Source organism: Choloepus didactylus, chromosome 3, assembly GCF_015220235.1.
Source record: "Choloepus didactylus isolate mChoDid1 chromosome 3, mChoDid1.pri, whole genome shotgun sequence".
In the NCBI taxonomy this organism is placed as follows: domain Eukaryota; kingdom Metazoa; phylum Chordata; class Mammalia; order Pilosa; family Megalonychidae; genus Choloepus; species Choloepus didactylus.
The window spans coordinates 143850509-143994687 of record NC_051309.1 but is presented as its reverse complement, the minus strand read 5'-3'; the positions used below and the strand labels follow the sequence as shown (position 1 = coordinate 143994687).

At 33.1% G+C, this 144179-nt stretch overlaps 1 pseudogene; it reads left to right on the top strand.

Moving 5' to 3' along the window:
- Positions 1-88582: 88582 nt before the first annotated feature.
- Positions 88583-89903, top strand: LOC119530466 (annotated as a pseudogene).
- Positions 89904-144179: the final 54276 nt, after the last annotated feature.

Sequence of the window (144179 nt, the reverse complement as noted above, 5' to 3'; positions counted from 1 at the left end):
ACTGGAAATTGGAATTGAAGTTTTTGCATCATCACTAAAAAGGGGTATGATGTATAGTAATTTATCTCATAACTTTTTTTGCTCATCTGTAAAAGCAGAAGGATATTTGTTCTTTTATTTTAAAAAATTGATTCCTAGAGTTTAAATTAATGAGTCAATAAAATGATTTCTGATGCTTGATGTGAAATTTGTAGAACATTTGCAAGTTGTTGCCAAAAATGAATGTATGTGTCAAATGAATCTTGGTTCAAAATTCAATTTTCTCTTAAATTAAACTTCTGTCTTTCCTATTCTTGCTGACATATGCAACAATGGTTAAAAAAGCTATCATGTCTAATAAGGTGTACTATATTTTTAAAGTAGTTTACTTCATAAAATATCAAATATTAAAGACCCAAGCACCATTTAATTAACAGTTTTAATTGACAATTTTAGGAATTGATATATCTGGCCACCTGATTTTAATTATGAAAAATTTTTATGGAAAGCATTGAACTTTGTGAGGACATTAAATTTCAATACTCTGATACTTTTAGTAATTCTATTTAGTATTTTATACATGTGCAAGAAAGAAATTAACATATATTTATGTTTACTTTTTCTGAAAGCTACATTTCATAGTTATTTCTTAGAATAATTAGTGAATTGGGACATGCCCTTAAGAAGGAAATAACATTGGAAAATAAAAATCTGACTGCTTATCATTTTATGACATTTTTGTTGTTGAGTTAAATGTATCCGTAGCTATGGTTATGCTGATGAGAAAATGTTTTGCATAGTTATGGTGTAAATCTTGCAGTTCTTCAATGGATCTATATTTCTCAAAATTGAGTTGTATATACATTATTTTGATTGGATAAGGGGAACTATCATTCAGAATATAATAAATTCATTTGTGTTACTAATTTATATAATGGTTTCTCCAAATTATAGCAGTGTGGATTTTTTTTTTTTTTTTACTTTGTGGCTTTAGAAGATTGGGATCAAGGAACTGCAGAGTACGTATAGCGGAGGGAGACATTTCCATACACCTGGCGCATTTCAGGTAGATGTGCTCCTAAAGAAGCTTAATGATCTAGTAGTTATCTTTTTTAATGACAATAACTAAGCCCTAGATAAAGGCTATTTTTATTTAACTATGGCATCAGAAATTTCCATGCAGATCGTCCTATTCCTCTTAAAATTAAAAAAAAAATGTTGAAAAAAATGGTGATATTTTACGTCTCTTTGATTGCTAAGTTGTAAATTCAACAAAAAATTTGCACTGATGTGCATAGTATCATGACTTCTCTGTATAGTGTGGTGGCATATTTTGCTCACTGCAAAAATTATATGGGCATAAAAAATGTTTCATCATGTCTGTAGTTACGTGATTGTTAGCCCACGACTCCCTTCTTCTATTTGTTTTATAGCTATTAAAATCTATTTAATGTCAACTAGCTATAGCTTTTATTTTTCTAATCTAATAAATACCTTGAGGGGAAATTTTATAATGAGTCACTTAATGTTTATTCATAGTAACAAATGGCATAAATTGCAAAATAAGCAAAATATTTAAAAGATTAATAAATGTTTAATGGGAAGCAAATTTATTTCCAAATTGTTTTTACTTAGGATTAGGTATTGTAAAATTATGGTAATTGATCATGTAAACTTTAAGTAGCATAGAAATTTAAACTAGATACTCAAATAATAAATATATAATATGTACAATATTTTCAATTTTAAAGGCCATTTCATTTTTATCATTTTAAAAATCTGATACAACAATTTAAATATTTAACAGCTCATTTTTACCAATGATGAGCAGGAAGACAGGCTTTTCACTGATCTACAACATGGTCTGAATGACAACTTAATTTTGCCTTGTAATCTTTAATTCATTATTCAGTTTTAGTGAGTTTCAGTTTCCATGATTATAGGCTGTGTTTAATAAAATTTGCATCAGGACTTTCATTCCCTAGTATTTTGTAGCATGCCAATGCTTTCTATAAAAGAGCAACAAAAGTGAGGTAAGTTACAAAATCATATATTAAAATGAATCAGTAAGGACCATATGGAATAAAATTTCACTGAGGGAAAAATGTTCACAACTGTAGCTAACTAAAAGGACATTTGCCAATTTTGAACAAAAGCTATATGTAAAAATCTAAGCTAGGTCCAGACAGAAAGCTGCTGCAGAGACAAAGAAATCAACAGAGATTTGGGCAATGACATGGGGTTAGAAAAATAAAACTGAGATATTAGGGCTCTCAGATACATGGATGATTTCTTTCGAAAGTCATTTTCTGTATTTCAAACCAAAAAATCTGGGAGTCAAAGTCATGAAGCAGAATGGGAATTCCCAGAATCTTCTGATGTCTAGGAAAAAAGAGTCTCAAGAGGGAGGACGCTGAGAACTCCAGGTGAGAGTTAAGATCCTTGGAGGGAATGAAGCAATCTTCAGCTGCTTTTTCCTTGGGGAAAATTGCACTGCAAGGAGCTGAGAATCCAAAGAGCCACTACTGGTATTCAGAGGAGATAGAAGAGGTTTTGGTAGTTGTGTGGCTCTGGTGTGAAAAAATTAAAGCCTTTAGATTTCAAATACAATCTATTCTTTCTCCCAAGAAATTCCCAAATTCTAAAGGTGCTTGGATGGAAGGCTGAAAAATTAAGTAAATTTACCCCTTGAAAATTAGAGTTGAAATTTCTATGGTGTCTGGGTACAGAGAAAAAAATGACCTGCCATAATATTCACTGAAAGTTCTTGGAAGCCATGCCCTAAAAACAGGACAAACCAGAAGTAGACCAAGTCTTCCGAAGACCACAATGCAGGTTCACTGCAGCTCAGTCTGTTGTTGGATTGAGGTGGTCAGTCACCCCCATAACTCTGGGTAGTAGTGGAAAGAGTAAATCCTGTCTTTTAGAAGATATCACCTGGAACCTTCATTTTTTACATAAAGTCTGAATTAACAGGCGTATGATAATTGAAGACCTGTGAGTCTGTGATTAACAACTAAGAGGGAAAAAAAGAATAAAATAGACCTACAAGTTATCCAGATGTTGGAATAATCAATGCCCTTAATGTATCAAGAAATTGATGAAAAGATGGAAAAACAGGTTAAAAGGTATACAATTTCAAGAAGAATTGTACTCGATAAAAAAAGAAATGATTACCCTGAATAGAAGAATATAATACCTATAATTAACAATCAGTTGATGAGATTGGCAGCAGAATGGATGCAACAAAATAAAATATTACAAAATTATAATGCAAGTCACTAGAAAATATCCAAATTAAGGCACACATGTAATTTTTCCCATTCCATCTTACCCAGCTCCCAGGAAATTCTTCAGAGAAAAAAGGTGCTGAGGGAACAGTTGCAGCAGTATAGACATCCCAAACTCTCACCCAAGCACATGGGAGAAAACACGTACTCTCTCTTATGTTTTCCCCAAGAAGAAGAATTAATTGCAAAAATTACATGACAGAGAAAATAAAGCCCTGATATTATAGCTGGAACGACGTGAAAGGAGGAAGCTGATATCCATCAATTAATAGGGAGATCACAGAGAGGAGGAAGCTTAGAGAAGCGTTCTGACAAAGTGTATGAATTGCATACTGCAGGCTAGGAGAACCGACTGATATTATAGACCGCTGCCTAGTTTCCAGTGTGACCATTTAGTAGTGAACATGAGAAGAATATCAGAATGATACTGCATGAGCTGTGAAAATGGAACTGATACTGGAAACAGCTTATGGAAGATGAGTTGGAACTTGCAGTGTGAACCCAACTTGGTTGATTACTTGTTGAAAACAACCAACGAACAAAATCTTCCATAGAATTTAAATGAGTCCAAAAACTACCATCACCCTATTGATTCTAACTGACATTTGTGGGATAGTCTACACAGTAAAAGAAGGAACGTATTTTTTTCAGTGTGTAACTTTCATCTAAGTCATAAGCAAAACTGAACAAATTTAAAAGAGCTGAAATCATATAAAGAATGGATTCCAATTTTAATAGTCAAGATTTTCCAGGAAAACAGAACCAACTGGAGATATATATATATATATATTTCAGTATTTGTAATCCTTTGTTTAATATATATAATCCATTGTTAAATCCTATACTGAAAATTTATATATACATATAATGTTATATTTATGTGTATATGTATATATGTATGTGTATATGCATGTATGTATAGACACACACACACACATATGATGAGATTTATTACAGGAGCTGGTTCACATAATGTGGGGATTAGCAAGTTGGATTCTGAAGGGCAGGTTACAAGCTGGGAAATCCAATGAAGTTTTGATAAATTCCCTAGGAGAGACTGGAGGACTGACATAGAGATAGAAATTTTTCTTTCTGACTGCTGAAATCATTAGTTCTCCTTACGGATTTCAATCAATTGGATTAGACTTCTCCCATTGCTGAGGGCAATCTCCTTTGTTGATAGTAGATGTAATCAGACATAGAGGCAATCAACTGTCTCATGATTTAAATCCATGAAATCCATGAAATAACTTCACAGTATCAATCACACCACTGCTTGCTTGACCAAGTGACTGAACACTTTAATCTAGCCTAATTGACACATGAAAACATTATACCAACCATAATGGAATTACAATAGAAAATGGTAAGAAAAGGACAACTGGAAAATTCCCAAATAATTTTAAATTAAACACATTTCTAGAGGATCACTAGTTCAAAACAGAAGTCTCAAGGGACATCTGAGAATATTTTAACTGAATGAAAATGAAATTAAAACACTAAACGTTGTGGGATACTGCTAAAGAAGTGCTTCAGGAGAATTTTATAGAATTAAGTAAATGACTATATTAGAAAATAGAAAAGGAGGATATTCTAACTTTCACCTTAAGGAACTAAAAAGAGAAGGGGAAACAAATCCAAAGAAAGAAAAAGAAAACTACTAATGGGACCAAACGAAAATCAAAGAAATTAGAGAGAATAAAGCAATAATGGAAATCAAACTAATAGTCTGTTTCTGAGAAGATAATTTAAATAAATAACTCAATGGTCACACTGACAACAGAAAATAAAAAAGGAAAAGACAAAATTACCAATATTAGGAGTTAAAAGCACATTATCATTATAGATCACAGAGAAACACTGCAAACAAATAATTTTGTTACAGCTGCCACAGAAAATTAACATATGATCTAAACTGACTAAAGAAGAAATATATAACTTATACATCCCCATGGCTATTAGGAACTTTAAGTTTACAGTTAAAATATCAGATTAGAAAACCCTAGACCCACATGATTGTACTGGTATGTTCTACCAAATATTATATAATAAATTGCACCAAGTCTCTCAGGGCTTTACACTTCTCAAAGACATTCTCTAAACTAAATAGTTTATAATACATAGAACAGGAGGAGCAATTTCCCAACTTATTTGATGAAACCAGTGTTAGTATTTGATATCAAAATCAAACAAAGACAGTACTAGAAAAGGAAACTAAAAAGCAATATCCTTAATGAAAATTTAAAATACATCCTTAGCAAAATATTAGAAAATGGAATCCAGCAATATGTAAATACATCATGACCAACTGGGGTATATCATAGGGACTGAAGGATAGCTCAATATCAAAAAATCAATCAATGTAAACCATATATTAATGAAGTAAAGGAAAAAAGCAAACAACAATATGATAGTATCAATTGATGCAGAAAAATCATTTGGCAAAATTCAAAATCATTTCAGAATAAAAACTCCTAGTGACAGGAATAAAATTTTACATACTTAATTTGATAAAAGGAATCAACCAAAAACCTACATAGATGAACAATTGAAGTTGTTTCCCCTAGATTAGTCACAAGGCAAAGATGTGTACTGTCAGACAGATAATGTCAACCTTTTAGGAGAAGTCCTAGACAGTGCAATAATGCAAGAGAAATAACTAAAAAGCTTGCACAATGGAAAGGAAATAAAACTGTCCATGTTCTCAGATGATCTGATTGTCTATATAGAAACAGCTTCAAGAACTAATAAGTGATTTTAGCAGGACGCATGGTATATAACAATATCAATCATGTTTTTACATGTTAGAAAGGAACAATTAGAAATCTATTTTTTTAAAATACCATTAAAATAGCTCCAGAAAAATGAAACAGTTAGGGATCATTCTAAGAAAAGAATTGCAAGGTTTATATGAGCAAACTGAAATTCTGATAAAGTAAATTAAAAATGATCCAAGTGATTGTTGAGATATATTATATTCACAAATTGGAAGACTCAATATGTTTAAGATGTCAATTCTTGCTAAATTGATCTATTAGATTCAATACAATTCCAAGCAAAATTTCAGCAGATTACTTTAAAATTATAGATATTTTTGTTCTAAAATTTAAATAAAAACACAATTTTACTAGCTAATTCTTTTCCAATAATAGAATAAATTTAGAGGACTAATGTTAGCATTGTTAAGATTTACTGTAAATATGCAATAATCAAGGAAGTGTGATAATGAAGATGGGATAAGCACAGCAATCAATGGAACTGAAGAGAATGTTCAAACCAGAAGAAACACAAGCAACTGAATTTAACAAAGGTGCAAAGGCAATTCAATGGAGAAAGGATGATCTTTTCATGAAATGATGGCGGGAAAACTGGACATCCATATAAAAATTTGAACCACATCTTGAACCTTACACCTTATACAAACATAAATTCAAAATAGATTTTAAATCTACATATAAAACTTACAGCTTTAAAACTTTTAGAAGAAAACAGAAGTCTTTTTACCTTGTGAGTTAGGTAAGGTCTTCCAAGATGTGACACAAAAAGAAAATGAATAGAAGTAAAAGTGACACTTTGGATTTCAACAAAATTAAAACTTTTGTTCTGCAAAAGACAGTGCAATGAGAATGAACAGATAAATGGTAGACTAGGAGAAAATATTTGCAAATTGCATATTTAACAAAGGACTTGAATCCAGAAGACATACATAACTCTCAAAACTCAACAGAAAACACAAAGAACCTATAAAAATTGTGCAAAATATTTGAAAAGACACTTCATCAATTAAGGTATACAGAGACGAAATAAGTGCATTAAAAACAAAACAAAACAAAACAGCATCATAGTCATTAGAGAACTGCAAATTAAAGTTACAATGTGATACAACTATATAACAATGACAATGATGTTAGTAATATTAATAGTAAAATAATGATAAAGTTATTGCAAGTAATAGTAAGAATGTGAAGCAACTAAAACTCTCATACACTGATGGTGGGAATGAAAAATGGTACAGCAATTCTGGAAAAAATTTTGTCATTTTCTCACAATGTTAAGCATACCTGCAATTATGAGCCGGCAATTCCACTTACAGGTGTTTATCCGAGAGAAATGAAGTTTTGTTCAGACAACTAATACACAAATATTTAGAGCAGCTTCATTCATAATCACCCAAAACTGGAAACAATGTCAAATGTTTTTCAGTGGAGGAGTAGATAAAAAAATTGCAGTGTATTCAAATAAGGAATTCTACTTATCAATATAAAAGAATAGTTACTTATACACATAAGAACCTTGATTAATCTGAAAGGTCTTGTGCCAATTGAAAGAAACCAGCATCAACATATGACATACTCTATCGTTCTATTTATTTGATAAATTTGAAGGGGCAAAAGTATAGTGTCAGAAAACAGATGGTTAGGAGTGGGTGGGTGGATTGAGTAAAAGAAGTAGCATGAATAGATATTGGAGAGTTTGGGTACTATCCTGTATCCTTGTTGCTGCACAAGGGCTTGCTGCTCAATGCTAACAGGAATCAATTCTACGGCACCAGGATATTGAGAAACAACGGAGATTTACTGAGAGGTCAGTGACCAAGGAAACAGAAGGGAAGGCTTCAATCTGTCTCCTGGACTTCAGGGTGAAGGGGGATTTTATTGGGATAAGAGGTGGGTGTACCAATGGGGAAGGTTAGCTTGGTGTGGTTTGATTGGTTAGGCACAAATTTGTCCATAATGTGGTAAGGCAGACTCCAGATTGCATTTCTCTTGTTGAAGGTCCTCTTACATTGGATTTGCTCCCTACACCTCTTGATTCACACAACTTTCATTCCAAAGAAGATGATTTTTGTTCCTGGTGTCTTGGACATCATCTAAGGATGCCAGTCTGAATTTCTGTGCATGCTCAGGTTATATAAGTTTCAGTTGGCCACCTGAAAAACAAGTTCACAAAGAAAATTACAGATAGGAAAAGTTACAAAAGTTACAGATAACCAAGGATGTTACAGACTGGTTCTGGGAAGTTTCATTCTGATTGCAGAGAAGGTTAAACATGTCTATGCAGGTCTTAAAAACTCTTTAAAAACTACAAATATAATTATATATAACTAATCTTAAATAAATATATATTACTGTATACCATAATATATACTATATAAATATCATTTTGTATTTTGGTAGTCACATGACTATGTACATTTGTCAATACTAAATGAACATTTAAAATGCATGAATTTTATTGTATGCCAATCATACTTTAATAAAGTTGATTAAAAAAACACGCCTGTAAAAAATCAATAAAGTGACATACACACTTATACATACACACATGAAATAGAGAGAATGCAACGCTGTCTATTCTGCATCAAAATTATGAGAACTGGATAAAAATGCAGGGATAAATCTTAGAGATATGGATAACCAATTATACAGATAAAATATGCATCAGTTATTTAGTGGTTTAAAGGATTATATATGTTGAAATAATATATATTAAACAAGATTAAGATTATGATAAAATGTTTTTTGAACAATGCAATATCAAAATCAGTTATTCCATAGACAGTTTGAGAAGCAAATATATATATATTTTTTTCCTTTCAAAGTTGGAAATAAACAAACCTTATTTTACAACTGCACCCTTGGTCTACAATGGAAATTTAAAAGTGGAACTTTGGTAAGGATAATTCCATAAAATAAATTAAATGTTCACAATTCAAATTCTTCCATTTTTTGCACTGTAGGATTTTGTTATTCATGTGTTCATTATCTACACAAGCAGAGCTAGTTAGTTGTTATCAGTGCTAAATTCTAATTGTTTTACCATGAAGTTTTCTAAGTATTTCACTCTTTTCTTCTTCATTGCAGGACAATTCTCTTCGCTATGGCAAAGGCTTTGTGATGGTTAGGTTCATGTGTCAACTTGGCCAGGTGACCCAGCTGTCTGGTCAAGCAAACACTGGCCTAACAATTGCTGTGAAGACGTTCGAGGCTGGTTGATAAACCAACAGGCTGGTTTATTGGATCATCAGTCAATTGACTGCAGCTGTGACTGATGACTCACCAAAGGGTGTACCTTCCACAATGAGAGAATGCAATTGGCTGAATTTGATCCAATTAATCAGTTGAAGACTTATAAGCAAGACAGATAGAGGACCTTCACTTCTTCTTCGGCTGCCCAGTGAAGCATTTCCTGAGTTCATCGAAGTTGCCAGTTCGTTTCCTGAGGAGTTCATCGAACACATTCGTCAAAGATCCCAGTTCATTTCCTGAGCAGTTCGTCGAAGTTGCCAGTTCATTTCCTGAGGAGTTCATCGGACATCTTCCTTGGAGTTGACAGTTCATTGACAGCTCTAGAGAATTTGGACTCGTGCATACCCACAGTTGCGTGAATCACTTTTACAATTTGATAATCAGAGACACCTCTCATTGATCCTGTTTCCCTAGAGAACCCTAACTAATACAGGCTTCGAAGTCTGTTCTTATCAAGACCATACTCTAACCAGTTAGAAATGAGAAATGTTATTTTTGGTGGCAATAATGACCAGAATTTTTTTTTTTTTTTTTTACAAAAAGATTAACACTGTTGTTAATGTAATTAAAAGCTTATTTAGATCATACATCCATGGTCAATTATAATAGATATGAACTACTTAATGGTCACAATATGAAGATTTCTTGACATAAACTGTAGCTGATTAGTCTTTCTGAGGATGTTTTTTCAATATGCAATTTTATTGAGATATATTCATATAACAGATAATCATCCAAAGTATGCAATCAATGGTTAATGGTATCATATAATTGTGCATGCATCACCACAATTAATTTTTTAACATTTTCACTATTTCAAAAAATAAGAATAACAATAAAAATAAAAATGAACACACAATACATCCAATACTCCTTATTCTCACCTATTATTTATTTATTTATGTCCTTATTTTCTTACTTACATGTCCATACACTGAATAAAGGGAGTGTCAGTCACAAGGTTTTCACAATTACACAGTCACACTATAAAAGCTATCTTGTTATACAATCATCTTCAAGAATCAAGGTTGCTGGATTATAGTTCAACAGTTTCAGGTATTTTCTGAGGATGTTTTTAAGTATTAAAATGTTTAAAATTCTACTCACATGTTCTTTAAACATCGATTTTAAAAAATCCCTGATTGCACACCTTGTCCAAATTATCAAGTATTGAAATATTTCTTCATACATCATCAGCAATAGTGTCTAGGAGATTTAATACTTATGTATCACAAGATTTTTGAAAAACTGGAAATATGCTAATTTGTAAATGATAAAATAAACTGTATTCAAGAGACATAAACTGAATGATTTATTAACACATTAAAAACTATACTGTTTTTTTCTCCTGCACTTGTAAGTATAAATATAAGAAATTATAGTCAAATATGGGTTGCTTATTAGACACACATTAGTGATGCTGATTCAGCTGTTGCCAATGATTATTTTAAACCTTTGTTGATTAGGTCATTTGATTAAGTCTTATTAATGTTATTATGACTCATTTACCCTATGCAGAGTAATAGAAAATGGGAACTTTGTCTTTTCATTCCTGAAGATTAGAGTTTGTACTTGAGAATGGAGTTATATCAATTTTACATACTATTACTCAATTTTCCCCTTTCACAGTATTCAAGGGCAAATTATTTGCCCAATTTATAGAAAATAAATTCTGCAAAAACATCTATTAAGATCTAATGCAATTCAATAATAAAAGTATATAGGGCCAGGATTATATGAATCCAAGTTTAGAAGACTAACTTCAAAGAATGAGACAAAAAATAAATAAATAAATAAAAATAAGAATAAAAATAAAAGTCAAAAAGAACACCTAAAGCATTCCATTCCCCCATCCCATCCTATTTTACATTTAATTTTTGTCCCCATTTTCCTACTCATCTGTCCATACATTGGATAAAGGGAGTGTGAGCCACAAATTTTTACAATCACATGGTCGCACCGTGTAAGCTACATAGTTATAAAATTGTCTTCAAGAATCAAGGCTACTGGGTTGCAGTATGACAGTTTCAAATATTTCCTTCTAGCTATTGCAGTACACTAAAACATAAAAAGGGATATCTATATAGAACATAAGAATGCCCTCCACAGTGACCTCTTGACTCCATTTGAAATCTCACAGCCACTGAAACTTATTTTGTTTCATTTTGCTTCCCCCTTTTGGTCAAGAAAATTTTCTGAATCACACAATGATGAGTCCAGCCTCATCCCTGGGAGTCATGTCTCATGTTGCCAAGGAGATTTACACCCCTGGGAGTCTCCTCCCATATAGGGGGGAGAACAGTGAGTTTACCTGCTCAGTGGCTTAGAGAGAGAGAGAGGTGACATCTGACCAACAAATAGGTTCTCTGGGGGAAACTTATAGGCAAAATTATAGGTAGGTTTAGCCTCTCCTTTGCAGTAACAAGCTTTATAAGGGCAAGCCCCAAGATTGAGGGTTGGCCTACTAAATTGGTAGTCCCCAATGTTTGTGAGAGTATCAGTAATAACCCAGGTGGGGAGGGCCAACATTTCCATATTTTCCCCAGTTCCTCAGGGGGGCACTATAAATACATTTTTATTCTCTACGCAAACTACTTTAGGATGTATTGGGGTTTCACACAAACCTGTACAAACATACTAGATCATTTCCTATTCAAAATTCCAAGTAATTATGGTGTTTGAATAAACTGACCATACAAGTTAAATTATGTAGTGTGCTACAGAAAATATAGATTCTGCACCAAATAAACATCTCTTCCCTTGGTCAATTTTAAATAAATTCCTTGGCTGAAGTTTTAAAATACAGTCAATATCATCCTTTACCCTTTGGCCTGGTTTGCCTTAGTCCTAAACAGATCTGCTTCATTTGTACCTCTAACTGAAGTCTGAACTCTTTTTCAGCTTTTTAAAGAGTTGCTGTATGAGGTAATATTGACATTCTTATCTGCCAAGCTCTATCTCTGAGTTTCAGTTGTCACACAGATACCCAAACTTCCAGAGACTGACCAGGTTATAAACAAAAAGCTCAGTATCTCAGAATTTTGAGATAACCATTACAACTCAGGAATAGATGCGACTGCTGTAAGAGCTAACAGTCTAGGGACCAATAAAATAAGAGCTTGCAATCTAGGGACCATTACTGATAATCTGTTCTCTAAGATTCAATTCTCAGCATTTACACATTATAGTTAGTCCATATTAGTGAGACATTATAATGCTTGTCTTTTCATTTCTGGTGTACATTACTCAAAATGCTGTCCTCAAGATCCATTCACCTAGTTGCATGTCTCACAGCTTCATTCCTTCTTGCAGCTGCTCAATATTCCATTGTATGCATACACCACAGTTCACCATTCTGTTCATCAGTTGATGTATGCTTAGGCCACCTCCATCCATTGCAAATCTTGAATTCTGTTGCCATAAACACCAGTGTGCAAATGTCCATATGCGTCCCTGTTCTCAAATCTTCCAAGTATATGCTTCATAATGAGGTTACAGAACAATATGGCACACACATACTTAGCTTCTTGTGGAACCACCACACTGACCTCCAGATGAGCTACATCAATCTAGTTCCCCACCAACAGTGAATAGGTACATCCCTCTTTCCACCTTTTCTTCAGCACTGTATCCCTCCATTTATTCTTTCCCCTGCAATTTTATAGAGATATATTCACATGCCATACAATTGTCCACAGTGTACAATCATTTGTTCACAGTATCATCATATAGTTGTGCATTCATCACCACAAGCAGCACTTGAACATATTTGTTACTCAAAAAACAAATTTAAAAGAGAATAATAAAAAAGACAAAAGAAAAAATTACAATACGATACAATTCAATAAGGTCAGACACCACCACCAAAACCAAGAATCTCATATCTCTCCCTTATATCCCCCTCTCATAGATATTTAGCTTCTGGATATTGCCTTTGTTAAATTTAATGGAAGCATATTACAATGTTACTGTTAACCATAGACTCCAATTTGCATTGATTATATTTATTCCCAAATACCATCCTTTTTCAACACCTTGGAAGTTTGACATTCATTTGTTTTCTCACATGTGAAAACATTTTTATATTTGTACATTTAGTCACCCTCATTGACAACTCTAGGTTTCACTCAGTTGTACAGTCCCAGTCTTTATCATCTATCCTTACTTCTGGTGTCATACATGCTCCCAGCCCTCCTCTTTAGACTTTTCTCACAGACATCTTTGCTTAGTGTACTTACAATATAATGCTGCCATCACACAGTATTATGCTATCCGTTTCTGGATCTATACAGTCAATTCTCCTGAATGTTCTATACTCCTTCAGCATCAAATGCCTAATCTCTACCCTCTTTCTATCTCCTGATAACCTGTTCTTAGCTTTAACTCTCAAAGTTTGCTCATTAATGTTAGTTCATATTACGAGACCATACAGTATTTGTTATTTCATTTCTGGCTAACTTTACTCAACATAACATCCTCAAGTTTCATCCATGTTTTTGTATGTTCTGTGACTTTGTTTGAATTACAGTTGTGTAATATTCCATCAGATGTATATATCACAGTTTGTTTTTCCACTCGTCCATTGATAGACATTTGGGCTCTTTCCTTCTCTTGGCAATCATGAATAATGCCACTATAAACATCAGTTTACAAATGCCCATTTGTGTCTTAGCTTTCAGTTCCTCTGAGAATTGCTAGATCATGCGGCAATTCTAAATTTAACTTCCTGAGGAACCATCATACTGCCTTCCAGAGTGGCTGGCTCAACTGTTATACATTCCAACCAAGAGTGATTAATTGTGCCTCTTTTTCCACATCCTCTCCAGCATTTGTAATTTTCTTTTTTTTTTTTTTTTTTTAATGGCCGTTGTAGTAGGTGTGAAATGGTATCTCTTTGTGGTTTTGATTTTCATTTCCTTAATTGCCAGTGAAATTGAGCATCTTTTCATATTTTTTTGTGTCATTTGTATTTCATCTTCAGAAAAATGTCTGTTCATGTCTTTTGCCTATTTTTTAGTTGGGTTGTTCGCCTTTCAGTTGTTGAGTTATAGTATCTCAATATATTCTGGTTATTAAAACCTTATCTAGTATGTTGTTTCCAAATATTGTCTCCCATTGCATAGGCTGCCTTTTTACTTTTCTACAAAGTCCCTTAATGTACAAAAGTGTTTAATTTTGAGGAGATCCCATTTAGCTACTTTTTTCATTGCTTGTGCTTTGGGTGTAAGGTCTAGGAAACCACCTCCTTTCACAAGATCTTTAAGATATTTCCTAACATTTTCTTCTAAAAGTCTTATGGTCTTAGTGCTAAGGTTTAGGTCTTTGGTACATTTTGAGTTAATTTTTGTATAAGGTGTGAGATAGGAATCCTCTTTCATTCTTTTGGATATGGGTATCCTGTTCTCCAAACAGTTATTGAAGAGGCTGCTCTGTCCCAATTTTTTGGCTTGACTACTTTATCAAAGATCAATTGTCCATAGATGAGAGGGTCTATTTCTGAACACTCAATTTGATTCCATCAGTTGATATATCTACCTTTATTCCAGTACTATGCTGTTTTGACCACTGTAGCTTCATAATATTTTTCAAAGTCAGGTAGTGTAAGACCTCCCATTTCATTCTTTTTCTCAACATATTTTTGGCTATTCAGGGCACCTGGCTCTTCCAAATAAATTTGGTTATTGGTTTTTCTATTTCTGCAAAGTAAGTTGTTGGGATTTTAATTGGTATTGCATTGAATCTATAGACCAGTTTAGGTAGAATTGACATTGTAACTATATTTATTTTTCCAATTCATGAACATGGTATGTTCTTCCTTCTTTTTAATGTCATGCTTGATTTCTTTTAGTAGTTTCTTGTAGTTTTCTTTGTATAGGTCTACTGTGACCTTGGTTATTCTTATTCCTAAACACTAGATTCTTTTGATTGCTATTGTAAATGGAATTTTTTTCTTGATTTCCTCCTCCCGTTGCTCATTTCTTGTGTATAGGGACACAACTGATTTTTGCATCTTGTACCTTGCCACTTTACTATATTCATTTGATTAGCTCTAGTAGTTTGCTGTAGTTTTTTTTATTATTATTATTTTCTACATATAGGATCATGTCATTTGCAAACAGTGAAATTTTTACTTCTTGCTTTCCAATTCGGGTGCCTTTTATTTCTTTATCCTGCCTAATTGCTCTGGTTTGAACTTCCAGCACCATGCTGAATAACAATGCTGACATGGGCATCCTTGTTTTTTTTTTTTTTTTTTTTTCCTTATCTTAGAGGGAAAGCTTTTAGGCTTTCCCCACTGAGTATGATGCTAGCTGTGGATTTTTCATATATTGTCTCTATTTTATTGAGAAAGTTCCCTTCTATTTCTATCCTGTTGAGTGCTTTCATCAAGAAATGATGTTGAATTTTGTTAAATGCTTTTTCTGCACCGATTGAGATGATCATGTGGTTTTTCTGCTTTTATTTACTGATGTGATATATTACATTAATTGATTATTTTGTGTTGAAACAGTTTTGCATATCCGGAATAAATACAGCTTGGTCATGTATAATTCTTTCAGTGTACTGCTAGATTCAATTTGTATTTTGTTGAGGCTTTTGCATCTATATTAAGTAAAGATATTGGTTTGTAATTTTCCTTTTTTGTAGTATCTTCATCTGACTTTGGTATTAGGGTGATGTTGGCTTCATAGAATGAATTAGGCACTTCAAATTTTTAGAAGAGTTTGTGTAGGATTGGTACTAATTTTTTCTTGAAAGCTTGGTAGAATTCACATGTCAAGTCATCTATTCCTGGGCCCTTCTTTTTTGGGAGCTTGTTGATGACTGACTCGATCTCCTTACTTGTAATTGGTTTGTTGTGGTAATCTATTTCTTCTTGAGTCAACTTTTCTAGAAAGTTGCCCATTTCATCAAAGTTGTCTCATTTATTAGTGTGTATTTCTCATAGTATCCTCTCATTGTCTCATTTATTTCTGTGGGGCCAGTAGTTATGTCCCCTTTCCCATTTCTGATTGTATTTATTTGCATCCACTCTCTCTCTCTCATTCTCACTTTGTTTCTGTTAACCTAGTTAAGGGTCCATTGATTTTATTGATTTTCTCAAGAAACCAACCTCTGGTTTTGTTGATTCTCTCTATTGTTTTCTTGTTCTTAATTTCATTTATTTGTGCTCTAGTCTTTGTTATTTCTTTCCTTCTGTTTGCTTCCGGGTTAGTTTGCTATTCTTTCTCTAGCGCCTCCAGGTAAACAATTAATTCCTCAATTTTTGCTCCTTCTTCTCTTTTTATACAGTTGTTTAGGGCAATAAATTTCCCTCTCAGCACCACCTTTGTTGCATCCCATACATTTTGATATGTTCTGTTTTCATTTTCATTTGCCTCAAGGTATTTATCAACTTCCCTTGTAATTTCTTCCTTTGCCTACTGGTTGTTTAAGAGTATGTTGTTTAACCTCCATATATTTGTGAATTTTCCAGCCTTCTGCCTGCTATTGTTTTCCAACTGCATTCCATTGTGAGCCAAGAAAGTGTTTTGCATAATATTATTATTTTTAAATTTGTAGAGACTTGGTTTGTGTCCCAACATATGGTCTACCCTAGAGAATGATCCACAAACACTTGATAAAAATGTGTATCCAGCTGTTGTGAGGTGTAGTGTTCTATAAATGTCTGTCAAGTCTTGTTCATTTATCATACAATTCAACATCTCTGTTTCCTTATTGATCCCCTGTCTAAATGTTCTATCCATTGACAACAGCAGTGTATTGAAGCCTCCAACTATTATTGTAGAGGTACCTCTTTCTCCCTTCAGTGTTGTCAGTGTTTGCCTCACGCAGTTTTGGGCACTCTACTTGGTGCATAAATATTCATGATTGTTAGGTCTTCTTGATGAATTTTCCATTTTATTAATATATATAGTGTCCTTTGTTTCTTTTATTGTTTTACTTTTGAAGTCTAATTTGTCTGATATTAATATAGCTGCTACCACTTTTTTCTGGTTGTTTTCATGAAATATCTCTTTCCAACCTGTTACTTTCAACCTATTTTTGTACTTGTGATTTTCTGACAATTCTTATGTTTTCCTAGGTTATTATTTTGTCCTGTGATCCAAAGGTTGTGCAATAAACCACTTGTGAAACCTATAAGAAATTTTTCTTCTTCCTCTCTCTTCAATTAAGCAATCACTTTCTAATTGCAAGTCTTCAAATCAATAAATTGTATGTAGTTGTTAATAGCATATCTTATTTCAAATATATAATTTCTCACACCCTCATTAGAGCACAATAAAATCACCAATGGATAAAATCAACAATGGAAGATAAATAAAATCAACTGTGGATGAAAAAGAATAAATTTTCAACAAGCATAAACTTTTAAAGATAGTTTTAAAAATAAATTTATGAATATTTGGTTCCTAAAAACATTTAATCACAACACAATACTGAGCACTGTTGGCTTCAGTTAAAGCAATGACAATATTAGTGTATACTTTTCTAGGGAGTCACTTGTTTTTCTTTTTTAATTAAAATCCATAATTTAGAAACAGAAATATTTTCAAATTTCTTAAACCTAGATATCTATTGGTGATTGATTTTGAAAATATCATAAAATGGTTACTTTACAAAGCAAATTTCAAAGCAAACTTCTTCAATAAAATTATTCCTGGATTTTCAAAGGGTAACATCATAACCACACTTGGTTGTAATCTATTTCTCATTAAGCAGCAGCAGACTTAAAAATTTTTATAATTATTATTTGCTTAGTATTTCTCAAGAGCTAATAGCCCATTAACTTTGGGCTCAAAATACTACTTCTTTTTGACAGATGCAAACATGAGACTGGAAGAGAATTTAAGCTCTACGTATCAGTTTGAAGGCAGAAGAAAACCCCCAGGATTCCCTTTACTATTTTCTGTTGTTATTTCTTAGATAATATATTCAGTGGCTAAAATTATTTTGGACAAAGCATAAAGTAACCAATCCTAATGAAAGGTTAAGATTTTTTATTTACAGACCATGGAAACAAATACCAAAGATTGGATTAACAATCTAGACTTCTTTTGGTTTGTTTTTTTCTTGTTGTTGTTGTTGTTGTTTTGCTTTTGCTTTCAGACCATTGCCTGATGGTTTAATATTTGTCAGTTTTGTAAGTTATTCTTGATGCTGCATTAAACACAGAAAAATTGTGACCCTTTTTCATACATGTTTAAATTTAAAGATAAAAGACTAATATATTGTGTTACTTCTTATGCCTTGTTCCCTCTCTTCATGAGTAAAATGTCTATATAAGCATGAATAATGATATATACACACACACACACACAAACACACACATACCCAATCATTCATATATATATATATGGAGAGAGAGAGAGAGAGAGAGAATGTATTTTTAAATATACATATGATGCATAATGCTGGTAAAGTGATATCTGAGAAAGAAGTATTTACTCACTTTAGACACCACTTACATGTGCAAAGAAAATTGAGGAGTGAGACATTTATGTAGAAAAATCTCTGAAAACAGGACAAAGCAGAAAATGTATTATTGGGAGAGCTAGATGATCTGGCAGGAAACTGAAAACTCCTTTCCTTTCCTAACCTCTTCATTTCTACCCTTATTCTGTCTTTTTAGAAATATTTTATTTTTGTGGAGAAGTTCTACGTTTACAAGAAACTCAGGCAGAAAATACAGAATTACCATATACCCGGACTCACACAAATAGTTTACAATAATTTTAACACTTTGCATTATTGTGGCATCTTGATTACAATTGATGAAAGAATACTGTCTTGTTTCAGATCTTAGAGGAAAACTTTCAATTTTTTATCATTACATATGATGTTGGCTGTGGGTTTTTCATATATGTGGTTTACCATGTTGAGGATGAAGAGTGTCAAATGTCTTTTCTGCATCGAGATGATTATATGGCTATTTTCCTTCATTCACTTAATGAGGTGTATTATGTTAATTGATTTTCTTATGTTGATCTACCCTTGCATACCTGGGATAAACCCCACCTTATCATGGTGTATAATTCTTTCAAATGTGCTGTTGGATTTGGTTTGCTAGCATTTTTTGAAGATTTTCACATCTATGTTCATAAGGGATACTGGTTTGTAACTTTCAATTCTTGTGGCATCATTATCTCACTTTGGTATTAGGGAGAAGTTTACTCTCTTGGAATGACTTAGAGAATGTTCCTTTCACTTCAGTTTTTTGGAAGCACTTAAGCAGGATTGTGTTAATTCTTGGAATGTTTGGTAAAATTCACTATTGTAGTCATCTTGTCCTGGGCATTTCTTTGTTTGGAGGTTTTTGATTACTGATTCTATCTCTTTTTTTGTTATTGATCTGCTGAGATCTTCTAATCTCTCTTGAGTCATTATATGTAGTTTGTGTGTTTCTAGGAATTTGTCTATTTCATCTATTTTATCTAATTTGCTGGCATACAGTTCTTGATAATATCCTCTTTTAATCTTTACATTTCTGTGGACTCAGAGATAATTTCCTCCTTTCCATTACTGATTTTAGATATTTGCATCCTCACTCTTTTTTTTAATAAAGTGTTTTTTAATTTAATTTTATTGAGATATACTCACATACCATAAAATCATCCTATTAACAATACTATCATATAGTTGTGCATTCATTACCCCAATCTATTTTTTGAACATTTTCCTTATACCAGAAAGAATAAAAATAAGAATAAAAAATGAAAGTAAAAAGAACACCCAAATCATCCCCCCGTATCACCCTATTTTTCATTTAGTTTTGTCCCCATTTTTCTACTCATCCATCGATACACTGAATAAAGGGAGTGTGGTCCACAAGGTTTTCACATTCACACTGTTACCCTTTGTAAGCTACATTGTTATACAATCATCTTCAAGAGGCAAGGCTATTGGATTGGAGTTTGATAGTTTCAGGTATTTACTTCTAGCTATTTCAATACATTAAAATCTTAAAAGTTATCTATATAGTGCATAAGAATGCCCACCAGAGTGACCTCTCAACTCCATTTGAAATCTCTCAGCCACTGAAACTTTACTTTGTTTCATTTCACATCCCCCTTTTATTCAAGAAGATGTTCTCAATCCCACAATGCCAGTTCCAGATTTATCCTCGGGAGTCAGTTCCCATGTAGGGTGGATGGCAGTTAGTTTACCTGCCAAGTTGGCTTATCTAGAGAGAGAGGGCCACATCTGAGCAACAAAGAGATACTCAGGGTGAGACTCTTAGGCACAATTATAAGCAGGTTTAGCCTCTCCTTTGCAGTAACAAGATTCATAAGGGCAAACTGCAAGATAAGAGTGATAACCATCAGTCCTCAATATTTGTGAGAACTCAGCAACAATCCAGCACCTTCACTCTTTTTTTTTTCTGTCAGTCTAACTAAAGCTTTGTCAACTTTATTGATATTTTCAAAGAGCCCACTTTTGGTTTTTCTGATTCTGCTACTTTTTTTTTTTCAATTCTTATTCTTTCATTCTCTATTTCATTTATCACTGCTCTAATTTTTGTTATTTCCTTTCTTCTGCTCATTTTGGGTTTATTATTCTTTTCTATTTCTAGATCCTCCAGTTATAAGGTTAGTTCTCTTATTTGAGATCTTTCTTCTTTTCTATATACAAATATTAAAGTCATAAATTTCCTTCTCAGCACTATTACATTTGCTGTTCACATACAATTTTTTATGTTGTTGTTTCATTTTTACTGGCTTCAAGTTATTTCCTGATCCATCTTGTGATTTCTTCTTTGATCCATTGGTTGTCTGAGTGTGCTGTTTAATTTCCACATATTTGTGTATTTTGCAGTTTTCCCCCATTAATGATTTCTACTTTCATTCCATAATGGTTGAAAAAGATACATTTTGGGAGACACACACACGCACACACATACACATACACACACACACACTTTATTGATACTTTTTTTCTTTTTTTGACCTAATATAGGTTCTATCCAGGAGAATGATCTATGTGCACTGAGAAAAATGTATATTCTGCTGTGGGGTGAAGTATTCTATACGTCTGTTAGGTCTGGTTGGTTTCTAGCATTGTTCAAATCTTCTATTTCTTTATTTATCTCTGTCTAGATATTCTGTCCATTATTGAAAGTGGTGTATTGAAATCACCCACTATTAACATAAAACTGTTTATTTCTGCCTTCAATCTGTGACTATCTCTTTCTTATATTTGGGAACTCTAATATTAGGTGCATATAAATTTTTATGATTATGTCTTCTTGTTACTTGAAGTCTATTTTGTCTGATATTAAAATTGCTACTACAGCCCTCTTTTGGTTACTATGTGCAGATATGTTTTTCCATGCTTTCACTTTCAACCTACTTGTGTCTTTGAATTTACAGTGAGTCTCTTACAGACAGCAAATACTTGGATCATGTCCCCCTCCCCCCCATTCTGCCAATCTCTTCCTTTTGACTGGAGAGCTTAATCCATTTACATTTAAAGTAACTACTGGTAATGCAGGACTTTTTTCTGGCTGTTCACCACTTTGTCTTTGTTAGTCTTATAGCTTTTTTCCTCCCTCAATTCTTCTGTTAATGTCAATTTTCATGTTTCTTTGATTTTTTAATGTACCATTTTGAATACCTTCTCATCTTTCTGAATATATTTTTTTTCACATATTTTCTTTGTGATTACCGTGGAGTTAAAATATAATATCCTAAATCTATAACAATCATATTTTATTTGATACCAGCTTAACTTCAATTGCATACACACACACTTCTTCTATATCCCTCTGTCCCCCCAACATTTTTAGTACCTGTTACAAATTATATCTTTTTATATTATATGTTCAAAACAAAATATTTATCATGACTTCATGCATTTGCATTTTAGAAACTGTAAGAAGTAAGAAGTGGAGTTTATAGCAAAAAAAAAAAAAGAAATCACTACATTAGTACTGACATTTATATTTACCCATATGGTTACTTATACCTCAGGATTTTATTTCTTTATGCCACTTAAATCCACTGTCTAGCGTCCTTTCCCTTCAGTCTGAAGAACTTCCTTTAACACTGCTCACAGGGCAGATCTAGTGGTGATGAAATCCTTCACCTTTTTTTTTTTTTTTTAAATCTGGGAATGCCTTGTCTCTCCATTTTTGAAAGACAGTCTCACTGGATGTAAAATTAATGGTTGGCTATTGTTTTCTTCAGCACTTTAGATATGTCATCCTCCTGCCTTCTTTCCTCCATGGTTTCTGGTGAGAAATCAGCACTGAATTATCAGGACTCCCTTGTACATAACATGTTGCTTTTCTCGTGCATCTTTCTGAGCACTTGTCTTATCCTTGGTATTAGACAGTTTGACCACTATGTGTCTGAGCATTGTTATTTTTGAGTTTATCATGTTTGGGTCTGTTGGGCTCCTTGAATTTGTATGTGCATATCTTTCTTTAAATTTGTGGAGCTTTCTGCCAATATTTCTTTGAATATTCCTTCTGCCTTTTTCTCTCCTTCTTCTGCTGAGACTCCATAATGCATGCACTGGAATACTTGATGGTGTCCCACAGGTCTGTTAGGTTCTGTTCACTTTTTAAATTATTTATTTCTATTTCTCCTCCTCAGCCTGAATCATTTCAATTTTCTTGATTCAAGTTCACTGCTCCTTTCTTTTACCAGATCCAATCTTCTGTTGAAACCCTCTAGGGAGTTTGTCAATTTGATTATCTTGGTCTTCAACTTCAATATTTCTATTTTGTTTCTTTTTCAAATTTCTATCTCTTTATTGAATTTCTCATATTTTCCTTCATTGTTTCCTGATACCTTTCATTTCCTTTTTTCTGTGGTTTCCTTTATCTCCTTGAGCACATTGAGAATTATTTGTTTAAAGTCCTTTTCCAGTACATTCAAAGTCTTTCCTTCCTCACAGATGGGTTCTGGATTTTTATATTTTCCTTTGGATAAGCTATCATTTGTGGTTTCCTTGTTTTCTTATAATCTTTTGCTGTGCACTATACATTTTAATATTTAAGAATGCTAACTCTGGGGTTTAGTCCCTGAGCTATCTGTTCCTTAATTTTGTATCTAACTAGTAAAATGACAGAGAATTACATGAGTGCCAAGATATAATAAAATCAAACATCCCAAGGCAAAAAGTACCTTTTAAAGTAATGAAAAATTGGCTGTGCATTAGTTAGTATGTTTTTGCAGAGTTTAGCCCTTCTATGAAGAATATCACCCTGAGGTGAATGTGAAGTGCTGAGTGCTCTTGCCATTTCTGAGTATGCAACTGGAGTAGTGCTTGCTTAAAGCCTTAGGAATTTCCCTGTTTACAGAAATTCTATTGCCCCCTCTTCTCCCTATGAAAGTGTTTTCCTCCACCTGGGTTCTCAAATGTCTGACTTAAAGCAGGTAATCTTTTGCTTTAACTCAATTGTTTCTTACAATGCTTTAGCTTCTTCTAATCTTTTTCTGTCTACAGGGAAAGTTCTGAGAGAGCCACGATGGTGGTTTGGACCAGTATGTACCCCAGAAAAACATGGTCTTTAACATAATCCATTTCTGGGTTTGTGAATACATTGTAAGAAATTTTGATGAGGTTACTTCAGTTAAGGTGTGTCCCATCTCCTGATGGAGGGATTTTAATCCTATTATTGTAGCCCTTTATAAGTGGAATGAAATTCAGACATAAGAAAAAAAGCCACTGAGGGAGAGCCCAGAGGCTGAACATTAAAGGACCCAGAAGAAAAGAGAGAGACCAGGAGATGCCACCATATGCTTGCCATGTGACGAGCTAAGGACCAAGGATCATTACCGGCCAAACCCAAAATGACACAGTCTTTAGGGAGAAAGCATTGTCTTGATGATGCCTTGATTTGGACTTTCTCTTAGCCTCAAAACCATGAGAAAATAAATTCCCATTGTTTAAGCTTGGCCATTGCATGGTATTTACTTACATGGCTAAGGAAACTAAAACAACAAGCCTAAGAGGAGTTTCCTGGTTCAGTATTCAGGCTGCCACCCAATAAATTGGAAAAGCATAAAATGCTAGTATCTACATAGGGGTTATTTGCTACTTTCAGAACAGAGTCAGGTACCAATAAAAAGAGTTCAAGCTGTCTCCACACCCTCCCAGAGAAGGAGTGTTGATAGGATCAGCAAGGGTACAACAAAACTTCTACTGTTTTAAAGCTGTGTTTTCTTGATTCTGTACTTACTCAGTAATTGCAAACCTTTAACTTTTTTCTAGAGTTTTGAGGAAGATGGTTCCACCAGTTTTTGCTAGTTGTGGAAAGATACTGTTGGGGATTGGCACCTTGTAGCATCTTACATCACTATCTTGATTGACTGGATCATTCTGTCTTTTATAAGGTATATTTTTGCCCCCTGCAATCAGCCTTACTGAATTCAGAACACTTCAAAATATCAATTTGAAGCTACAACTTGAAATAAAAGTGGCCACTTATCTATGGACATTTTTAGAAAATAAATTTTACAGTTGCTAACTATAGATTCTCCCTATGGATAGTCCATCATAGTGACATGGAGTTAAGATGATAAAGAAGAGCTTCTTTTCTTTTCTCAAACCAGTTGTCAGAAATTAATGACACGGTGAAGATATTTTCTGCATTCAAAAATTATATATCTAGCTTGCAAAAGGTAAAAGCTTTGGATATAAGGTTACTTTTGTGCATGTTTGATGATATTAATTTCATTTAAAAAAAGAAACATACAAGAAATGGAAAGAGAGGCAGTAGTAATTGGAGACGAATGGTGTTGAATTAATATGAAACATACAAATGAAGGAAAAGAACATGGTAGAATAGATTCTGGAATGATACAGTACAGATAACACTATTTTACCTTAATCAAAAGTAAATATTCTCTACATATGACCCCTAATCCAAAAGATTCTTTGCAATAAAAAATTATTTTAGAGAATCATTGTAATAACTACTTCTTTTCATTCTTTTTATAACATTGTTTCATTTATAACTCTTTTTTTGTTGTATTATAACAATCTGAGATACAACAAAAAAATACAACAAAAAATACAACAGAAAAATAGCAATCTGTTATTCATTTTCAGTAAAAACTTCAGGCCAGATGTTAAAATACCAGATCCCTTTTAGTCTTCCTTATTAATGTTTCCAGTTTCCATATTATCATTCTATGTTGCCTTGAAAATATTTCTTAAATGGATTTTGATCCTGGCTAAACATTTAAAAAAGAAGAAAAAAAAAACACACACAAAAAACACACACAAAAAAAAAACAGAAAAGAAGAGCTAGAAAGACGAGATTCATGCAGAAAATTAGGAAGAAAGAACAATGAGAACATAATTAGAATCCATGTTGCCCTTGAGATCCAAGAATTCTGAAACATATAAGCCCAGGTACTTTGATACCATAGCTATATAGCTCTAATTATAGTTTTCCCTCCAGTTGGAGATTACCAGAAATCTCAGGTTTTAGTTTTCTATAAAAATAATGTACTACATTTCTGGCAAAGAAATGAAATATATGACATTCTCAATAAATAATTTCTTAAGAAACATTTCATAGCATGCATGCAATGAGGCAATTTGTATGCAATTATTAAATGTGCCCAGATCTTCTGATCTTTCCAATTATAGTTGCTAATTACATTTTTTTTCAATAATAATGCCCTAAGAGATGAATTTTTAACATTCAATCAAAAAGTTAAGTAAATTAATTCTATTTTGTAGGGAAAATCTGTTCTATATTCACTTACTGTTCCCACATCATGAATTTCATGAGCATTAATATTAAAATATATAATAAAATAATAAAATAACCCTAATTTTCTTGGAAGTGTCTCTGTCTCTCACTAAGAATAAAAGTCACAAAAGCTAACTAATCAAAAGACATCACTCACTTCTTTATTTAGCATACATTAATGTGGTACCTATTTTGGACTTGCCTTATAATCTATTTTATTAATAAAATGTGAAATAGAACATTCTGTCAGTGAAGAAATGACACCATAGTAGAAGGAGATAGCCATACCAACATTTAAGTTTAACCAAGTATTTTATTAACTAGGAAATAAACCTATGTAGGTGGTGATTAGGGCAGAAAGAAGAAAATAGTCCATTTTATTTAAGAAAGGTAGTGAAGATTTTATTGAAGTGGTTAAAATGACATTGATGAATACATATTGATGCAAAAGAGTGTTAGGATGCTGTGAAAGATTGTACATGTAATTCAGATGAAGGGAAGGTACAAAAGTAAAATTGGGAAGAATGAAATAGCTTGCTCTGTTCAAGAAATGCATGTAATTTATATATAGAGAGAATGAGCTCTGTAAACAAAGATTAGGGAAAGGGACGCTAGGGAGAAGCTGGGAAAGACAAGCAGAGACCAGATCAAGTTTAAGGAATTTTTACTTTATAATACAGGCAGAAAGATACCATTGGTATTATGTAAAGAGATTACATGATCATTATTATTTTCCTCAGGATACTATTTGGAAAATTAGGGATATGTTTATCATTGAAAATGAGTTACTTTTAATTACATGTTTTTGTTTGTTTGTTTCTATGGTTCTAGACTTTGAACTAAGTTTCGAGTCTAAGTCTTATTGTCCGAGGGAAGACAGGATGAAACATTAATCAGAGAAAATGAAGCCAATTAAATATGCAAGTTAAAACATTTTAAATGCAAAAGATTTTATTGAAAGATACTGGCTCCTCAAAAGAGAAAAGATTTTTTTTTTTAATCTAAAATATTAAGTGTCTGAGGTACTTTGCGGAGTATTTACGTCGTATGAAACCAGGTAAAGAAAATGCAGAGGATTTTAATATTTTGTCTTTCTAGAGATTAAGTTCTGTTTTTGTATTTTCCTGTCTACTTGGAAGGGAGATAATTCAGAAGGATACAATAGGAAAATCCTTAGAGAGAGGGAGATGAGTACTAGAATGAATCCTTAGAATAGGTATTTAGAGTCAAATATTAAATGATGGTAGACTGTAGAATTCCATATATGTTTAAGGTGATCTCAAGACCCAAGGACATTTGTGAATGACTTCTTGTAAGTGTTGTCTGGGACCACTTTGAACTTTTTTGAGAAGTTGTGTATCTATCATGGTATCAAACAAGGGAAGCAGAAATAGCTTAGTAAGGTTAATTAGACCAAAAGATTTGAGAAGATCCCCAGATGTGTCACACACATTCTAATGTGAAAGAATGCAGGAAATGCAAGCAAGTTCCTGAATCCCTTAAAACCTTTAAATAGCATGCAATTTTTTCTGACAAAAAAAATTGATGTGTACTAAATACTTTTATCATTCTTTTTGTTTCCCTGATTCATTTATAACTCTGCTTGATTCATTTATAACTCTGGGTTTTATATAGAGAATATTTACTTTTGATTAATGTAAAATAACTTTCTCTGTACTGCTTTACCATTTCAAAAACTATTCTATGAAGTTCTTTTCTTTCATTGGTATGTTTCATATTAATTCAACACCATTTGCCTTCAATTACTATGACTTTCTTTCCTTTTCTTTTCCTTTTCTTACTGTGAGCTGTGCTTTTAAATATCAGATCATTTTTAGTCTTCTAAATATTGATATTATTTGTGTGTGTATATCGATAGATAGATAGATAGATAGATAGATAGATAGATAGATAGATCTATCTATCTCATACTTAGATAGGTGAATAGATATCCTAACAGAATGAAAAAAAAATAATTCTCTCCAGAGCAAATTACTTTTACATTTTATTAGATTGTTGATTTTCTGGACTTTTATCATGAGATATTTATCCTTAATCTATTCCAAAGTTGCTTAGGGTGAGCAGATGCCATTATCAGAATTATAATCCAAACACTTAAAAGGTGGCATACAAAAATATGGGCAAGTTAATTATGACACTTCTAGAGTATATTGGGACCCTTGAAATAATAAATTTTATTTATTATCCATAAAATTGATGAAAAGAGACAAGGACTTTTATTTTAATTGTAATACTGCAATTGGAAAAGGAACATAACTGTAGATCAGCAGAGTTCTAAAAGATGAGTTCTATGATTACATTTTCAACTATTTGAAAACAAAATAAACAAACAGTTACTGAAGGAAACATAATTTCCCTAAATTAACTCAAGGAGAAAAAGGTTTGAATAGTTCTATAATTGGATAGGTAGAACTTTCCCACAATCATCAGGACTAGAAAGTATTACATCATTCCTACCAAGAATTTATGGAAAGATATACACAATAGTACACAAAAGCTTTCAGAATATTTTTATAAATCAACATTATGTGTTTTGAGACTACTTAACTTTGATATCAACCTCATGTGATGGAAACAAGAAAAATAAAATATCAGGCCAATCTTACTCATTAATTCAGATTTTAAAAAATGTAAATGGATAATACACACCTACAATTACAGAGAGCAACTGAGGGAGAACCCTTATGATTTCTTTAGACTTGCAGATACATAATATTGATAAAATTCGGCAACAAACTTTGAATAATAACACTAAGAAAACAATAACTAATGGTCTTCTTGAATGAAGTTGAGTATTTAAATTAATAAGTTGAAGACATCAAAATAAAGCAGCAAATACTAGAGATGAGTTAATTATAAACGTAAGAAAATATTAAGAGAAAACAGAATAATGGCAAGCAAACCAAAATCTTTTCTTTGAAAAAGTTAACAGTGATCTAAACAATTTGAGCATGATCAAGAACTCATCAAGAATGAATCAGGAAAGCTGATGCTTAATTTGTGTGGAATTTGTGATAAGGTGCATTGTAAATGTTTGGGAATGGAGAGAAATGAGAGTAGCACATTATAGTGAGTGTAATTAACAGTGATGATATGTGGGTGCAATTTTGTTGAAAGGGCAAATTTAGGGTATTGTATGTCACTGAGATCAAGGCAGAGACTGAAACATGGGGCTCTATAAAATGTTCTAGAATTGATTGTAGGGATGAAAACACAACTCTATGAATTTACTAGAAGACATTGATTTTACACTTTAGGTAGATTGTATGATATGTGAATTTATCTCAATAAAACTGCTTTTTATTAAGTTTAAGGAAAGAATCCAAAAAGAATTAAAAAGAGAAGGAAAGAACAATAAATAGTAGTAAAGTTATAAAGGGAGACTTTTTTCCCCACTAAGAATGAAATATAAGCAAACCCAGAACACTTTACCACAATAATTATAACAATGTTTTGATATAGAAAATTAGAGTAAAACCATTTCATGAAGTCACTAAGTATTGCTTTTGGGGCTAAAGCAATATAGGAAATAATTATTAAATTTTATATGGGTTTTATTAAATTTAGGATGTTGCATAATATAAGAGCTTTGTGGAGTATTTGGATCAGATATAACCACATTTCTTTTCTGTCTGAGGAAATAATCATTTAAATAGTTAAACAATTTGCCTAAAATTAGTTTTACTAACTGAGTGCTTGCATTAACACTGACTTCTTAGCTCAGTTCCAAGACCTTCCTACTATACCCTATTAACAACATCAAGGTATGAATAAGAAAAATATAAAGAGACTACTGTTAATAAAGGCAAGTGGAACATTTCACTGTATTTATTTGACATTGACTTTCTAGACTTTGAGTTATTAAACTAATATTCGACACTTTGTCATAATGAGGTTTACATATCATTTTGCATCATATCCACTCTCCAGTAGATATGTGGTGAAAGTATTGTTTCAAAATTGTTCCAGGTATGAGTTTTATTTTAATTTAATATCCATGAAGGCATCATTGAGTTAATGAAAAAAATAAGTAATTTTAAATAATACTAGGCCTTCAACTTTTGAGATTCTATGATGCATTGAGTGCAAAATTAGTTGAAATAATTTGAAGAAAGGTGTATCAGCCATTTTCTTTCATAATGGGTTGGGAAAGGAAAATAGAAACTTATAAGCACACTATTTTGAGGTGAGGGGGAAAAATCCCAAAGCAAATTGATTGTAAGGGAGCACTGATATACAACCAAGAGTGTATTTTCTACTTATTATTTTTAAACTTCACATTTGTGTTCTTTTTTAAACCACTGTATTTGTGTCCTTATTACTTAAATAATTATCTTCTCTCTCCCTTCTCTCCACTTTTTTTAATAAATGAAAGTAGGGATAGTGTTGGATTAAAAAAATAGTAGGACTCATGTAACCTATTTTTAAGTACAATTTTTGATTTGTCTAGAATATTATTGATTATTTAATATTATGACATTAGGATAAAAATGCAATGGACAGTGAAAAGGGAAAATGCACACATTAGTCATAGTGGAAAAAATAAAAAGATGAATTAATTATTGTTGCTTTGTGATGGGCCATGTTATTCTATCCATAATGGAACACAGAGATAATAGGACAGTGCACTTAAAAGAAGCTGTTTGTTAAAAATTCAAGGTGACATAATTATAGTTTTAGGAATAATGGACTGACCTTGATTCCTGGATTTGTTTATCTGAAATATTATGGGAAATAATTCAGTAACAGAAAGATTATTTAGATCTTAAGGGTGAAATAAAATTAATCATAAACCAGAAAAATAATTGATAATAAATAAATCTCTAAACTACATAAATTTAACTCATAATATTTTATTGTATTCTTGGTTAATTATTATTGAAAAATTTAGGTTTTGCTTAGTTAGGATTTTCAGAGTTTTTGTTGTTTCCTATAATCCACATTTTAGACTAAAGTCTAGCAAATCACTTTTAACAGTTTACTGCAAGATAGTCAATCTCAGATGAATTGATCCTTTAGAATCAAACAGTCATTTGTTCATCATAAATCCCAGTGTTTAAAAATAGTTAGGGATACATATTTATACTAAACACTTGACTGACCTCAAAATCCCTTTTTTGAATGTATATAGATAAAATATGCCATCAAAGTACGATTAATCTAAAATTTCTTAAAAGCCAGACTTTACTAATGAGAGAAGTCATTCAAATAAACAATAATGCATTAAGTTTTGAGTATTGTCTACTCTAGAGATTAAAGTGTATCTTTACATGCTTTTGAAAAATATCCAACTTTAAAATTTATTCTATAAAAACAATTAGAAAATTGGAAATTTCTACCTTGCTATAAAAGTATATTAAACACGAATCAAAGCAGTGTCATAAAAAGTTTTTAAAGAATATTTTCTGAATAAAAAATGTATTATTTTCTGAAAAATAAGTGTAACAATATAAAATGTCAATATTTTTCCATGTATTCTAATTCTAAAGAAATTAATATATTTAACTCAGTTAGCTGATATTTAGGGAATCTACTCTATCTCCTAAGTGCTTTCCTAATAGCAAGGGACAGAAAGATAGATAAAATTCAGTCCTTAATGGGAAATTCATAGAAGAAAATCAGGGATTACAAAGCAGTGTGTTAGTGCTATAGTCATATGTATCTTTAAGAATCCCTTTATAGGGTGCCACATTCAGACTGAGCAGGTCAGGAAAGACTAGGATTCAAACCAATAGGGAAAGTATAAGCCAAGTAGGAAGAAAGTGATTTGCAGACCTGTGAATAGGAAGAAAACATGTAAAATTATGATAAGTAATTAGGTAACTTATATTAAGTCAATAATATTTTCTGTTATACAAACTGAATGTGTGTGAGGAAAAGATGGGTCAAGCATAGCATTAGTGTACCTTTTGGAAGCTATTTCAGTTACCTATTGAGTGAGTGAACTAAGGCAACAAAGTTGAGAACAGAAATTAGTGAAATAGAATGAAATAAAGAGTCTAGATGAGGAAATTTAGTTTTTTGAAAGCAATAACTAAAAGCAACTGATAATTTTGTTAGGAAAAAAAAAAGAGATGGAATGTATACCCAATATCATGAACAGAAAGGGGGCATCACTACAGATGATCTATGCATTAAACATATTAAAATAATCTGAACAAATTTTATTGGTAAAAGTGCCACTTTTTATGAATGGTACACATTTATCAAATCCCAGAAGAAAATGCTTTATTTCATAATGATGTCCAGACGATGAAACTGGAGTTGATGTATTTCTCTAAATCATTGTGGAATAAATAACAGCAACCATACACCATTCTCCAGAAAAAAATACAAAAAGGAATGTATCTTAACATATTTTAGGAGACCAGTATAACATAGGTACCAAAATGTGACAGACATAGCACAAAATAAAATTTCAGCTTGTGTATATTAATTGGAGCAAGCCAATTTAGTAATAGAGGAAAGAATACTGCCTCCTCACTGTAATGGTCAGGTTCACATGTCAACTTGGTCAGGCAAGCAAGCACTGGCCTAACCTTTATTGCAAGTACATTTGTGGCTGGTTAATTATCCAGAAGGCTGGTTAATTAAGTCATCAGCCAACTGATTGAAACCATGGCTGATTACATCAATTCATGGAGTGTCTTCTGCAATGAGAGAATTTTATCAGCTGGATTTAATCCAGTGAGTTGAAGACTCTAAGGGAGAAGAGAGAGAACTTTCACTTCTTCAGCCAACCAGCCTCTCCTGAGGAATTCACTGAAGACCCTCATTGGAGTGCCAGTTCTCAGCTTACCCTGTGGAATTTCTCTTCCTCAGCTAGCCAGCCTCTCCTCGGTTGTTCATCAAAGAACTTCATCAGAGTTGTGGTCTGCCCTATGGAATTTGTACTTGTACATCCCCACACTATTGTGAGACACTTTTATAAAATCTCATATTTATAGATAATTCTTGTTGGTTCTGTTTCTCTAGAAAGCCCTGATTAATACAGCTTGGTACCAGGCGTAGTTCTTGAGAAACAATGTTAAATTTGGGTCTTTGCAATTGATTTATTACTCTGATTAGACTCAAAGACATTAATGACTATTTCCAATAATAAAGATATCCAATAATCAACAGATCATGGCAATAGATATATGCAAAATATCACCATTTGATTCTCCTAATCATATACTTACATGAGGCAAGGCTCTGGGTGACCGTATTTTTGACACCTTAACAGAGTTTTGTGGAGTTAAAATGTTTAATGATATTGGCTGGTTGCTCCGAGATATGCTGGATACTGTTATAAAAGAAAGGAATGTGTTAAAGGTCTCAAATTTGCTACTTAAACAACATATGAAAGATGTAAAGGTTTCTATGTGTTCCCTGACAGAAAATTTTATTTCTTGAGGCCACAGAATTGAAATCTCTGAAAACCAGACCCAGAGTCTTATTGATCAAGTAGCATATTTACAACATAAACTAAAAATCTGAATCTCGCAGGGTGTTGTGTGCTGTTAAAGTAAAGGCATTGATTGGAAAAAAATGGGATCCTGAAAATTGGGTGGGGACAAATGGATTGAAAAAGATGGCAGTGGGAACATTTTAATACTAGACTCTGCTGAATCTTTGCTAGATATACCTGTAATGGTCTGTGCTGAGGAAAGAGACTCAAATCTCCAGCCCGCCCTGAGTTTCAGCTACCTGAGCTCCAGTCTGCCTTGAGTAGCCTGCCATCCAATCTCCACCTAAAGAGATTATCCCTTCAGTGCCTGCTAAACCTGTAATCACTCTTCTGGAGAAACAGCTCTTACTCCTCTGTCTGGAGAAATTAATCCTTCTTCACCAGATGAAACTGCAAAAGAATACCCCAAGATAACTGGCTTGCAAGATACTTCTAATTATGTTCATGACCCACCCCAACCACTGCTCTTTTCTTCAGGACCAATAACTAGACTAAAGTCCCAACAGGCCCTGAAAGGTGAGATACAAAGTGTGACCCATGAGGAAGTATGCTATATTCCAAAAGAACTGTATGAATTTTCCAATTTATACAGACAGAAATCAGGGGAATGTGTGGGAATGGACATTAAGGGAATGGGATAATGGTGGAAGGAACATAAAGTTGGATCAGGCTAAATCATTTTGATATTGGCCCACTAAGCAGAGAGTCTGCATTCTATGTTGTAGCTCAAGGGGTTAGAAAGGATGTTAAATTTTGTTTGGGTGGTTGGCTGAAACATGGATCAAAAGGTGTCTGACATTACTTGATGTCAAAATGCCAGAACTGCTGTGATGTAATATAGTGGAGGGAATCTAAAAGGTTAAAGAGACTGGAATGTTAGAGTGGATTTATCATGGAAGATCTGCTCATACACTCCAGGAATGTCCAGAAGATGCACCTTTTACTAGGACTATGAGAAATGAATTTGAGGTACTAGCTCCATCATCCCAGAAGAGTTCTGTAGTCACCCTTCTCTGTCAGTCAGATATTATTGTGGGGACTGAGCTAGAATCTTAAACACAATGGGAATAATCAGAACCCAAGTTGGCAGAAATAGCAGCACTTAATCACTAAAGACAAGGTGGGCGTGGCTACCATAATGGACAAAAGACTCAAAGCAGCAGTCAAAATAATCTGACTCCCAGAGACTTACAGCATTGCCTAGTAGATCATGGGGTATCTAGAAGTAAAAAAGAGGGGCAGTCTACCTATAGAATGCATTATCCACCATTGTGGTATTCCACACAGCATTTCTTCTGATCAAGGAACTCACTTCACAGCAAATGAAGAGCAGGAAGGGCATATGCTTATGGAATTCTCTGGTCTTACCATGTCCCCCATCAATCAGAGGCAGCTGGGCTGACAGAGTAGTGGAATGGCCTATTGAAAACTCAGTTATGGTGCTAATTAAGTGGAATGCCTTTCAGGGCTGAGGCAGTGTTCTCCAGGAGGCTATGTATGCCCTGAATCAGTATCCACTCCATGGTGCTGTTTCTCCCAGGCCAGGATTCATGGGTGCAGGAATCAATGGGTGGAAATAGGAGTGTCACCACTCACTATCACCCCTAGTGATCCACTAAGAACATTTTTGCTTCCTGTCCCTGTAACCGTATGCACTGCCAGACTACAAGTTTTGGTTCCAAAAGGAGGAGTGCTCCCACAAGGAGACCAACTACAATTACATTGAACTGGAAGCTGAGACTCCAACCTGGCCACTTTAGGCTTCTCATGCTTCTGAATCAACAGGCAAGGAAGGTGATTTCTGTACTGGCTGGGGTGATTGATCCTATCAAGGGGAAATAGGATGGCAATGACATAATGGAGGCAAATAAGAGTTTTCCTGGAATACTGGCAATCCCCTAGGGCATCTCTTAGTACTACCATGCCATGTGATTAAAGTCAACGGAAAACTGCAACAACCCAATCCAGGCAGGACTACCAGTAGCCAGAAACTTCTGGAATGAAGGTTTGGGTCACACTACCAGGCAAAGAACAATGGTCAGCTGAAGTGCTTGCTGAGGTAAAGGGAACATGAAATGGGTAGTGAATGAAGGTAGTCATAAATATGAAATATAACCATGCGACCAGTTACAGAAATGAGGATTGTGATGTTTTTATGTTATAGGGTATTGGGTTTAAGAGTGAATATTCCCCAAGTACTTGCACCCTATTCTGGAAAGATTGTTCTCCAGTTGTACACAGGACAGATGAGTATTGTTAGGTGAAAAATATGTCTGTTATTGTGTTCTATTTAGAGGTTAAGTACAGTTTAAGGTGATGTGTATAGCTGCCAAGTTGACAAGGGGAGGACTGTGATGGTTAGGTTCATGTGTCAAGTTGGCCAGGAAATGGTGCCCAGTTGTCTAGTCAAACAAGCACTGTCCTAAATGTTACTGCAAGGACATTTGTGGCTTGTTAATAAACCAGAAGGCTGATTAATTAAATCATCAGACAATTGATTTAATCTGTGGCTGATTACATAAAAGTGCGTAGTGTCTTCCACAATGAGAGAATTCAATCAGCTGGATTTAACCCAATCAGTTGGAGGCTGTTAAGGGATAAGAGAGAGAACATTCACTTCTTCTTTAGTCAGCCAGCCTTTCCTTGGGATTTCATCAAACACATTCATCAGTGTTGTGGCCTGCCCTATGGAATTTTGACTCATATATCCCCACACTGTGTGAGACACTTTTATAAAATATCATATTTACAGATATCTTCTTTTGGTTCTGTTTCCTCAAGAATTCTGACTAATACACTCAATGAGTTTTGTTAATTCCAGAAATAAATGTATTTAATATTAAAAGTAATTAATATAGTTCATAGATAAATAGAATAAAGGTGAAAGATCAAAATGATAATTTCAGTATGTAAAGACAAGTATTTTTTAACATTAACATCCATTTGATAAAGGGTACCAATAGAAAAACATGCTAAACACAATATTAATATCCTAAAATTTTTGTCACTGACCTAGGATGGCCATTGTCAACATTTCTATTGAACTTTGACTTGGAAGCCTAACTAGTACAATAGGCAAGGAAAAAATAGTATACTGATTAGTAAAAGAAACTAATGCTGTCATTATTTGAAGATAAAATTGCCATATATGTAGAAAATCCCTCAGTCTAAACATGCTTTAATACATTTGATAATTACAGCAATATGCTGGAAACAAGATCAACATAGAAAATCAATTCTATTTCTACATGCTAGGAACAAATTGAGACCAAAAAAAAAAAAAAGATGTGACAGGATCATAAAACATCAAATATCTAAAATATAGCAACATTGCAACATGCCTACACAGAGACCCATAGGTCATAGTTTGAGAATTTAAGGGCCCAAATAAATGGAAATATTAGTTTAAAACATATAGAGATATTATTTTGATATGTCATAAAAGTTGAATACCTGCAATTTGACTTTAATAGTCAAAATTATAAAAAATGGCAAATCTTCCAAAATGTATCTGTTTGGTTGATACTTTACTAATAAATATCAAAAGTGTTTTTGTAGCAATTGACAAGTCAATTTAAATATTTATGGGTAAGTAGAAATAGCCAAAAACAATAAGAAATATAAAGCAGTTTGTGCTTATACTACTGGCTATCAAGACATTATAAACATCTGTAATTAAAGCATTGATATCCACACAAACATGAAAAACTAGCTCATGTAATAAATATCCAAGCAATAAAAATTACTCACATAAGCACACCTGTCTTATGACAAAATGGCAATACATAAAAGCAGAGGAAGTAAAGTACTTCCAATAACCGGAGTTTGAACATTTGAGTTTCTCCATGGGGAAAAGAAAAGGAAAGAAGTTGCACTCCTGCCTTATGTATGGTATCATAACAAAATAAATTTCAGATAGTCCACAAATCTGAATGTGGAAATTAAAATAATAAAGCTTCTAGAAGATAACATGTGAAGATATCTTCATGACCTTGAGATAGGGAAATATTTCTTTAAAATGACACCAAAAGCAAGCTACAAACAAAAATAATAAAATAATCTATACTATAATGAATAATTTCTATTTGTTAATAAATTTTAATGTGAGAATGAAAAGGAAAGCCATGGACAGGGAGAGAATAGTTTTAAAACATATACTTAACAAAATACTCTATCTTTAATATATAAAGAACTACCAAATAATAAGGAAAACATAAATATCCCAATGGAAAAATGGTTGACAGCCTTGAAATGGTACTTCATAAAGTATATCCAATTTAATATAGGTATGGAAAGGAACATAATCTCATTAATTATCATGGGCATGCCAACTAAAACCAATAAGCAATCTAACACCTACTCTGTAGAATGGCTAATATTAACGCTATTGCCAAAACAATGAGGAACATCATCCTTTGCTTATATGAGTGACAACTCATTATAAAACCACTTTGGAAACTGGCATTTGCTACTAAAATTGATATGTATTCCCTATGACTTAGCAAATTTACCACTAGCTGTATGCATAGAAATTTATGCATATATGTACCAAAATATTATGTACAAAATGGGCTTAACAAAAATATTTGTAATTTTCCAAAATAAAAATAACCAATATATGCATCAATATCATAATAAAAGTAAATTTTAACACATTCTTAAAATGAAATTCTGCAGAAGAATGGCTAAACTACATATATATGTAATATGAATTACAGACATAAGACTGAGTGAAAGAAATGTGAATATAAATTGAATGTAAATAAAAAGGCAATTCTAATGTATTGGTTTAGACATCAAGATAGCAGTTTTCTTTGGGGAGGATGGAGAGGGTTCTGATTGGGAATGCATGCTAGCTGAGGTGTCTGGGATCTGGTATAGTTCTTTCTATTTCTTCATCTGTGTAGTGGTTCATTTTTCCACAATTTATTAAACTGTAGAGTTACACATTTTGTGTATGTTAGTATTATTTCAACAGAGAAGGTTAATACACACACACACATAGATATATATATATAAACATTTCAAAATACACTTGGTTGTAAAATATAACTGGACTGTTTGAAGTCTGAATTCAACTCAACTGAATATGAGTATCACCATCAAACAAAGTACAGGGAAATCTAATGTTTTCATTTTATGAGAAGTGATTGGTCCAGGAAAGCTGCTAATTCATTTTCTCCCAAATGATAGAATTTATTATCAGTAATTAGCAAGACAGCATAACAGAAAGAAAATCCACAGGAGAATTTGTTTTTACCATCAGTCATATATTAGATAAAAAGGATTAAAGTTTCTTGCAAAATGACCATGGTAATTATTACAGAAAACAGTACAAGAAAAGAAAATTAGCTATAGCCTAGAAATAGAGAACAAATGTAAAATAATTAACTGGATAAGTCATAATAACTCTTAGGAAAATAATTCAATAACATAATAACTAAATGGCAATAATAAGCATCACATTGTCTAACAGCCACATTAGCAAGTAGCATTGATCTCCTTTTATCCTGAAGGTGGCTTAGAAAAATGAGAACACAAATGATATCAAATTATAATAGCTATGGATGACCACCTAAGGTAATCATGCAAGCCACTGAGAATTTTGGTTTATGAGGCTTCAAAGGACAACTAGATTAGAACACTTTAAACCCTGTTTGACTTAGGACAGTCCAGACTAAACCTGTTGTCCACCACAATCATTAATAATATTCCTTTTATCTCTTAAAAGTGTCCCTGTGTGTATTAAAATTATATGGCTATCCAAGAACAACTAACATCCCTATTCATCAAGTTATTGGTTATCATCATTTTAATACGGATATTAACCCATAAGATGTAATTGATTAAAATACTTCTGATGTCAAAACTTATCTGTGTCACAGGGATTTGAAGAAGCGTTAACATCAGCTGATGTACTGAATATCTTAGTGGTGATGTTAAAATATAATTTTGACTCACACAATCTTTGGAACTTATGTACATTGAGTAACTGATTTTATTGTGTCTGAAATTATAACAAATTGTTTACTGCTTTGTATTAATCAATAATATAATATATATATATATTCTTTAGAAATTTTGAAAGGTAGATCCATGCTTTCTAAATTAATAATTTACTGGAGATGTGACCCACCCAACTGTAGGTGATAACTCTGACTAGATAATTTCCATGGAGGCATGGCCCTGCCCATTCATCATGGGCCTTGATTAGTTCACTGAGGCCCTATAAAAGTTCAGACAGAAGAAGCAAGCTTGCTACAACCAAGAGGGACACTTTGAAGAACACACAGGAGCTGAAAGAGAAGCTGCAGCTTACAGAGACATCTGGGAGATGAACTTGGAAAGCAGACTTTTGCTCCAGAGAAGCTAAGAGAGGACAATCACCCCTAGAGCAACTAAGAGTGACATTTTTGAGGAGCTGCAGCCTAGAGAGGAACGTCCTGGGAGAAAGCCATTTTGAAACCAGAACCCTGGAGCAAATGCCTGCCATGTGCCTTAACAGCTAACAGGTTTTCCGGACACCATTGGCCATCCTTCAGTGAAGGTACCCCTTTACCTTGGACACTTTATGGCTTTAAGACTGCAACTTTTTAACCAAATAAATCCCCTTTATAAAAGCAAATCTATTTCTGGTATTTTGCTTAATGGCAGCATTAGCAAACTGCAACAGGATATGTTTTAAAAAGTAATTATTTTCTCATTTACAGAAAAACCATAAAATAGTTTAATTTATGTATAGGTGAGTGTTTAATTATAGTTTTATATTAGGGAGATGAGATTCTTCTTTTTGCATCTTTGCATTATGTTTATAATTATTTTTTCAATGATTTAATTACATTATATTACTTATATACTAAATAACAAAATTATTGTATTTTGAATTATTAATTATTGATCTTCATTGTAATATGTTAGACCATGTATAATAAAAACAGAAGCTGGTATGACTTTTTAAATGGAAGCATAGACTAATCTAAAGAGAATATCATTCAATTGCTTATATATGCATACTTTGTCATTTTACTGAATATGAGTTTCATTTATATCCTTAAATAAAATACTTGACTACATAGAGAAAATTAAGAATATGTTTTGCCTTTTAAATATTTTACAACATTGCAGCAACCTACTTGAATTTGTAGTAGTGGAAATAAAAAGGACATAGGTTGTAGGTAGTTCTTTTGGAAAATTTCCAATCTTGTAATTCAAATTTAAAGTCCCTCAGATACATGGTCATTGCTATGAGGAGGTGAGCATGATGCAGGCATGGAACTCAGATAACTCAAAGAGTCCTCTTGAGGTAGGGTGTCTGAAGGCCCACTCTCCACTAATAACTCCAACAGATTCTTCGGATTTTTTAGCCTGAACAGAAAATGCATTAGTATTGGATTTAGTGCAGAATATAGCCTTCTTAGAAAAGACTTTAATTCATTGCAACTTTGATTAATTTGGATTCCATATGACCTTTTATATTTATAATAAGTAGAAATGGAATTGGGCACTGGACTGCATTAGTAGATTTGCATTTCAGTTAAAATCATTCACTTTGGCTAGTTAGTATGCATTTCATCATCTAAATTTTATTTGAGGAGTTTAAAGCTAATATAGGTGATAGAAATTTTCTAGGCACTGTAGGAATTTAGTTGTCTGAATATTATAACTGAGAGCAGGATGTTGGCAAGAGTTTTTTCTTTGAAACTAACTATATGAGTTTATTACTGTAAGATTGGTGATACTGGGGATTGAGTTTTCAGGTAAATAAAGTTCTGTAAATAAATGTTTATTATTTTAATAAATGATACATATGATTATTATTTTAATAAACTGCATAACTTTGTAATTATATGTTTGCTCCAAATAAACAAATCTTTTCAAAAAGAACTAAAGAAAGAATAAATAACCTGTAATCATATAAAAAAATAATTGAATTGGAACATAATAGATTTTACTTTATTCCACTATAAAGGTGACAGGTTTAAAAATTAGGTCTTTTGGAATACTGTGACTGGGGCAGGTTCTTTATTCATTCTCACTTTTATTCATTTTGGTTATAGAACTTTATTATGCTTGAGAGATAATTTGGTTTTAGGAAAGTTTTTAGAATTTGGTTAAGGTAATCTAGAATTTTATGACCTGGAATTTGCCCCAATTTCTAGGTTTAGGAAAAGAAGAAAGGTGTCTATGTCCAGATATATCATAGTTCAGCAGCATAGGCAAAGAAGAAAAGATTGAGAAATGGTTTTCATGTAAAAGAAACCCTGTGTCTTAGTTTCCCAGCTGCTAAAACAAATACCATACAATGAACTGGTTTAAACAACAGAAATTTATTAGCTCACAGTTTCAAGTTTAAGAAAAGTCCAAAATCAAGGCATCAGCAAGCAGTGCTTTCTCCCTGAACACTGGTGTTCAAGGCTGACTGCTAGTGACCCTTGATCTCCTCCAGTTGACATCTGGCTTCTTCCCATGTATTTTTTTTTTTTTTCCTCTCTGGGGCTGAATTTCATTCTGCTTGTAAATGGTTCTAGTAATCCAGATTAAAACGCACTTGAGTCACACTTTAACTGAAGTAACATTTTCAAGAGATCCTATTTACAATGGACAATACCCACCAGAATGCTAACCAAGACTAAGAACATGCCCAAACTCCGGTATACAATTCAGTCTACCATACTCTGCTATAATGCTTGCTTAAAAATTCAAATTTGTTTCAAAGCAATTGATATATTAGGGAACATTTGAGTATGATGTGAATGTCATGTTTGCTTATATGTTATCTGAGGAAACCAAGTGAATACAGAAACTGTGCCCAGCTAAGTGTCTCTCTCTCTCTCTCTGTGCCTCCCTCCGTCTCTCAAACACACATACAAGCACATATCCTTCAAGCATCTATTACTATCTGTTACTAGCATGGTTTACCATGTGTTATTAGCCACACTCATTCACATCTGGTGGTTTAACTTTCAACTGTATTTTAGATAACCATCCTTCCAACAATTCACAGAATTTCAAAAGCTGCTGCCGAAGCATAAGGAAACTTCAGGTCTTTTTCCTGAAGTGCCATGCTTATTGTAGTATTTATGCATTTGTTAACCATTTCACCCATGAAAACTATGGGACTTAATTGAGTTTGTGTCTTTTATTTTCCTGTGCTAAGTGTTTTAGTGTTGATTTTCAACATATTTTTCCCATAAAATTTATTTTTTAATTGTGAAATTTTGCATAGCATACTGATTTTTAGGAACACATATTACACGCTTTAGCAGAACTAACTGCACATATTATTTTAAAAGACTGTGATACACAGTGTGTGACAACAAAGGATATAAAATGTTTTAACAATTCAATTCAATCAATAAATAATATTAATAAAATGAAGCCAGTTATCAAACTTCAATTTTTGTAGTTTAAGAATTTTACAAACAATATTGCTTTAAATAATATTTTCCAATACTGCAGCAAGTGATAGCACAAATCAGAGGATGGCAAACATTTTCGTAAGTGGCCAAATAATATTTTCTGCTTTGCAAGCTTTATGCTCTCTGTTATAACTACTCAATTTTGCCATCGTACAAGATGGCAGCCAAAGACTATATATAAATTAATGGGCAGGAATATGTTCCAATAAAACTTTATTGATAATAAATGGCAGCAGCCTGGGCTGAAGTTCACTGACACTTGTTAGAAATTGTAATCATTTTTGTCATTACAAATGTGATAATTACTAATATTTGCAGAGATCTTTGAAATTTAAGAGCCCTGCTGAATACAGTTTCTAATTGTATCCTCACCAATCTCAGCAGGTATATCTTATTGTTAGTTAATTATAGAAGAAGAAATTGCATCTTGGTGATGTCAAATAATATTTGATTAAGATTTAAAAATTAATAGCTTATAAGTCAAAAACAAGAATGGCATTTGTTGTACTACAAATTTATTACTTTAAAATACTATTACCCTGTCACCTGGTTAATGATAATTGATAGATATCACATAGTCATTATAAAATTTATGGCCACAATAAATTAATATAAAGTTGGCAAGAGAATACATAAACATTAATTATGAGTTAATGTGAAATATATATTGTGCATACAGAGTGCTGTGAATTTTTGAAACTAGTCTGTATGCAAAAGGTAAGAGAAATTCTTACTATCTGTAAAAATTCAGGTGAATTTTTAAAAGGTGAAGACTTTTTAAAGAATGCCTCAAATCTGCTGAGAAATCTAAGCAGATCAGCAAATTATAATACTGGAAATACAGTAGAAAGTTTTTAAAACTTCTGATTTGTTAGAATGAAAAATGAAGTAAAACTTTCCCCTTTGCTTCATATGAAGAGAAATTAGGTGTTGTGGGTTAAATGAGGATAGGCATGTTGATTCAACAAATATCAATATAAATAGATCATTTACTACTTATTTATGGTTTTATTTTTACAAATTTTTTAGCAAATGATCATACAAAAACATGCAAACAGAAAAACCAGACATATAGAATCAAAGAATGTAAAACAACAGGGAAAATAAAAATGTAAATTATAAAGTCAAAGTAACTTTTACAACTAAAATTACATTTAGCTATGAGCTTTCAGTCTGCTAAACAAAACTGAATCTTCAGCAGCTGTGTAATCAAATTTATTAGAAAGGGTAAGTGTCTTAGTTTGCTATGCTACTATGTCAAATACCACACAGTGGTTTGGCTTAAACAACAAGAATTTATTGGCTCACAGTTTTGTGTCAAGAAGTATAAAATCAAGATATTGGCAAGACTTTGCTTTTTCATGGAGTGTAGTGGACTGGAGCTGGCTCCAGAGATCCTCGGTGTTCCTTGGTTTGCATCTCTGCCTCCAGTCACTTGGTAACCTCTTTATCTTTGTGTCTGCTCTTCTGGCTTCTGCTAACTTCTGAATTCTGCCTATGTGACCTTCACTTTTTTGGCTTCTGGTTTCTTTTCTTTTTAAATGCCTCCAGTATTATGGATTAAGACCCATCCTCTATCAGTTGGGCCACACTTTAACTAAAAATAGCATCTTCAAGCAGTTGTATGTATTAGACAATGGGTTCACACCCCCAGGGCGGTGGACTGCTTAAGAACATGTGTTTGTTGTGATAGTTAATTAAATCTGGCACAAGTTATTTCAGTTCCTAGGGGAAAATTAAACATTATTTTTATTTAAATTCCCAATTATATTTTTAGATGTGATTTAGGAAGTGTACATTGGTAGCAATGTGGATAGAAAGCTAAGAAAAAGACTTCTAACAACATACTCACCTCTGAGGTTTCAAACTTCAGATAAGATATTTCTGGTAAAGTATACCAGGTTCCAGAAAGGCTCAAAATATAAAGCCAGGTATTAAAACAGGTTAGCAAAATATTTCTTAAGCCTTATTAGAATTTTTTAAGAATAAAGTATTTAAGAAATAAAAATATTTGACAAATTTCAGACATGACCTCTAGGATGCAATCGAACTAACAGAACTTAATGACAATAGCAACTAAATGTATCTAATTTTATTTTTTTTGAAAATAAATATGTAAATTTCCATTACATATTATCTCTTTTAGCAAATGCCCTTTAAATTAACTAGCTTTTTATTTTCTTGATAGAGCTAACATTTTAAATAAAAGAATGATTCTAAATATATCATCGGATTTGTAGCTTTAACATTTCTATTTTGTTTGCTGTTATCACATTGAGAACAATGATGACTGGGGTTGTGGTTGGGTGAACCACTCACCTATTACTTTAAAAACAGCATGAAATATAATTTGTCTCACTAGGTACCACTACCAGTGAGTATCCCCATTAGAATTTTAAAAGCATAGACCAATATGCAATTGAAATGTTTTTCGACATTAGATTAGATGTATGAGATATATTTCATAAGATTTTGAATTTCATACTGATACATTGAATAATCTTGTATTTTTAAAATAAGTCTTGCAAACATTCATAAACTTTTCCCAAAAAAATACTCTTGTTGCTTTTCAAATCTATTTTCTAATGTTATGTTAACATATTTTAGTATCAAAATACTAATATTTCATTCCAATAAAAAGCTATTGAAATTTTATGCTTTCCTTCAAGAACTTTGCTGCAGATTGAACAAATTTCTAAGTCTCCAATGAAATATATAGACAGATTTTTAACTATTTTTATATCAATTTTTGCAAAATCAAGCAATTTGCTAAGGTAGTGGTAACTGAAAATACCCTTGTTCACCAATATCCTTTTCCTTTCCTTCATAGATACATTAAGTTGATACATGTTCCAGCCTCCACTGTTGTCAAAGAATTGAATGTTGTTGGATATAATATATACTCCATCCAAATTCAGGCCATAAAATCACCCATGAGAGATTTTCCACTCTTTCTCCCTTTTACTTGGCAATTTTGGAGATCTTAGGTACAGGGGGCTTAGCTACAGGGTGGAAGAAACATCAGAGAGAAGCAGGGCAGAATATGAATGGTGGTTGTATTAACATAGTGAGTTTGGAAGCTATGCGTCACTCAGGCCTAGCCTTGCCATATCAATAAAATAAATAACCACATAATTCATTTTTCTCAAAGTTTCAGTTGTTTCCTATAATGTATCTCCAGTCATGGAATCTTGAATTCTATTTTAATAGGTAATTTGTCACCTCCCACACTTTCAAGTCCTTCAGAAATAAAAGGAGGCTCTATATAACTAAACATATCAAGGCAAGGATATATAGCATGTATTAATATCAAACCTAAAAAAGATCAATCTTATAGTTCTATCTCATTTTACAATTTAATTTCTCTGGAAACAATGTTTTTAAAATCAGTGCTTAAAGTAAGAATACTGTTTCTTTATTTTAATGAAATTCTTCCAAAATATAACTGTGCTGTATCCTAATTTCTGTTCACTGTTCTCCCATATTGCTCTTTATTTTTCTTCTGCTTTAGATTTTCCCTTGTAAACATACTTCATTCTGCCTACATAAATGTATAAAGTTTATACTCAAAGAACTCTCGAATCACTCATTGGAAAGGTGAGTGCTCCTCTAAGACAAATTCAAAATATAACCTAATAAACCCTTTAAAGGCATTCATATTAAATATATTGTCATGTTAGTATGCCCTAGATATATGTGTTAAATTTGCTTTTATAGGTATATATATTTGGAATATATTAGCATATACTTGGAATTTATTCTAAATAAATATTTGGAATTTATTAGAGAGTTGGCAAACCATAGGTCTCACTTTATAAACTATGGGTGTTGTAATTTTTGGCACAGGGAATAATTCTCAGATATTCATACACATGTCTTCAACAGATAAATTATATTCTTCTTAAAATTATGGTTCACGTGTTTTAGCAACATCTGCCTGATGGAACTGTACATGTGGGATTCAACTTCCTATTAAGTGATTTATTTATTGAGACAGCACAATTTGAAAGACAGAGTTCATACCTTGACTGTAGCATTTATTAGCTGTATTACCATAGGCAAGTACTTAACTTCTTTGTATTGAGCATTTAAATGCATGATCCTACTTAATCCTCAAAACAACTTTGTGAGGTAGCTATTTATTTTATTATTTTCATTTTACAAATGATATAACAGAGTTACATATATCTTAAGTAAATTTCCCAAATTCAATCAGTACTAATTAAATTTAGCACTTCAATACTGTAAAAGGTGGGCATAGTAGGCTGATTGTAAAGAACGATCATGTGTTCACAGGAAAAATACCAACAATTTGTCCTGGTGAATGAGAACTCATGGTCAGAGGAGTAAATAATTCCATTTAACAGTGACATTATACCAAAGAATAGACAAATGGAAAATATCATACCTCTGAATATATTTAAAAACATCCCAGACACTAATTATTAGGCCAGTGAAACACAAGCTTGGTGTCATTATATAACTTCAACACTTTATCCTATGATAAAAGTGAGTGAAAATATACAGCATGTTCCAAATGATCTTAGAATTCAACTGTCAAACAAATAAATGGGATTCTAAGAAATATGTTTGTAAAATCTGCACTTTGAATTCAAATGGAATATTCTAATTCATAACAGTGTCTATAAGGGAAGTTGATTTTCAAGAGAGGATCCTTTATCCTCTTATATTGGTTTAGCTGGAAATCCTCTTCCAGTCAGTGAATAAACCATATGCTTTTTGGACCACTTCACTTCTCTCTCTTTTCCCCTGAGTCTGGTTCTCTTTTATTCCTTTCTGTGTCCCTGTGATGACTGCTGTGTTTTAGATCCTTTAGTTACATAACTGTGTAATACAGAGCTGGACTCAGAGTGGTGGAGAACATATGGGAAGACCCTTCTATCCAGAGGTCTGCTCCCAAGTGAGCATATGCACAATTTTTAGTCCTTTTACTGTATCCAGAGCAATCAGCTTCTAGGCATCAGCTCTAAACTACTATCTTGGAAGTATGATTAATCTAATTTTTTTTTTGTCATGGCCTGCTATTGGCCAAACCCAGGGGCAAAACGAAAAAAATAAAATAGACCTTTCACATTTTGGGGTTTACAAAGAGTGGCACAGTTTCCCTTTTTCTTGGTAGTGAATTAGGATTGCATGGTACCAATCAATGCCCGCTACACTAGGAGGCACCAATCATATTGCAGGCATCAACCCCTAGTCTTTGTCCAGGATCCATCTGTTAGAGTTACAGGTTAAATGCTGCTATCTCGGGATTGAAAAATATGGAAAGGGTTTTACTTCTTTCCATTGTTTTGGTTTTGATTCTACCCTACCTGAAGTCAAGGCAAATTGGGGCTCCTATCCAGGAGTTTCTAGCCATCATTCATTCTCTATATCTCTTCTTTCTTGACAAAGCCAAGGGAATGCTACCTATGCCATTCAAGAAATTGTTATGACAGGAATTGTTTATTCTCTAACTTTTGACTCTCTAATTGTTTTGTATATTATTACAATAAAACACTTCAAAAACCCAAGTCCCAATATCCAATTGCACAAACAGGAATCTGAGCCAGATTATCAAAAATAGGGGGTTCATTTTTCTTGATCAGACATAATTTTTGCTCAAATGATTCTTTCACAAGACCCAGCCTCTACTTTTCAATCCTTGTAAAACATTCATAGGTTTCTGTTTCTCGTTATTGCTTTTGTTTGATGATTATTTCCATTAAGCTGTGCTATGGTTTGCTACTGCAACAGTCAGATAGCTTTCAGCCCAAAATTTGTCTTTTAGTTCAGCTTCTTAACAGTTGATGGTGTCTTTTCTGACCCTCTGTGAATACTACCTCAAGATCATTGAGAAGCATTAAGTAGCATATTGAGAAATATTTTAAAAGTGGAAGTGGGAAATAAAACTACAAATAGGTATTTCCTGGTGGAGTTATAAACAAATACTCAGAAACTCACATATATTTATATGTTCTATTAGTTTTTATCCTTGAACATAAGTTATTAAGTGAATTTAATTAATTTCTATTCAAACTCTCAGATTGTTTCAAATAATAAGTTTCCTGTAATAACTCGGTATCAATCCACCGCCTTCATTTACAGAAATAAACTTGGAGAATGTTAACAAAGAAGACTGTTTACCATAGCATGAGATCCACAGTGGAGTCATTCCTGGTAATGTGTAAGATAAGTGTATGGAGTAATGAAGTGATCCTGCACAATGAGCATGGGGTCCAGGCCCCAGCTGTCTGGTTGTAAAGGGAGGAAATATGGAATTCATAATTTGCATGTGATGGTCTGAATATTCTTTAGATAAACTACTTCATAGTAGGAATATTTTCTGCTGGATGAAGTAGGCACAATTTATTTATTTACTAATTTATTGAGTAACTTTTCAAAAACTTTGGATGAGAAGAATTATGCCATAATGAACTATGACATCTGTTTAGACATTAATTATCTTTAGTATCACGTTGACATATGAGTCAAATTGAGAACCACTGGGAGGGATACATAAGGTAGAACAAACTGCTTCTATGGACATTTTAAAGAAGATTGTGTTACTAAATTAAATACCCCATAGTATAAAAATATTCTCTGTAATTATATAAACAGAGTTCCGTTGCTCCTGGAGAAGGTTCCTGATCTTCCCTCCAGAATGGCTCCCTTTTTGTCCATTCACCACTGAATGCCATTTCAAATCCTGCCAGCCACCCCCCCCCCCCCCACCTCCAGGTAAAACAGCAGTGAAAAGGCTAAGAATTCATAATTCATCACCGCTTGTATGCTTTCTAGAGTAATCCCAGCCTGTCGAAGTCTCCCTACAGAGGCATGATTGTTCTTTCTTGCTTCATATTCTTTTTTGAAGCTGTTGTCAGGATACTAAAATTCTAAATCACCTTTTAAACAGTTTTGTTGAGGCCTATGTTACATTCTATAAACTTCATTGAACAAAAGTGTACAATTCAATGATTTAATAAATGTATAGAATTGTGCAACCATCATCAGGATACAAGTTCAGAATATTTCGTCACCCCCTAAACTACCCTTGTAATCAATTGTAGTTAATCCCTGCTATTACCCCCTGCCCTAAGCAGCAACTAATTCATTTTCTTTCTCCATAAATCTGTCTTCTCTAGACATTTCATATGACCAGAATCATACAAACTGCCCTATCTTGCATCTGAGTTCTTTCACTTTAGCATAATGATTCTGAGATTCATCCATTTTGTATCATGTATCAGTAGTGGGTTTCCTTTAATTACTGAATAGTATGTCTTCATATGGGTAGACCTCATTTGTTTATCCTTTTAGTTGAGGGACATTTGTACTGTTTCCACTATTTAGCTATTATGAACAATGCTGCTCTAAATAGTTTTATCTGAATATAAATGTTTTCATTACTCTTTCATAGATTCTGAGTAGTGGGATTTCTTGGTTTCTATGGGGAATATATGTATAAATAACTGAAAAACTGTGTTATGAAATGTATCATTTTACATTTTCTTCAGCACTGTAAAATGGTTCAAGTTTCTTCACATCCTTGTTAAAGCTTGGTACCATCATTTTCTATTAAAATCATTTCAATAGGTTTATTATGACATCACATTGTGGTTTTTTTCTTCCTAATGTTTAATGATTTTGAGAATTTCTTCATGCCTTATTAGCGATCAATGAATATTCATAATATTTAGAAAGATTTTGGATTTTAAAGAAATGTATTCTGCCCTTTTTCCTCTCCTCACCACCTTCTGGTACTCAATTTAAAAATATGTTATGTTTGATGTTGTCTCACATATTTCTAACATTCTAATTTTTTCTTCAGTCTTGTCTTCTTTCTGTTCTACAGATTGGATGATTTTTATTGATTTATACTCAAGTTCATTGATTTTTTTCTGATATCCCAAATCTAAAATTGAGACCCCTAGTTAATTTTCTTATTTTAGTTATTATTGACTCTGGCTTCTGTCCAAAAACCTCTTATGAGGATCTTTCAGGCCCAACCACAGATAATTACAAGACTTTACTTGGCACCTTCATGGGAGAAAGCTGTTGCCCCACATCAGACTTGGTGCCCAGCCAGTACATTGCCAGTACAGACTACACTTGGTACACAGCCAGTACAGTCTTTGAAGGAAATTGTAATCAAGGACGAAGCCCCCCTGAATGGTCACACTCCTTTTACAGTAGCATTCCTAACCCAGGTGACTCAATTTGGAGGCCTCACCCAGGGTTTAAATTTCAAGCTAAGGCCTTCCACAGATGCCTCTGTTAAGACCTCCTTATTGAGGAGAGGGGGAGAAAGACTTGAAGATGCCTTTCTCCACCATAACTCAGTACTTTTCTACTTTTTAACCCTGCCTCCTTTCTTTTCTCCTGAACATTGAATACATAAAATGTAGAACCCATTTGTCTTTGACACCTTCAGCAGTGAGACTATTCCTCCTGTCTGCACTGATACATCTGACCCTCACCCAGCAGTGTTGTTCCATGGGGAAAAATAGAAGAGTTCGGCACCCAGTGCTTTCTACAGGTTAGCCTCTTACATACACTATCGCCATCTAAGTGATTAAAGGCTGACCGTTACTTTCATTTTGGTTTGTGATCTAAATAATTGTTGACATTGGCAGTTCAGCTCTCTTAGCTCACTTCAGTTCTTAACCATTGTATTCTTAAGTTCCAGAATTTCCCTTTGGTTCACTTTATATTTTCTATGCCATCAATTAGAATCTCTATTTGTTGATTTATTGTTCTCATACTTTCCTTTAATTCTTTAGAAGTATCTTTTTTTTCTTTTTTTGAACATATTTATAATAGCTGATTTGAAATCTTTATTGGAAGAGGGACAGTTTTTAGTAACTATTTTATTTTCCTGAATATGACTCACTATTTTCTATTTATTTGCATGTTTCGTAGTTTTGTTTGATAGCTCATTATTTTAGATGTTTGACAGCTCAATATTTTAGATAATATATTGTAGCAACTCTCAGGCCTTATGTATTCCCCCTGAATATTGTCTATGTTGTTCTTTTATGTTTATTTTTCTTTATTGCTTTTTTTTTTCTTTTTTTGCTCCTTTCTTTAATTATTTTCCTGGGTTAAGTACTGAAACTTGTCTCCCCCACAATGGGAGGTTATTGTGCCTCTGATCACAGTTTTGGAACATAATACTCTTTTTTATATTTGAGTTTATATATTCCTCTGGTCTGTCCCTATTTCTTCATAGCTTAGTGATTAGACAATGACTACACAGAAGTTGTATTTAAATACTTCTAGACAGCCTCCTCCTGAATGCCTCTTTGTTGCTCAGATGTGGCCCTCTCTCTCTAGCTAAGCCAACTTGAAAGGTGAAATCACTGCCTTCCCCCCTACATGGGATCTGACACCCAGGGGAGTGAATCTCCCTGGCAACGTGGAATATGACTCCTGGGAGGAATGTAGACCTGGCATCGTGGGACGGAGAACATCTTCTTGACCAAAAGGGGGATGTGAAAGGAAATGAAATAAGCTTCAGTGACAGAGAGATTCCAAAAGGATCTGAGAAGTCACTCTGGTGGGCACTCTTACGCACAATTTAGACGACCCATTTTAGGTTCTAAAGAATTGGGGTAGCTGGTGGTGGATACCTGAAACTATCAAATTACAACTCAGAACCCATGAATCTCGAAGACAATTGTATAATAATGTAGCTTATGAGGGGTGACAATGGGATTGGGAAAGCCATAAGGACCACACTCCACTTTGTCTAGTTTATGTATGGATGAGTAGAAAAATAGGGGAAGGAAACAAACAAACAGACAAAGGTACCCAGTGTTCTTTTTTACTTCAATTGCTCTTTTTCACTTTAACTATTATTCTTGTTATTTTTGTGTGTGTGCTAATGAAGGTGTCAGGGATTGATTTAGGTGATGAATGTACAACTATGTAATGGTACTGTGAACAATCGAATGTATGATTTGTTTTGTATGACTGCATGGTATGTGAATATATCTCAATAAAATGAAGATAAAAAAAACAAAATAAATAAATAAATAAATACTTCTAGAGAATAATGCTTCTGTCCCATCAACAGATCTGTGTTTGGTTAGGTGACCACATTCAATGTTCAAGGAATTTTCAAGTCATTGCTGTGTGTTAGTTTCTTTTGGACCCTTTAAATTCTCCTGTGCATATGTGGCTAGCCACAGGGAGACCAGGAATTGTGAAAAGGTTGGGCCCTCCCTCTTCCCCATTGAGAAAGTTCAAGGACTCCACCAGAGAATTGCTTTCTCCAACCATGAAAGCATTTCAGTCTAATAGAATGAGCTCTTGCCCTATAATCTCCTGACTGCTTCTGAAGTGTCTCTTCTGCTGATAGGTACTGCTGGGTCTGGGCATTGCTTACTACTTCAGGGAAGTCAGTCTCACTTTAGCCACAACAGAGATGGCTTGCCTTCCTAGTAGAAACCCCATGCCAACAATAGTAGGAGGGGATGTGAGCAGTCTCATACCAAATGCCACAGATTCACACTGTTATTGCCCAAAGTTCAGCAACCTTTCAAGCATAACTACTGAATTGTCTTATGCCATGGGTCAAATAGAAAGTCACTGAAATGGTTGCTACTTTCTGTTTCTTCCAGCTTTATAATTACTTGTTGGAGAAGGGAGTTGTCAGTCTTCTCATTTGGCTTTAGCTGCAAGTTGCACCTCCTCACATAACTTTGCAAAGACTAAAACAAGACATGATGTCCAAATTGAAGTTTCTTTTGGAATCTCTTAGAGTAGACCCATAGTTCTTCATTTAGTAGTGACAGATATATATGTATAGAAAGTTTTATCCATCTAATTTTCTTAAATTTTTCTGTGATATTCCACCTGGCAGCTCAGGACTCTAACTAATGGATGGGCTATTAGATTTTGTTAATATATTTGCTTCAATTATTAAATTGGATAGTATTTTTCCCCAGAATCTTAATAAAATATTTCCCCATCCTAGGTTTTCCTCCAACTTGGTACTCCAAGTTTCTTTCTTTATTTAGTCAAACACATGAATAATTTACAGATTATGAGATATTACCTGAGTGGTTGAATGGATCACTGTCTGTAACAATTCTTGACTATATTTTCATATCCTTACTGTAAATAATTTCTTCCTAGGAGGATTTCTAAGATACATCAAGCCCCCCAAATAACCATATAACCATATGGCTACTTTTCAAGTATTTTATAATATTGCCTCCAAAGGCTCCATTTGCCTATCTAGAGAATTATTCATAATTTTATTAGTCTGTCTGGTGTGTGTAAATGTGTGTGTGTGTGTGTGTGTGTATATACATACACACACACAGACACACACACGTTAGGTTTCATTATGGAATCTGTAACCTGGGTACAGAAATGGCATGGAAGAAAGGTCACTTCAACATGTGACTTCATTCATTTTCAATATCTATATCCCATTTTGTAGTTGGAGAGGGATGAAAAATATTACAGTGAGTTAAACTCTCAAATACTGTTTACTAGGCTTTTAGCAGGAGGATCGAACTCAACATCAATCATAGGCTCAATTTTCTTCCTAAGGCTGTAGTGGGGTGGGGATTCTAAACATCATTCTCAACATTTGCTGAAGTGTGAGGCTTCCATTGATTAGATTAGTCTCATTCCAGTGGGACATAGAAATTTCAATAATCCTCTGAGAGTCCTGGGTTAGTGTGCAAATGATTAAGATTTTACTCATAGAAGTATATAGTATTTCCTTCTTTAGGTAAAATATAGAAATTCACACACCAGCATTAATAGCCCCTCTAGACCACAGTAGTAGTATACATTTTAAAACTCGGCAAACAAAGGTAAGAATGAATTTAAGGTCACCACTTATCATATGAAGACTCAGATATATCCTATATTCTTTTCTGAAAGATTTTTTTCTTCTTAAGAATATCCAGCCTATAGTTGCAAGTGCATATATACCAACTATATAACTTAATATTGAAATCTTGATGACATTATCTCTCATAGCTAGAAAAGATTTATTCTGGAATTTCTATTTAAGAGTCTTTAATAAGAGTAGTAGTAACACAAATAATAATAGGAAATATTCATATATTTATAAAGCATTGAGTGATTTGGTACTATTCTAAGAGCTTTACTTATATTAAACATTGTCATTCATTTGAACTCATTTCATAATTTTTGAAAAATATAGCTATTTTAAGCAGCAAAAGTTAAGAAGACAAATTATGTTTTAGGCTGTGTATTAGACTAATGTTTCATAGTATTAAATCAACCTCCCATGCAGCATGAAGAATTTCACAAGAAATAATTCCCTATTAGTGAGGGCTATTACATGAGTCTGGCATGAGTCATCAAACCTCCTCAGAAACCTTTAAAAACACAAGAGTCTCATGCCTCTTCTTTATGCTTTCCTCATGATTCTACCCTAAGCAGATACACGGTAGATTAGGAACTTTTCACAGTTAATTTTCAATCATTATATCTAGTTATTTAGTGCACTAATAAATAAGTGGTGCCCTAGCTTGATGTTTGTGAACAAAAATGACAATCTGGGTTAAATCCTTAATTTCATAGAGTCTACAATTAAGGAATGCCAGAGAAAGATCCCATTGACTGTATTATTTTAGTACATATTCTGAATAAATAATTTAATACTTAGGAAAAAAGAAAGCTTCAACTTTTCCAAGCCACAGCAGTATTATCACCATAAAGAGAACCACTTAATCACAAGAATGCATAATTTTAGTAAAGTTTCACTGAATGAGAAAAAATACATTCTTAATAATAATCAGGAAGTAATTTGGATAGGAAATGAGATCTTGCTATTCTGTACAGGTTAATGTAATACCCTGATACATCCCAGAGTATTTTGGGCAGAAAATGAAAAATTAAAAAAAAAAATATTTGCAAGTTCCCCTTGAGGGACTGGGGAAAATATGGAAATATTAAACTTGATGGAATTCCTGATATTCTTGCAAGCATTGGGGACTCCCAATTTAATAATTTCAATTTTGGGACATGCCCTTATGAAACTTATTCCTGCAAAGGAGAAGCTAAGCCTACTTATAATTATGCCTAAGGGTCACCCCCAGAGAACTTCTTCTGTTGCTCAAATGTGGCCTCTCTCTCAACCAACTCTGCAAATAAACTCATTACCCTCTCTCCTACAGGGGACGTGACTCCCAGCAGTGTAAGTATCCCTGGCAATATGGGACATGACTCCCAGGGATGACCCTGGCCCTGGCATCATGTGATGGAGAAAGCCTTATTGACAAAAAGGGAGAAAAGAAATGAAATAAAGTTTCAGTGGCTAAGAGATTTCAAATGGAGTCAAGAGGTCATTTTGGAGGTTATTTTTATGCATTATATAGACATTCTTTTTTTAGTTTCTAGAATAGCTAGGAGGAAATAACTGAATCTGTTGAATTGTAATCCTGTAGACTTGATTCTTGATGATGTTTATATAAATATATAGTTTTATGGTGTGACTGTGTGATAGTGAAAACCTTGTGACTGACGTTCCCTTTATCCAGTGTATGGGCAGTTGAGTGATAAAATAAAGACAGAAATAGATAAATAATGGGGGGGATAAGAAGTATGGGATGTTTGAGGTGTCCTTTTCTAAGTATTTTTTCTTGATTTTGGAGTAATGAAAGTGTTCTAAAATTGATTGTAGCAATGAATGCCCAACTAGATGATGATGCTGTGAGCCATTTACTGTTTACTTTGGATGGTGTTCCAATTTGCTAGAGATGCCATTATGCAAAATACCATAACTGGATTGGCTTTTATAAAGGGCATATATTAGGTTACAATTTTACAGTCCTAATGCCACAAAGGTGTTCAAACTAAGGCATCAACAAGAGGATACTTTCATTGAGAACTGCTGATGACATCTGAAACACCTCTGTTAGCTGGGAAAAAGGCACATGGCTGACATCTGCTGGTCCTTTCCCCCCCAGGTTGCATTGCTCTCAGCTTTTGATTCCAGTGGTTTTCTCTCAAAACATCTGGAAGTCCTCTCTTAGCTTCTCTGGGACAAATTCTTGTCTTCATCTCTTAACTTAGCATCTCCAAATGTTCTTCCATCTACATCTCTAAGCATCACTAAGCATCAGCAAGCATCTCTGTCAACTCTCAAGCATCTGGGTGTCCTGGCTTAGCATTTCCTGGGGCATTTTCATCTCTCTGCTCTCTATGTGAGCATCTTTAAAAGACTCCAGTAAACTAATCAAGACCAACCCTGAATGGGGAGAGCCACATCTCCATGGAAATAATCAAATCAAAAGTACCTCCCACAGTTGGGTGGTCTCATCCCCATGGAAACACTCAATCAAAAGGTTCCGCCCTAATCAAAAGATTAATAAATCTTCCCTCACAATATTGCATTAAAGAGACATAACATATCCAAACCAACACAGATGGGTTATATGGTGTGTGAATATAGCTCAATAAGACTGCATATATTTTTTTTTAAAGAGGGTAATATGCTGTTTAAAATCCTTTTCCCATCTTATTGTCATAACTTTCATATAATGTTCTTTCAATTTGCAAAGATAATTTTTTTTTAATTTGATGGTTTTACATCTCTCCTATAACCCCCCTATCATTGCGATGCTTTTACTTTAACTTTGTACATTTTATAATATATAATTTTTGGCCTAATTATTACTGTGTCTGAAGAGATTAAATAAGATAACCAAATATATTATATATGCATGTATCACAAATTACAGAGGTGATCGAATATCTTAAGACAGTTACAAAGAGATGTCTACCATCATCTCCCTACCTCTTTATTTTTTTATTCTTTACATTTCCCTGCAGCCCAATTCAAACATTACACTTTGGTCTTTTGTGAGCAAAGCCTCCATTTTCTCTGACTGTTTCCTTCTCCTATAAATTTTTGCTCACTTCCAAGGGAAGTGCTAAAATGGCAAGTATTTTTTCTACATCTCTTTAGTGTCCCATTAAATAATTTGTACATTTAATTTTTTCCTTTTCAAGACAATGTGAACTACAACTTTCTTAATTCCAGGCACTTATTCATTTAACAAATATTTGTAAGTACCTACTAAATGCCAGGCACAATTCTAGACTGCAAGAGTTCAAGAGTGAATGAATTGGAAGATTCCAATCTGAATAGAATAATGTGTAATTATGTAAAAAGTCAAGTATAGGGTATGAACATAGAATTGGATTGCTGAATTAGTGCTGGTAAAAAAAAAAGTATACACTTTGAGGTCAGGAAGAGCTTCATTTTAATCCATTTTAAAATAAACATATTTGTATTTTTTAAAGAGGGGGAAGCAATCTGTTTTTTAAAGGAACATTATGAGGTTCAAAGTAAACAGTCTGTTTGGCACATTGTAGAAAGTTTGTAGTAGATACTGTTGGTTCTCTACCCAGGTCCACTCTGACAACTTTTACCACTTCTTTATGGCTGTAGCCAATGGGGGTTGTTTTTTTTGCCTTCACTGGCACGTGTACAGCTCTTCTTAACAGGATGCTCTTGGACACTGCAGCTACTTTGCTCACACCACTGAGGAAAGGTTATATCTGAAATTTATGTTCCTTTCCTAGTCCAGAACAACCAGGGTGGAAATACGAAAGCCTAACCCTCTTGCCTCAACTGGGGGGCAAATTCTAAGGAGTAACTTATATTCCAGAGATCCCCTGCAGGCCAAGGTTAAAGCTATCTTCCATGAGTCTGTCTAAAATTACACTCTTCCCTTTGCTGCTTTCCACACTCTCTAAATGGTAACTAGACTAATAAATCACAAATCAGTCATTGCACACAATTCATTGTCCTAACCCACATTGTATTAAATAAATAGGACCTATAATTATTAACATCATAATGAAGATAAATAAAAGCCCAGGATTTACAGTAAAGATATGTCCAGCAGTGTTGGATAAGAAATTGATTGGGATAACTGTTTCCTTTTAAAGAAGGATTATTCTCTTCTGTAATCCAACTAATTAAATTTCAAAATGTAAATACAGTTCTAATTACCACATGAGGACAAGTACATAGACATCAGGTCAGGCAACGTTGTTCAGAATTAAGAGACAAAGTAGAACTTTAGGATAGGACACACAAGAATGCATTCTGGTCTTAAAAAGGAACTGAGTCCAGAGTGTTGGAAGAGGCATCAATGTAACTATTGAAGTCATCAAAAATGATGATAGGAGTAGTGGTGGAAGGAAAAGCAGTAAAGCAAGTGCTATAATATTTGCTTAATGAGACAGAGACAAAATGACAAGAGGATGAAATAATCGCAAATAAAAAAGAAGCAAGAGGTGTATAAAGATCAATAATTAGCATTTTTAAAAATATGAATTTTAAGCAGAGGGAAGACCACTGGACTCAATCAGAAGGAAGAAGGACATTTATTGCCTTTCCATGGCCTGGATTATCATTTGAGACAAGGAGTCCTATTTGATACATCTATCTTTCCTTGCAACTAATGGTGGTTAATGCTCAGTTCTTGCCAACAAGGCATAAGCAGAAATCTGCCATGGAGATTTCTGGGAAAGCTTTGGCCTGCCAAATAAAAAAGAATTGTCAGGGATTGAATCATGCCCCCACAAAAGGCATGTTCAGGTTCCAACCCCTTGTCTTGGGAGTGTGAGCCATTTGTAGATAGAAATTTTGAAGTTGATAAGGTGTGCCCAAACTGAATGTGGGTGTGTTTAATCCAATACAGCTGAAGTCATTATAAGCAAAAGAAATTAGGCATGAGAAGAGATGCCACAGGAAGGTCAAGAAACCAGAATTCATAGCATCCAGAAGGAAAAAAGAAAACATCATGATGTGTATTGCCATGTGACAGAAAAGCCAAGGACCAACAATCACTGACAGCACCAAAGCACCACAGTGTTTGGGGAGAAAGCATTGCCTTGCTGATATCTCAGTTTTGGACTTCTCTAGCCTCAAAACTATGAGTCAATAAATTCCTATTTTATGAAGGGTTTTTAAATCCATTGTAGGATATTTACTTTATCAGCTGAGAAACTAATACAAGAGTTAATGTGGGGAAGATAATAACTCCCTTCTTCCTTCCATGAGAATGAACATGATGGCTGGAGTTGACATATCAAACTGGAAAAGTGATTTTAAAATATTTAGAGAAGAGGCACTGAAAATATTTAAAAATCCATGCCCTACAGGAGATCAGAAAATGTTATTTAGTAAAATGCAAAGAAAAACATATACTATCCTACCTATGGTAATAAAAGGTTTACAGCAAAGACTGGGTAGTCAACAAAAACAAAAAATATTGTAACACCATGCAGCCCTTACTTTTCATGACACAACTATTTCATATCAAAGGGGAATTTAGTTTCTAATTTGATAAATACGTTTTCATAAAGAAGGAATTTTACATATATATTTTTAAAACTGACTCTAGAGTGGGAGCCTTCTCTGAGTAAGTTTGGTAATTACTCCCTGAAAAAATTTGGATACATCCACTTATTAAAGAATTACCACTAGTTGGTAATGACCCGATTATCATCATAGTCTACTAAGTATTACTATATTCTCTTAGAAAGCTTTTATAATGCATTTTATTCTAAATAAATCAACTTGAATGTTACGATATATTATAATTTCCAAATCTTCTTATAGTTGATTGAGTGTTTGGGATCAGGCCATGGATAACATTTCTTATCCAATCCTTAGAGAACAATATATAATATACTTTATAAAAAGTATTCAGTCAATCATATTACAGCTCTGTGAAAGCCCCCGGGGGATATCACAGCATCAATATTCCCATTCTAGGTTGCTCAGTTTCCTTTCAGACACTTATAATTAGTACAGGAAGTACTTCTTTCTCTACTAATTGAAAATTAGAGCAGTTTTAAAGCATATTAAAGTTATATGGACTCCAGGTTTATAGAATATTGACAATGGTTTTGTTAAAGTTTGGAATGATTTTCCCGTTTTACTTGATATTTATTTTTTATTTGTTTTTGTTTTTATTGAAGATAACACTGATTGTAGACCTGAAATTCAGAAAACATGTTAAACATATATATATATATATATTTTTTGATATGACAGACATTGTTTCAGGTTATAAATTTACAATTATTTTTCATGTTTTATTTTAATTATATAGTTTATTTTTACAAACTTAATTTGAGATTCATATTTTAGGTAAAATTTTAGTCTATTTCTTCAGAAGTAGTCTATAGGTTAGAAAGGCTTGGTGTGAACTTTTCATTTAATAAAATATTTTAAACAAAATATTTTAGGTATAATAAATGTTTCAGGTTGAAGACTTATCATAGGAAAGTTTTAAAATTTTGTGTTATATTAGTTTGTTAACTGTCATTTAAAGTATATTAGAATTTCTTAAAATTCTAAAATCACAAAAAAGGAATTGATGTTTATACATCAGTAAGACATTTTGCCATTTATTAAAGATAATTTTACTTCCAGAAAAAATATACATTTCAGCTTTTCAGAAATATTTTATTTATTTTTATAAACTGTTTCTGAAAGCTTTTACAATGTTTTCCTCATTTTTCAGAAATTGTATGTTTCTTGGCAAATGTTTATGAAGGAACATAAAATATGTGTATTAATCATATATAGACTTGCACAGTAATGGTTAAATTTCTGTGCACTATTTCAGAAATACAGAAATTTGAATATTATTGTGAACACACACAAGTCTACCAGCTATGTTCAAATATCTAACATTTTTACATATTTTCTTCTGCATCTATCTATGCATCTACAAACACAAGCATATTGATAGATACAGATTTATATATAGATATATGCATAAAGATAGATACAGATACATAAATATATATATATATTGGTATGCAGGTACATTTAAATACATATATTGCATTTTGATAAAATATTTCCAATAATTTGGAACTATTAAGATGCTTAATTTCTAATAAACTTGTATATGCTGAAAATGAGGTCATTTTCCTGCATAACCAAATTTCATATAAAATACATTCCTTTCATAATATCATCTAGTGTCTATTCAGCATTAAAATCTCCACAATTGTTCAAACATATCATTTATAACCCCTTCATGCAAGGGTAAAATTAGCATTCAGTATTATATTCTGTTATTTCATCAGTTTACGCTCACCTAATCTAGAATAGTTTTTCCAGTTTTTTCTGTGTGAGTGGAATTTCATTTAACTCTTCTTATATTTTTGTGTGCATTTTTCCTTTTTTATTGTAGCAGTTGTAGGTACATTTAGAAGTACAGAGTTCCCATATACATCCCCCTGCAACTCCAGCAGTTTTCCTCATTATTAACATTTTGCATTAGCATGGAAACTTTGTCACAATTGAAGAAACAATAGTATAATAATTATACTATTAATTATAGTTCGTAGTTTACAATAGAGTTCACAGTTTTTGTTGTACAATCCTAAGGCTTTTATTTCAAAATTGTTATTCTAGTAACATATATATGATCCCAAATTTTCCATTATATCCACTTTTAAATATACAACTCTGTGGTATTAATTGCATTTATAGTGTTATGCCATCACCACCAACCTCTACCAAAGCTTTTCCATCACCCTAAAGAGAATCTCCATAAAAATTAAGCATTAAATCCCTATTCCCCAGTTCTACCTGACCCCTGGAAAAGGATGTTCTATTTTCTGACTCTATGAATTTTCGTATTCTAAATTCTTTCAGATCAGTGCAGTCATACAGTATTTGTCTTTTTGTGTCTGGCTCATTTCACTAAACATCAAAGCTTCAAAGTTCATCCAGGTGTGATCGCATTCACCAGAACTTCATTCCTCTTATAGCCTAACAATATTATAAATATAGTATATATAGCAATGCCTTTTTCAATGCAATTTTATTGAGATATTTTCACACACCATAAAAACCATCTAAGTATACACTTACAGGCTCACAGTATCATCACATAGTTTTATGGGAGGATTTGGGTTCTCTTTGCTTTAATTTCTTTTCTGGAGTAATGAAAATGTTCCAAAATTGTTTGTGGGGATGTATGCATTGCCTTTCTTAAAAGACCATTTCTATTCTCATTTAAGATGATTCAAATTCTAGACCTGTCTTTTTTTTTCTTTCAGTCTGTTCTAAAGTCTTTCTAATTCTGTTATTTCTTATAAACAAGAGATATATAAATTCCAAAATTTACTCAGTTTGGAATAAATTTCATTGATAGCACAGATTCTTCACCTCTCCTTTTTATAAATTCAATTTTATTGAGATATAATCACATACTATACAATCATCCCTGGTGCACAATCAATTGTTCACAGCACCATTATATAGTGGTGCATTCATCACCACATTCAATTTTTGAACATTTTCATTACCATGCATACAAAAATTAAGAATAAATGTTAAAGTGGAAAAGAACACCCAAAACATCCCATCTTCCCCATCCCTCCCTATTATTCATTTACTTTTTGTCCTCATTTTTCTTATTCATCTGTCCAATAAACTGTACAAGGTGAGTGGAAGCCACAGAGTTTTCATAATCTCACAGTCACAGTGTAAACTATATAGTTATACAATCATATTCAAGAATCAAGGCTACTGGGTTGCAGTTCAACAGTTTCAAGTATTTCCTTCTAGCTATTCCAATACATTAAAAACTATTCTTGATTCTATTGGAGATGTCTCAGCTACTGAAACTTTATTTTGTTTCATTTTGCTTCCCACTTTTGGTCCAAGAAGGCTTTCTCAATCCCATAATGCCAGGGCCAAGCTCATCACTGTGAATCAGAGCAACAAAAGAGGTTCTCTGGGAGTGACTGTCAGGCACCATTTTAAGTTGGCTTAGCCTCTCCCTTGTAGTAACAAACTTCATAAGGGCAAGCCCCAAGGTCAAGGCTCAGCCTTCTAATTTGTGAGAATATCATTAATTCCCCAGGTGGGTAAATTTAATATTTCCACATTTTCCCGCAGTGCCTCAAGGGGGCTTTACAAATACATCTTCATTCTCTGCCAGAATTGTTCTGGGATGTACTGGGGCTTCACCTACCTGAACAAACCAACCAGACCCCACTCCCCCATCAAGCAATCAAGGCTACATGTAATTATTTTGTTTGAATAAACTGACCATACAAGTCAAATTATACAACGTGCTACAAAATATATAGATCTTGTACCTAACAAACATCTCTTCCTTTGGTCCCACACAATAGTTGAAGCTTTGAAAATACTGTCAATATTCTCCTTTACCCTTCAGTCTTATTTACATTAGTCCTAACTAAGTCCATTTCATCCATATCTCTAAATGAAGTTTGATCTCTTTTTTTCAGACTCTTTAACATTTGTTGTATGGGGTAATGCTGACATTCATACCTGCCAGACTCTGGCTCTAAGTCTCAGGTTTCACACAGATACCCAAAGTTCCAGGGACCAACCAGGTTATATACAAAGAGCTCAGCATCTCAGAGTTTAGAAATAGTCATTTCAGCTCAGGAATAAATGTAATTGCTATAACAGCTTACAATCTAGGAACCTTTAGAATAAGCCTTCCCCTGATAACTTACGGTCTCAGACTCAATTCTCAGAGTTTGCACATTATATTTAGTCCATATTACTGAGGTATTATAATATTTTTCTTTTCATTTCCGGTTTATTTCACTCAACATACTGTCTTCAATGTCCATTCACCTCACAACTTCACTCCTTCTTGTAGCAGTTCAATATTCCATTCACAGATCACTATTCCATTCATCGGTTGATGTACCCTTAGGTCACCTCCATCAACGCAAAATTGTGAATACTGACATGATAAATCCCACTGTGCAAATGTCCCTTCATGTCCCTCTTTTCAGTTCTTCCAGTTATATACCCAGTAATCATGTGGCAGGACCATATGGCAACCCCATGCTTAGCTTCCCATGGAGTCACCACACACACTGCCCTCCTGATGGGCTGCACCATTCTACTTCCCCACCAATGGTGATGAGGTACATCCATTTCTCCACATTTTCTCCAGCACTTGTATACCTCTGTTTGTTTTCAGAAGGTTTATTCACACACCATACATTCCATCCTAAGTAAACAATCAATGGTTCCCTGTATAATCACATGGTTATGTATTCACCAACACTATGTATATAAAGACATTCCCATACCTTCCACAGAGAAAGAGGAAGAGGCAAAAAAAAGTAAAAAGAAAAAAGAAAAAGAAAGAAAAAAACAACAAAAGAAAAAATAAAATTAAAATAAAATACAGTTAAAAAGTCAGGCAACAACACCAAGATTCTCCATACCCCTCCATTATATCCCTCCCTTATAAACATTTAGCTTTGGTGTATTGCCTTTGTTACAATCAGTGGAAGCATATTATGATGTTACCATTAACTATAAACTCTAGTTTGCATTGATTGTATTTTTTTCTCCAATACCACCCCATTTTTAACACCTTGCAAAGTTGACATTTGTCAATGTAAAAATATATTTATATACTTAATCATAATCATTTACCACTCTAGGTTTCACTAAGTTTTACAGTCCCAGTCTTTATCTTCTATCCTTTCCCCTGTCATCCTGCCTGCCCCTAACCTTCCTCCCTCAACCTTACTCACAGCCATGTTTGTTCAGTGTACTTATATTTTTGTGTTACTGTTACTCAATATTGTGCTCTAAAACTCTCTCCTGTCTTTTCCTATCTGTCTGTAGTGCTCCCTTTAGTATTTCCTGTAAGGTGGTACCTTGCTCACAAACTCTCTCAGTGTCTGTCTGTCTCAGAATATATTAAACTCTCATTTTTGAAGGACAAATTTGCTGGATATAGAATTCTTGGTTGGTAGTTCCTCTCCTTCAGAATCTTAAATATTTCATACCACTGCCTTCTTGCCTCCATAGTTTCTACTGAGAAATCTGCATATGGTCTTATCAAACTTCCCTTGGATGTGATGGATGACTTTTCTCTTGTTGCTGTCAGAATTCTCTCTTTGTCTTTGACATCTGATAATCTGATTATTGCATGTCTTGGTATAGGTCTATTTGGATCTATTCGGTTTGTGGTAAGCTGCACTTCTTTGATCTGTAATTTTATGACTTTCATAAGAGATGGGACATTTTCAGTAATTATTTCCTCCTTTATTGTTTCTGTCACTTTTCCCTTCTCCTCTCCTTCTGGACACCTATGACACATACATTATGCACTTCATGCTGCCATTCAATTCCCTAAGATGTTGCTGATATATTTCCAGTCTTTTCCCTATCTGCTCTTTTGTGTGTAGATTTCAGATGTCCTGGGCTCCAGTTCATGGATCTTTTCTTCTGCCTCTTTAAATCTGTTGTATGTCTCCATTGTGTTTTTTATCTCTGATATTGTATGTTTCATTCCCATAAGTTCTGCCAATTGCTTTTTTACACTTTCAATTTCTTCCTATGTTTGCCTAATGTCTTCTTTATATTCTCCATCTCTTTGGTCATATCTTCTCTTAACTCACTGATTTGATTTTTGGATTGATTTAGGATATTTGTTTGATTAATAATTAGTTGTTTCAATTCCTGTATCTCAACTGAAGTGTAAATTTGTACCTTTGACTGGGCCATATCTTCATTTTCCTAAGGTGACTCAAAATCTTTTTTTGTCTAGGCATCAGGTTTCCTTGATTATCCCAATCAGATTTTCCCAGACCAGCCAGACCCAGGTCTCAGCATCAAGTTTCCCAGAGGAGCAGGTTGTCAGACATGCCCATGAGGCCTTTAGACTCAGTGCTTTTCCTATCCTGCCTAGCAGGTGGCCCTTGTCAGCCTGCAGCTCCCCACCAGCATAAAGAGTGCAGTCCCTTTAATTCACATTGGACCAGTCCTGGCCAGGGGGCTGAAGGTGTCAGAAGCCAAGCTTAAGAATTGGTTCTTGTTTGTTTGCTTATTTTCCCCCAGGCCCTGGAGTCTGAGTTCCCTGAGGGAGGGCTACCACTTGAACTGTGCTCTGTCCCCCTTTTCTTAGGGAGGATTCACCCCCCCCCCCCAGGGAGTTCTCTTCTACACTTCAATTCCTCCTTTTTTCTCTCACTCTTTTAACTCTACCCTTGCCTGGGTCAGCCAGCTGAGAATTGAAAATGCCTAAGACTTTCTCTAATTAGTTGCTCAGAATGAGAGAAAAAAATGGAAAAAGAGCAAAAGCCCCTTTTCAGAGCCAGTTTCCAGCCTCTCAGTTTCACCAGTTGACTGGAGTATGTATCTAGTTCTCTGTGCCCCTTTTTTGGGGACACAGCCATTCTCCAGCACTTTGAGCTCAGCCATCTCCAAAAGCATCTTTTTATTTGGAGATCTATCTATCTATCAATCTATCTATCTCCAGATCTATATATATAGATATATAGAGATATATATAGGTGTACATAGATACACACATTTTTCTTTTTCTTCAGCCCTGCCTCCTCTCTGCTGGGAGTAACCAGAGATTCCTGTTTGCTCAGGGTCTATCTGTGCTTGTATGTTGTATTCAACAGTCCAAATTTGTTAAATTAAAACTGCAGTTGGAGCTTGGCTGACCTCCCCCCCCCCCACCCCGATAGGGACTGCTTCTTTCTCCCACAATGAAGTTTTGCATCTCAGCCTGTCATGCAAGGGGAAGAGACACCAATCCACAGTTTTTACTTACTTTATGCTGTGATCTTAGCTGTTCCACCCATTCCTGAGTGGTATACAATGTGTGAACAGTCACAGATGTCTTCCAAAATTGTTCCAGACTATTTACTAGTTGTTTCTGGCTATTCACTAGTTGCTCTAGGGGACTAACTAAATTCCACACCTCTCATGCCACCATCTTGCCCTGTCTCCCTCTTCACCCCTCCTTTCATCCACACGTTTTGGCAGATAATTTTGCAGTGCTATGCCTTTGCCTCTGGGCTCAGTCATGTGATCTGTGGCCAATAGAACAAGGTAGAAGTGATAGTGAGCAAATTCCAAGCCTAGATTGGAAATGGTTTTGTGAGTTTGGGATTGCTATCTTGTGCTTCCAACATTGTCATGAGAATGTCTTGCCATTGCTAACCTTTGCTCACAAGAGAAGTGTGCTGGTTTGAAGCTATTATGTACTCCAGAAAAGTCCATGTTCTTTTGATCCATTCCTGTGGATGTGGGCCTATTGTGGGTGGGACCATTTGATTGGATTTTTTCAATTGAGATTGACCCATCCAATTCAAGGTGGGCCTTAATCCTTTACTGGAGTCCTTTATAAGAGGATAAAGGACAGAAAAAAAAGCCAAATAGCTTAGAGAAAAAACATCCAGACAGCTTGGAGAGATAAACCTCATGAGAAGCAAACAAAGACCCACAGAAATTGTAAGAGCCAGAACATGAAAGGAATGACATCTGGGAGGGAAGGATCAGATGATACTGGCCATGTGCCTTCCCATATGGAAAAAGAACCCTGGATGCCATTGGCCTTTCTTCAGAGGAGATATCATCCTGTTGATGCCTTAGCCATTTCATGGCTTTAGAACTGTAAATTTGTAAACTAATAAATACCCATTTTAAAAGTCAAGCTGTTTCTGGTATCTTGCTCTCCATCAGCTTTAGCAAATTGAAACAAGGAGTAAGAGAGTGCCTAAGAAACCAGCCAAAATGCAGATATATAATTAAATGCAAACAAGATTATCTGAGACTTGCTCATCCAAACCCTGCAGATATTATATGCTAACTATATTTGGAGTACATTTTTATAAATAAAAGGCTGATAGATTAAACACTGCACTGAAGCTGCATAAGTTTGTATCTTTGTGGGAAAATAAAACTTCCCTAGATTTCCCAGTGCTCCTCCAAAAGCTTTAACATCCTGAGTCTCTTTACATACCACGAAAATTAGATCTGTAGCCATTTTTCTGGTTAATTGATCTAATGATTCAAAGGGATAATAAAACTTTTAACTCTCTGAGAGAGTCAAATGGTTATATTCTGGACTAGGTCTCTTGGTTATGTCCCAAGGTAAAAGAAGCCTGAAGAATTATCTCCCTGGAAATTTGTGTCAGACAGGATATAGTTCCAGAACTTAAACATATCTCTTGGTCATAAAAGTTGAGACACATGGAGTTATCTGGATCCTGGAGAGATTTTTTCAATATACTGAAGAGTTGAAATAAGGATTTGGGCCTATTATGTTTCCAAGGAGAGCCTTTCAAATGTGGAGTGAGGAAGCTGCCTCCTTCCCCTTTATTGGCAGAGAAAAAAACATTTTACCTGGTCTTTGCCTATGGTGTGCTGATTACTTAGGTAGGAAAGATTACCATTGATTTCCATTGCATCATCCTAGGAGTAAGCACCAGGACAAAGGGGACAGACACATCTTATTTCCTTGAGATAATAAATAATAAATCTGTCTCTGACTTAGATCACTATGTGTGCATATTCAGAACAAAATTAATAAAGCTGAATATTCAAAAGCTAATAATCTAAACCAATTAAGTTAAAAAAAGAATTTATCCTTTTAAAGTACAAAATCTTTAGTTTTAGTTTGGAGACACACTATAGGAGATTTTGGAAAACCTTTGGAATATTTCTTTGCAGTTAACAGTCAAAATGAAGTAATCCTTGGTTTCAAGGATTAGCCAACTGAAAGCAAGTAAGGATGATAGCAGGATAGATTTTAGAAAAAAAGACAACACTTTATATTTTATGATAGAAATGGAAAAAAAGTATAATAACAAATACAATCTTAAAAATAATAAGCCAGAGCATTAAGGTTCAGTTTAATAAAAAATAAATTAAAATATGTAGTTCAAAATCCCATTGTTCTGTTTCTAAATGAATCCAACAAGAATAATAGCATGAGGAATGACAGTAAAATGCAGGGGCCACAGTAATGCTAAAGCCATTTAGAATGAATGAATGGATGGATGAATTAATGAACAGATAGATTAAACAAAGAGTCCCTATGTACAGAATTAGTAATGTAGATGCACAAAGAATCAAAGAATGATTGATAAGGAAGGGACTTACAGATTGGTATCTGATTAACATTTATCATATGGATATAACCAAAGTCCCTGAGATTGCAATAAAAAATGGGAAGTCATTTGTCTTTAAGTCACAGAACCGTGGACTCAATATTGTTATTTTAAAAATGCAAACAATGCTGAACATTTTATAAATATGGGGACAAGATTATTTTTCAGGCACATTTCTTGTTTTAAGGGTCAAAGTGGGAGCAAAAGAGAGGCTTGCCCATTTTGGAACTATAGATCCACACTTTTGATATCTACTAGTACCAGAAAAATTCTCCAAAATTAAATCAGAAAGAAGGGACAGCAGGCAATGCAATTAACAGAGGATTTCACTTAGGTATTCAAGGAAAAGTAAACTGACTGCAGAAATTAATGAAGTGAAAATGAAAAGAGATAAGAAACAATGAAGAACACAATCAACAGAGGAGCTTCTAGATAATAATAATAAAGAAAGAAAATGATTGACAGAGATTGATTGTGAGAAGCCAGAAGCATTGAGGGAAGTTCAATAAGTTGGAACATATTTTGGGTTTTATCAGATCTTGAAAATTCTTGTCCATGATTATAAATTATCTTTGGCTCTCTGATTGCATGCATTCAGGAAATCAACAGAAATGCATCTTACAATCCAGCAGTGTTTGTGTTGTCTTATTCATTTCCCAGTATACAAGGTGAGGTTATGAAATAAAGACAATAGTTTTAATATTTTTATGGAATTAATGTCTCTCTCTCCTTTTTCTCTCTCTCTCTCTCTCCATATATATCTATATATATATATATAGATATAGACATAGATATATATAGATATATATATTTCATAACTGAAGTTTTTGGTTATGGGAGGCACAGAGATGATTTATGTATTTTAAAGAAAGGTATAACAAGGTAGGTATTGAATTTGTTCATAAAGGGAGCTAATTATAGACTGCATTATTATAAAACCTACAAATAAGTGGATTCTAACCTTAATGATTCCAATGGTTAAATTTTCTTTTCCATCCTTTCTTCTCTTCTACTTCCATTCCTTCTTTTTCTACTTCTGTCATTTTTTTTTTCAAAATGATAAAGATATTGCAGGAAGTTTAAAGTAATATAAACCCTGGAGATCATGCATATTTAAATGTTGGGTTGCATAGCTCTTGTTTTACTATACAGAGGTAACTGTTTTTGATGTCCAAAATTCAATCTCAGCATGCTAACTAATTTAACATTCCATTATTTAAATTAGGCCATCATTCTTATTCATTTCTCATGGAAATCATAAGGGGTAATTTTTAGTCTATAAAGGGATCCCTCAACCTAAGTATTTATATAACCTGAGATGATCAAGATCCCAATCTCTGATATCTCAGGTACAAAAATAAAAATTCCATTTGAAAAATAAATATTTGTCATTGATCACTATTTCCTTTTATTACTCAAAAGCCATAGAATAGAATGCAAAATACATTGCAAAATTATGTGGAATTATATTTCCAAACTTTCTTGTTTCCGAAATTTATGTCTTCACTAATCATTTACCTTGATTTTTGTTGGCTTTGATTAAGGCTCAACTATACTTGATGATGATTGTGACCACCTAAAACTATGAAAGCATACTCAAGAGATTCTAGAGACTATCAGTACTGCAAAACTGAAAGTGAATAACAACAAAAATGGTAAATATGGTGGATGAAAATTTTAGATAGGAAATAATAATATCTGCTACAGGTATGTTGGCTTTAGCTGTTAGGGAGGTTGAATGAAAGTTTAAATCACACGTAGAGAGTAAGAGGCTTAACATCATTATGCACACTAACATTTTCCTTCTTGGACCTTAAATAATTCGAGATGCAATTGGGTATCATTTACATCCTCTTTAAGAAGAAAAACGTACCATTATTTTTAAACAATATTTCATTGCAAGATTAATTTTTACTTCTTCCCTATTTTTCTCACTTCAAATTTCTATTAACTTTAATGGATTTTATCTCATTTGCAAGTTTATTTGGAAAGCAGTAATAGGAATATTACCTTAATAAACAGACTTTTTGCAGTTATACTGTTAGTGTATTGAAGGAGATTAATGAATAATTCTTTGTTTTCTATTTATGTCTGTACTTGCAGTTGTCCTTGAGCTATTGAGCTCTTCATGCCTCCATATTAAGTATTTTTATAGGAAAATAATGTATCAGGAAAAAAAGTCACAAAATCAAACTAAATTGTCCAAAATTGGAAAAATTTTAAGTTGGCACCTTAATGTGTAGAAGGTCGATTTTCTAATAAAATTCATGAAAATGTACTCTTTAAGTTCAGGTTTCTAAATCAACATGTTGTCTAGATTGTACTTTTCTGCACATTACAATCAGCACTTATTCATTTAACATGTTGAGTGCCACTGTATGTCAGGCCTTGTGTTAAGCATAGTAATGGAGACAAAAAGGCACTGTTTAAAATTCAATTTACGAGAACTATGAGAAGATGGTGGAGTAGGAAATTCCAGGAATCAGTCTCTTCACCACAGCAACTATAGAAATGGCAGGAATAGTATGAATCACCTATGTTGAAACTCCAGAGTCCAGGGGAAAACTGCTGTGTAGCATCCACGGAAAAGAAAGAGCTGCTGGAAGAGGCTGTTAATTGTGGTAAATACTGTTGGATTTCACCTCCCTGTAGTGGCTATCATCCTCCAACCCACAGCCTTATGGCAAGCAGTAGTGAGGACTGCAACCTGTGTGCTCCTGAGACATCTGGCTGGTGCCACAGTGAGAATAAAGATCTGGTACTCCAAACTCCAGGAATGTGTAAGCTTATTGCTGATCATTGTTTTAGATCAGCTATTTCAGATCCCTGGACCTGACTCTGAAGCTGGCCATTGTTCCAATCCCCCTTACACAAAAGTGAGAGGAATTTTAAGGAAAATATTCTTCAAAATTATGGCAAACAGCTAAAGGGCTGCGTTAACTGGGAAGGAGCCAAATCAAGAAAATGCAGCTTTGAATGAGAGTACTCCTGGCACCCATAATGGCCCCACTTCAACTCTCTTTCCAATATGATATGGATCCAGCTAGTGCTCCCATTGTCCCTGGCCCTGTTCCAGAAGGAGCAGAGTATCCAATATGCACATACTGCAGTGCCTGTATATCAGTGCCCATCTATCTGGTGGAAATCTGAAAGACTGACCAGAAAACTTGTCTCATTCTTACTCTCCCAGAATTTTTCGGAGGTAGAGAAGTAGCTTTGAGACAACTTATGCAGTGTAAGAAACAATTAAGCCAAAGCAGCCTGGGTCAAAGGACTAGCTGTATTAAGTTACACAGTAGAATACCCAGGTGGGGGAGTAAATCTATTTGAAAGGGAGTAGAGTAAACAATAAAGAAGGACATTCCTAAGGCCACAAGCAAGGACAAAGTCAGGAAAGAAGCGGGCTTCTTGACTTCAGGCAGATTCAGATAATACAGAAAGGACTCCTCATTTCATATTTGTCTCAGGCTCTGAAGGAGATGATCAGCCAAAGCAGAGTAAATTTGCAAAGACTATGAAAAGTGTTTCTTTGGATTGTTTGTTTTGATTAGCTCCTGATTTCCAAGAAAATCTCTGCCATCTCACTAGGTAGATACAAATTTAAGGAATAGACAGCTCAGGGACTAAATCCCAGAGTTAACACTGTAAAATGTTAAAATGTGCAATGTGCAATAAAATGATACAGGAAAAACAAGAATAGGAAAAGGTGGCCCATCCAAAGGAAATGATAAACATACAAAACCATCAGTGAAGAGGACAAGACTTTTGACCTACTGTAAAAAGACTGTAAACAATATACTCAAGAAGAAAAAGGAAAACACAGAGAAATAATTAAAGGATATGACGGAAGCAAAGAACAATATGAAAATCTCTTTAAGATTCTCAATAGGAATCAAGCAGAAATACAGAGTTGAAGACCACAATAATTGAAATGAAAAATTATCTAGTGGTTTTCAACCACAAATTGGGCTGGAAAAAGAAAGAAACAGTGACTTCAAAGACAAGAAAATGGAAATGATTCAGTCTGAAGATAAGAAAGAAAAAGAACAAAAAAGCAGAGACTAGAGATCTGTAGAGCACCATTAACATACCAATATGCACATTATGGTAGTTCTAGAAGAGGAGAAAGAGAAATGAGGCAGAAGGAATATTCAAAGAAGCAATGACAGAAAACTTCCCAAATTTAATGACAGACATGGCTATGCACATACAGAATCCCAATGAACTGGGGAAAATATGTGGAAATATTAAACTTCCTCATCTGAGGAGTTCCTGATATTGTCACAAGCATTGGGGACTATCAATTTAGAAGGCTGAGCACTTGATCTTGGGGTTTGCCCTTATGAAGCTTGTTAATGCAAAGGGGAAGCTAAGCCTACTTAAAATTGTGCCTAAGTGTCAACCCCAGAGAGCCTCTCTTTTTGCTCAGATGTGGCCTCTCTCTCTAAGCCAACTCAGCAGGTGAACTTGCTGCCTTCTCCACTATTTGAGACAGGACTTCCAGGGGTGTAAATCTCCATGGCAATTTGGGGCATAACTCTTGGGGATGAGCCTGAACCAGGTATCATGGGATTGAGAAAATCTTCATGACCAAAAAGGGGAAGGGAATTGAAAAAAAAATAAAGTTTCAGTGGCTGAGAGATTTCAAATAGAGTTGAGAGGTTATTCTGGAGGTTATTCTTATGCATTATATAGATATCTCTTTGTAGTTTTTAGTGTGTTAAAACAGCTGGAAGGAAATACCTGAAACTGTTGAACTGCAATCCATAGCTTGGATTCTTGAAGATGATTGCATAACTAAATAGCTTATACAGTGTGAACCTGAGATTGTGAAAAACTTTTGACTCACAATCTCTTTATCTAGTATATGGAGAGAGATGTAGAATATTAGGGACAAAAAATAAATGAATAATGGGGGATGGAGGATAAGGGATGTTTTGGGTATTTTTTTTACTTTCACTTTTACTTTTATTCTTTTCTTGTTACAATGAAAATGTTCAAAAATTGTGGTGATGAATGCACAATTATATGATGATACTGTGAACAACTGATTTACACTTTGGATGATTGTATTGTATATGAATATATCTCAATAAAATCACATTAAAAATTCCCAATGAACCCCAAACAGGACAAACTCAAAGATAAGCAAGCCCGGAAACATAGTAATCAAACAGTCCATTATCAAAGACAAGGAGAAAGTTCTGAAAGCTGCAAGAGAAAATCAACAATTTATACACAAGGGAATCCCAGTCATATTAAATGCTGATTTCTCATCACAAACCATGGAGGTAAGAACTCAGGTGATGAAATATTTAAAATATTAAAAGAAAACAATTGCCAGCCAATAAGTTTATATTTGGCAAGACTTTCTTTCAAAAATGAGGGAGAAATTAAGACATTCTCAGATCAACAAAAGCTGAGGGAGTTCATCACCACCAGACCTACCTTACTAAACAATACTAAAGATAGAAGGGCATAAAGAAATAAAGACTTCCAGCAAAGATAACCATTTGGGTAATTATAAATGCAAGTACTATTGTATTTTTTGGTGTCTATAACTCCACTTCCTACTTCTTACAGGTTCAAAAATGATAATGATAAATCTATGATTTGGACATACAATATGCAAAGATATAATTTGTAACAAGTACCAAAAAAAAGTTGGGGAGACAGAGGAGAACGGGAATAGTAAATGTGCGTATTATTGAAGTTGCATTGGTGTCAAATCAAATATAATTGTTATAGTTTAGGTTGTTATATTTTAACCCAGTAATAACAACAAAAAATTTGATAAATATATTCAGAGAAAAATGATAAGGGATTCAAAACTGTAGAATAGAAAAAAATCAAATAATTATAATAGTAAATAGGCACTAAAAAAAGAATTGAGGATCCAAGAAAGATATCAGATTTACAATATAAAATAGGAAAATGGCAGAAGAAAGTCCTGCATTATCACTAGTTACTTTAAATGTAGATGGATTGAACTCTCCATCAAAAAGCAGAGATTGGCAGAATGGATTAAAAAAAATTAAAAAAAAAACACAACAGAAAAAATAAGGCAAAACTGGATGTTTACAAGAGATTAACCTCAAAGAAACAAGTTGGTTGAAAGTGAAAAGTTTGGAGAAAAAAAATATCATACAATAGTAACCGCAAAGGAGTTAGTTACACTAATATTAGGTAAAATAGACTTTAAATCGCAAACTCTTATAACCAACATGGAGGGTCACCATATACTAATAAAGGGGTCAATTCAATAAGAATACATAATAATTATAAATATTAAATATCATGCACCTAATGGCAAAGCCCCAAAATACATGAAGCAAGGAATGACAGATTCAAAAGGAGAAATAGATGGCTCTACATTAATAGTAGAAGACCTCAATACATTGTCTTCAGTATTGGAGAGAACACCTAGTTGGAAGATAGATAAGGAAATAGATAGTTTGAAAGACTTTCTAAACCAACTAGACCTAACAGACATATACAGAAAACTTCCCCCAACAGAAGCAGAATACACATTCTTCTCTAGTGTACATGGGTCATTCTCTAGGATAGACTGTATGTTAGGTTGCAAAATGTCTCAATAAATTGGAAAAGTATTGCAATCATACAATGTATCTCTTCAAAATACAGTGGAATGAAGCTAGAAATCAATAACAGAGGAAGAAATGGAAAATTCACAAATTAAACAATACATAATGTGGCATATACACACAATGGAGTATTATGCATCCTTGAAAAGGAATGAAGTTCTAATACATGTGAAAACATGGATGACCCTTAAAGATATCATGTTGAGTGAAAAAAAACAGACACAGAGAGACAAATATTGCATGATCTTACTAACAGAAAACAATCATAATAGGCAAATTAACAGGGTCAGAGATAGAACAGTTACCAGAGTGTGTGGAGGGGTAGATAGTGAGGAGTTAAAGCTTAACTGGTAAGGAATTTCTGTTGGGGGTTATAGAAAATTTTGGTAATGGATGATGATGATGGTAGCACAATGTTGTGAGTTTAACACCATTGAATTATATATCTATATCTATATCTATATCATCTATCTATCTATCTAGCTAGCTAGCTATAAATCAGGTGTGATTTATGCCCGGTATGCAAAAGTGGTACAACATAAGAAAATCAAATGATGTAACACACCACACTAACAATGCAGGGGAAAAAATATGAATATCTCAGTTAAGACAAAAAAAAGCATTTGACAAATTCCAGTACCCTCTTTCTTTTCCAAAACACCTAGAAAACTAGGAATAGAAGGAAACTTAGTCAACATGAAAAAGTGCATATATTAAAACCTACCAGTAGCATCATACTGGATAGTGAAAAACTGAAAGTCTTCTTCTAAGATAAGAACAAGGCATAGATGCCCATTGTCTTCAATTGTTCAACATTTTACTGCAACTTTTTGACAGAGCAGTTATGCAAGAAAAAGAAATACAAGGCATCAAAATTGGAAAGAAAAAAGTGAAACGTTCCCTATTTGCAGATATGATCCTATATACAGAAAACTCAAAAAAATCCACAAAAGAGCTACTAAAGCTAATAAATTCATCAAAGTAGCAGGGTACAAGAACAAAACACAAAAATCAGTAGTAATGAATATTCTGTAGAAGAAATCAAGAAAAAATCCATTTATAATAGCAATGAAAAGAATCAAATATCTAGGAATAAATCTACAAGACACTACTGAAAAAACAAACAAGCAAACAAACAAAAAAGACCTAAATTAATGGAAGAACATTCCATGTTCATGGATTGGAAGACTACATATTGTTAAGTTGCCAATTTTACAAAAACGATTTACAGATTCAACACAGTCCCTATCAAAATTGCAACAGCCTTTGCAGAAATGGAAAAGTCAATCATCAAATTTATATGCATAAGGGACCCCAAATACCCAAAGCCATTTTGAAAAAGAAGGAAATTGGAGGACTCACACTTTCAGATCTTAAATCCTATTACAAAGCCACGGTAATCAAAACAGCATGGTTCTGGCACAAGGGCAGGCATAAAGACCAAAGGAATCAACTTAACAGCTCAGAAATAAACCCTAACTTCTATTGGCAACTCATTTCCTACAAGGGTTCCAAGTCCATTCAACTGGGAATGAGTAGTCTCTTCAATAAATAGTGCTGGGAAACCTTGATGTCAATATGCAAAAGAGTGAGCGAATAACTCTACTGCACACCATATTTAAAAAATCAACTCAAAATGGATCAGACTTACATATAAGAATCAGAGGTATAAAACTCCTAGTAGAAAATATGAGGAAGCATATTCAGGACCTTGTGTTAGCAATGATTCCTTAGACTTTACACCCAAAACATGAACAACCAAAGAAAATTAGATAAATGTGACCTCATCAAAATTAAAAACTTTTGTGCATCAATGGACATAATAATGAACATACAATGACAATCTACAGAATGGAGAAAATATTTGGAAACTCCATATCTAATAAAGGTTTAAAATCTAGAATATCTAAAGGAATCCTATAACTCAACAATAAGAAGACAAACAACCCATTTAAAAAAATGGGCAATAGTTTTGTATGGACATTATCCCAAACAATATATACAAATATCCAAAATGCACAAGAAAAGATGCTCAACCTTATTAGCCACTAGGGAAATGCAAATCAAAATCACAATGAGATATAATTTTACACCTACTAGAATAGCTACTATTAAGAAAAAGGAAATTTAAAAGTGTTGGAGAGGATGTGGAGAAATAGGTGGACTCATTCAGTGTTGGTGAGAATGTAAAATGGTGTACCCACTGTTGAAGACAATTCTGTAGTTCCTCAGAAACTTAATTATAGAATTACAATATGACTCAGCAATCCAATTGTAGGTACATACCCCAAAACATTGAAAGTAGGGACTCGAATAGATATATGCACACATAGTGGCAATATTCAGAATTGTCAAAAGATGGAAGCAATCCAAGTGCCCATTTAAGCAATGCATGGATAAACAAAATGTGGCATATACATACAATAGAATATAATCCACCCATGTAAAGGAATGATGCTCTGATATGTGAGATAACATGGATGAATGTTGAAGATGCCATGTTGAGTAAAATAAGCCAGGCACCAAAGGACAAATACTGTATCAACTCACTCATACAAAACAACTAGAATAAGCAAGTTTATAAAGTCAGAAACTGAAATATAGGTTATCTGGGCCAGGGTGGGGTTAGGGAATGGAAAATGATGTGTAAATTTAGAGTTTCGTTTTTTGATGTAAAAATTTTGATGTAAAATTTTGGTAATGGATGGTGGTGATGGTGTCAGAATATTTCAATGTAATCAACAGCACTGAAATGCATATTGAATGTCATTAAAAAAGGAAATTCTGTATTGTATATATGTTACTAGAATAAAATTAAAAAGAAAAAGAACCATAAGACTGTATAACAAAAATGATGAACACTAAAGTCACCCATGGACTATAGTTAACAGTAGAATTATAATACTGTTCTTTCATTTGTAACAAATATACTACACTACTGTATGATGCTAATTAAAGGAGGATGGTAAAAGGGACTTCTGTATTTGTTGCATGGTTTTTCCCCAAAAAATATGAATGAAAAAAAAAGTAGTCCATATTCAACATAAAAAATCAATTTCTACTAATCAAATGGATATTCACATGAAAATTAACTGTGGTGTAAAGTTCCTGCTGCTGAAGCAATCAGTATTTTGATGGCCATTTTTTTTGATGTGATAAAATTTACTTTTAAATCATGCTTAAAATATTGCAGATGTAACTCTATAACTTAGATGTATGTGGATATATCTTAACATTATAAATTTTTCAGATACAGTTAAAAAATATAAATCAAATTAGTGTATACATTCTGAAAACAAATCATACAATTTATGACAATTCTGGCCTACAAATACTAATCAAGTCAAGTTAATACTGCCTTTCAATTTACAAGAGTTTTAAACAGTAGGCTAAATATATCAATAACTTTGCCTAAGTATCTGCCAAAGGGCGGTGTTAGAGTGAAATAATTTATTTACAACATTTTTTAACTCCTATTTTGCTGATTTAGGTAAAACTTTATTGAGATTATTTGTATCTTTAATACTTATTTAATATTACTTTAATACTTATTTCCTAGTAGTAAGAAGAGGCATTGCTGAAAAATCATTCATTTTTAGATTACATAATGAATATGTGTGTTTCTAATTTTCCTCCAGAAGTGGAAATGTATTATTTATAAGCTGTTTAAAATCTACATTATGAGACAATGGTGAGAAAACAGTTCTGAAGGATTCATTCATTCTTCTACAGAGGTTGGGGAAACACTTTCACTGGAAGGTTCCTAATGATTATCAGAGATAGTAGTTTTGAAACGTGAACCCAACCTCCAACCTTACTCAGAACTTTCCCTCAGTTTCTTATATTAAGAAAGTTGTGTTGCCTATGATCTTCTCACATTTTGTTAGCAATTTAAAATACACTTTCTCTCCTTCTTAGCTATAACATACTCTTGAAAGTCTTTTCTAAGTTACACATTGTTGATATTATTTGTTCAATATTCCTTAGCCACAATTTTGAATCGAACTATTTCTGAAAATGAAAACCTTTTTTTCTAATACATCTGGCAGGAAAAATATAAATAAATAATGTCCTTCTCTGAACTAATTTTTGGCAAACCTAACCTGAGTGGTTGTGGGTTTTTTAATACTTTTTATTTCTTAGTGAATACTAATATTCATATATCTCACTAAGGAAAATTATCATGTTTACTTACAAGGTGTTGTCATAACCCCCAGAAGTGTTAGGTGATATACTAAGTATTCTGTCACTTAAAAAAATCCACCAAAATATGAATTTCAATAAATAGCTGGCCCCAAATGTACCAAATAACAAATAACAGTTTTTTTTTATTTTTCAGATAAACAGTATGACTCCTATGAGTAGCCCCAACTGAACACTGTTTTGGTCACTCAGAAATCCTTGAAACATTGAAGAAAAAAATGTGTGGTTGGAATAATCTTTAATACATAAATTTGTAGTTAGAGCTTACTTATTGACTTAGTAATTAAATGGGGTCCTTTAAAAGAAGTCCTTAGAAGAACTAACAATGAACCGATCAATATGCATATATTTGATGATGATTCCTTCACCAGCCATCTTGAGGAAATAAGACTATTAAGCCCATTATTGAGAAAATAAATTCAAATATAAAAATGTTTATGTCTTTAAACATAATATAAAACTGCAGTCTAAAATTAACTACAGATGTTACAAATCTTGTAAGAATGAATTTTAATACGTGCTTTTATGATTAAATCTTAACATATGCTAGTACAATCTTTATTCTATACTGAAGTCCAAGTATGTATTCAAAAGGAAGAATATATATTTTTCTTAGACTTGAATCAAATGTTTCTGTGACACACTTATGTCTCTTTATACAGCTTAATGATTTCAAAGAAAATTTCAAAGTTTCAATAAAAATTCATGGCTTTAACTCTGGTTGTTTACTTGACAGTTTTATGTGTGTGTCTGTATTATTTGTGTATAAAGATACAAATATGTATAGATACAAATTTGAATGCATGGCAGATGTTTTAGAAGTATGTGCATAGAGAAAAAAATGCTATGAGTTATTACTAATTCACTATAATTAAACTATAATTTGGGTTTTATTTCATATGCCAATAATTTTCATGACTGGATTTTATAAATGTTTCTTCTACAATAAAATATCAAGAGAAGGAAAGCAATCTTTATATTATAAATTGATAAACATCTTCATTCTGACCTAGCTTATATGTAACATGAAGCACACTGATGTATTAATTAATTTTAAGCCTGTGACCATACTATGCAATTTCATAAAAAGGAAAAAAAAAAGCACAAATTATTTTGTATGGCTGAAGTATAAAAGAAAAAAGGCATATTATGAAATTTATAACAAATTATGTATTTGTCCTAAATAGAATATATCAGGTAAGAATAAAATATGATCTCAATGTAATATAGATATCATTTGCTACATCAAATTAATCTATGCAAACTTAAAAGTTAGATTTAGTGAATAAATTTTTATATACTGCTCTGTTGTTGAAACATGAAGAGTTATCAACTAATGAAGTCGAGTTTCAATATTAGTTTTTTACACCTAATTATCATAGCATGCATAAACAAAAAAGGAGGAAATTTAAGCAGAGATTTCTATGATAGAAAATTGACAAGCTGTTTAAAAGAATGTTTAGTTTATTAAAACAAACTTTTTTTTAGCTCCATCTAAAAAGTATTTACTCTGAAAATGCTATGTATCATCCATGTTATATTTTTGTTTGGAATTAAAGGGAAGTATAGTGCACAATTCTGATCTTTTTCAGATTAATATCTCCAAAGTATATACCATTTGTACATGGGGAACTATTAGCAATACAAAGCAATGTATATTCAGGAGTTTTTAGACTGCGAAATTCATAACTGTATTCAGGGAAGTGAGGAATTATTGGAGATGGATTAAACTGGTCAGCTTTTGTATGGGAAAAGTGAGTTCAATGTTTGGAACTACAGGAAAAAACTAACACGGATAGCTGGAAATCAGGGGCATGGCAATTGCAAGGGCAGAGAAACTACATAGTAAAGATAGAGATTTGGGAAAGAACAAAGCAGCTTATATCCAGGAATGCAGTAATCTTAATAGGTAAAGCCACAGCAAGTAGCTAGACATAATGCAGAAATTCAATTGCTGAAAGTGAATTTTTCAGCAATTCACTTTCATCTGATTATTGACTTTTGTCTTTTCTATCTATGTACTCTTGAGCAATTTATTTAAATAGATAGATAGATGATAGATAGATAAATGAATAAATAAATAAAGTTACTTTTGTGGATTTAGTATGTGCCTGGTCACATAGAGTTTTGGATACATCAAAATGAGCCTTCAGTGTTAGCAGGGAATCAATGAAGAAAGCATTTATTTGTAAACTAGATGACTGTAAGATGACTGTAAGTTTAGGAAGCATGCAAAAAGGAAATCTCTCTGGTTTAAATAAGCCTATGAAAGAGGTGATTCACATGATGCCATAACCTTAAACCTCAGTAAATAAAGAAATAGTATTGCTTTCACCAAGAGAAATTAAGAGAGAAAAATACTTTGTGGAGAAAGAGCATGAATTCAATTTTTAAAGTGTTCTAATTAAGCTAATAAAATATCCAAATAAATTCATTTAAGAAGATAGCATGACTTCTCTATATATTATATTATTACATGAACATTTCTCCTCCTTGAAATCAATAAATTGTGTTTAAAGATATGATTGATATTGTATTTGCCGCAGGACACAAAATATTTGAACGCAAAGAACACATACTCTTCTCCCCTTGTGGTTTATAAAGAGAAAAAGGCCATGCAAAGCAAACACTGCAGATATGAAGATTTTATCCCAGCCTCTGATCAAGTCTCTTGATGAACAATCCTGAACCACTTTGAAGATCTCTTGCCCAAATCAGAGAAATGACAAATGACATATCTCAAGCAGTAAAATACCATCAATATTAAAAAAGCATAATTTGTCATTAAACCATAAAACTAATTGACCATTTCTTCTTCTCTTGGAATATAAAAACTAACCCAAATCATAGAAAAAGTTAAAATGCAAAAATGGATAAATTTTTTTGGTGGGCACATGCCCAGTGTAATTAGGATATGTCAGCTGCTTCAAAATGTCTTCAGAAAATAGTATTTTCCTAACCAATTAAGTTTTTGAGTTAAATAAGAAAATATACTCAAAATATGGGAAATGTAAATTAACTACAAATAAAAGCCACCTTCAAGGAAACAAAGATTAAAAATATGTAAACTGCTAAAAGCATGGTCAGAAACATGTAGGATACTGATAAATACACACATGCAAACATATACCCACACACAGATACACACATTTGTGCATGGATGAAACCAGTAGTTATTGCAGAGAAAAATCCAGATCAGAAAATGGAAATCCTATGATGTGGCAGGTTAAAATAAAGATTTCAAAGACAGGGAAGACATGGTATGATACCATGAGACTCTGGTGGAATTAAAATAAATATTAAATAAATTAGGTACATATCTTTGTCTAGTTAATAGGAAAAATGTTGGATTACACTTATAGGCAAAATATAAATATCAAAAATATTATAGTAAAATATGTATAATAAAACTTGGTGCAAATACATTCCCTTTATTTCAGCACTGGAATTCAAGAGGCACTATTTAAAGGTGTTAAATAATAAAGAAATTATTATTAAATGTTATCAAGTAGACACACGAAAGGGTTAACCCAGCAATCCTGGTTTGCTCAAACTCTTCACAAGGCAAAGGACTGATTTCAGAATGACTCTGGGTGGCTCCTGGGCAATAATCTCTGGTGGCTCCTGGGCAATAATCTCCGAGCCTGGGGATTGTCTGCCTGATAAAAGCGTTTTCATAGGCCTGGGGACTTGGGCCATGCTATATTAATACTTGAATTCGTTTCTTAGTTCTTCCATAACAAATTAACATAAATTTGGTATCTTAAAACCATAGAATCTTATTCTCTCACAGTTCTACCAGCTATAAATCTGAAATCAAGGTGTTGGCAGGGCCTGAGATAGAGGGGAGAAAGGGAGTGGGAGATGGAGAGAGAGAGAGGGAGAGAGAGAGAGGAGGCAGGAGATAGAGTTAACTTTTAGTATTTGGGCAACATGAATAAATGGTATACCAGAATTCCTGTAACTTTTCTATATGCCTGAAATTATATAAAGTTAAGAACATTTAAATGTAATGAATACATAAATAGATGATGGGTGGTTGGCTAGATAGATAGACCAATAGACAGACAGGCAGATATTTTCTGGACTTCCAGTCATAAGTCTCTAAGCTTCTTATATATTCAGTAATCTTCCCTTATGTTTGCTTTTTATTTATAGAAGTCCTGCATGCCTGTCTTGGGGATGCTTTCTTCAACATTTCTTCTTCAGCCCAGAGTGGTGGCAAAAGTCTGCTTCTACTCTAGGATGGTGTGACTCAAGACCCCAGTTAATGGCTACCCCAGTTCCCTGCCCACTTTTGGATTAATGCTCAGATCTTCATTAGTTGTGCTTGCTTGTTAGTTTATCTGTCAGAGATGCTGGCAGCAGGGATGTACCAGCTCTCTGGAGATGCCACCTACCTTTGCTGAGACCAGCAATTTCTCAGAATGTATTCTGTATGGGGGTTGTGGGGAGTATGAACCCATGATACTGCAAGCAGCAGAATCATATTCATCAAGTGAATGTATTTATTTTTTTCAGTAGGAAAGACAAGAATTTAAAAGTTTGATAATGGTGAATATGATTAAGGTCTGTTGAATGGAGCTATTTTAAAGCCTTGTTTTTTGGACAGTAAATTTAGAAAGACTTTTTGGAGGTAAAATTTTAGCAATAGCTATCAATACTCAAAATCCTCATACATTTTGACATAGAAATTATATTACATAGAATTTATTCAATAGATAAACAAGGGTAAAATTAGTTAAAAGTTGTCTCTGCTTTCCTAAATAAAAAAAATAAAATTGACAAGAACCTAAGTTACTGTTGGTAAAAAATTAGTTAAATAAATTTGGCTATCTCCACACCATGGACTATTATTACACCTTAAGGAAGAATTAGGGAAATGTATTATTCCTATATATATTCTACGGTGGCTCTGAATTAAATCATTTATAATATGAATGTTAGAAAGAAATATATGTATGAGAAATTTTAGTGTGTGCTAAAATATAATATAAACTTTATGTTTATGCTTGTAATTACCCTTAAAACATAAACTCGATTCTCTATTCCCATTGAAAGACCTAGAAAGACTATGCAGGATGTTCTACAATTGATAAATCAAGATTAGGACCTAATTCACTGATTGGATTTTTAATTTTCATGATTGTGTTCCCTAGATGTTTATATATCAGAAAACGATGAGCTGTTTTCTTATTGTCTTTAAAAATCATGCCACTTTATTTTTATTTCTTAAATAATTCCTAACATCAGCCTAGTTTTTCTCAAGAGTTTATGCAAATTGAATTCCTCTGGACCAAGTCTTAAAATTTCCTCTAGTACACCAGTTATGCATATAAAATTCTGATTTAAAATATATATATATATATTACATATAGGAAAATAAAGGAAACAAAAGAAGTATATAGTATTCATTGAAGTTGTGTCAGAGAAAGACTATGCCCTTGTCTCCTACTAGCTCACTGGAATATTGAGGGGTAGGAGGTGAGAGAAAAGGTCTGGACAGAATTCATTTCATAGTGAACTAAAGCAAAGTAATTTGTGATAATGATTGGTTTTGTTATGTTGAGATGGAAATTTGAGCTCTTTGCTGTCATTATATGTATATCATTACACACCTATTTTTATATATATATAAATATATGTAGCCAAAATTTGTCTAAGTTTAACACAATGGATTCCAACCTTTAGAGAGATACTTTACAATTTACATAAACTCAGAGAAATATGCTAACCATTAAAATATTTAAATGAACAATATTTTGCTATCAGATAATTTCTATCATGTTGCAATTGTAAAAAATCAAAGAGAAAGCATAGTTAAAATGAGTAGAATATTTATTTGAAGTGGTTATTTAAAGAAGTGGTAAAATAGAAAATTAACATAAGTTGAAAATGATCTGCAATATATGTGAGAAAAACACAAGTGACATAATTGTATATATTGATTAAAACAAAATTTGAACTTTTGTATATCATTTGATAAATCAGAAATATTGTGGGGATTGAGAAGGTAATAGGTAGAGACACGGTGTACGTAAGATTTGGAAAGATGGGAAATCTGCCTCAACCAAGCTAGAAAACACATGTATTTAGCTAGAAGATAATTTGTCTTAAACAATATGCTTTGTTCTTTGAGGTTTTGCTGAAGAAAGCTAAATATTTTGGAGATTTGATAAAAGGGGTTTCTAAATTATAGAAAAATGATTAGCTGTGATAATAGTACATAAGAAGTGTTACACAGCAGAAAACTTTGAAATCTAAAGTAAAATAACTTTTCAAAATGTTTTGAAGCAAAGAATGCAGGTCTTTCATCAGGTAAATGATTTTTTTTTTTCATATTGACTTGCTGATTATTTGGAAATGACTGAGGAGAAAAGATAGATTATAATTTATGAAGCACATCCTTTTCTTAGGAAAGTTTTAAGGCAAGCTCATTGACAATGAATGTTCAAAGTAGTGGAAATGAAAAAATGGCAGGGCTTAGTGAATCTGGCCAATGATGAGAGGTGAAAGAAACAGTGTGTGGGCAAAGCACAAAAATAGTGATGATTATCTGAAACAAAGGGATTGTGGTTAGAAACAGGTTGTATGGAACATAATTAAGAAACAGAAGAAGCAGTTTAATGTTACGATCAAATAAGCAGACTCTGAAGCTTCTCCATCTGTTCTCATTCTGCCTCTGTCCCTTATTACACAAATGACTCCTCAGAATTATTTTACAGCTCTGTGCCTCAGTTACCCAATCCATAAAATGTTGACGATAAGAGTACCTACTTGAGTTGTGAGGATTAAATGGGTTATATTATCTGAAAGACTTAGAAAATTCCCCTGACCATATTTAATCTTAGTAAACATTGTTTACATATAGTCACCTTACTATTCATGATAATGGTACTGAATTAACTCTTAAATGCAAAAGTCATCAGATATCAACATATGAGAAAACAGGACTCAATAATATATTTATAAACTTTTTAGGCATTTTGGCTATGAACATAAAATACATATTTTTCTTGGTTCATTCCACTATTTTAATATCAGCTTTCTACAAATAGTATGGCCTAACTGAATACTTACAATCACCCTGATTAGAGTGACTAAAATGTATTTTTGAAAAAGGTCATGGAAACATTCTTATGTCACACAATTGGCATGGATTTGGTTCTGAGGAAAGTAAAACCTTAGAAATTACAAAACAGACGTGTAATTAGAGATTACTAATATAGAAATATAATGAAGAGAAATATATTAAAAATGTGAAACAGAGGTAATCAAGGTTAACTATCAGAGAGGATTCCCACAAAATTTTATTTAATTGTAAGCTAGATAACTAGAAATTAAGAAAATATCTTAATATTTTCATACTTCTATCATTATTTAGCACAATTGTAATACAATTATTAAACAGTAGTGTGCTAGATAATTATTTGATGTTTATTCCTGGTAAAATATTGATGATGCATGGTCGTTCTGGAAAGTCCAACAGATTATTTAAAATTTGAAGTAGCTTAAAGATATATCCATATGTATGTTACACAAAAATATAAATATATATATATATATATATATGTAAGATTTCATTTAAATCTATTTGAATGGCTCAATCATATTAACCACGTAGTTACGTGGTTAATTATAAATCTTGTTAAAGCTGCATTTTATAAAAAATAGACAATGATAATTATGAATTGCATGTACCATTTTATTTGATAGACAAAACTGCAGAAGTTTCATTCAGTAGATTATATTAAACATTTATCACACAGGACTGACTCAATCAACAGGATGACTTTAAATAGCCCATGGGCCCTCCCTGGGGCTCAGAGACTATGGGCAGCAGAGGAGAAGGAGGCTGTTAAGCTCTCTCCGCTCTAGACATCCAGGATCAGCCTAGTTTGCTCTGCTTAGAAGGTTCCAGCTGAGTTTGCCCACACAGAGAAAGAGGAGGAAGAATTGATGGGAAAGCCACAGAAAGAAACCAAGGAAGAGGAGGAGCATGAGAATAACATTGAACTTAAAATATAACTGGGCCACAATATTTACAGCACCCTGTTCCAGAACAAAGCAAAGGAGGAGAATGAACTGCTCCTCCCAGGCTGCATGGCCTGTAAGGTGGCCCTGGGTTGTGAATGTGCTTACATGGACATCCCCATCACTCTTCTCTGCAGAAAGGCTGACTGGCCCACCCTGCACGTCCTGGCCCTTCTGCCTGTGGAAGACACTGTCATCAGAAAGCTCACTCAGGTCCTGTCCTACCTGAGGCAGCCTACTCAGAACAAGGAGCTCATGAAGAAGGAGAAAGGCATGTTGGAAGACAGGAAACTTCCCGAGGCTGCCATGAACATTTATGAATACATTGGAGATTACGTGTTTTCTATGACCAAGACACCTCTGGACAGGGAATGGGAAAGATATTGGGAACAGAAGCATGCTCTGGAATGGGACAGAGACAGTGGCCAAGAGAGAGATGAGGGAAAGAAGAGACACCACTACTCTGAGAAGCTCAAAGTGAGCTGTGAACCCATCGATGTCGATAGAGGACCTGAGTCTGCCACGGAGTTAGTTAAGTCCATCTCTGAGAAGTTTGCTGGGTCTGCTGGCTGGAAAGGCACAGAATTATTGATTAAGCCAGAGGACAAGAAGAAGCTGGGAGATTACTTTGGAATGTCCAACAGTTATGCAGAGTGCTACTCAGCCACAACACAGCTGTGGACAGTGAGGAGGAGGTGGACTGTAGCAAAATGGACACGGGTAACAAGAAGGGCTCCTTAGGTCACTGGGCTTTGATATCCAGGAGGATTACAGCAAGTGTAAGATCAACATGGAGGTTTTTCCCAAGGCTGCATTCCAGCATGGCATCAAGAGGTGTGTAGGGAGGAAATCCAAGCACTTCAGAGCAACTAGTGACAAGGCAGAGCTTGATCACCAGTGGGAGAAGTTTAGTGCAATCATGCAGAAGAGGAGGGAGTGTGAAGCTCATGGGGCAGAAGTCAAAAGGCCAAAGTACTCATCTCCAGTTCCAGCTCTAAGGAGACTCTCAACAAGGATGTGCTCCCCAGTGTTTCCTATCAACAATTCCCAGAATGGTTGTGAGACTCAGCTGATCTTGCACTTCCTGAGTACCAGCTCCAGGCCTGTCCCATCCATCCTCCCATTGACGAGTGACTGTGGTTCACAACAAGTGTGGTCTATGTGGGGAATCCTCATGTGCCAGGATGGGAGAATTGGACTCTGAGCCCTCTATGAACATCTCCATGGCAACGTCCTGCCTTTCTCCTCCCAGACCCCACACCCCAGCAGCTGCAGTTGACCTTCTCCAACTCTGATCCTGAACTTACTCCCAAGTTGAACCTGGATGCCAATTCCATTGGAGAGGCTAGGGGGTATCACAGCCCGTGAACTCATGACTCCTCCTTTCACCAAATGATGTCATGACAATAAAACATGAAATGGAAAAAAAAAAAAGGTATCACATACCTTCGGTAATTTATATATAACTTAGATTTCTGGAGAAAGCTTGTTTACCTAGGTACTTAGGAAATTATGTGATATCAGATTCGTCTGAATGTATGAAGCAAATTCACTTATGTGTCTTTTATCTTATAGGAGTATATATGAAGAAGAGTTTAAAAATTGTAAGACCTTAGACATCTAAGATTTTATCCAAAGTAGCAAAATATTTTTTTCTTTAAGGAAAGGGAGCTTTATAGAGTATGTTCATTCCCCCTTACTTGATGGAAAGATAACTTGAACTGTGTCCTCTCTAGAACAGAACAAAGGGAAATGAAAAGTGTCCTAATGATTTGAGGTGACAAAGAAAGCTATTCCCTAACGTAACAGAGTTAACTTGATTTTTGTTTTGTTTTGTTTTGTTTTTCACCATTTGGGTGTAGAGTTTTACTAGAAGTCTCAGTGAGGATATTGCTATGAGCTTTAGCAATACTAGATGAGAGCATTATGAGAGGGAAATACCATAACATTTATTTATATAAATTTAATATTATGAATGATATATAATATGAAAATAATAAACTCTCCTCATATTTTATATGCAGACTGACTCTGGAGCCCTCAGGAGATCTGCCTATCAGACAGGCAGGTATCCTATAACACAAGCAAGGTATTTTAAGGGATGCTTGGTGTATCATCCAAAATGTAAACAATGATAATAAAGGTATCATCATATGTTATTCATGGTTAGCATGTTTTGATGCTTTGCAATTTTGATGCACCAGGTTAGTTTTATTCATTGATTATCAAATACTGTTTTTTGGCTTAAAAAGACTCTGCAAAGAATCCTGTGAAGGAAAGAAAATAGCACTAATGCTACAAAAATAAGCAAACTAAAAAACAAAGCAAAACATTTTTACTACAACTTGTATAAACTTTTTTCCAATAAAATTAAATATAAAAACAATGATAATCTAACCACATATGGTAAAAATCACCCAGAAAATTGAAATGATCAACAAGATGATTTAAAGTATGTTTGAATCTGCTACTCTTAAATATTGACATTTTATATTGTGCATTGTAATATTGACTGATAATAAATGTATGTTTAAAATAATGTTTTTAAAAATGTGTAAATAATATAATTAAAATTTGTGGAAAAACACAAACAGGTGAGAATAACTCTGAGATCATTCCGCCTGTCATTTCTTTTCTTACTTTGGTGTTCTTTTCCATGTGGGTTTGTATACTTTTTATTTTAAAAACACATATAGATTGTATTATACTAATAGTATAATATTATATGTTTCTTTATCAAGTTGCTTTAAAAATATTGCAGTTAATTTAGACTCATAATTTATATCATGATGATTCACTAAACTAGATCTTCTTTATTACCTTTTACCATATGTAATATACCATCATATGAATGTGCTACAAGGTATATTTTCTTCTGGTGATGAACATTTTTAATTGCAAATTTTTGTAGCTATCAGCAATGAGTAATAAATCCTTGTACATGTTTCCTTGATCACTTGCATAAGAATTTCTCTAGTATAATAACCTAATTAATACTACATATTTAAGTGTATATTTCATATGTAAATGAATTATTATATCTCAAAGTATGAAGTAATAGTGGCCTATAAATATATATAAAGTATCATTTAATAAAACTATTTTGCATGTTTATACTAAACATTTTTATTGGTGGATATATGCCAAGGAAAAATATGTGGCAGTTACCACCCTAAATGAGGGGTTGAAAAAAGAATTCCAAAAGCATAGCTAGGTCCCAAACTTTCTTGATTCCTGAAACCCTTAGGTCTCAGTAATTTTATCAAGAAGCCTGAGAAAAAAATTTATATCTAGCAGTTCTATTTATTAAATAGCTATGTCCAAACAATTTAAGAAGTATTTATATCTCATCAAATATGTCGCCTATTGGGCCCTGTAAACCTTTTTATTTGTAATCAGTTTGGACACTGCCACCATCATTTACTGTTCGACACTGATTTTCATAAACTACCTGCTTTTCATCACAGCAACAATTTAAAACTGGGTTTTGCAAATATACAACATCTTTGAAAAGTAATGTCAAAATTTAGTACTGAAACTGGGAATGACCATGATCTCAAGTCTATGCAGGGCTCACCAGACAACATTGTTTTTCCGTTAGAATTTATGATATCCCACAGAGACCAAGTTTGTGGCATTGCCCCGGGTGTTTCAGTACACAGTTTGGGTGACTTGGCTCTGAATTTTTCAAGCTCTTTATTCTCTGTGGTTGCTCAAGGAGATAGCTATTTTTCACAGTGTCTATTTTATTCAGTTTCTTTAGTACATTCATTCGAACTTGTACCTCAATGCTGCAAAACAGGAATTATCATTCACCATCTCACAAAGAAAGAACCCAAGGGTCTGAAGTTGTACAGCTGGTTAATTGCTGGGCCAGGGAATTTGAACTGTACTCTGCTTTTCCTACCACTCTACACCATCTTTTGGAAACACAGGGCTTATCTAAGAGCAGTATGAGGAGCCACATGCAAAAGAATTACTGATACAAATGCTTAACCAATGACAACCTACTAATTATATTTGAAGAATATGAAACTTCTGTAAGACTATTATGTGTCACTACCAACTCATCACCACTCTATCAATAGGGTGCCCTTCATTATAATGACTGTCAAGTTCCATTCTCTACCTAATGTCTGATGGATGTGTAGAAAAGAGAGTTATGTGCCTTTTCATAATATTTTTTTCAATGAACTGAGAAAATAATCTTTCACTAGAAAAGTCTTTTGCTTTTAGAAGTAATTCACAAAGGCTTATAGTAAAATAAACAATTTTCTGAATTAGCCAGTTATATTCCTATGCAAAGAGGTGAAAACCATATAGGGAGGGCCTTTGTGATTTCAGTAATAATTGTGTCATTTTTAAAATGATTTACTCAATACTAGAAACAATGCCAAGCACTAAACCTGTATTATCTTATTCCAACCACACATACAAAGAAAATAATGATGAAGAGACTGTTAGAAGATTCATACCAAAGGTGAGAAAATTGTGGTTTAAAGAGTATATTTACTTTTTTACAGGTTACAAAGCATTTAAATGGTAGAGTCAGAACTGAAAAATCATGTTTTTTTTTTTTTACTTCAAATTTCAAGCTGTTTATCACTGCACTGCACCCATCCTGGAATTTTATAATACTTCAACAGCATTTTTTAGTAGATATTTTTTTTTCCTCAGTAGACTTTAGATTGATTTTAATTGAATAAATTATATATAAAATGACATAAATATTTATAATTGCTTTATGTACATTGCTGATATATCTAACTCAAATATTTATTTTCAAACACGTTCGTAACAGATTTTTTCTTCTCTAACTGCATGTAGGAGGATACTAATAAGACATGCCAAGCTTGTGATTAAAAAGAAAAAAAAAATGTTTCACACTATTTTAATGATCTCCAGACAAAATTCCAAATATGTATGCATAGCCTAGGCCTACAATTAATTAAAGCCTCAGACCAGTCAGTGAAAAAATCAGTCAAGTAGCATTTGGGTACCTATATAAATCTGAAGCCATAGCAGGCTAGATTTCCTCTTCTTTATCCCCAATCCCTATTTGGTCTTTGAACCTGTCCTTTTTCTCAACCCCTGACTAGAAACTACCCTTTTCTAAACTAAATTAAGATATTTTTAGCCTTTGGCACTCAACATATTTTCAATTTTAGATCATCTAGATGCTCCATAAATATGGTTATCTTCAAATCCAAAACCTAAATAACAGAATGAAGTGATAGTTTTCTTCTCTTCTCTATTAAGTACAAATATTTAAATGGAAATAAAAATATTTTAACTACATGTATATTTCTCTATTTTTGTCTGTAAGGTATAAATAAGCCTTTTGAATCTAGAGAATATTTTTCTTTACAACAAGAAACAGAGTAATCATGCAATAAATATTCACTGAACAAATTGAGACGCTAAATGAAATGTCTGTGGAATTTGATATATTTTATGTCTATTAGTAATTCTGCCCTTCATTTACCCTGAGCCACCTGCAGTCTCTTGGTTCAATACCTAGCATTTTCATCAATCCTTTCATGAGCTCACCATCTCTTTCCATTCTATTGATCATATTAACTTGAAAATTTCTGGTCCTCTCTTCCTCACTGTGTTGACACTTCTTCTTAGTATTCCTGTTGTTTCATATGGCTGATCACAATTTTAATATCTCCCCACCCCCCTCCAGCAATACACAATTTTATTATGGTCTTCTGAGAATTGACATTTGAATTGATCACAACTCCTGTTTCTTCTCATTCTTGTGATAGGGGCCTGGGTTATTCTAAGTTTTCCACTGAGAAAAAAATGCCACTTAAATAGAAACACAACACATGTAAACATATAAGCACACACCTTGAAAGGAGAAAGCATTGAGAAATGGATTTAAAAGGAAGGGAGTGATCAGCCAGGCCAAACTGAAGGGAGATCCTGGATCCAGAGAGACAGATGGAGTATTGGAAAACAAAAGTCACTCTTACACAAAGAAATTCTCTGATACTGCACAGTAAGATTTTATTCCCATAGTTTTGTGAGGCTGCGGTCAAAAGACAGGCTTCGGTGAAGAATCTTAGAAGAGCTTCTTCGTTTTTTTTTGCTTATTCACATTGAACCAGGACCTCAAAGGTCTGCCAAGATCTTGACGTTGGACTGCTAGCTTCCAAAACTGTGAGACAATAAATTCCTACAGTTTAAGCCAATCAGTTTTGTGGTATTTGTTACAGTAGGCCTGGCAAACTAAGGCAAGCACTTATGTATATTAACAACATTTTTTTTCCTTACCTTACTCTCTGACTTATACAGAAACAGGATTTAGTGCTGATTCCCATCATTGAGGCCAAACCAAGAGGAAAGGAAATCTCTTCTGATTTAGTTTACACTAAAAGAATCTCAGAGGCTGTGATAGTAGTGTGAAATGTGTTCTAGTATCCATAATAGTAAAACCTTTCTACCTGATTCTTGTCTGTTGGAAGAGACAACAGATACACTCCTTTCTGATAGCATTATTTTATTTAGAAAACAAATAAACAATTCAGGGCACACTTTTCAATGTGACTACTAAGATATAAAATGTATTCCAGATATTGTAGATTTTATAATGATTTCCTTAAAAAAATGAGGATGAGGAATGTATTGTGTATAAGGATCACTAGTGATTCACAAACTCTAGCTAATAACTATTTACAAAATCAGGCTAATGAAGTGTCACATCTTAAACACAGGGAAAATAATCTATTTCTCTTGTCACAAGTGCATAGAGTGGTAAAGAGGTTTTCCTGGTGATGAAATGAAGTGTTTTGACTGAGTCGGTTCAAGGGCTCATTTTAATCTACTCATTCTGTTATTCTCTCTGGCCATAGATATAAGTCCTTATTGTCACCAGCAACAGCCACAGTATCTGAAATAAAGTTGGTGTTAAATAAATATTTAAAGTGACAATCAAACATATGATTTCTTACTATAATCAGACTAAATGTATGACTGTGAGAAAAATAATGTTAACATCTTATTCCAAAACAATATCTTTAAAATAAGGTAGAGTGAAATTTAGCCAGAATATGCTCTAATGAGTTTAGGAAGGAAGAAAGATAGAAAATATTTGCTACCAACTTGTACAATAATTTAAGGGTTTCTTCCAACTCAGTGATCACAATAGTATTTCATTTTTAAAGTTACTGCCACCAGTCCCGATTGCTTACAGTCCATAGAACTTCCCATAACTCTTGCTTTCCAGAATATACAAAAAAGTTTTCAATTCTTATTTTTCCTGCCATGCTGAAACTGATTCCAAGTATACTATTGGCCCAGGATGGGCAAGATTGAGGTCAGGGGTGAAGTTGAATAAAGATAATTGCTGTTTGAGTTAAAAGGCTTTGCAGCATTCTCAAATTCGTGAGTCAACAAGTCTCTCTTCCCACTCCACCATTAAACTACGTGCATCTTTCCGTGTTAAGACATGTTCCATTATTAGAGGAAAATATAAGTATCTATTTGAAGCCAGAAATTTTAAACAAGATGATAGGTAGGACATTAGTGACAGCTTTTCCTTCTAAGTAAATGGTTCACTGGATATCATTTGCTTACACATTTTTTTCACATGAGTGGTTTTGCCAAATGAATAGTTTTTGCATTAATTTACCGGGTTCACATTTGCAACCTGCCCTTTAACAAAATGCATTAGGGGCAGGGCTTAGAAATGAATAGAGCTTGAGTCTGTAGTATCACCTCCCTGTTTTCTTCTTAATACTTCTAGAAGAGCAAAGATGAAATGTGGTCAGCCATTAAAAATAATTTGTGAAGAATAAAGTATAGAGCTTGAGATAATAGAGGTTTTGATGGTTGTAAAATTTGGAAAAAATGTATTACAATTTAAAAATGTCTACGATACAATTTCAGTGGAAATTTGTATGTCAATGGGAATAAAAAATTAAATGTGTTTTGACGTAATAATGGGGAAAATGCCTTCATAAAAGTATATGCAGATATGAATACTTACCTCTTAAGCCCTGCCTCAGTTAAGCTCCAGGAAATGCAGGCTTTTTGTGTGGCAGTGGGTTGGGGAGGGAAACTGCTAAGGAGCACTGGGAGAGGACTAGCTTTCATATTTAGAGAGAAAGAAAACATAGTTGACTGGCTAATTTGAAAGTGCTAGTCTATGATTGAGAAGTAGCATTTTTCAGAAAGTTTTTTCATCTCTGGATAGCATGCCAATACAGCCTCAGTTGGGTAGCAGTGGAATTGTTTAACTGTCAAGAAGACAAAATGTTAGAGAAGTGTGTAATAGTAACCCAGGCCTTTCATTTAAAAAGTTCAGTTTCATTTTAGAAAAGCAACTTTATCTGAAATACATATTACATAATGTGTAATCATCTATGTTTGAGCAGTGATTCTCTTAAACAGATAAATTTAATTATGGAGTTTTGAAAATTGGGGCTATGACTTATAGTCAAATGTCATTTATTCTACAGAAAAACTGATGAATGTATTACTACTTTCATTAATTCAGCATAGTTGCATGTGCATTTTTGTGAATGTGTGTGTGCACACAGAGATGAAGAAGCTGGCATGCATGAGAGTTACTGCATGTCTTCCGATCTTTCAAGTGATTTGTTCTTTCCATTCTAAATATAGTGAAGGGTATAGACAAGGAAAGAAAAGGGAAAAGAAATAACCTTAGAGAAATTTTTGCTGGAAGAACCAGAAATTATACTTTCTTAGATTAAATGATGTGTGTCCTTGAAGAAGGATACCAAACAGACAAGTGATTCTGTTTATATGCCATAAAACTTTCCATTAACTTATAAAGTGACTTCCACTACATGAAATGAGAAATGATATTGGTTTATTAATATTTTTATAAACCTTTATCAGTGTCAATTCTTCATAGAAAATAATCCATGGGAGTTAACGGATTGTTAGAATGGGATGGATAGTGACTAGATTAAATCATAAAAAAAATCACAATCATATTTATAATGGAATTGTTGAAACTTCCAATACCATTTCAAAAGCTTAGCTTGGATAACTTTATATTCCCATAATTTGTATTACTTGCTGCCTTAGAAGTTGCCTTCCCTAGAATATGGAGTGAAAGGAATCTAAGTTTAAACTGCTATTGTTTTGATGGATAGATGGATGGATGGATGAAGGGATGGATGGATGGATGGATAGATAGATATAGATAAAACAGGAGACTGTTCTTTTTAAAGAACCATATTATTTTTCAATAGAGGAAAACTATTAGCTCTAGAGAAGAGGTGGTGATGTTTTGTAATTTTCCTCCACATATCCTTTTCTTCTTCATTTTTTTTTCAGAATAAAAAGGAACCTTCCCTTTATTTATAATTTTCAGTTTGTATAATCCCTATGTCCTTGAGAAAACAAGGGAAATTAAAATATTGAAAACCAGTTCATCTTGTCTGACCCATGAATCGATTCACTGTCATAACAATAAGGGTTATAACAGCTATTCATTCAGAGTTGATTTATAAACTTGTGACTAATTCTTACATCACTGAGAATGGAGACCACATATAAAAAGAAATAAGCTAAAGCAAATCAAATTACTGACCAATTATAGTGAAAAATAGGATTATAGATGGATTACTTAATTCTGTTTGATGTGCACTGAAGTATCTTTCTCAAGACTGAGTCCTGAATCTTTAGCCCTCTACAAACTGTCTGGTGGATGAATCCAACTATATATTTGCAGCTCTGACCTTTATCTTGAGCTTTAGCCTTGACCTTTAAACTTTCTGCTGGGTATCTCTAATTTCTAAAATGAAACCCCATATCAGATCTCTCAGATTTCTTCATTTCTTTTCCAGCTATTTAAGTCTCTTTTAACAGCCCAAAATCTTGGAGTCATCCCAGATTCTTTTCTGTTTTTTCTTCATTTGCTTTTGTATTCCTTGGAGAAAACTATCATAGATAATTTGCACACAGTAGCTTCTCAATAAAGGTTGTAAGATTCAACAGAATTAAATTGTGTTTACTTGGTAGGTCATATACATATTACTTTTACTTAAGTATTTCTTTTTTAAAATTAAAAAAATAGAATGTTAATGTGAAGACACTTTAAAATTAGTCTTATTAATGGAGTAAAGGTTACAGATGTCAAATTGATCCATCATGCTGAAGATTCTGAGTTGTATGGAGGAAGTAAGGGATACACTTGACAATTATAAATGTCAAAGATAAGAATATATAATTGAATGCTTATAAACCATAAAAGATTGTACCCAAATTATTGTGGTCCTTTAATATAATTTTGATTGTGTGCTTGTTAAATGGTTATATTGATCCTATTTATGTTAGTCTGATTCATATGATAATGGGAATGGAAATAATGCAAATTTAACACAGTGGTGCTGAATAAATTTTACCTGCAAAGGGTTTGCCTTTCAATTTTTTAAATAAACTCATCCACTTAGTGACTATGTCTCAAGCCCATGTTGCTAAAGATAAAGACACATTTTTCAGTACAAAGTGTCCTTGAACTATCATGAATATTCAACACATTTGATCATTCATTTCCTCTGATTTGTCACTTGCCTTCCAGGGTACCTCAAATGCCTGGTTTTGTCTCTTTCCCATGGTTTTCATTACTAGTCTCTCTTCCTTGCCCTAATCTCTAAATGTTGAAGTGCCTTAGATATTGGAATATGACTCTGTCTTCCCTATCTTCACATGTTCCTTAAATGAGCTCTCCCTGAACATAAATAATGCCTGTAAGTCTAATACATCCTATTATGTGTACATACATCTCCCAATGTCCAGATTGGCTTATCCAATTGCCTACCAAAATATATTTAGGGACATCTCAAACCCAACATGACCAAAACTGATCTTCACCTCAAATTTTCCTTCACATTGACTTTCTCAATATCTGAGTTGATGGCAATGCCATCTTTCCACTTGCTCAATCAACAAAAAAATAATCGGAGTCATTCGTGATCCTACAGTTTCTCTCACATGTCACATCCAGTTCACCTGGAGATCCAGGCTGTACTTCAAAATATATCCAGACTCCCACAACTTTTCCATGTCTTCATGCTATCACCCAACTCTCATCACCATCATCTTTCTCCTATATTGTAATCACCTCCAACTTGCCTCCCCACTTCTATCTATGTCACATAAACTTTATTCTCAACACAACAGAGTGATATTTAATACTTAAGTTACATCACCCCTTAACTCAAAATACTCAAATAGCTCCCTAATTTAATCAGTGCCAAAGTAGCCTAGAAAGTCTTGGATGATCTATCCTCCCTCACTTAAATCAACTAAAAACTTCCCCAACATCTCATCTCCTGACGTAACTTACTACTCTTCCTTCTCCTTTTTGCTCCTTATAGATACTAAGCATTTCCCTCCCTCAGGAACTTTGCCTTGGCTTTTTCCTCCAACTGATTCATGTTTTCCTTTTGATACCACATACCACATAGGTAACTCTATCTACTTATTTAAATCTTTCTATAAATTTCTCCTTCTCAATGATATTTGCCTTAAATACCTTTTTAAAAAATATAGCCTAAGTAAAACATTTGTAATTCTCTTTACTTTTCTCTACCTTTTGATTTTTTATGGAATTTATAACTTAAAAAACATACTAAAATGACACTTATTATATTTAATTTATAATTTGATGATATTGTCTTTCATGTCAATTGTGAACATTATTAGAATGTAAGATTTCTGAGTAGGTATTTTTCTTTTGTTCAATGATATACCCCAAGCAGCTAAAGTTGTCCTTATTATATATTAATTTTATGATAAAATTTTTTGGAGTGAATAAATATGATCATCCCCCATGAGTGAGACAGAGATAAAAATTAAATTTATTTGTAGTCAATATGTGCTTTGGAATAGATATTAGTGTCACTATAGTATTTTATGCAAGACATAAGAAACATTAAGTGCTTAAAGTATGAAGAAAAAATTGAAAAAAATTTACTTTCTCATAGTAACTTATTTACATTCATTATTGAATAAATACATAGGATTTTATAACTAAATTCCATGATTGCATTTCATTTCTGTAATAAATTCAAAAACAAAAAAGGAAGTTTTCTAAAACATATTTGAGAGGTTTCATCAAGCATGAGTTGAATTATCTTAATTTTCAAAGAAAGCTGGAATATTCTGAATTACCTTAAAAATGCAGTTAAGGAATTTTAGTCATGTGTTAATGATTCATCTTCAGCATCATTTTCAGGAAATCATTTTTCCAAGTTGAGAGAAGAAAACATGCTGATCCTTATCTCAGTAAGGGTCTAACTTCACTGCAGGGATAACACAATTAACCTTGTAAAATTACCAGGTACATTTCATGTGAATGCTATAGTACAGACCATGCTGTAGGATATGATGAAATAAAAGTTTTCATTGGAGATAGTCAAACATGCTGTAACTCCCTATTAGCAACATGTTAAACTGTGCTGATGAGTTTGAAAAGATGAAATGCAAAATATATTCAGGGAGACTAAATTTAAATGCCAATTATTGTGCAAAAGAAATTAAATGACTGTAGAAAAATTTGTCTTTGGCAAAGTTTGTCTTAAATCAACACAAAACATTTAAAATCAAGTTTCCATTACATTTTTGTTAACCTCAAACATTCCAAAAATCAGAGTAACTGGAGAGGAAGGAAGAAATTCAAGTTTTATAAAATTTGAAATTTGGGGAAAAGAGAATAATAACATTTTAAATTGATTCATTTCTTTGAAATATTTTTGAGCCATTGGATTTTAGTTCTAACCAGGAATTTTACAAAGCGACTGTTCTTGATTCTATGATCTGGCTATCCAAGGATAGTCCATGGATTCAGCAGTATGTTTTCTGGATTATAGACTCCTTAGGACTAGGTTTTTGCACTATTCAATTAAAAATTAAAATCATAATTTTTACATAAATATTAATATTTCTTATATATTATCATCAGTAGTGCTGTGAGGAAAGCAGCTCTGATAATGGCTATTGTAATGCCTCGAATGTGTTTTCTTACCAATTAGGACTCTCAATTTAGAAATGAAACCCAATAAAGTTTAGAAAGAGCATCACTAAACTGCAGTGAATATATATTATGACATTTAAATACAAGCCTGGAGGTAACATGTCTCAACAAGTTAAGGCTTTTTCTGACAAAGAAAGATTTTTGCAAGAATCAATTCTGACCAGGTAGTACAGAGGAAAAGGTCTCAGAATCTTGTAGACATAGAGGAAAATAAACATTATTAAGGATTTTCTCTAATATTCCAGTTTTCTCCAAATGTGACACATTTCTACTTTCGTGTTTGTTGACATCGAAACCAGAGTGACCTTTGAACATGACAAAATAGAAGAAATAAATTTTACTTACTCAGAAAAATATGTTTTCAAATATTTAAGAAATTCAAAGTTTTCATTCAATTCTAGAGTTATGTGGGGTAGAGAAAAAAAGGATTATTAATTAAAAAAGGACCTTTTCTATATAATACTTTTTCTTCAAGTCAACCAAGTTTATCTTTTAAAGAATAAAGTTAAAGAAGATGCATTAGCATTATCTACAGTAAAATACCTGGAACGCATAATATGGCGTTCAGAACTGAGCTTACCGAGCATAATCAGGCACCAACATACATTTGCAATGTGGATAGCCTTCTCCAATCTACCATGAATCCAAATTCTAGATTCTAAAATTTTAACTTTACGTGAGTACATGAATACAACCTCATTCAGATTTAGTTAAAAAAAAAAAAAAAAGAAAAAAAGTAGACCCAGGATATCGTCACCCTATATCAAGGACACTTTAAGATGGAATCTATTTCATATCCCCTAATCCCCAAATGAACGCTATCTGAATTCCATGTTAAATGCCCAGGTAACTATAACAAAACAGATAATAGCAGACTGAATATTGAAGTGGGCCCCCTCCCCTTAATCTGTAACAAGAGAGTCCCCTTCCCCTTCAACCGGCAATGACTGCAAAGTAAACATTAAGCCCTGAGAAGAAGGGAGTGAAACTGTACCGTTTTAGGGAGTGAGACTTGCGGATGTATGCATTAGCCAAGCGTAACTGTTTCAACAATTAACCATTGCGCTGACCTTGAGAAAATTTCTCAACCTTGTTAAAAATCTCAAGCAACCATTAATTAGCCACCAACTCTGCTTCTGTCAAAATAGCTTGCTTGCATTTTCAGGATGTGGTTTCTGCCTATATAAGTCTCAAGCACACTCAGGTCGGGACTGCTCACTGAATCCCCCGTGTGGAGTGACTGTGGGCAGTCTCCAGCCGGCTAATAAAGGCTCTTTAAATTCTGTTTGGCTGTCTCGTACTTTAACTTGCGGGCACCATAACAAATATCAAGGATAATTATCAAAACTTCACATAGTTAGTGGCTTTGACAGTATAAATTATGTTGAAATGAAAAATACACAGTCTGTTCGATCTGTGCTGTTTGAAACAGAATACTATTCTATTCAATTGAGTAGGTGGAAGAGTTTTCAGATTTTTCTGGTGCCCATCCCTACCTTGGAGATGTAAGCTTTGTAACCAAACAAAAAGAAGTGTATCTGATCCATACTGTCACACAGTCCAGGCAATGCTTACTATCAATGCCTGAGGAATAATTATCCTCTCTTTGTTCTTCTCCATCCTTGCTTGGATCTATAATTAACATATCCCCTTTCAATTTATAAAGGAAATGCAGGACTATAGTATACATTAGATTAGAGAAAGGTGTGGAGTTGCATACAAAGGAAGATAATATCAGATAAGTAATATAAAGGAAATAAATATATGCAGTGATACACAATATTTCACATTGGAGAAAAAGAAAAGCAACTGAGATGGCAGAAACTCGAATGAAATAAAAACCAAGTTGAAAAGTTTTCCCAAGTGGAAGTGGTAAAGGGAGAGAAATCAATATGGTAAACAGTCATCCATATGGAGGACCAGGAGAACAAATAAAGATACAATATGGCACAACTTTTTAATGCAAAATTATTGTGAAAACACATTTTTTCCTGATCTGACTATGAATATGGTTGTATGCTTTGGTAAATTTTTAAGTTTAAGGATGAAGTAGAAAGGATTTTAAACATCCAAGTTAGAAAAAATGCCTATAATGAAAGAAATGGACTTTTTTCAGACTTTCACTCTAAAATTTAGGTCAGAAGATAATAAAACAGTGACTATTTTCAAGTTTCTACTCGTGATAATTATTGAATTATGCTAGATGTCACAGATATGAAAATGAAAACAAAAAATTCCAGAAGAAACAACTAAAATTTTTAACTCCCACATTTTTTGTTTTCTAATATATTTCCTCAATTTTAACTTCTAATCTTACAGTTTCACAATTTATTATATATATTTATTTCCCTTCTCTAAAGTTTACTATTTTTCCTTTTCTAAAAATGTTTTTTTTCTATTATTATTGCCTTAAGATTGTTGCTCTTTTTCTCTGCTGTCAAGCAGACTCAAGTTTGTTCATCATCTAAGTGATTTGATGTTCCATATATCTATTCTATTTCCCACTATGTATATTAAATAAATTTATATTTACTGTTACCCAATGCCTGCAATCATCAATACACAGTTAATCTTGTTTCATATACATCCCCACATATTCCTCCAACACAATTATTTTGAAACAATTCCCAGACATCATATTACTAAGTCTTAGATATTTCCATAGTTTTCTCTGAAAATAAAACATTTAAAAACTAGCAACAATATCATTGCCAAATCTACTTTTTAATTAATAATAATGATAATTCATTAATATCATCTCCAGTGTTCAAATTTAGTTGGTATTATTTATTTTATGCCTGGTGTAATGTTTCTTTTATTTAGCAACTTTGAGGTATAATTCACATACCATGCAATTCACTCATTTAAAGTGTAATGTTCAATGCATTATTGCATATTCATGGAGTTGTGCAACCATTACCACAATCAATTTGAGAAATTTTTTTTATAACACAAAAAAGAAAACTCCTATCCATTGGTACTCACTCTTCAATTAACACTCAACTCCCTCAGTCCTAGGCAATAATCTACTTTTGTCTCTGTTTGTCTCTTTTGGACATTTCATATACATGAAATCACACATGTGGTTGTTGTGACACTTCTTACATGGATCATAACGTTTTCAAGGTTTATCAGGTATCAGTACTTCATACCATTTTATGGCTGAATAATATTCCATTGTGTGTGTTTCTGTTTATCCATTCACTTGTTGATGGACATATGGGTTGTTTCCATTTTCTGCCTATTGTGAATAGTGTGGCTATGAACATTTGTTTACAAATATTTGTTTGAGTGTAATTGCTTAGTCATATGTAATTGCATGTTTAAATTTTTGAGGCATCACCAAAATGTTTTTCAGAATTGCTCCAACATTTTGCATTTCGACAAATATTGTTATTATCTGTCTTTTCTATTGTAGCCATACTAGTAGGTGAAAAGTAGTATTTTGTTGTGATTTGCTGTTCCCTTATGACATCTTTTCATGTGCTTATTTGCCATTTGTATATCTTTTCTGGAAAAATGTCTGCTCAGATAATTTGTCCACTGTTTACTTAGGCTATTCATCTTTTTTATTTTTGTAAGTTGTAATATACTGTTCTCTATATATTATGGATAAAATTCCCCTATCAGATATATGATTTGCAAATATTTTCTTTCATTCCATGGAATATCTTTATTTTTTTGACAGTGTCTTTGAAGGACAAAATACTTTAATTTTGATTAAGTACAATTTATCATTTTTGTTGTTTTGTTATTGTACTTTCGGTGTTGTATCTAGGAAGTCATTGCCTAACTGAAGGTCAAGAAGATTTACTCCTATAATCTTGTAAGACTTTAAGAGTTTAAGCTCTAATAAATAGGTCTGTGATCCATTTTGAGATAATTTCTGTGTATGGTATGAGGAAAGGATGCAAATTCCCTGTTTTGCATGTAGATATCCAGTTGTCCCAGCACCATTTTTAAAAAGACTGTTCTTTCCATTTAAATTGTTTTGGCACCCTTGTCTGAAATCAGTTGGCCATAAATACGAGGGACTATAAATTTTATTCCATTGATCTATATGTCTGTCCTTACACCACTACATTGTCTTGATTATTATAGTCTTGTAGTAAGTTTTGAAATCAGGAGGAACAAATTCTCCAACTTTGTTTTCTCTCATTGTTATTCTGTGTTCCTTGAATTTTCAATTTTAGAATAAGTTTATGAATATATTAAAAAAGCCAACTGGGATTATGATACGGATTGCTTTGAATCTTTAGATTAATTTGGGGATTGTTGTTAAGCCTTAACAACATGCATGAATATGATGGCTTTCTGTTTAGGTCTTCTTTAATTTCTTTCCAAAAAAATATTTTGCAATTTTCCGTTCACTCTTTTTGTTAAATGTATTACTAAGAATTTTATCCTCTTGATGCTACTATAAAATGAATTGTTTTATTAATTTCATTTTTGGATTGTTCATTGCAAATACACACACACACACACACACACACACACACAGATACATATATATAATCAATTGGTATTTTTATATTGATATTGTACTCTGCAAATTGCTGAACCTTTTTATTAGTTCTAGAAGTTCATTTTTTTTTTTTTTAGTGGATTCCTTAGGATCTTCCACATGCAAGATCATGTCGTCTGTGAATAGATGGCATTTTAATCATTCCTTTCTGTGCCAGTTTGAATGTATTATGTCCCCCAGAAAAAGCCATATTCTTTGATGCAATCTTGTGGGGCAGGCATAATAGTGGGGATTAAGTTGGAACATTTGGATTAGGTTGTTTGCATGGAGATGTGCCCCACCCAACTGTAGATGATAACTGATGGGATATTTCCATGGAGGTGTGGCCCCACCCATTCAGGGTGGGCCTTGATCAGTGGATCCATATAAACGTGCTGACTCAAAGAGACTGGATGGAGTGCAGCTGTGAGTGATGTTTTGAAGAGGAGCAAGCTTGCTAGAGAGGAACGTCCTGGGAGAAAGCCATTTGAAGCCAGAACTTTGGAGCAGATGCCAGCCACGTGCCTTCCCAGCTAACAGAGGCTTTTTTCCGGACACCATTGGCCATCCTCCAGTGAAGGTATCTGATTACTGATGTATTACCTTGGACACTTTATGGCCTTAAGACTGTAACTGTGTAGCCAAATAAACCCCCTTTTTATAAAAGCCAGTCCATCTCTGGTGTTTTGCATTCTGCAGCATTAGCAAACTAGAACACTTTCTGACCTAGATGCCTTACATTTCCCTCCTGTGTGTTTTTTTTTTTTTTTCTGACCAGAGCCTCTGGTATAATGTGAATTGCAGTGGTGAGAGTGAAATCCACATCTTATTCCTGATCCCAGGATGGAAATATTCAGTCTGTCGCTATTAAATATGGTTTAGCTGTGGGTGTTTAGGGGAAGTCCTTTATCAGGTTCAGGAATTTCCTTTCTATTTCTGGTTATTTCAAGGTTTTAATCATGAGAAGATGGATGTTGGTGTTTTCAAACACTTTTCCTTCATATGATGAGATGATCATATATATTTGTTCTTTCTTTTAATGCTATGATGTATTAATTTTTGAAAATTAAAAAGTTATTTCATTCCTGGAATAAATATCATTGGTAATATGAATAATCTTTTTTTATATATTTTCTGCATTTGATTTGTCATTGCTATGTTGAGGAATTTATTTCTATATTCATAAGAGATATTGATCTGTAGCTTATTTTTTTGCAATATCTATGTCTGGTTTTTATATCTGGATAATACTGACCTCATAGAAAGAGTTGGGAAGTGTTTCCTCATCTTCTACTTATTGGATGAGATTGAGGATTGGCATTAATTATTCTTTAAATTACTGCTGAAACCATCTGGCCCTAGGCATTTCTTTTTATGTCATTTTTAAATTACTGATTTAATCTCTTTACTTGTAGTTCTACTGAGATTTTCTAATTCTTCATGAGTCAGTATTGGTAATTTGTGTCTTTCTAGGAAATTTCCTACTTCATCTAAATTGACTACATTTTTGGTATTTAGTTGTTTATAGTATTTATAATCACTTTTATTTCTGTAAGGTCAATTTTGATGTATCCTCTGTCATTCTTGATTTTAGTAATTTGAGTCTTCTCTGTTCTATCTTTTTTTTTTTTTTCCTTTGTCAGTCTAGGTAAAGTTTGTCAATTTTGTTGATCTTTTCAAAGAACAAATTTTGGTTTTGTTCATTGTCTCTATTATTTTTTATTGTCTCTAATTTCCACTCTAATATTTATTATTTAGTTTGCTTTCCTTTTTCAAATGTATTAAAGTGGAAAGTAAGGTAATTGATGTACTATCTGTGTTATTCTTAATATGGGGGTGTACAGGAAAACATTTAGCCTGCAAGCATCCCTTCTGTTCTAGCTCATAATTATCTATTGTTATATGCATCCTCCTTTTCATTAATCTCATGTTAATCAAAAAGTAGTCTTCTAATTACCCCTTTGATTTCTTCTTTCACACACTGGTTGTTTCTTTAATTTCCACATATTTATTAATTTTCCAAATTTCTTTTGTTACTGATTTCTAACTTCATGCCTTCATGGTTAGAGAGCATACTTTGTATGATCTCAATCCATTTAAATTCATTGAATCTTATTTTATTCCTAGGCATATGTTCTAACCTGGAAAATGTTCCATGTGCATATGTGAAGAATGTGCATTCTGCTTTTGTTTGGAGGAGGGTTGTACAGATGCCTTTTAGGTTTAGTTGATTCAAGATGTTCAAGTCTTCTACTACTTTATTGATCTTATCCTAAGATATTCATGTTCTATTAATTATTGAAAGTGTGATATTGAAGTCTACATCTTAATATTGAATTGCCTATTTGTCTATATGTGTGTACATGTGTACACATATGACTATTTTTTATTTGAATAAAAATACAAATAATATCCAAGAATCACACTTGGTTGGTATGTCTTAATAATGTCTTTTAATATTTCACCAATGGACATGTTTTGGTTGTATCTTTTCTTCCTTCCTTCCTTTCTTTCATTCTTCCTCCCTCCCTCATCTCTCTCTTTCTTAATACTATTTTTTTTTAGATTAAAAAAATGTGTCCCTTCCATTCATAGTTTGCTGAGAGATTTGTAAAACCATGAATGTATGTTGAATTGTATCAAATGTGTTTATTATATCAGTTGAAATGATCATATAGTTTTTCTATTTTATTGTATTAAAAAGTGAATTCAATTGTTTGATTTTCAAATGATAAACCAACTTTACTGATACAAGCAACACGTAGTGATGATCTATAATTCTTTTTGTATAATACTGGATTTGACTTGTCAATATTTCTGTAAAGAATGTGCATCTATATTTTGAAGAATATTGGTCAGTAGTTTGCTTTGTTTATAATTATTTGTTATATTTTTGTATCAGAGTAGTTCTTCCTCTATTTTTGAAAGTGTTTGGATAAAATTGATGTTATTTCTCTTCAAATATTTGATATTATTTACCAGCAAAACAAAGTGGCCCTTAGTTTTTATTTTAGTGAATATTTTTACATAAAAAATTTCCAACAAATATGGAACTATTCATATTTTTAAGTTAAAATTCTTTTAATTGGGGTAAGTTAAGTTTCTCCATAAATGTCTGCATTTCGTTCAATTTGCTAAGAGTATTGGAAGAATGATTTAGAATATCATTTTAATATCTGTAGTGATATCCATTTTGTAATTTCTGTATTATTAATGTATGTTTTACTTGTTTTTTATTGGTCAGTCTTGCTAGATTTCTTTTAATTTTACAAATCTTATAAAAATGACTTTTGAATTTTAAGGGTCTCTGTCTTAAACTGTGTTCTCTATTTTCTTGATATCTGCTTTTACCCTTGTTATATTCCTTTACTTACTTTTAACTAAATTTGTTCATTATTTTCTAGGTCTTGAGTGAAATTTCAATGTAAAATTTTTATTCTTTCTTCTGTTCTAATAAACTGATTCAAATGTATATATATTTCTATAATTGCTAATTTAGATCAGCACTGCAATTTAGAAAGATTGTTTTAAAAATTTCCATTTTGATTTCTCTATTGATACATTGATTACTTATAAGTGTGTTGGTTAATTTTCAAATACTTGAAAATTTGATAGAATCAATATTGATAATGATTTATATTTTAAATCCATTGTAAAATTACAGTCTCTTGAGATTTGTTGAGACTTATTTTATGGACCAGTATTTGGACTATCTTGCTGATCATTCCATATTTATTCTCAGTTTCTTGATATAATGTTCTATGAATGCCAATGAAAGGATTTTTTTCTCAATATTGTTAGACCTTTAATAATCTTACAGAAAAATTTATCTAGTTTTATATCAATTGCTGAGAGATCAGTGCTAAATTTCCCCAAATTATTAGAGATTTGCTCATTTCGCCCCTTATAGCCATCATTTTTTACTTACATATTTTGAAGCTCTTTTATGTGCACATACGTGCTTTATTGTGTTCCTGATGAATTTACCCATATTTTATTATAAAATGTCTTTGTCTCAGATAATATTCTTTGTATTGAAGACATTTTATTTTATTTAAATATAGCAACTCTAGCTTTCTTATTCTTATTGTTTGAATGATGTTTATTTTTCTGTATTTTTCTTTCAGCCTGAATGTATATCTTTTTATTAAAAATGCATCTCTTAGAGATAGCACATTTTTAGGTCTTGCTTTTCTCTCCAGCCTGGCATAGTCTCTTTTTTAACTGCAGTGTTTAATCTATTAATATTTAATATGATTATTGATATAGTTATATTTGAAGCTCTCATATTTGAAATATATTTTTCTTTTGTCCCATATGTTTGTTTTTCTCTCTTTTTTCCTGTATTCTTCTGACTTAATAAAAAATACATATTTTTTCTATTTCATCATACTTCCTGGATTAACTTTTTATCTATTTTTTAGTTATTGATCTAAGAATCACGATATGCATTCTTGATTTTTCACAGTGTGCTTGGAGTTAGTATATCAGTCAATATAAAATGTATGCAAATTCCAACATGTAGTTTTATTTACTATCTCTATCCATTGTGCTAGTGATGTATTATATATTTAATTTTTGATCAGTAAGTTGGTATATTTCACCCAATTTTTTATTTCTTTTCTCATTATTGCTTCAAATAATTTTCTCTCCTCCACTCTCTTTCTTCTCTCTTTACAGGACTCTAATTTACATGTTTATCAGATCACTTATTATAACACAGGCCACTAAACATCTGTTCACTTTTTTCAATCCCCTTTTTATAAACAAAATTTACATTTTATTTAGATTGAAATAAACTGTACAAAATTGATTTTCTTCACCAAATATAACAGCAATATTTTCTGTATTGTTCCTAGATAAACCACAAAATGTTAATCTTGTAGGCTTTCCAGGTTTTGCTTCTAAATTAGTATGAGGCAGGAGACATAGTAATGGAAATAGAAGAAAACAGACAACTCAGTTGTGAATATCCAAGGCCTCTCTTCTTTCTTGGCCATTAAACAGACCTGCTATATAGCTTATGAAAGTGTAGGCTCAGCAAAGAATGTAAACAGCAACAACCAGATGTGGAAAAAGACATTCATACTTTAACACTAACTTCTTCCTTTGGGTTCATTTGATAAAGACAAACTCGACACTGAAAACCTTGCTTGGCAAGCTCACTTTCTTTCACTCTCTGATAATTCCCTTAACTGTCCAATATAAATATTAACAACATAATTAAAACTCCTGCTAGTTTAAGGTCAATTGTGAGACTCACTGTAACATTTTACAAAATATATTCCTTCCTTCCACTCTTCCTCAAAATTCATTTCTTCAAGGGACTGAAAACTGGACAATTAGATCCACAGTGATGATAAATGTTATGTCTAAAATGGCTTAACTAAAATAATTCCAGAGTGCCACTAACCCAGCTCAGGTAGAAATGAAACATGGTGAAATGCCCTGGGGAGGCAGGGACTGGAGGACTGTGCCAACCGGGAGGCGAAGACACTGAACTCCTGCTCTGTCCCTGACTGCATGCGCAAAAGTTCGTAGACCAATCTGGCCTTCTTCAGATGTCTGCAAGACCTGTCCAGATGCCAGAAATAGGTGGAGAATTGTAGAGCAGGCTTAGAAGATAAAAAAACCTAATCAGCTAAACAAACATTGGTTGTGTGCTAAACACTTTGAGACCTGTATGGTCTGTATAACTAGTCCTTATAGGACAGTTCTTTGAGATAATGTTATACCAAAAATGGTTGATCTTACTGGTTACTTGAACAATTCACATAGTAGACACGGAAAGTGAATAAAATAATTGAGTGAAATTGAAATCAGTACACAGAAACAGAAAAAAAAAATAATGAAATTTCCAAACAGGAACAAAACCATAAAGAAACAAACAACAGCAATGCTCAGAATCCAAATGTAGAAGAAGGGGGTGAAGAACAGTATGAAGACATTTTATTTTAACTCTTGAAGAGAAGGAAAACACAGAATCCTAAAATCTTTATTTGCTATTTTGATTCTTATGGGAAAACAAACATACCTCTGGATGGACATGAGGCTGACGAACTCCCTGAAGGTCCCTTTACTCCTGATAACTTGTAAGCACTGCTGGAGTGCCAAATAAATTCTGGTGAAGAGATTTTAAGAAAGTGCTTCAAGACAATAGAAGTTAACATGCTGTTTTGCTGAAAAACACATCAGAGAAAGATGCTAGAGATATGTGAGAGCTGCATTCAGGAAGAGACTCTTAGGGAAATGATAGACTCACACTTCTTTTCCATTTTCACTGATGATGTGGTGGACATAACAGGGAAAGAGCACCTAGCTGTTTTGGTGACATTTGTCAATGAATCTCACAACCTGAGGGAGAAATTTGGGGGCTTTCTGCCTTATGAAGCTGATGCTGAAATTTTGGCTGTGAAATTTCACACTAAAATAATTGAGAAATGGGGACAAAACATGGAGTACTGTCATGGACAGGTTATATTTTGTCCAGTGAGTTTTCTTCCAAAATGAAAATGGTTGCTTCTAGAGAAATATCCCCCAAGCTATCTGAACAGTCTGCCCTTCCTGTGCCTTAAATATGTGGTTAGCAAAATCAGTGACTGTTATGAAAGTATCTGTTGCATTGGGGATGGTTGAGGAAGTTTCTGCTTATTTTCCATCAATCGTCACAAGTCCTTTTAGAATTTGACAAATATAATTTCTGTCCTTGTGCAGAGCAATGAAGAAAAGGGTAATGAACTGAAAGAAATTTGCCATTCCCAATGGACAAGCAGGCATGATGCTTTTGAAATTTTAGTGGATCTCCTGGAAGCACTTGTTTTATGTTTAGATGGTAAAAATAGTGACAAAAATATTAGATGGAATAACAATGTAGCTGGCTGAGCATTTGTACTCTATAGCACAGTCACAGATTTTGATCTCATCATTACCATTGTTGTTCTTAAGAATGTCCTACCTTTTACAACAATCTTTAGGAAAAATCACTAGTGGAAAACTTCTGATGTCTTCTTTGCAGCCAGCAGCTTGACTGCAGTGTTGCAGTCACTAAATGAAATGTTGGAAAATAGTGCAGTTTATCATGAATATTGCTGTGAAGAAGCCACAAATTTGGCAACCAAACTTTATATTCAAATGAAACTCCCTGGCAAGATCGACAGGGCTCAGTAAAGTAACCTGGAATCTCAACTAACCTCTGAGAGTTATAAAAAAACAAAAAAAAAACAAAAAAAACCTTAGTGTTCCAACAATGGAGAACATTATTCAGGAATTTAAAGATATATTCTTAGAAAATCACTTGAAGGCTCTTGAATTCTCCTTTCTGGTACACTCTGTTCATGGGACAGCTCAAAATTCAGTATGTCAGAGAACACAGTGCTGACATGCACAAAAGTGATTTACCCAATCCTGACATACTCTTATATGAGCTTCAATGTTGGAGAATCAAGTGGAAACACAGAAGAAAAGAGAGAGAGCCTCCATCCATCTACCATTTATAAAATCCTCCATCTGCCTGACATCAAGTTTTTTCCTAATGCTTATGCATTGTTGAAGGCCTTATGTATTCTTTCTGTGAGGAAGGTTGAGAATGAATGCTATGAAAATGGACAAAAGCATCTCAAAGCATACCTGAGAAACACTTTATTAGACCAAAGATCAAGTAATTTGGCTTTGCATAACATAAATTTTGATATAAAAAATGATCTGGAATTAATGATGGGCTAACATATAAAAATATATACAACTAAGTCAGAGCATCCTACAGGTAATTGAGAAAACATTGAAAACAACTAACAGACTTTTAAAATAGGTTTTCTCTTATATTTTGTGGAAAAACTATAAGGTATATGTAGGCTGCTTAGTCATTGAATATCTTTGCCTACAGATGTCCCATTGAATACATTAGTAATTAATAATCTACCTATTTAAAGGGCCCCTGTTTGAACTTACATGCTTTGAAGACTTTTCAATCCCTTTTTTTTCCCTTTGTTTTTCACATTGGACAATTTGCATACTTCTACTTTTAAGTTTACTGATCTTTTCTTCTGAAATATCCAATCTGCTTTTAAACTCATCTAATACATCTTTATTCAGATCAAAATAAGTATATTCAGATGTTGTTGTTTTCAGTTGTAGATTTTCATTTGGACCTTTTTATTTTCTATTTCTCTGATGAGATTTCACATCTATATGTTTATTTTGACTACATTTTCCTTTAGGTTTTGAATATCATTATAATACCTATTTTAGAGGCATTGTGTGCTGTTACCAACATTGGAAATCATCAAGAAGTCAGTTTCTATTAACAACCTTTTGCCTGCCTATGTGTTACATGTCTAATAAATTGTGATTTTATATTTGTGATTAAAAATTTAATGTACATTGCATATGGTCCATTTGAGACATTTTTTTTTTTCTTGCAGATATTTAACTTGGCTGTACTCATACTTGACATTCTCCTGTGGTGGGCAGACCTGAAATCTTGCTTAGAACATTAAGATTGAACTGTTGTTTTTCTTACTGGTATACTGAAAGTCATTCCTGTATATTCATATTACAGGTGCCAGGAAAGTATTGGGATATAGTTTCAAGGTAGATTTTGGGACTCCCCATATGTGGTTCCATCCTTTACTGGAATCTCCTGCTCATTTTTCATCTTTTCTTCCAGCCTCAAACTCTGATGTCTGACTTTTCAAGCCAGTGAGAATGCAGCTTCTTGCTTATATTCCAGTCATCCCATTGCATGTGGGTACATATTCTACCCCCCAGCTTAATTATCCTAAAAACATGAACTCATCCAGTACAACTTACTTCTTTCAGGTATCTACTTCTTTCCAGTTTTTGCTTACTTCTGTTTCAGTCTGATGCCTTTATAGAGTGGCATTTTCTAATATTTTGTCCAGATTTATAATTGTTATTTGTGGGAACATTAGTTTGATAAGTGCTACTTTGCTATTACCTGAATCAGAAACCTGTCTATTTTTAAAGCTATTCCTAGTTTTGTTTTCTTTCTCACAAACACAAAATTTATTGATACATTTCTTTATTGCCTTTATATTCTCTGAGGATTTCTTTGTTTTGTTTCTGTCTTTCTTACATTCCTGGCAAGCCTTCAATGTCAGTTCACATTTAACAGTGCAGCATTAAAAATAAGTGGATGCTCTGTGTATTGGTGCTTCATCATAAAGTAAATGGAAGGGGACTTGACTGTTATATTGGAGGACTCCCAAATGTCACTATTGTCTTTTACTCTTGGATTGATGATTTCTCAGTGAGTAATCATCTATTTTTCTCTATTTGAATTATAAGACAGGTTTCCATAATTTGGGGAACCAAATAAAAGAGGCCTGTTCCAGTTTGCTAATGCTGCCTTTTTGCAAAATACCAGGAATGGATTGAATTTTATAAAAGGGGTTTATTCAGTTACAAATTTACAGTCTTAAGGCCATTAAGAGTCCAAGGTAAGGCATCAACAATAGGGTATCTTCACTGGAGAAGGGCCATTGGCATCCAGAAAACCTCTGTTAGATGGGAAGGTATGTGGTTGGTGTCTGCTTGTTCTCAGGTTGTGTTTCAAATGGCATTCTCCAAAATGTCAGCGTCAGCTTTCAGAGACCATTTTCAAAGTGTGTCCTTCAGCTGCAGCTCTTCTCTTAGTTCTCTGGAGCAAAAGTCTGCTTTCAACAGCCTTCTCTCTAAGTTGCTTTCCAAAACGTCACTCTTAGCTGCTCTGAGGTCTTTCTGCCTGTGAACTCCTTTATATGACTCCAGTGATCCAATTAACAACCACCCTGAATGGGTGGGGTAACGCCTCCATGGAAATTATCCAAACATTTCACTCACAGTTGATTGAGTCACATCTCCATGGAAACAATCAAAGGATTCCAATCTAATCTACATTAATAAAAGGCCCAAAGTTTACAGGCCTTTCAGCATGTAAAATAATGATTTTTGGTAATCTTTTCTCACCCTATACCCTTAGCTACCATAATATCCCCAAGTGCAAAGTATTTCTGCTTTAATCTTTACAAAGTATGACCCTGTTTGTGGACAGGCTGGGGAAGGTGACATGATCTGACATCTCTCCATATGTACCACATTTATTTTTTTCAGTGTGACCAATATTTCGGTATTTAGATATGAAATGTAACTGTAAAATTGGTGGCATTTTTGGAATTTTTTTATCTAATAGGAGAATAAGTTTTTTCTTATTCAGGTCCACCTACCCTACATCCTTTGCAGACAATTAGATTTCAGTTTTATTTGCTTTCCTAAATCAATTACCACTTACCCATTACTTCTTTCCATTTTTATTTGTTACTTTTGCTATGCTTGCTCCTATTATCTTTATCACTATATATTTTTCTTTGATGGCTATTTTCATTGTGTTTGTTTGAATGCAAATATTCTGTTTGTTTAACCTGAAATATCCAATCAATATTTATTTTTAATGAGAAAGGATTTATTTATTTACTTGGTGTCAGATAACAAGTAAGGAAAAGCCTAGCATGTAGAATGTTTTCAAAAACTTTTTTTGTGGGTCTTGACTACACCATACCTGCCAATTAAATATAGTCATTGAAGTATAGCATCTGACATCTGAAAGTAGACAATAAGTTGGACTAAGAGGCAGGTGCTCTGAAGGTCATGTAACCTAGGGAAGTTTTTTGAATTATTTATTTATATCAGTATGTAATCAAGGATATTTATTTTATACTTTGGGTTATAAACCAACAGTAATTTTTATTTTATTTTAATTTAATTTAATTTTTATTTTCTCATAAAGACACCACACCGGCTATGTTGCATTAGGTTTCACCTTAATCCAGTTTGGCCTCATCTTAAGTAATTATATATTCAAAGACCCTATTTCAAAATATAGTTACATTCAGAAAACTGGGAATTAGGACTTGAACACATATTTTTGGAGGATACAATTCAGCACATAACACCACTCTTTTCCAAAATCACTTTGATCTTCTATAAACATTTGTATGTTCACATGTACATACATTTACAAATTACTTGAGGTAAATATCAAGTAGTATGATCGGCTGTACGGCAAAGACCATGTTTAGTTTTATAAGTCACTATCTAGTTGTCTTGCAGAGTGTTTATACAATTCCCAAGAATAATTGATAAGAGTTCCACTTAATCCACATCCTTGCTCAGTAGTTGGCATTGTCATGTTTGTTTGTTTGTTTTTTATACATTCAAATAAGTGAGTAGTATATCTTGTTGTTTTAGTTTGCAAATCCCTAATAATTATGTTGATTTTATCATGTGATTTTTTTAATCTGTATATCTTCTTTGGTAAAGTATATACCCAGATATTTTGTCTATTTATAAATTGATTATGTTTTTATTGTTGGTACTAAATAACTCTTTGTATTTTTGGATACATGTACTTTATCAGATATGTGTTTTGCAAATATATTCTCCCAGTATCTGGCTTAACTTTTCATTCCTTAGCAATGTCTTTCACATAGTAAAAGCATTTAATATTGTTCAAGTCTAACTCATCAATCATTTTTCCCTGGATCATGATTTTTTTTTTTTTTTTTTTTTTTTTTTGGATTTAAAATGTATCACTGAACCAAAAATGACATAGGGTTTTTCTTGTTTTTTGTTTAATAAATTTTATACTTTTATATTTTACATATCTTTCTATGAGTTAATTTTTATGTAAGGTGTCTAGGATGGTTGTTGTTTGCTCATGGATGCCGAATTGCTCCAGCACCATTTATTGAAACACTACCCTTTTTCCAATCAAAGTGTCTTTGATTTTATTAAAAAAGATGTTTTGACTATGCTTGTTTGGGTCTACATCTGGTCTTTCTAATATGCTCCACTGATCATTATTTCACAAATGCCCTACTATCATAAGTAAAAAACATACATATACTGAAAACACATATACAACTTAAAATTTTACATTTTAACCATTTTCAAATATACAAATAATTGGTGTTAATTACAATCACAGTGTTGTGTCATGATCTCCAGTATTCATTACCAAAAAATTTCATCACCCGAAACAGAAATTCTGTAATTTTTAAGCATTAAATCCCTATTTCCTACTTCCACCAAAGTGCCTGGTAACCTATGTACTAGTTTCTGATTCTATAAATTTGCTCATTTTTATTATTTCATATCAGTGAAATAATACAATATGTGTCTTCTTGCAACTTGCTTACTTTGCCAGGTATCTTCAAGGTTCATCCATGTTGTCATTTCTTTTTTGGCTGGATTATATTCCCCTTATATGTATATACTATGTTGTGTTTATCTGTTGATGTGCATTTGAATTGCTTCCAGCTTTTAACAATTGTGAATAATGCTGCTATTAATACTGATGTACAAATATCTGCTTTCAATTATTTTTGGTATATATGTAGAAGCGGATTGCCAGGTAAGATGGTAATTCTATATTTAATTATCTGAGGATGGAAAATTCCTCAAAAAGCAAAATTTTACTTTCCTATCAACAATGAACAAATGCTTCTATTTCACCACATCGTCTGTTATTTTCCATTATTTTTAATAGTAGCCATTCCAGTACCTGTGAAATGGGATGTTGTTGTGGTTTATTTGATTCAATTTTATTGAGATATATTCACATATCAGATAATGATCCAAAATATACCATTAATGGTTATTTCATCATATAGTTATACATTCATCACCACAATCTATTTTTGAAAATTTTCATTACTCAAAAAAGTAAGAATAGAAATAAGAAAAAACAATACACAAACTATCCAATACCTCTTATCCTCCCATATTACTTAATTTTTAACTTTGTTTTCTTACTCATCTGTCCATACACTGGATAAACGGAGTGTCAGTAGCAAGGTTTTTGCAATTACACAGTTACATCTTAAGAGCTATATAGTTATACAATCACCTTCAAGAATCTAGGCTACTGGATTACAGCTCAACAGATTTAGGCATTTCTTTGTAGCTAGTCTAATATACTAAAAACCAAAAAAGGATATCCATATAAATGCATAAGAATAACCTCCAGAAGACCTCTTGACTCTAATTGAAATCTCTCAGCCACTGAAACAATATTCTGTTTTGTTTCTCTTCCCCCTTTTGGTCCAAGATGGCTTTCTCAAACCCAAGATGTCAGGACCTGGCTCATCCCCAGGCTCATTGGCTCATTGCCAAGGAGACTTACACCCCTGGAGTCATGTCCCACATAGTGGGGAGAGAATTGAGTTATCTGCAGAGTTGGCTTAGAGAGCAAGACCACATCTGAGCAACAAAAGTTCTCTGGGGTGACTCAGGCAAAATTATAAGTGGGCTTATCTTCTCCTTTGCAGAAATATGTTTCATAAGGGCAAGCCCCAAGATCAAGAGCTTGGCCTATTAAATTAGTAGTTCCCAGTGCAGAGCATGAGGAATTCCCCAGGTGAGGAAGTTTAATATTTCATTTTTCCCCAATCTCCCAAGGGAGCTTTGCAAATACTTGTCTTATTCTCTGCCCAAATTGCTCTGGGATGAATTGGAGCTTCATGCTAACCTGTGCAAACCAACAAGATCTCACTCCCTATTCAAAGTTCCATGTAATTATGGTGTTCAAATAAACTGGCCATGTAAGTTAAATTAGATAGTGTGCTACAGAAAATATAAATTTTGCACCAAATAAACATCTCTTCCTTTGGCCTCACACAGAAGTTGAAGTTTTAAAACATTGTCAATATTGTCCTTTACCCTTTAGCCTGATTTGCCTCAGTCCTAATGAGATCAGCTTTGTTCATATCTTTAATTGAAGTCTAATCTCTTTTTAAGCTTTTTGAACATTTGCTGTGTGGGGTAATACTGACTTTCATAGCTTCAGAACTCTAGCTCATAGTCTCAGGTGTTACACAGATATCCAAAGTTCCAGGCAATGAACAGGTTGTACAAAAAAAGCTCAGCATCTCAGAATTTAGGAACAACCATAAGAACTCAGGAATGATGTGACTGCTGTAAGAACTTGCAATCTAGGAACTTTACAATAAGCCTTCCCCTGATAACCTATGCTCTTGAATTCAATTGTCAGAGCTTGCACACTATATTTAGTCCATATTAGTCAGGTGTTATAATATTATTATTTTCATTTCTGGCTTATTTCACTCAACATACTGTCCTCAAAGTTCATTCATCTAGTCACATGCCTCACAACTTCCTTCTTGCAGCCACTCAATATTTCATCATATGCACACATTACAGTTCACCCTTCCATTCATACATCAGTGTGCCATTAGGCCATCTCCATTCATTGCAAACTGTAAATACTGCTGCCAAAAGTATCATTGTGCAAATGTCCATTTGTATCCCTGTTTTCAGCTTTTACAATATGTACCTAATGATGGGTTGCAGGATCATATGGCAACCCTAAACATATCCTCCTGTGGAACAAGTTCTCCAGATGGGTTGCATCATTCTACTTCCCTACCAACAGTGAATAGGTACGTCCCTCTCTCCACATTTTCTCCAGAACTCATATCTTTTAATTTATTTTTTAAACAATTTTATTCACACACTATACAATCCACCCTAAGCAAACAATAAATGGTTCCTGGTATAATCACATAATTATGCATTCAACTCCACAATACGTATGAGGATATTTCCATTTTTTCTGCAAAGAAAGAAGAGGGAAAAATCAAGAAAAAATTAAAAAAATGAAATAAAATAAAAAGGAGAAACAACAATAACACCAAGAATTCCATATCCCTCCTTTATATCCCCCTCTTATTGACATTTAGCTTTTTTTAATTCAATTTTATTGAGATATATTCACATACCATAAAATCATCCAAAATGTACAATTGATTGTTCACAGTACCATCATATAGTTGTGCCTTTAGCTTTTGTATATTGCCTTTGTTACATTTCATGGAAGTATATTAACTGTTACTTTTAACTATACACTCTACTTTTCATTGATGACATTTTTTCATATACCATCCCATTTTTAACATCTTGCAAGGTTGACAGTCATTTGTTCTCCTTCATGTAAAAACATTCTTATATTTGTACATTTAATGACTACCATTGTCCTCTCTAGGTTTTGCTAACTTATACAGTATCAGTCTTTATCTTTTATCTTTCCTTCTGGTGTCATATATGCCCCAAGACTTTGTCTTCCTACCCTACTCAAAATCAGCTTTATTCACTTTACTTACAATATTTTGTACCATCTACCATTTTGACTTTTGGATTTTATGTGTCATATCTGATTTTTTCTCTCTACTTTTACTCTTCCTGACAGTTTTCATTTCTACACTCTTCTCCAACTCTTTCTCTCCTGTCTTTTCCTACCTGCCTGTAGTATGCCCTTTAGTATTTCTTGTAAAGTATGTCTCTTGTTCACAAACTCTTTCAGTGTCTGTTTGTCTGAAAATATTTAAAACTCTCCCTCATTGTTTTAAATTCAATTTTATTGAGATTGTTCACATACCATGCAGTCATCCAAGGTGCACAGTCAATTGCCCATGGCACCATCATACAGTTGTACATCCATTATTCTAGAAAGGAAATAAAAACAAAAAAGAAAACTCAAATCCTCCAATGCCCCTATCCCTCCTCTCCCTTATTGACTCAAGGTATTAGTATAGTACATTTGTTACTGTTGATGAAAGAAAGTTAAAATACTAGTAACTGTAATATATAGTTTGCAATAGATGTATTTTCCCCTATATATCCCTCTATTATCAGCTTCTAGTTATAGTGTCATAATTTGTTCTAGTTCTTGAAAGATGTTTTTAATATTTGTACAGTTAATCATGGACATTGTCCTCTTCAAGATTCACTGTTTCATGAATTCTCATATTTTAACCTCCAACTTTCCTTCTGGTGACATACATGACTCTAAGCTTCCCCTTTCCACCAAATTCACATACCATTCAGCACTGTTAGTTATTCTCACAATAACATGCTACCATCACCTCTGTTCATCTCCAAACACTTAAATTCAACCTAGTTAACATTCTGTTCATAATATGCAACCACTCCACATTCTTTAACTTTGTTCTATATCCTGGTAACTTATATTTCATGTCTATTAGTTCATATCAGTGAGACCATTCAACACTTGTCCCCCTGTGTCTGACTTGCTTCACTCAACATAGTGTCCCCCAAGATTTCTTCATCATCCTGTTTTTTTTTAAGATGGTTTTGTTTCCCCATCATACATTCCATCCCTAAAGAACAATCAGTGGTTCCCTGTATAATCATGTATTTATGCATTCAACACCATCACCGCTATCTATATAAGGACATCTCCATTTTTTCCACAAAGGAGGAGGAAGAGTCAAAGAAAGTAGAGAAACAAAAGAAAAATAAAAAAAGAAAGAAAGAAAATGACAGCTAAAAAAGCAACTAAAGGAAAGACAGAATTGAACTATAGTGCAATAAAAGAGTCAGACAACATCACCAATGCCAAGAGTCCCTTACCCCTCCCTTATAACCTCTTATATGCATTTAGCTTTGGTATATTGCCTTCATTACATTAAAGGAGGCATAATAAATACAATGTTTCTGCTAACTATAGTCTCTAGTTTTCATTGATTGTAGTTTTTCCCGAATGCCACCCCATTTTTAACACCTTGCAAGGCAGACATTCATTAGTTCTCTCTCATGTAGAAACATATTTGTACATTTTATCACAATTGTTGAGCACTCTAGGTTTCACTGAGTTATACATTTGCAGTCTTTGTCTTTCCTCTTTCCTTCTGGTGTCCCACATGCTCCTAACTTTCCTCTTTCAACCATACTCAGTCATCTTTGTTCAGTGTACTTACATTGCTGTGCTACCATCACCCAAAATGGTGTTCCAAACCTCTTACTCCTGTCCTTTCCTATCTGTCTGTAGTGATCCATTTGTTATTCCTGTAGAGCAGTTATTTTGTTCACAAACTCTCTCATTGCCTGTTTGTCAGAGAATATTTTAAACTCTCTCATATTCTGCTGTTGCAAGTCTCCATCGTGTTTTTCACCTCATCTATTGTGCCATTCTTTCCTATACATTCAGCCAAATGTTTTTTTCAAACTTTGAGTTTTTCCAACTCAAAGTTTAGATCTTTCATCACTTTTGTAATGTCTTCCATTAACTCATTGATTTGATTTTTGAATTGATTTAGCACGTTTGTTCAAACATCTTTAATTAGTTGTTTTAACTCCTGTATCTCCTTTGAAGTGTTAGTTTCTTCTTGGTTGGTTTTGTTCTCTATCTGTTGTTGATGTTCAGTTCAATTTATTCTGGATCTCTAGCATAGCTTCTGTTTAACTGATAAGAATTTTTCAGCTCTTCTTACTCTGGTTCTTGTCCTGGCTATATGGAATATTTATTTTGAGGAGGATCTACCCAGATATGACTGACCCCAAACAAATTTTACTAGACCAGACAGGCCCAGGTCTTGGAAAGAGGATTTAATCAGTATTCAGTTTCCCTGAGGATGAGACCCAGCAGGTTTTCAAACTTTACTGTGTGGTCTCTAGATTCTCTGCTTTTCCTATCCTGCCCAGCAGGTGACACTTGTCATCCCACAGTTCCCCACTGGTGTAAAGAGGTGCAGTGCCTTCAGTTATCAACAGACCCTCTCCCTGCCAGGGGTCTGTTCTGGTTTTCTAATGCTACTGCAATGCAAAATACCAGAAATGGATTGGCTTTTATAAAGGGGATTTATTAGGTTACCAATAACCTAAGTTCTAAGGCCATAATAGTGTCCAAACTGAGGCACCAACAAGAGGATGCCTCCACTGAAGGAAGGCCAATGGCTTTGGGAATATTTCTGTCATCTGGGAGGGCACCTGGCTGGCATCTTCTGGTCCTTTGTTCCTGGGATGCATTTCAAAATGGCTTTCTTGAAAATGTCTTTGGGCTTCTGCCTTTGTTCCTCTCAGTTCCTGTGCATCCTTTCTTCTTTCTCCCAGGGCATTACTCGCTAAGCATCTAAGGGTCCTTTCTTAACTTCTCCGGAGAAAACTTTGGGCTTCATCTCTTAGTTTAGCATCTCCAAATATCCTTCTGTCTGCATCTCCAAGCTTCCTCAAGCATCAGTATTTGTGTTGGCTCTTGAACTCTCTTAAGTATTCCAGTAAACTAATAAAGAACCAACCTGAATTGGTGGGGTCCGCACTGCCATGGAAATAATTTAATCAAAGTTCTCACCCACAGTTGGGTGAGTCACATCTCCATGGAAACACTCAATCAAAAGTTTTCACCCACCAATATTGGATTAAAAGATCATGGCTTTTCTGGGGTACATAACAGTTTCAAACTGGCACATGTAGGATCATGTCTTAGGCAAACGAGGAAAATTTTCCATCTTTCTTTCTAATTGACTACTCTGGTATAACATCCAGTACAATGTCCAATAACAGTGATGACAGTGGTCATCATTGTCTTGTTCCTGATCTTATAGGGAAAGCTGTCAGTCTTTCACCATTGAGTATGATCACTTTGGGTTTCTCATTAAACACATAATTATGTTGAGGAAGTTTCCTTCTGTTCCAGGTTTGCTAAATGTTTTTATCAAGAAGGGTGATGGACTTTGTCAAATGGTTTTTCTGTGTCAGCCAAGATTATCATGTATTTATTTCCTTCGTTCTATTAATGTTGAGTATTATATTGACTATTTTTTGTACTACCATTGCCTACCTAGGATAAATACTACTTTATCATAGTGTATAATTTTTTAACATTGGATTTGATTTTCTCATATTTTGTTGAGGAATTTTATATCTATATTAATAAGGGATATTGGTCTGTAATTTTATTTTCTTGTGATGTCTTTATCTGGCTTTGATATTAGAGCAACATTGGCCTCATTAAATGAGTTAGGAAGTTTTCTCGCTTCAATATTTTGGAAGATTTTGGGCAGAATTTGAGCTCATTCTTCTTGGAATAAATGATAAAATTCACCAGTAAAGTTGTGTGGTCCTAGATTTTTCTTTTTTGAGTGGTTTTTGATACTGATTCATACCTTGGCTTTGGTCTGTTGGAATCTCCTGTTTCTTCTTGAGTCAATATAGGTATGTTAGGAGCTTGGGTGTTTCTTTGAATTTGTCAGTTTCTTCTAGGCTTATCTAATTTGCTGGCATACAATTTTTCACAATATCCTCTTGTAATCCTTTTTTTTTTTTTTTTAATTTCTGTGGGGTCAGTAGTATGCCCCACTTTAATTTCTGTTTTGTTTTTTCCATCCTCCCTTTTTCTCTTTGCCAGTCTAGCTAAATTTTCTCAATTTTATTTATCTTTCAAAGAAACAGCTTTTCTTTTCATTAATTTTACAATTGTTGTTCTCAATTTCATTTATTTCCACTCTAATTTTTGTTATTTCCTTCCTTCCACTTGCTTTGGGACTACTTTACTTTTTTTTCCTATTTCCTCCAGTTGTGAGGTCAGGTCTCTGATTTGAGATATTTCTTCTTTTTTAAAGTAAGCAGTTAGAGCTACAATTTTCCCCCTCAGCACTGCCTGTGCTGCATCCCATTCACGTTAGTACATTGTGTATTCATTTTCCTTCACTTCAACTTATTTCCAAATTTCCCTCATGATTTCTTCTTTCACTCATTGGATATCAAATGTGCCTTGTTTAATTTCCACATATTTTTAATTTTTCAGTTCTCTCTCTATTAATGACTTCTAGTTTCATTATATTCTGGTTGGAGAAGTTACAATGTATGACTTCAATATCTCTAAAGTTATTGATAACTTGTTTTATGATCTATCATGTGGTCTGTGTTAGAATGACTCAATGTACTAGAGAAGAATGTGTATTCTGCTGATTGTGTTAAGTGTTCTTAACACATCTGTTAGGACTAGTTGGTTTATAGTACTGCTCATGTCTTTTATTTCCTTATTGATCTCTGTCTAGATATCCTATCCATTATTGAAAGTGATGTACCAAAGTCTACTACTATTAATTTAAATTATTAACAAATTATTAATTTCTCCCTTCAAATCTGTCAATATTTACTTCATATACTTTGGGGGCTCTGTTTTAATGCATATATATATATATATATATATATATATGTATATATAAAATTTTGTGTTTTCTTGCTACATTGACACTTTATCATTATGTAGTGTTCTTTTCCTTTGTAATAATTTTTTACTATTTTATCCAATATTAGTATTTCTACCCCATTTTTCTTTTGGTTACTATTTGTACTATTTGCATGGAATGTATTTTCCTTCCTTTCATTTTCAACCAACTTGTGTCTTTGAATTTAAGGTAAACAGCAAATACTAGTGTAATGAATTTATATCCTTTCTGCCAATATTGGCCTTTATCCAGAGTAATCCATGTACATTTATAGTAACTACTGATAATGTGGTACTTTATTGTGCTATTTTGGTTTTTGTTCTTTTTAAGTTTTATATGTTTATTATTTCCCAATTCTTCCATTAATGCCTACTTTCATATACACTTGATTTTTGTAGTGTATCATTTTGAGTCCCTTTTCATTCCTTTCAATTGAGAAATGAATTATGTTCCCCCCAAAAATCATGCTCAGGTCCCAATACCTAGTCCTATGGGTATGAATCTATTTGTGAAAAGGAGTTTTGAAGATGTTATTAGTTAAGGTGTGCTAAAACTGAATGAGAGGTAGGCTTCAGTACAATATCACTGAGGTCCCTATAAACAAATATTGGACACACAGAATAAAAATTGGTGGTGTTCCCACGTGCATTACCATGTGACAGATAAGCCAAAGAATGCCAAAGATTGCCAGTCAGCCAGATATACTGACTTTAGGAGGATGCAAATCTTCTTGCATCTGAAACCATAAGCCAAAAAAAATTCCTGTTGTTAAGCCAACCCATTACAGGACATTTGTTTTAGCAACTGGGAAACTAATATACCTTCTGTAAATATTTTTTTTAGTTATTTCCTTTGTGGTAAGCATGTGGCTTAAATTTAACATCCTATGTCTATAAAAATCATAATTGATTTGATACCAATTTAACATCCATAGCATACACACTGTTTCTATACCACTCGTTCTCCCCACCTTCTTTTTGTACATTTACAAATTATATTTTTATACATTGTATGCCCAAAGCCATAGAATTATCATTGATTTTTATGCATTTGTATTTTAAAATCTGTTAAGAGGAAAAAGTGGAGTTAACATAACAAAACATTCAATGCAATGGTACTAGTATTTATAATTACCCATATGGTTACCTCTACTAGAGATCTTATTTCTTTATTCTACTTTGATCCACTGCCTAATGTCCTTTCTGTTCAGTCTGAAGGGCTCTCTTTAGCATTGCTTGTAGGGCAGGTATAGTGGTGATGGATTCCCTCAGTTGTTGTTTGTCTAGGAAGATATTAATCTTTCCCTCATTTTTGAAAGACAGTGTCACCAATAAAAAATATTTGTTGGCAATTATTTTCTTCTAGCACTTTAAATATTTTTCTCTGCTGTCTTCTTGCTTCCCTGTTTTCTGACAAGAAATTGACAATCTTATTTGGGGTTTCCTGTATATAACATGTTGCTTTGTCTTGCAGCTTTCAGAACTGTATTTAGCAACTGACATTTTGACTGCAATGTTTCTCAATGTAGTTCTCTTTGTGTTTACCCTGAGTATTGTTAGTTTGGCTTCCTGAATATATATCTTTATGGCTTTCATTAAATTTGAAGCTTTCTGACATTATTTCTTTGAATATTCCTTCTGCCCTTTTCTCTCTTTCTTCTCCTTCTGGGACTTCCATAATGCATATATTGGTACCTTTTTTAGTACTCCACTAGCCCCTTAAGCTGTGTTCACTTTTTTGTTGTTCTTTTTCTTTCTGCAACTCAGGCTGAATAATTTCAATTGTCCTATCTTCCAGTTTACTGATTCTTTCTTCTGTCACCTGTAATCTGCTGTTAAAACCTTCTAGGCATTTATTATTATTATTATTATTATTATTATTATTATTATTATTATTATTTTGGGTATTGTGGTCTTGGGCTCTAGTATTCCTGTTTGGTTTCTTTATAAATTTCTCTTTATTGAGAGTCTTATATTGTTTATTCATCATTTTCCTAGTTCTTTCAATTTCTACGTGCAAAAAATTATTCTTTATATGACACTTTCTCTTACGTCCTAATTTTAAATTGTTACCAAACCAAATTGAGCTCTTCTCTTCACTTCATGGCTGCCATTGTTTCAACCATCTGGATTATGATGGTAGTCTTCCAAACTTCTTTTCTCATATTGATCCTTTAACATTCCTGATCATATAAACAATGATCTTTTTAAAAATATAAACATTGTCCTTCCCTTGATTTGTGTTTTTATTTAAATTTTTCATTTTCGTTTTGAATAACATAATTAGAGCAAACTCTTTAATATTGTCTGTCATGATCTACATGATTACTTATACCCTCTGTCACCCTTGTTCATATACTTAAGCAAAATGGTACTTAATTTTCTCATAAGTACAAAACTCTTTAATTTTTCATGAATTTTGTACAAGCTCTTTATACTTTAAATATCAGTGTATATATTATTTTCTCAGTAGGTGCCTTTTCTAATTCCCTCAAACAAAATTAGGTCTATATTATACTCATTCACAAAATCCTATTATTTTGTATTACATAATTATTTATTTAAGGTCTTGCACCATACCAGAGTATAATTACCATGACAATGGTCTGGTTTCTATATTATTTATTGCTATATTCTCAGTGATAAACACAGTTCCTGAAAAATAGTATTCCTCCATAAATTTTGCTTAAAAAAAGGATTATATGAAAATAAACATTAGCACTGTTGTTTCCATTAATCATTTAAAGCACACAATTTATTTTGAGAAATATCCATTTTATTATGTGACGGCAATTTTAGTTTTTAATAATATAAAAACATATGTTACCCTTTATGCTTCCTACACTGAATATAATTAAGATTCCAAATACCCCCAAAAAAGCAGAAATAGATTCCTAGTATTTTATTGGTATCTATTTCTAATTAACAATATAATTATGTCCCAGAAAAAATGATTATATGAGTGTTGCTGTTAATGGAAAGGCCATAAACCCAACTCTATTTATCATATAATTATATCTTCTAGTTTCATTCTTCAAGATATGTCTTACAAATAAGAACTTTATAGATTTAATTATAACTATAGAAACCAAAGGGTACTTCTAGAGAAAAAGGCTTTGTTTGGCTTTCTAAAGCAAGGCATTAAATTAGGTTGTAGCAATTCTATTTAGTTTTGGAGGTATAAAAATGTTAACTTTATTATTTGTTTTGCTGATCAAAAGTGTATTTTGATTTTATTATTAGTGAAATATGTAAGATGTTTAGTTTTCATCAAAACCACAGAAAGTTAAAATGTTTGAGAGGTTGCTTGAAAAAAAACACTTTTTTTTTTTTTTTTACCTCAATGGTTTTGTTGCTTTCATTCTAATCTCTTTGTGTTAGTCAGAGTTCTCTAGGGAAACAGAACCAACAGGAGACATCTGTAAATATGAGATTTATTGAAGTGTCTCACACAACTTGCATGAGCCCAAATTCTGTAGGGCAGGATGCATGAGTCCAAATTCCTTAGGGCAGGTCACGAGCTGACAACTCCGATGTAGGTCTTCGGTGAACTCCCCAGGAGAGGCTGCCTGGCTGGAGAAGAAAAAGTTCTCTCCCTTCTCCCTTAAAAGTCTTCAACTGATTGGATTAAATCCAGGTGATTGAATTCTCTCATTGAGGAAGACACTCCCTTCATTGATGTAATCAGCCACAGATGCAATCAATTGATGATTTAGTAAACCAGCATTCTGGTTTATTAACCAGTCACAAACATCCTTGCAGTAACCATTAGGCCAGTGCTTGCTTAACCAGACACCTGGGCACCATCACCTAGTCAAATTGACACATGAACCTAGCAATCACACTCTTATGCCTTATTCATTATTAATTTTTGCATACAAATTGAAATGAGGAATTAGGACCATTATCAGTACTGACACTGAAATATTTTAAAATAGGCAATGTATATCTTCCTTGTATTTTAATCCCCTCTTTCTATGTTTCCTTTTATTTTTATCTAGCTGACTCAGACTTCATACTTATAGAATGCATCTTTAGTCTATCCTTCTCTCTGGTATCATTTATGTCTTCAGATCAAGGGCTTATACTTGGATGAGCAACCTAGACTATAAAAGTGGACCGTTTTCTAGCTTCAATTAAAGCTTTCATTTCCTCAACAATCTCAGCCAATTTTCAGTGAAAATGTAATAGAACTAAGAGTATCATTTATTACTAAATGGATACTTGATTCATGAGCTCAAATCTTTGAGTAAAACAAAATGAACTCAATTATAGAATCACTCACCAGAAGAAATCTGTCTGGACCAAATCTGTCTTGTCACATATTTTTAAGATTAATGAGTGGTTATCTTTTCTCTAAATAACTTCCATGTTTATATAGGAAATGTAGGTCTACATAGAGAATTATTGAATAAGGTTTCACAGTTAAAAATGTAGACCGTTTTTCTAAATTTCTCTTTTCCTTAGAATATTCCCTTCCAAGTTTGAGGAATACATATTTTTCTCTCTCTCTAATTCAGGGAGATGCAGGCATTTAGACTTTTCCAAAGTAAAGTCCTCTTTAAATATCATGCTTTTCTCATCATGCTTCTAGTGGGGAATCACTAACCTATACATCATATTACTTTGGTATTTCTGAAAGCTTTGTTTTCCATCAAAAAATCTCAGTCTTCATTCTTTTATATCCAGATTAGGCAATGACTCTTTAATTTATCTCCCAAATTTTAGGCTCTTTCAATACAAACTCCCCTGTCACACTGGAAATTTTTTTAATTGCTAATGCTTTCACTTCATTGTTACTGAAGATGTAAATTTACAGTCACATTAAGTGCAAAAATTGGCTTTCATGTTCTGTCATAAATTTGGATGAGATTAACCATAAAATAATATTCATTATGTTTTTGTAAAAGCTCCCCCACCTTTGATTTTGCTTCTATAAATCTAGTCTACTCAGTAATATCTTGTTTCACTGCATGTTTAAAGACACATAAAAGTATATATCATCTATTGGTAGTGATGGTTCCAGAGGAGACGGCTCTTAAGAAGCAAAACTTTTTTGTTTGTTTAAGTCCCTTCTATTTTGATTTACACTAATCTATATTTTCTTTCATCTGAATTGAATTTATGCCCTTACAATAGAACATATGAATTTTACTGTTTCCAAAACATAAATTAAGAATAAAATGTAAACATTGGGACAATGTCTAACATTAATTTTGTGCTTCTCAATACTCCCTCAAATTCTTTCATAATATAATTGAAAGGATCAGAGGGAGTTTCCTGATCAATTGAATGAATGAGTAAAGGATGAATGGAAAAAACACAGTTTTGTCTCATAAGGCCAAACATGTAAAGAACATAATTATATAATGATTTTCTATTCTAATACCTTAAATCACAGCTATGTCAAATTTTATTAACTTTGTATGTTGCTTAAAATACTTTAATCAAAATAAAATTGAGTAGCTTGATGCTTTACTTGTAAATTAAATACTACCTGAAATTATAAGAATCACAACTTGGATAAAGTATGGAAATTCATTAGAATAATCCATCCGTAAACACTGTTTTAAATTCAGCTAAGTCATGTTTTGAGAGTCTTTATGTAAGTATTTTGTTTCTCATACAAATTGTAAACTCTTATGCTCAAAGAATAAGTGTTCAGACTTAATGTGATTCACTCTCATTTGACATACTCATATCCATTTAATTTTGCTTAGAAACAAGTTTAATATAAAATATTCTTTGCATACTGTGGAGTATCTCATGAACTTCCTATGTAATTTAAATATATATAAAAACTTTGAGAAATATTACTCATGTCCCCTTTGCAGAGTCAACACTAAGAATATATTAATTCATTTATATGTAAGTTTAAATGTAATTGTTTTATTGCTTATAATATCTTATTTTTGATTGATGGGTTAGGCAAAAAGAAAATACGTATTGTCGTTTCTGTTTTAGTGAACTTCTTTTATGACTAAAATGATGTATAATAATTTAACACACTAAAGAATTTCTTTTCAGTACATATCATATTTCATATTTCTTTTTGAGGCAGCAATGGGACATGTTTTATTATTTAGGATTGAAGAAATTAATGTTACCCATAAGCGTATTAATGGATTATATTTATGACAAATAAACCAAATTAAAATTAAATGTTTCATTGTTTTAAGAATCAAAAACATTCTACTGATGTGTCAAAACTATCAAGTGTAAAAACATAAGATGAAAATTTCTGAATATGAAATTTTTATATTTACTTGGCATTCATTGTAGACAGCTTATTGTACTACAAATTAGCATTTTCTAGAAAAAATAAAGATTGAGTATCTGTATTATTGATTTGTTTATTTACACTTAATTTTTCATTTGAAATTGCCTGATCAATTTTCTTTTTGTAATCTTTCAAAAACCACTGTTTTCTTGGTTTATGTGTAGTGCACATATTTAAACCTCTTCAAATATGGATGTGCACAATTTCACTCCATTAACATTTAAATATGATTTGTGTATTGCAATTACAGCAGCATCTAACTGAAATTAGAAAACTAAATATTATCAGTGGGAGAAGACAAAATATCAAATAAGTTGTGATACTAAATGATACCTGAAATATAGTAATTTCATCATACTTTATACTAATTGATACCTGAAAGCAAATAAGATAAATCCATTCAAATGTAGGAAATAGGAATAAAATCAATTAATAGTCTAACAACAATGAGTCATCATATGAACATGGTCATAATTAATACGTAGCTAAACTACATTTTAAATGGCCTATGTTCTCCAGGCAAGGTGAATAAAATAAAATGTATAAGTTATTTGCAAAATTTTCTGAAATTTTTAAAACTTTGGAAAATACTTTCCAGTCAAACTCAGAAGTTAAACTTTGGTTCTCTAAATCCATAAATATATTTCACATTTCTGTAATTTTGAATTGGATGTCTAGAAAATAATTATAAAAATGAAAAGCAATGAACAGATGAAAATGGAAGAATAAGCTTTGAGATGACAATGAGTTTGATTTCAGACATTGAAAATTTGAAAAATTAGTAGAAAAGTATTATTTTAGAGAGAGCCTCAAGAGTCAGGTAGATGGAAAGCAAAACAGTTCATTTTATTGATAAAGCCTTAGATGTGTGAATAACTGTGTTGTAAATATTTCACCATAAAATTAGGCATACTTGTTCACCCACTGGAGAAGAAGAAGTTAAAGTTACTGACCTGTGATCCATTTCCATCCTGGTTATTAGCAGGATACCCACAGGGGAAGGAAAGCAGCTGACTCAGTCCAATCCTGTTGACAGTTGGATCTTCTGGTAAATAAACAATTGATATTTGCTACTCAGAGAACACATATCTATATACTTTTCTTATCAGGATATTCCTAGTGTAGAGAACCCAACAGAAACAAACCACAATCTGGATTCATGACACAGCTCTCTGGAAAATAAAGTGCAAGCCCTGTAATGATCATGGTATAAAGTGAGATGCCCAATAATTGAGAAACCCGTCTTTTACTTTCAGCAAGGAGCACATGTTTGATATGAGAAGGAAGGTCCTAAAGAATCAGAAAGGATGTTCAAGATCTCTCTCTGCTCCACCTAAGCTTGTATCCTTGAAATTATTAGTAACGCTTGACACTGGTAAGATTTCTGATTTATGTGAGTCTGATTGGACAATCAGATTCATTGTGTTAGCTCAGATTTGCACCATGAGCAGAACTGACTTCCAGACCCATCAATCTTAATTGCTGAGGAAAGGGAGAGAGAAGAAATATGATGAGGATCAGATGCATGGATGTAATTGCCTTATTATATTTGGTATGAAGTGGCAAAAGTTTTGAGGCAAATTTGAGAGATAAATCTTAACAATGGGTGTTGGAGTAAATAGAATTAGACTCAACAGGATTGGCTAAATGGATTGATATGAAGTGCATGGAGGTGGTCATAAAATAGTGTATTCTCTGGGTGCTGCTAACAGTTTTGGGAAAATTCAGACTTTTGAATGAGGACAAATTTATAGAAATAGGCAAACAAAACTATTAATTCTTGTTTATTTCTATCAATGTAAGACCTGATTAGGCATTTTTGATTATCTGTAGAGATGCCCAATTCATTCCTGAAGTAACTCAACTAAGGCTACTTCTACCTAAAAGTTTATAATAAATAGTTGGAGGCCAAAGTCAGAGGACTACTAAATCCTAAGGATATCCTTGTGAAGAACTCAAGCATTTCACAGAGAAATATCAAGGGACCTCTGGTGAGTCATTCTTGGCATGATTTCTTAGAATTTATAATCAGTAAGAAGTGGCTAATTTTAGATACTACTGAATAGAAAGGATGGTTTAAATCCTTAATATCAATTTATCTTACTCTATAAATGAAAAATATTCACTCTACATTTAATTACTGTGTATCCAGTTATGATCTAAATTTCTTATTTAGTAAATACCTATAATTTTAAGCTTGTCATAGCCCAATTTTACTCTACTCCAGAGTCATTAGGTAGTATAGGAGAAAAAGCAAATAGGGTTCCAGAGTTTCCTCTACTAAAAAGAATTCAGTGTCTTAAGTATATTAAAATTTATCAGAGTATCTTAAATATATTAAAATTTACATTTATACGTGTGTGTGCGTATACACACACACAAATGCATTCATATGCACATGCGAATATATTGTAGGATAAAAGCCTGGAAACTTTTTGCATAGAGAATTGAAAATGTCTTTGTCAGATTAAAATAATTTTTATCATACAGCCATATTGAGGTAAATGTTTTTGAAAGACTCTTCAATATTGCTTTTTAAAAAGTTTTTCTAAAGTACTCTGAAAGCAAATGATTTTTATAAGACTAAAAATAGTAAATGTGTTTTCTCAGTGGTTGCAGGATTTCATATTATTTTTAACTAAAAAATTAATGAGTACAATAAAAATAAAGCTTAAGACTTCTACCCCATGTGGATATTTTGAATGTAAAAATTTGCCAACATGGAAAAAGAATTCTCTAAATATCTTTAGGATACATTATTTTTTAAATTTTAATTTGTTTTGCTTTACTCCACAAAAACACACAATATTCATTATCTGGCATAATGAGAAGAGAAATGAAAAATGTATAATTCTATCCTTGATTTCACTGGCAGCTAATTTAATGTTGTCTCTATGAAGCAAATAGACTATTTGGGAAATGCTTTTAAAATATATACATGAAGCTCATTGTTCTGATATTAATTTAAAATATGAAACTATCTGTGGCTTCTAAATTTACAAAAGAAAAAATGCTCTTTTAAAAATATTCAGATGGAAATTGAAATATAAGGAACATAGGTATTACTTTTTCCCAGCTTCTAGACATAATTGCTGCAAAACTATAATACATAGTCTCCAAATTTTCACAATATAATTATACATAAACATAAGACACACAAATAGATCCACATGTTAAATAATCATGTGAATTTCCTCTTTGGATGTTTTTCCATGTGAACAGTTTTGGCAATACTATTTGGTGATTACTATGATCATTGCTATTATTTCAATTTTGACAATATATTACCATGTAATTTGTATATCTATTTCAACTAAAGTGTAAATTATGTTTTCATAATTCTCATTTTTTCCATTTATTTCTTCATTGTACTGGAATAGGATCATAGTTTTGAAATTTTTCTTGTTAGTTGAAAGACAAAATTTATGTCCTTTATTTTTTCAGACTCCACTCCAGTCTGGCATTTTCTAATGCAAATAAGTCACATGCCAGCTTTATTAGTAGTAGTAGTAGTAGTATTTCCTACCATTGTAGATGCATGTAGGAGAATTTGGTCTCCTTTCTTTAGAAAATTCCTTAATCTTGATTTTCTATAAATTTATCAGGTTGTGCTTCCATAGTTTTACATTTTCCTTAATTTTACTTGCAACATGGTGAGACCATTAGATTTCACTATGTAGTTCTGCATATCTACACATTCAAAGCTACTGTATTTTACATACCTGCAACTTTGTTCTCTTTCAGTATTTTTTTAAATTTTTAGCATGTTTTAAATATTAATTTGCATAAATTATTATCTATGATCCAATTTTATGGGATTTTTGTGTGTTCATTTCCAGGACTTTTTTAGCTTTCTTCTTAATTTCTCTTCAAACTCTTCATCATTGTATTGTTGTTTGGTTCATCCTGAAAAAACATATTGAATGTTTATGATATATTGGGAATTACAAATTAGTTTTTGGAAAAATGCTACTGCATTCCTACTATCATAGATTTATGTTTCAATTAGGAGGTAGCTCTGGGAAAGGAAAGATGGACCTCATATAAATAAATATTTATATGTCAAATGCATATTTTGTTACATATAATGACAGTTCCTATGAAGAAAAATAAAGGGATTATTCAAAACAGGAATGACTGTATAGACAAGTGGACATTTAGACAGAGGAATAAAAGAAAGCCTACCTGGGAAAATGACATTTACATAATTGAAAGAGTTAAAAGATAAATAAGAGTCATGTAGGCATTGAGTTGTATTAACCATATTTTCTAGCTTTTAAACTGATGCTTTAACATCTATAGGTGTCTCCAGGTAGCCAAGCCCATCCTATACACCCCTTACTCCTAGTTAATTCTGAGCCTAGCTGCTGCCATATTCCTGCCCCACTCTCATACTCTTCCCATAGAAACCACAATAAAGACACTTTCTCAGTCCCACTCACTCTCTTTGCCTTGCCAACAATGCTGGTGTTTTTCCCATGTGCCCCTGCTTGGCATGTTGTCCTTTTCCTGGGGAGCTAGGAGTTTAATAAATCTTTCAAACTTCTCTGGTCTCAATCTCTTCATCTGTTCCTGGCCTTCCATACTTCATGTAAGGATGATACAAACAAAACAATAGTTGAGGACATTTCAGGAAGGGGTGTCATGTAAGAACTTAAGCTGGAAAAGATCTTTATAAGTCTAATTATTTGAAAGAAACTAAAGTGATTGGAGTAAATTAAGAGAAGAACAGAATGATACATTTTGAGGCTGCAGAGACAGCCAAAGGCCATGTTACATAGGGCCTGATAGGCCATTGCAATAATTTTATTGTAATATGCCACAAATTACTCTAAACTCTTCACACCTGTGAACTCCTTTCATTCTAAATAATCCAAACACATAGATACCCCACTTAATAAAATAGAAAATTGATTAAGTAGTTGAGTGACTTCCTCATGGCCACACAATTAAGTGATATAGTCAGGTTTCGGTGCTGTTAATCTGTATATCCAGTCTGTTCTCTCAAGCAAGATACTATGCTCCCAGTCATAGATTTTGTATTTTAAGCACTTTGGCAAGCAATGGAAAGATTTAAAGAGTGAGAATAATAAAATGCACTTCATTTCTTAAACATCACACATGACCGCCTTGTGGAAAACAAAATGCGTGGGCAAGAGTGGAATTAGTGAGATAAGTTAGTAAGCGATTGTAGTCTAGGTCAGAGGGAAGTTTGGCTTTGTTTAGGGTAGTGTCAGTTTTGATGGAGAGAAATGGGTTGAATCAATTACGAACTAGAGAAGGCATTTTAGATTTGTATTGATGTTAATACGAATAGTGAAGAAAAGGGTAAGGGGCCATTTACTGAAATGGAGAAAAAGGGAGAAGGTACAGAATAGGGAAAAATGAGAAGAGTTATAAAAATTTTATTTTGGTGATTGCTCAAATTATCCAAATATTAATTGTTACATAAGCACAGAGTTGAGAAGAAATGAAAATGGGTAATTCTGAATTTTGCTGCTTCTGATTATATTTGATTTATGATGCAATCATCTTTTTTAGCTTTGTAAAATTATCTTCAGCTCTAAAACGTCTTTTTTGTCAGTCTTTTTTTTTTGATAATGAGTTGCTTGTGTCTTATTTTTCAGAGTTATGTATACATTTATTTTCATGTTTATATCAATATGTCAAGTTATCATAACTTCCCTGAATAAAAACCCAGCTGTACATTTTCATACATGTTTTTCTCTCTCTTTTTATATTTAATAATTAAATATCCATTTTTACCTATATTCTATTCTTCAAATGGAGGCAGATTTATCTAAAGTGACTTTTATTAAAATAAATGAACCACAAAAACAACATTGTCATCAACAACACTAACTGGACAATAAAATAAACAGGATCACTTTTCTGTTTGCTAGGCATTATTTTATTATTCAAAAGTAAATTAATCTATAGGGCTGTGCATCTTAAATTTATCTTATCAGTGATTTATTTGGATAACTTACCATGTTTATGAAATAGGGATGAGGGCCATTTAATTTGTAATCGTTAATTCTATCTCCTGTCTCTTTAAAAATATCATCACCATTACTCAACCTGGTTGGGAAAAATGCTGTTTGCTGGGAGAGCAGACAATGAATACTCAGAACTTTTTATTTGCTTCACTGTTCTTTTGTATATCAAATGAAGAGAATTTACATAAGACATAATAATTGAATCTCACAAACTGCTTTCTCAACTGGAAGTATTCTCTTTAATGAAGATTTTGTTTGTTTTTGGCCATTCATTGTCAAATCACACCAGTACAGATTTGGGCTTCTATCAGGACGCATGTGTCCCATAAGCCAGAGATTATTATTAAAAAATAAAAAATGGCAAGACATAGTCATGAATTTTCTACTGTCAGTACATCAGTCTCTGCAGTATTTAATCTATAGTAAAAAATGGGTCTCTGGGTTATGGGAAAAGTATACGTTCATGCTATTGAAATTAAGTTGGTATCATACAAAAGATAACTCTTATATATTTAAGATGTTAAATTTTATCCCTATGGTAACCACAAGGAAAACAAATTAAAAATATGTCCAGATATAAATGAGAAGTCATTCAATATGCTATGACACAAGAAAGCAAATAAATATAAATGGCTTTAATGGAAGTGAGAGACAAAAAAGGTAAAAGACTTACAAAGGCTAAATAACAAAATAACAGGAGAAAGACTCGTATTATCAGTAGATATTTTAAATGTAAATGTCTTAAATGATCTATTCAAAAGGCAGAGATTGACAAAATGGATAAAAAAGCATAACCCATCTATACGCTGTCTGCAAGAGACTTACCTTAAAGTCAAAGATACAAGTAGGATGACAGTGAAAGGAGTTTTACAACTATAGTATGCTAGTAGTAATCAAAAGAGGGTTGAGTGGCTATACTAATATCAGATAAAAAAGACTTTAAGTCAAAAACAGTTATGAGGGACAAAGTAGGGTCATTACATGCTGCTAAAGGTGGCAATTCAACAGGAAATTGTAACAATTATAAATATATATGCACCTAAGAGCAGAACTACAAAAAATTTGAAGCAAATACTGACAGCTTGAAGGGGGAAATTGATGATATTACATTAATAGTAAGAGATTTTAACACACTGCTCTCAATAATGGATAGAACATGTAGTCAGAAAATCAATAAGGAAGTATAGGACTTGATGATACACTAATAACCAACTAGACCTAACAGACATATATAGAACACTGCACCCAACAAAAACAGTATACACAGTCTCGTCAACTGCACATGGATCATTCCCCAGGATAGACCATATGTTGGGTCACAAAACAAGCCTCAGTAAAATAAAATAAAAACACAATGTATATTATCAGACCACAAATAAATGAAGGTGGAAATCAATAACAGAGGGAGAAATGGAAAATTCACAAATATGTGGAAATTAAACAACATGCATTTAAACAACTAATGGGTTAAAGAGCAAATCAGAAGCAAAATTAAGAAATATCTTGATGTGAATGAAAATGAAAATACAACACACCAAAACTTATGGGATGCAGTGAAGGCAGTGTTGAGAGGGAAAATTATAGCTCTAAATTCTTACACTAAAAAAGAAGAAAGACTTCAAATCAAAGACCAAGTGTCAAAACTGAAATAACTGCATAAAAGAAGAACAAACTAAGCCAAAAGCAAGCAGAAGGAAGGAAATAAAGATTAGAGTGAAAATAAATGAAGTAGAAAACAAAAGACAATAAAATCAACAAAGCCAAAAATTTATTCTTTGAAAAGATAAGAAAATCAACAGAACTCTAGCTAAAATGATAAAGATAAAAAAGAGGGAGGATACAAATAACAAATCAGAAATGAAAAGGGATCATTACTACTGACACTGCTGAAATACTAAGGGCTAAAAATGGATATGATGAACAACTTTATGCAAATAAATTATATAACCTAGATGAAATGGACAAATTCTTAGAATCACACAAACTATCTACATTGACTCAAGAAGAAATAGAAGATCTTAACAAACCAAGTACTAGTAAAGTTATTGAATCAGTAGTTAAAACCTCCCAACAAAGCAAGCCCAGGACCTGATGGTTTCACAGGAGAATGCCACTAAACATTCCAAGAAGACTTAACACCAATTCTGTGAAAACTCTTCCAAAAAGTTGAAGAGAGGGGAACACTCCCTAACTCATTCTATGAGGCCAACATCACCCTCATACCAAAGCAATATGAAGATATCACAAGGAAAGAAAACTACAGACCAACATCTCTTATGAATATAGATCCCCAACAAGATACTAGCAAACCAAATCCAACAGCATAGTAAAGAAGTATACACCATGATCCAGTAGGATTTATCTTTGGTATGGAAAGTTGGCTCAACATAAGAAAATCAAATAATACAATACACCATATTAACACAATGAGGGGGGAAAACACATGGTATTTCAATTGATTCAGTAAAGGCTTATGATAAAATACAGCACTCTTTCTTGATAAAAACACTTAGAATAGAAATCCTAGGAATAGAAGGAAACTTCTTCAACATGATAAAGGGCATATATGAAAAGCCCACAGCTAACATCCTACTTAATCATGAACAGATATCTTTCCAAAAATGATATACACATGACCAGAGAGCACATAGAAATATGCTCAGCATCATTAGCTATTAGGGAAATGAAAATCAAAAGCAAAAAGAGTTACCATTGCATACCCATTATTAAACTGCTATTAAAACAAACAAACAAACAAAACAAACATAACGTGTTGGAGAGGATGCCAAGAAAGAGGAATGCTCATTCATTGCTGGTGGCAATGTAAAATGGTGAAGCCACTCTGGAAAACAGTTTGGTGGTTCCTCAGAAAGCTAAGTTTTAACTACCATATGACCTGGCAATCCCACTACTAGGTATATACACAAAAGAACTGAAAGCACGAACTTCAACAGATATTTGCACACAAATGTTCATAGAGGCATTATTCACAATTGCCAAAAGATGGAAGCAACCCATATGTCCATCAACCAATGAATGGATAACTAAAATCTGGTATATACATAAGGTAGAATATTATTCAGTTGTGAAAAGTAATGAAGTCCTGATACATGTGACAACCTGGATGAAATTTGAAGACAAAATGTTAAGTGAAATAATCCAGACAAAATGACAAATATGATATGATCTCACAGATTTGAAAAAATTAGAATACACAAACTCATAGAATGAGGAACCAGAATATAGGATACCAGGGTAAGAGGTAGGGATAAGGAATGAGAAGTTAAGGTTTAAAATATACAGGGTTCCTATTTGCAGTGGTGGAATATTTTTGTTAATGGATGGTGGTGATGGTAGCACAATATTGTGAACACAACAGTACACTGAAATATATATCTGAATATGATTAAAGTGATAAATGTTAGATTTTATATATGGTAAGAGAAAAAAATAATAAAAAAAAATCCATGGAACTACAGTACACAAATAGTGAACCTTAAGTTAAACCATGGACTTTAATTAATAGAACAATTATAAAAATGTGCCATCATCAAGTGTAGCAAATGTGCCATACCAAGCAAGGTGTTGGTGGTGGAGTAGCATGTTTCATGCCTGACTGTTTTGTAAACTCACAACTTCTCTAATAAAGGAAAAAATGGGTCTCTCAGTAGAATATGTGGAGCATCTACATTCCCTGCAATTTCTTCAGATCTCCAGATAGTCTGTTTTTGAAGTTAAATGGTAATTTTTAAGAATCACACCCACATTTTCTCTTTAACATTGAACTCATTTCATAAAACAGTTAAAAGTTAACTCAGAGACTCTTACTCTACTTCCAAATTAGATACTAATTGAGGGATTTTTCCATAATCTTGTTTACATATTTTTTATAACACTGAATAAGAGAACTTGAATGTTTCTGACAGATATTCCTTCTTGATTTTATGCAAATGCCAGTGTATCACAAAGACTACCCAGGGTTTAATTTGTGACCTATTATTTATTTTAGCATTCATGAAGTGTCCCATACTATTTTTTTTTAGTCAGTATTTAGAAAATGTTTCTCTATAGCTACCTTGCCATCTTACTCATAAATTCTAACTTTAAATATTTCCATGGTAATGTATTTTAAATTATATCTTGCACATGTACATAGATCAACTGATAATTTTACCTTCAAATGAGTCAGTTTCCATTTTTTATTTTTTCCCTGATTAATCAGGTCAACAGCACAGCATTTTAGATCTTTTAAAATTTCAAATCATAGAGCTCCTGAAAACAGACAATGAAATGGAAATTAATTGTGTACTTTATATTAAAATGTATTTGCAGCTAATGAGTTTAATGAATGTGCAAAGGTCATTTCAGTTGATTGTTGATTTGAGTAATTTCACTTTTTAGGGATTTAAGAGAATTGCATTTAATAGACTGGATTCTTAAAACAATCAGAATATACTTCCTAGTGAATATTAGTATTTAAAATATGATTTTCATGGTTTGAGAACAAGTGTTTTGCCATAAACTCACATCTTTGAAATTATAAGTAAATTGAATGATAAGATTTGCTATAAATGAGTCTGAATTACATATGAACTTGAGGGGATTTTTTCACTGCATGATAGCAAGCCACAAAATAGTAGAAAATTAAAATCACTGCAGTAATTCTGATTTTATCATAAATGGGTAATTCAAATGAATTTTTTAGGAAACAAAGCAAATGCTTACTTTTTTTTTTTCTTTTTTGGTTCATTTGTTTGTTTTTAATTGGTTGCTCTTGGAGACATATTGGTATTATCACAAAGGACATATGCTTTGAAATTCAAAGGCCCATACTCAAAACTGGGCTCCATGTCTAATAAGCTGTGGGGTTTTGAAACCTTATTCCCTTTGCATTTTAATTTTTCCATCCATAAAATGGGGATCCTTAAAATGAATAAGCCCAATTTATAAGATTGCTTGAGAATTAAGATACAGAATTCCTGATGCTTGGCCTGACACATTATAAAGAGGCCATGCTGTATAATAATTCATCTCCTTTATGTTTTATAGGCAAGGTTTATGAGCCTTCTATAAGATTTATTACAGCAACACATAGAGCTATGTTTGCAACTGCTTATTAATACTTATCCCCACATTACTGCATGATTGGACCAGTAAAAGAAAATAAAAAATAGCTACATATCACTGAAAGATCTAAAAAAAGAAAGCCTTCATCTATGCAATATTAGTATAAATGGCTTCTATGCTTACCTGTTTTTAATACATACCATAAATGATGAGATTTTTGTTATAAATTAATGCATTTTCACCATTCATATGCTATGATATTTCAGAATTACTAGTTTAATCATTTTCTGAATTTTATATATAATGGTAATATAATCATTTGTCCAATTAATTACTAATTAACATATTTAATACTTCAATCAAGTAGATATTCAATGAATGAAATTTACAGTATATTGTTTGGTACATAAAAACTTTCTTGAACTCAAGGGGCATAATATATATTCAGAGAGGCAGCATCTTCACAAATAATAAAACTATGTTGCATAATGTATTAAAAGCCATATGAACAAAGTGCAATAGGGACTTGATTATAGATATTAAATCTTAAATGAAAAAAGGAGGTATA